This window comes from Phoxinus phoxinus (assembly GCF_949152265.1).
Source record: "Phoxinus phoxinus genome assembly, chromosome: 20".
In the NCBI taxonomy this organism is placed as follows: Eukaryota; Metazoa; Chordata; class Actinopteri; order Cypriniformes; family Leuciscidae; genus Phoxinus; species Phoxinus phoxinus.
In genome coordinates, this window is record NC_136895.1 from 6,555,302 (window position 1) to 6,692,801 (window position 137,500).

Genomic DNA, 137,500 nt, shown 5'->3' on the forward strand with positions numbered 1-137,500 from the left:
TTTTTGATTTATGTATTTATAAAAAAAAGAAGCTATGCTATGTTTACAACGGTGTTTGGAGCATTTTGATTTGCATACTTTAGTGGTATTTATGATATTGGTGTGTTTTTTTTTTTTTTTTTGCATCGTATGATTTATATAAAGTTTAATTGTTTAATTTCAATTTACGTAATTTGATTTCTGAAAAAATGTTATGTATACAATATAGTTTGGCGCATTTTGATCTGCATACTTTATTGGTAATTTGGATATTAGAACAGAATTTATTTTATTTTTTCCTCTCTTCTATAGGTCTATTTAGGCCAATTGTCTTGATTGTCTCGTTACACCGAGTGACCAGGTGTTTTTAATTTGATTGATTAACTGTTGTTAAAAACAAACCTGAAATGCTGTTGGTTACACACCCTGACGAAGGCATGTAGCCGCAACGCGTAGGTGGATCTGTCACCATTTTTAATGTTTAGAGCCATTCATCAATAAAGGCTTTTTAACTTTTTTTCACATATTTCGAGTGCCTTGGAGTTCCTAATTTAACTAACTAGATTCTATATCCCATCCAAAGAGCACCGAGATTTTTACACCCTGAAGCAGCACTTCTATTTGCATCCTTTGCTTTGATATAATTGTATGATATTTGATGTACATGGTGGATAGGTAGTTTCTGCCAGTGATCTGGTTCTGGTCTAGGAAGGTAAGAGCTAGACGACATGCCTGTCCTGACAGCTGGCGTTCACAGGGCGCAGTCGTGGCATGCAGGGCTGGGGTTGCCAGGCTAAAGCACGCGGGTGTGAAGGCTGGCGGCCATCTGGACCGGGCTGTTCCAACAGCAGCGCCCCCAGATCCCACAAGCCCTTTCACCAGTGCCCGACATAACCCCGGCCCAAAGATGGATGGCACCCACGCTCATAACTGTCACCCTTGGCTTCGGACTCTCAACGTCAGCCAACTACCAAAGATTGGGCTCATTTCCGCTCGGATAGCTGTGACTAATGTGCGGGTCACTTTGGAAGAATGCTGGAAATCAAGGCTGTAGATCAAAATGGCTTCACTCACTACGCAATATGAGACGCCCTTCTCACAGTCGACAGGGTCCAATTTAAAAACAGCAGCTCAAATATATTCATTTTTACTTCTATTGGGTTTCTGTCACTTGTTGTTAAAGTGACATATTCCCAGAGTCGCACACTGCGCACACAGATGGACCTTCTCGGTGTAAGCCAAAAAAATGTAAGTGGGATTAAAACATATTGTATGTAAAACACATGTATGCATGTCAATCTGAACAGGCACAATGTTGCATTTTTGATGGAAAAATAAGATAATATAGTTATGAGGTATGCATCTAAATATAAGGGCTAAATATAAAAGGACCCAGTATAGAGCCTTGATTCACCCCAAATGTTTAATTTAGCTTCATCTGAGCCCTGATTGCCAATTAAAGCAAAGGTTTTTATAATATAATGGTAATTGGTTATAATGAATAGATTGAGGAATACTAATAAGGTTGATGTCTAACGTCCCGGGTCGCTAAAGACCTGAGGTATGCATTTAAAGGTAGGGTAGAAAATTTTTAGAGCGGCTAGCAATAGCGAGCTAGCTTTAATAGCATGAGATCCAGGTATGAGTATCAGGATGTGAAGAGACTTTCAACCAGCATAACAAAAATAATTTAGCCTGCCCTGCATTTAATTAAGGGTTAAAACATCACAATGATGGGGACTAAAAACATCATTACAATGCTTCTGCTATGCCATGAAAATGTAACGCTTTATAAACTGACTATATCGTATTAAGTAAGTAGAATAAAAAAAACGTTAGCACAACCTTTCCAGCACTTCAAAAAAGGTTTTACAGTGTAGCTGAGCTAGTATCGAAGAAATAATTCACGGTTTGCGGATGTTCAGGACAAAATATGCATTAGCATACTCTCACTCTCAATTCGAAAATTCAGTGTTATTCATGTTTTATTCAAACAGCTTTCGTCAGTAACTAGCAATATTGGAAGAGATACTTTTATTTATGTATGAAATGCAAATGTAGGTGTGTTAGACTTTTGGAGAGGACAGTCTGAGTGAATAATTACTGCTCTTTCCATGTCTCTTATACCACCGTCCGATTTAATAGACTACTTACACAACCGATATCTATTTACTTTAACGGATAGTGAATTGAAGCACTAATTGGTATTAAGATTAAGTGATGAATATGCACGCGTCCCAAGCTTATCCTAGTAGACAGTGGGAATATTTCCACGTATCGCAGGAAAGCAGGAAGGTGTCCAGTCCCGTGGTAATGAGGTTGGAAATTCAGCATGGCTAATGTACTCTTAAATGTTAATTCTGCCCACTGCTTTGGCCGTGGCACTAAAAGCACCTCTCACACACGGCTGGGGCTTGATTAAAATCTGTGTGCGGCCCCGCCGGCCCCCGCCAGATGAGGGTGAATATGAATGAGTGAGGCTAGTCCTCGTGCAGCCGCGGTCTCTGTCCTTGCCTTCGCGCGCTGAAGCCTCACACCGCGTGTGCTTGGAATGGAGATGAGAGAGGACAGGAGAGGTGGAAGACATGCTGGGAGGACGGTCGGAAAGCTGGCAAAAACAAATGAGAAGGGCAAAGCTCAAGCGGCACTGATCAAAAAGTCAAAAATGGCAGGGAAGGATTACGACTGTCCAGACATTATTTAAATGCTCCGCTAAGATAATGCTAATGCATTTCTGCTGTGACTAAAACATAGGCTATGACTCTTTGGGCGCATTTTGCAAAAGCAATTTCAGGTTCACATTTCAATTTTTTTTAAACAAAAACAAAACAAAACAAATAGGCCTAAAACAAGGAAATGTGCTTAACCAACATAACATTTAATACATTTTGATTAATATTTAAATAAAGGGTTAAGATCTCAATTTCCCCAGGCCGGACATCACTTTTGGCCACAACTGTGTAGCCTATTACATTATATATGTATATTACATTATATTATATATTTTGCACGCAGTCACCACGAGAAAACAAAACAAAAAAACGTGCTGTGTATTTTGAGCTATTTGAGTTGCCGTAGTTTGCTGTAGTTTTCAAGCAATGATGGGTAATGTAGTCTTCCAGTGAGCGCCGGCGGGAAAAAGCTCTCACAGCTGTGTTGCATCGCATCTTGGTTTAACTTTTTGCTTTTCAAATGAAACAAAACCAAGATTATCACAAGGTAAGACGTGGCTATATTGTTATTGTTTGTTGTTCATTTATAGGCTAACAGCTTTTCCAATGGGTGATGAATCATGAACACGCGTGCCTTCGTGCGTCGACTGGCGTGTAATGCTGGCTTGCTGATGGATTGTTGTGATATGTTCTGCTGCAATATTGATATAGGGAAATAATTATTGAGAAATTAGTAGGAAATTCATTGGGATGTTTGCTATGATGTGAGGCAAGTGACGAGAGAATGTAATCGGGAATGCCATGCAAAAATGACACAAGCCACTTGCTGAATTATTTCTCCTCATCTTCCAAAATAAATAAATAGTAAGAGTAAGAGTGCGTAGTGTGCACTTTTTTTTCCTCTGTGACTATTTTTTATTTCTGGTTTTCAACATTGACATTAATTAGAAATTTCTGAATTTAATAATTATAATTTCTGAAGGATCATGTGCCACTAAAAACTGGAGTAACGGTATGGTAATAAATGACATTTTAAGTATATTAAAACATAAAACGGTTATTTTAAATTGTAATAATATAGCCTACAATTTTACTGTTTTTTTTTTTTTATAAAATATTTTCAACTTTTGTGAAAAGAGACTTTTTTTCGAAAACATAAAAAAAAATCCTAATTATTCCAAACTTTGGACTGTATTTTCAGGTTTCAATTTAATTGAATTTTTAGTCATTTTGTTATTTGCTTTTGTCATGTTAATTGTTTGGTTTTATAAATACCTTTCATTTTTTTTTCAGCTTTATTCATTTTACTACCACAACTACTAAGTAATTAGTTTAAGTTTACGTTTTTATCATGTGAATGTGACGCATAGCTTTATTTCTTTTACGGGAAACTTTTTATGCGTTTTGGCCGTTCGTTTACACAACAGCTTTTTAGGGACCTGGGAATGCAAACATTTGAAATCGTGTTTCAAAGCTTAAGTTTGGAAAATGTTATCATCTCATACAAAAATGTGAATTTGGGAAAACAGTGAGTCATGCGCATAATTATTACGTTTCCAGTCTATAGGTGTGCAGTGTTTCATTACAAAGTGACATTGCCATTTACTGGCCTGATATGAATAATACTGTGTCTTAGTCGTTTTCACGGATCCGTGTGATCGGGGATCGGTTTGAGAACCTTGGCGTCTGTACGTGATAAATGCAAATGAAAAACCTTTTCATTTTTACTACATTGTTGACGTGTAAACGTACCCTAAAACAATGGCCTTAATTCATTCAGGAATCCGATTCCACTGATTGTGCTGTGCGTTTTTGACTCCCTAAAAATAACTGGCTCATAAAGAGTCATTCATTAGGGAATACTGGTTGGGCTGTGTGTTTCGCACTGTAAATGCTGTAAATTGTGTTTCAGTGCTCAGTCCACATCGGAAGAAAGCCAAAAAAAAGTTAAAGTCGGCATGAAATGGAATTTGTTGTTCTCTTTTCTTCTCTGTTGTGATGTATATTTGATTGAAATGGCTTCTGGAACAAGAACAAATGTAGGGCGGGGCTTGATTTTGTCTGTGGGGAATTGATTGGATGGTTTGGTTTGCTATTGGTGGATCTGATGTGATTGACAGGTTGCCCCGCCCTCATCATCAGAGATGAGATGAGCTGCAAGAGAGAGGGCAAGTTATTCTGATTCAAGATTATGAGGAACATGAATTAAAAGGCAATAATGATACCCCGATGGCACCCAGACGGCAACATAGTGTCGGCCCAGATCCGGGCCACATCTGGTACATGTGGATTGGATTTAACGTGTACTAGATGTGGGCCAGACACTATGTTGCCGTCTGGGAAATGTTTTATTTTATGGTGAATTTAATACAATAAAATACATTTGGTGTAGGATTGACTCAGAATTGAAATTCAAAGCAAATAATTACACATAAATGGCAAATAACATATGCTGAATTAAATGTGATTTTATTTTTTTTTAAGTAGAAAGACTGAAGTAGTATTCTTGTAAACATACCCCACTGCAATAATATTTTAATAAAATTTTTGAAGAAAAATAAATAATTTTGAAGTTATTTTTTTTTCTTTAAAAAGAAAGGTCTAAACACGACCCTCGGTTGTCATATTCACTGTCTTATTCACAATAATTTTTTTTAATTTTTAGCACTATTGTTATATTTCCAACCCAAACAAACGTACTTTTTCTGTAAAAAAAAATGCGCCTGTGCTATTCCTTTTACATAACGACATATCAAAGTAGAGTTTATGTAACGCGAAGACATTCAGACATTTGTATGCGTTTCTTAACTGTCCAAAATGTTACTTTTGTATGCCTCTGCCACAGAAAAAAAAAAAAAAACGTTTGATATGTGTGAGAGTCCCTGCTGCCTGCAAGTCCCCAGCCTCCCACACACACACACACACACGCACACACACATAAAACCTCCGCCGCCTCGTTCTCTGCCTCTCATCAAACTGCAGCCAGCGTTGCTCCCTGACAGAGCACAGCTCCAGCTCTGGATGCACTACAGACACGCCACGAGGAGACACACCGCTGGAGCCGGTCCGCCTGCCAAGAGCTGGGGCCCGAGAGGCCCCCAGAGGCCCTGGGGTGTGAGAAAGCACTGCATGCCGTCAGCGCGTCCCTCCACCAGGCCTCAAAACCGGCGCGAGCGAGCGATACCATACCCTCCCCTCCCGGAGGTGGACTCGCTTCAGCTTGTTGAAGTTGCATCGTCGTGCTTGGATGAGCAAGATTTAAATGCTGTTCAACAGAATAAATTATAACTGACTCCAACATTTTCCACTGAAATAAGTAGCATCAGTCATTACGGGTGCAGTAAAGAAGAAACTCAAGCAGAACGAAGAAGGAAGAGAAGCATCATCAGCTATAACCTAAACGCAATGATCAGATGCTGAATGCAAAAGTCGCATCCATTGCTGACTTTTAGCCCATTGTTCTTTTTGTTTATCTCTTCATATGGACGTCTCGCCCTTGTGGTAAAAAAAAGAGAAAAGTACACTTTAGCATACTCTTAAAAGTACAGAGTCTCGCACGTGAAAAACAGACAAAAAAGTTTATATATCGAGGTCACGAATTAAGAATTCATACGATTTATTTATTTGTTCCCTTGTTTTAGTAAATCATGGCCACTTTGAACTAATTAGTTTCCTCGTTTTGATTTCACTAAAACAAGGGAACAAATTATTATATTGTGCGCATTATGTATTAGTAAGTCGGGGTTATGAATTGCATTTTTCACAATATACACATATTTGCTCCGTACCAAAAGGGAGTGCTTACTATGGAAATAATATAGTCTTAATGAATGTACTTAACTGCTGATTGTAAATTTTTCAAACACAAGTTAATTGCAATTAAATTAGAATTGTATAGTTTTAATGTATATTAAATGCAATTAGTTGAACTTTTAATTTACTTAAGTACATATTTACACTGTAAAAAAAGTTATGACAACATATGTTTATTAGCCTACTTGAACTTATCAAAATACGTTTTTTAAATTTTTTTACAAGATATACAAGATTCAACTCATCAAGTCAGTTTAATATAATTTAAGTTGAAATGATGTAAACATCCAAGTGGATTATACTTAAAAAATGTAAGGCAGGAACTTTTTCACTTTTACGGTGTAAATGTAATTTCAACTTCCGAATGTTTGCAAGCATTTATGGTAAACTAAAATATACGTTAATGTAATTTCTATTGAAACTTGTATGTCATGTATTTAAATATATTTGTAATTACACATTTGTAAAGGTGAAGTTGCAATTTAGTCCATTTAAAATAATTAACTTTAAATGTAATATCAAATAACACTACAGTTCAAATTCTAGTATTTTAGTATGTTTTAAAGAATGACAAAATATTATTTAAACAAAGATTTAAAATGTACTTTAAAGTAAAGTTTTTAATTACAAAGTACTTGAGTGTTAATAAACATGACTCTTTAAGTATATACGCTTAAGTGGCCTTTTATTTCATTTATATTATTTTATCTGCAAGTACAGTTTGTTAAGAATATATGTTTCAAATTTAAAGTACACAAGTGCACATTCAGTTAAATTATGCACACTACTTTTTCACAAAGGAGGGTAAGTTAGAGTAGCGTCAACTTAAATATGCTAAACGCTCATTATCGTGACAAATGCCCCATAATTCTTTGTAGTTAAGCAAAGCTATAGCGCTGCGTCTGAAATCAAAAACTTCCCTACTGCGCAAAACAGTAGCATATGTCAAAAGAGTATGTCTGAATTCACAGTATTCGATACAACACAAGCAAAAAGTACTTAGATGAACTACTCCTTCGACAGAGATCAATGGACACTTTACTTAGCCTGGTACATTTCATTTGTACAGAGAGTCTGGCCACAAGCGTTAAGTTCTTTGAAGGCGGGTCCTCTGTTGAAGTTTAAAACTATTGGATCTGCCCAGAGCCACTCTGGATCTGCCATAACCAATCGCTAACGTTTGGTATGACGACTCAAACTAGCGCTCAACGTCATCGTTCTCAGCCACTCCCTCTGTTCGCTGATTGGACCGTTAAAAATGTGCAGAAGGAAACCCGCGAATATACCGCAAACCCAGGCGACGTACTGAAGGAAAATTAAAATTGAGCGGAAGTACGTAGAAGGGCGGCGGAGCCAGGCTACACTTTACTATCCCAATGAGACCACGGGATTTATGAATTGCAGTGCACTGATGCTGGTTGGTCACGTGAAAATAACAACATGGCGGATATAGTACGTCCAAATTTCATTCAATCATACTATATAACACACCCTTTTTTTAATGGTCGCAAAGTAAGTTAAAGTTAAAATGTAGTAGGGATGTCCCTATACCACTTTTTCACTTCCGATACCGATGCCGCAGCTTTGGCTATTTGCCGATACTGATATTAATTCAATATTTTTATTTTATTCTTGAACTAATACTAATAATAAAATATTTGGAAGCACTTTGTTCAATTAGCCTCCTAAAAACATCTCACTCAAATGGAGAACAAATACTTCTCCAGTATAGACCACAAAAACAGTTGATTATAAAAGACTGCCACCCTTTATTCAAACACAACAACAAATAAATAATAAAAATACAGGTACTTTAGTACTTAAAGCTACCAACAGGTTTAAAGTTAAAACAATTTAAACAGCAGCATTCAGCATTGTACACAAATAAATACAAAACTATCCCTCACAGTGCAGCTATGTGCAAATCACAGTAGTAATAACAAAAAGGCACTGAAAGACATAAATACATATGTATAGCATTCCAAATAAATAACATAACATTGACAAATGGTTCTGATTAATTCGGTTCGGGAGAAGAGATAAAAGCCCGCCCACACTGACAACTGATTGGTATGCGGGATCAATATGCGGGAGACTCCCGGAACTTCTGGGAGACTTGGGATGTCTGAAATACTTCCACACCGCTGACATGGCTATTTTGTAAGTTAGCTAACTCTCATACTCATGCGGCTATAATCGGCGACTAATGTTATCACGTGACAGGCTGCGCCGCTTAACTGGATGTCGCAGCAAGGGAAATGCTAACATTCAAGCATTTAGACGATGGTTTAAGCTAGATTTTCCCATGGTTTGTGTTGGATAGGTATCGGATCATATTTTTTTCTCCCCTCTGATTTCCGATCTAGCGTTCTGGGCCAGTATCGGCACGATACCGATGACGTGGATCGGATCGGGACATCCCTGAAATGTAGTACCTACTCCATATGCGATTTCAAACGCATATGTTGGAAGAGGTTACCAAATTAGTTAGCTTTGAAAGTGCAACACTTCAGCTTTCCTTTTAGGATAGGATTGCTAGCATGTCCTTTAGAAGTGGCTACACTGTGAAGCTGTAACCTTTGACCTCAATTAGCTGTTGAAAATTCCCACAGAGCAGCGACACACGCTAGTCAGATAATAAACGACTTCCCAGGACAAAGGAATGGAGATTTATTTGCTGCCGAAACGTTTAGCGTAGACGCTAGTGTTTCACCACGGGCCTCAGAAAGGTGAGATGTGAAGACTAAGAGGAATGATCTGAAGCTAACGCAGAAGAGACTGAACTTCCTTAATGCGTCCGAGACAATCGCCTAGACTGACTTGGCCATAACAGCACTTCCATCACGCATGTTATGCTACTCGGCTAGGCCTTTTTATTGGGATTTATTGTTCAGGAAATGGCAACATGCACTTAATATAGATTGGAATGTCGACACTTTTAATACAGTTCCCAGAAAGGTTTTCAATCATGTATCAATTTTCAGTGTTTTCATTTTCTTTTCTTACATTAGTAACGCTGACAGAGGTTGTGATGGGTATGTGGTGTCAAATAAAACCAAACTGCAGGTGGTTGGTGGGCTTTTTTAAATAAGGATTTTTGCACATGGGGAGAGTGGGGTAAGATGAGCCACTTGTTACTTAACTTGTCCTCTAGGTGAAGATAAATAAGAAGGATGTACAATGTATTTTTTGTATGTTTTTACCCATAAAATTGTAATTGTTATACATATATATACATAATTTTTTTACTTAATTACATTTACTACATATTTAGTATATATTAAACTGGCCAGGAAATAGTTAGTGTATATATATACACACATATATATATATTATATATATATATATGTATATATATATATATATATATATATATATATATATATATATATATATGTATATGTATATATTAATGTTTATGTATTTTAATTGCATATAACATTTTCTGATTCAAATTTGTCAGTCATACATAGGCTAAATTAAACTGGTTATATTTTTCACTGATAGTATTAATAAACTGAATATGTTTTAAATACAGAATAACCTGGTTTATGTATGAGCAATAAATCTAATTTCTTTCAATTGCAACAAGCTATATTTTAACCATGTATGTACTTTTTTTAAACTGGATACATTTAATTGTTTTCATGATGAACATTTATGCTGATTCTAAAATTAGCTAAGTTAATGATTTAAATTTGAATGATCATTTAAATAAAACCAAACAGATGCAAATAGTTAATATAAACTACACAGATTATTTTTTAATGCAAAAATCTAGAAAAATCTTAATGTTTCTAATCTATCCAATCTAAAAAATATCTTGAACATTTTTTTAATTAATGTAGGCCTATACTGTAACTGAAAAGTTAATTGGTAAATGTTAAAAGTGTATTTCAAATGGATGGAAAATGTATATCCAATTCAAATAAAACATACATTTAGGCCTAATGTTTTTGAGTTTAAAAATAAATATTATTTAACGTTCTAAATATTTTTTTCTACTGTTATTCAGATAGGATAGTCAAAGAGACTTGTGGCTCCAACATTATTTTAATATAATTTTTTTAATTTTCAGCCTTTTAGTTCAGTTGATTTAGGGTATGTTTACACTACAATGATGTACTAAAAACTGCAATGTTTTTCCTTTGTGTTTTTCCAAGTACAAACGACAAGGTTGTCAAACAAAACAAGCTGTGAAAACGACTAAAAAGTGCTGTATTTTTTTTAATGCCATGCCAGTAGGTGGCGATGTCACTTTGTAAAGAAATACTACGCGTCTATAGACTGAACACGTAACACGTGTGCAAGACGTCACCGTTTTCACAATGCACGTTTTTGTAGTTTTACACGGAGAGGTAAAGTAAAGAGGTAAAGAGTTTTACAATTTAGCGGTCGGTGTTTGATTACCCGTGGTGGGGGATAGTAGACTGATGTGCATCTGATTAGGAGAGACTAGATGTATAACTAATAAACGTTGTGTAATTAAAATACTGTGAAACCAAATTAATAATGTCTTTTTTGTAGATGAACGATGAGATAATGCCAAGTTTGCATTGTTGCTTGATATTACTTTAATCTTATAGAACCAATAAGATGAAAACCTGACAGGATTATTAAGTAAGGCCATGTAGCACATTAAAATGTAATATGTATAGTCTAATTGTACGTATAATATAATTTTTCCACAGTCTTTTCAATCCGCATTTGGGAAACGCTAGTCTAAAGCTATAAAGAGGCAAGCTTTTAAGGCAAGGAAAGCTAAGAATGTCAGTAACATCAAGAACCAATCAAGAGTCCTTCTTATCATGGACACAATTTAAATCCGAAGTTAAACCCTATACCCTTATAGTTGCTATATTAAATGTAAAGCCTTTAATCCTAAAATAAACAGCCACATACATATTTATATCATGTTGATTTCTTCTGTGTCATTAATTAAATCACCTGAGGAAGCCAAGGAAGCCTTTCATGAATAACATTTGTCATGTACATTGTAGTAGCAAGGGCTAAAAAAGTATACTTTGTTTAAAATAAAATCTCTTTTTTTTTTATTCAGCCTTACCTGGATATACAGTATATCCAGATATTTACGTATTTGCTCTGAAATTGCTTTAAAAGGTCAAAGTGCTTTCCAATAAAAAAAACATTTCACCAGCATAAATAACAAAGACCCAAAAACATAAAACACCAAAGCAAAAATGCATTAAAACACAAGACGAGCTGCAATCAACTGCTAACTCAGCCATATTGCCTGGTCAAGTAAATATGCCCGCAGACGTGTTTTAAAACGACCCAATGTAACCGCGTCTAATATCCAAAGGCAGGTTATTCCAGAGACGGGGTGCAGCAACAGAGAAGGCACGGTTCCCTTTGGACTTTAGGTGAGATTTTGGGACCTTCAAATAATGTTTGAGATGACCTCAGTGGCCTTGTTGTCTGGTAAATCTGGAGAAGATCCAAAAAATATTTGGCCTTCCAAACAAACATTAAAACCTTAAACTCCGTCCTGGAATTAACTGGGGGCCATTGCAACCAGACTAGCATTGAGGAAACACTGACATGCTGATTGGTCCCAGTTAAAAGCCTATACTATTGTAAAATACATTTTGTAAAAGTTGCGGTTCAATAGAAAAAGAGGAAGCCCCAGATACAAAGAGTTGCAGTTCAACCTTGAAAATATAAAAGCCTGTATAACCTGCTTCAAATCATTAAAATACAAAAAGGGTTTTACTTTTGTAATGTGCCTTAAATTAAAGAAACCAGCCTTTAGCACAGCACTTACATGCTTATCAAATATAAGCTCTGAATCAAAAATCCCCTCCAGATTATTTGCTTGCTTATGTACATTAGACGCAAGAGGGCCTATGACCAAGTATATGCGCATGTGACATAATGGAGCCGAGCACCAGGCATTCTGTTTTGGCTTGAATAAGTTAATAATTTCAATAAATAAAAAATGATATGCCATCCTGTCACTTAAGCAATGTATCTGAGTATTTAATGCAGAGCCATCATCTGCTGTCAACAAAAGATACAGTTGAGTGTAATCTGCTTAACAATAAGGAACATTATATTTTAGACAAACAATGCAGAGTGGTAGCATGTACAAAGAAAACAATATGTGCCCCAGAATTGCCCCCTGAGGGACACCACAAACATAGACATAATTTTCCAATTGTAATACAGAACTGCTGTCTTTTTAAATAAGAAAACCATTTTTGGCATTTCTCCAGATCCCTACTCACTGACTTAGTTCACACTTGCAGTTTGAAAAAACATTTAGTCCTAGTCGGTTTAGCGTTCACATGGCCATTTTAACACCGACCCTAAAGATACCGAACATAAAGGCATAGGGATTCGTTCACAACCTGATTGGTCTGCTTTTATTACGATCTGTATTTTGCAGTGGAATTTACAGAGCATCCAAAACAATGCTGTGTTCAGGGCTAAATGTGCTCGTTGTAGCCAGCTGAGAACTCGTGAAGAGCTTATCAAATGTATATAGGAGATAAAACAGCGGCAGCAATCCTTCCGTCACATACAAATGAAGATTTGCAAGGAGACGCGGTTCTGATGACTGTACTGATCTGTAATGGGCAACATCACGACTAAAAAACTTAACGAGAAAAAAAACGGGAATGCTTGTGCATTCCGTGCTTTTCACGGTCTCATCTTGTGACATCATTTCCTGTTTTTAGTTAATTTACATATCTTTGGTCCGTGAGTCTCTGTCCTCTTGTTTGTTGCACACCAGGGTTCGGATGACAGCATTCACACTTATTCAAATGAACTGCACAGAGCAATTGCACCAGAGTTCACTTTAATCCAACCAAATATGCTAATTGTGAACACACCCTTAAACACTTACACATTTATGTATTTGGCAGACGCTTTTTTTCCAAAGCGACTTACATTGCATTTCAAGGTACACACATTTACATTATTATCAGTTCTTGCTTTCCCTAGGAATCGAACCCATGACCTTGGCTGAACTAAGTGTTGAACTATATCTACAAGAGGAGAAAGAGAAAGAGATGTTTAAAATGAGAAAAATATGCAGGGCAATGAGTAAATTCTAGAGGGTAAAGATCAGTAGAATCGACACTAGCTCTAATTGTCTTAATCTTGCCAGTAAATATTGCAAAAAGTTGTCACAAGCTTTTGAAGTGGAATCTGGGTAAATATGTGTTAAAGGTTTCAGTACAATTTTCGAATCCTAATCAAGCTAGACAAATATTGCACTTTTGCTGCCTTAACTGCCTGTTGATAATTGATCATATGATCTTTAACAATCTCACAAAACACTTGAAGTTTATCTTTTTTTTCCACTGCCTCTCTGCTCTCCTCCATTTTTGTCTAAATGCCCTGGTGATTTCATTAAGCCATGGCTGGTATCTAGCTTTAGGTGTTACTATTTTAGACGGCGCACACAGATTTAAGATTTTAGTGCATGATGTATTAAACCAGGAAATCATTGCTTCAGTGCCCATATCAACAATACAGTACGTGGCACTGCAGAACATGCATGCAGGGTTATATGCATCCACAAACTGACAGGCAGTAAAGGGATTAATAGCATGTAAACCGTTTCCAAATGGCCTATAAACTCTGCAGGACACCCCAAAACACCAGAAGATAACACTAAATCCACTGTGTGCCTATGCCTATGAGTAGGTCCCAGTACAGATTGTGTAAGAATTAAAGAGTCCACAAGATCTAAAAATTATTTAACCAATGGTTTGTCGGGACAACAAACATGAATATTAAAATCAAGATATCAGAGCTAGGAATCACAGTTGATAAGAACTCTGAAAAATTGTTAATAAACCCCTTGTTGTATTGAAGAGGTCTATTAATAAGTGCACAAAGAACTGGGCAATCCAGATCAGTCTTAAACAATTGAACCCCAAAACTCACATAGGATTCAACTGAAAGCAGACAAAAATTGGAGCAACCCCTCCACCCCTACCCGTTGCTCTGGGAGTATGTGTAGTTTAAGACTATTTACACACACATCCTCTGTATCATTATTTTGCATCAGGGGAGGTACGGGTTTGGTTTCATCAGAATCAAACTTGGCTCCTATACTTAATCAATTACCACAGGAGGCCAGTGTTAAAGGCTTCGATGTGAGAAACTGTAGGGAACAGAATCGACTGCATGATTCACAGAGCCATTCTTTCATCTCCTAGTTTCTCTCGGTATCATTGGGATGCCAATACTGAGTCTGATCTCAGTTCAGGCCTCACTTATAATTGCCTCATTTATAAAATAGTCCCGATTTTCGCTGGTCTTTAAGCGCTGATGACTCAAACAGAAATCTATGAGGCGTGCAAGGGTGATGGAGGGAAAATGCACACCACTTATTTGAGCTTTTGAAGAGAGAACCTCCTCCAGTCTAATGGACAAGTAACATGAGAGTGAAATAACATGGATTTTGATTTTTTGTTTCAACCCATTCAGACAGATAGATACAGACAGACTCTCAGAGAGATATTGTATAGACAGACTGTTAGAGAGTTACAAATGTAGACATAGCCTATATTAACAGATGGACAGATAAATAGATAGTCAAACAGACAAACTGAGAGTTAGAAATATAGATGGATGGATTGATAGATGGATAGAAAACAGATATACAGACATATGGGATGGGTGGACAGACAGATGGGATAGATAGACAGATATTCAGAAAGACAGATAGATAAATAGTCATTCTTTATCTCCGCCTCCGGGGAAGGCACTGCTGTTTAGAAATGGCTGTAAGATTCCTTTCCCAGCACTAACTGCTTGATTGATTGTAGTGTGGACATCAGTATGCCCTGCTGATAAAACAAAGAGGGGAAGTGAAAACATCTGACACTCAATTTATGTCGTTCATAGTCCAGGGAATCGGGATGGTGGACTACACGCAGGACGAGGCTGGGGCAAACGGATGCATTAAATGCCAGCATGCAGGGAATCTGATACCCAACTCTGGGGTCTCGCAGTGAAAAGGAAATATGGTGTGGCTTATAGATCTGACAGACACATAATTCAATATAGCCTTGGGAAGACGTTAAAGAAAGTCACTCGGGGAGACTAAACCACTGAAAGCGGCTGAGAGAGTGTACACTTGGTTATTGGTGGTCACACTGTTCACAACAGGGGAAAGTTGACGACAGCTTATGAGAAGCACTGTTTTAATCACTAGTTCAGTCGTGGAATCCATTGGGATCTTCGTTAGCTCTGCTGGAAACCCTAAGCCCACTTTATATATTTGCTCAGCCTTGCTTACAACACAATGACTGAACCGGTGAGGCCGACAGCAAAACCGTGGGAGGCTCGCTGGTGTTTTGATGTTGTGATATCAACAGGATGGTTTTGGCGAGCTGGATGCGAATCAAACATATGACTCATACGCACCGCATAATTAGCTGCCACTCCAAACCGACTTTCTATGAAACCACAGGATACGCCGCTTGGTTCAAACGATCATTACGCCGCATTAACTTGAGCTGACACTCAAACACAATGTCCTGACCTCTCGGCTGTCTCCAAATTACACTATGCACACATCCCGGGGCACAGAATAACAAAATGTCTCCGACTTTTCATTAGCGTACCGCGGCGAGCTTGTCATGCTTGCTTGTCACCTGGGAGTTTGGCTAGTCCAACATGGCCTCTCCTATAGCCTTGCTGGACAAAGCCCAGATCTTCACTGCCAGGCCTCAGTTTTGTTCCAGAAGTTTCCACCCCTCCAGTTATATGCTGAGGGGAAATTCAAAAAAGCCTGTGCTCAGTAGCCAGATCATGTCAGAACCTGTCAGGCCAAAGAAATGACCAGCGGGCCAACGTTTCTGCTGCTTTTACGCTCTGTATAGAGTTACGATTTTCAATACTTTCAGTGGAAGTGAGGTTATAGAGAATGTTTGCTCACATACTTGAACATTTAAGTGCATACAAATCGAATAAATACTGTTTTTTTGTTTACGTATTTGTTTATATATTTACCCTTACAAAAAAGTATTTTTGTGGTTCCGTGGTAGAGTGAAGGCTAATATTAAAAATATGGTTACTCTTTATTTTATAGTACGTGTACTACAGTGTACTTGGCTAAGAAAGTACCGGTAATATAAGGTAACTACATGGGTTTAGGTTATGGTGTAGGTTCAGGGTTAATACCTAGTTATTACCAAGTTATTGTAATTACTACAATGAGTATAGTACATGCAAAACAAGACTGTAAAATATGGTGCTACCAAAATTGTATAAAATATACATTGTAATATACCTGTGATTATCAAACTTTGAAATATACCTGTGATTATCCAACTTTAAATTCAGCAGGAGTATGAATGGTTTAAGTTGAATGTTTATTAACGCTCATGAATTGAGCGTAAAACTGTTACTGTAAAAAGTTATTGTCTGTTTAACTTAGTTACCTGATTGCCTAAAAATTGAGTTTACTGAAATTACAAATTTGAGTTAATACAATGGAGATTGATTTAATAAATAGAAACTCAAAATATTGTTACCTGAACCACATTAATAAAAAATAAAATAAAAGATATATTTATATATATATATATATATACAAAGTGGTGATAAATCATGAAAATATTTTTAGTGTTATTTCAGTATCATTGAGATAATATATTTTTTGTTTTAATTAGTTTTTATTTTTAGATATTCCATTTTCTTAAATTTTTTTGTAATTTTGTTTGTTTTTGTCATTTTTATGTCTATATGGTTTTTATTCATTTTTATTTAAGTTTTAGATTTAGTTATTTTTGTGAGGCTACGTCAAATTAAACTAAATGAACATTAGAAATGTGTCCTTGGCAGCTGAAATAAACTACTTTTTTATATTCCAATTCACATCTATTTTATTTCAAGTAATAATACATATTTTTATGGTTTTAGTTTTAGTTTATCTCTTGATCAAGGTTATTATCGTTTTGCATTTTTAAATTCGTTTTTATTTTACTTTTAAATTTCCTATAAAGTCAGTTTTATTTATTGGTTTTAGTTTAGTTTTTATTTTGTGAACACACACACACACACACACACACACACACACACACACACACACACACACACACACACACACACACACACACATATAATATATATATATAATTATATGTTTAGTTTCAGTTTTAGTTTTAGTAATTACAGTTTAACAGAGTCTACAGAACACTTCCAGGTAAAGACATTTCATTTCAGAAAAGTTTAATGTTTGCAGTTTACAGTTAACTTTTGTGCAAACCTCTTAATAATTGTTTGAGATTAAACAAATAACCAAACAAATGCATCTTAAAAATATCAAAGTAAAAATTATTAATTCATACTCATACATTCATATTCAATATGAAATATTGTTAAACGTGGTGTATAAGAAAAAAAAATATGCGTATGATTATTCTTTAGTTTTTTTTCTATGATTAATAATTTCAAATATGATTATTGTATTGATCCATTTATGCTTTTTCTTTTGTATATTTTAATAACCTATATTTATAGTTGTACTCCTATTCATATTCATGTGTTTTATTCAGAAAATACATTTAGTTTACTTCTCTGAAAATGTAAATCTATTTGTGTGGGCTAGACATGCTATTTTTTCCTGTTTTCTGCTCAGTGTGGTATCCTGTCTAATATGTGTAGTATCTTGTTTCTTAAGTTTCACATGAGATGGTTATCTTACTTGGAATTAAGGTACAGCTGTATTTGCATAAGGTCTAGACATAAGGTAAAATACTTATTTGGCCATTTCGGCTTCTTAAAGGTGCACTGTGTAGTTTAAGTATTGTATTAGCTAAAATCAATGTCTTTATTCATATATATGTCCTCATTGGTGTAAAATTACCTCTGCCAATGATCTGATTATCCTCATAAGCGAAGAATTTCTTATCTTTATTTACATGTGACGAGTAAGTTTAAGGAGGCTTCCTTCCCGAAAGAAAACTCAATACAGTGCTATTGGAAGACATGTTGTCATAGCTTCTTGGCACATAACGGCTACCGTAGTTGCAACAAGCATTTGAAAAGCGAGGCGCTATAGAGCACTATTCGTTTGAATGCAAAATACAATTTAAACGCTAGATGGGAGACATTCCTACACAGTGTACCTTTAAGGCTGGTTCACACAAACGCGAGACGCGAGCAGTGGAATGGGAAAAAAGCGTGAGGTCTCGAGACACGTCTTTTAAAAGTTGAACTTATTTTAACCCGAGAGCCGTTTTAGAACGACGTTTCATGCGCGAGAAGCTGCAAAAGACGTGAGACTCGAGCGCAGCGGTCACACATGCCAGTCTAGCACGCGTTTACATTGAAAAATGAAGTAGCGCAGTCCAATGGAAAAACGTGATTTTATTGTTGCTTATTATTATTTAATATAATAATATTAATGATTTTCAGTAACTGGTGATGGTTTCGTTTCCTTTTTTTAATTTTTTATAATAGGTTTAGTCTTAGTTTTCGTTTACGAAAATAACCTTGTTCTTGGTGTCAAAATGGTTGATATTTCATTTTTCACACCTTACTGGTTGACCTATGTAGGCTTGATCTCCATTTACTTTATTAAAAAGTTAACTTAAACATTTCTGAGCCCTAAAACTGGCTTGAAACTGAATCTTAATGTCAAAACACCAGAAGTCCAGAAGGCCATGCAAGTCAAGCACATCTGCACCGATCATCAATTTGATAAACGGTACCAAGGTGAAGGTTTGGCTCATGAATATTAATCAGGTAACTTGACTGGACATTATCCACCCAATTAATATTCATGAACCTTTCTATATGGTGATATCACAACCTGCCACAAATAGTGTTTTTCCATCTAAATGATACGGCTTTTACATGCATTTTGCTTTGTTTTGCCTCACTTTTGTGTTTTTGTTTTGTTTTGCGTTTCATTTTGCGTTTTTGTCTCGTTCTATTTCGATTTTCTATGTAGTCTTACAGTTTATTTGTCTGGAAAAAAAAACTCCAGGTAATTTTATAGATGGATAGATAGATAGAGGTGATGGGAAATATGGGATAGGAGAAGTTACGGACAGAAACAAATGAATATCCTTGTTTTATAATGTAATTCCATAATATCAGATTCAGGAAGAGACTTGTGACAATTTCCTTCAAACTACAAAAACAGCCACATAACTTACAGTCTAGACAGAATGAAAAACCTGCTCCTCAAAATATGAATTTGCCATGACATGCTATTGGTTTCCCCCAAAAATTGCTTTTGCAATTGTCATAAGAATCACTATACCACAAACTATTGACCCTGTTGTTATTTTGCATTATGGAAGGAGAGTGAAGTGTGAAGACAAGCATCACATATTGCTCATACGTAGGCATGCAACTCGTCCCGCACCATTTGTTTATGAATCATACCCCAAATCACACGGCTTGTTGAGGAGAAATTTACTTTTGCAAGAAATCAGACCTACAATTTTTACTTGGCATCCCATAGACTTACAATGAAAGATGGACCTGAGCCATATTTAAAGAACAAAATATCACAGAGATTTGAGTGTGGGCCAGAACACCCTTGCAACATCCCTGATTTATTTTTTGTATTATTAGCAATATACAAAAACTCCAATGGAATCATTTTAAATGCATTAAACAAAACACACACACACACACACACACACACACACACACACAGCTTTTATGAAACCATGACATTTCTACTCTGAATAGCGAGCTTGAATTTCTTTGTTACCATTGTGAAACTAGCGTCGCCATTAGTTATGAGTAAAATCAGGTTAATTATGTCTTAATGAAAATGCAACGGATATGATTGGAGGAAGAGAAGCGTTTTGAAACAATCGTGTTTCCACCGCCACTCCTCCCGATAAATTGCTCTCATTCATTAGTTTTTATCAGGAGCGCACTTTGGGAATCTCCGCACATTGTGCTACGGTTCCTTTGGAAAAATGAAAATAGATTGTCTTCTAATTAATCTCAGGCTTCTTAATTGCTTAATTACAGTCATTTACAGCTCAATACGAAAACAGACGAGAACGGGCAAATAAGGAGCTTCATGTTTTATTCACCGCACCAAATGGCGAGGTTTTCAAAGGACGTGCACATCCATTGCATTAGTGTCTTACTTGACTGACTTCAATGTCAGACAATGTCACCCTCTCGAAATGTCTGTGAATTCCTGGGCCCATAAATGAAGTGTCCCTCCTAGATAGATAACAAGGTCAATGCCCCGCTTTTCTCCGTGCTCTTCAGAAACCGCTGTGTGGTTGAGTGTGGCCAGACGGCTGGCTCCCTCTCAGAGACACGATGTCTCACACCCTTTGACAAACTGTACTAACCAAGCGGCGGTTGGGTGGAAAACGGCCCCACACTCGAAGACGCTGATAGCCTCGAATGTCCACTCTGTCTGACCCTCGAATACATTCCATAACTCGAGCTGTGCTAAAACACATCTGACGCCAGTTATCAGTGACGGATTGCTGGCCTAAAGCACGATTCTGTGTGAAAACATTCGCATGGGTCTGAGATTCGTCTTGGTAAGAAATTCTGTTCATGTCATGGGTTATTAGATCTTTTAGTTGAGTATGTGTCAATGATAAATGGGAAGAGGATGTCCAAGAGGATGCAAATAAAACCCTTTGCACAAATAGAAATCTAAACTTTTTGTTCAAGTTGCTTATTTATATGTCAAGTGTTGTATCCATAAATTACATCTAGGGACAGAATTATCAACAGCACTCACCAGCACAAATCCTCTTTTTGTGTAAAGTAGACACACAGTGAAAAATTTGTCATAAAGAAATGGACAGTTGTTTTTTAAAAATCAATTTACTGGTATTTGTGCCATTATTTAATGCTAAAAAAGCATATCACAATCCACTTTGCGCTTGATATTTAATATTATATTTCTTTAATTTGCTGTTTCAGGACAGCATTATTTCAATTGAAACTCTTGTTTGTGCCAACATTTATGGTAAATATTCACATACACAAAAAAATACTTTATTATTTTATACCTTATTTTATTTTATACCTATTTTTTTATTTAATTTAAATTTTTTATTACAAATTAATTTATGAATCATGAATATAATCAAACATTATTGGTCTTTTACCATAGGGAAGCCTAGACTAACTGCATATTTATTTAATATACTTTCTGCACACTTTAACAGTATTTAAATATTATACTAATATAATGGTTTGTGAAATGATAATATTAATAATTTTAGACCTTGCCACACAGTTGTTAGTCTACAGAAGTCCTTTATTTCCTGTTTTGTTGTTTTTTAAGAAATAATATAATTAACTAACTTGATAAACTAACTTAAGTAAATAATTAACTGCTTAAAACAGCTTATTTTTTTCTAAAGTTTCAACAAATTTCAAAACACACACACACACACACACACACACACACACACACACACACACACACACACACACACACACACACACACACACACACACACACACACAATTCATTGACAGTCAAAAATGAAATAAACAATCAATTTATTTTAATTCAGAAATTAAAAACATATTATTAAAGAAGATATGTCAGTTATTCTGTGTATAAAATACTTAAAAAGTATGTGTCACAACACTGAATGTATTGCAGGCTGTGGTTTGTGTTGTAACAAATCCATCTGAAAATTATATTTGTTTGATCAGCTTATAAAAATGCATTTAATCTATGCCGTGATAATGTTTATCCTTTGGCTGGACCATCAACCAACTATTTATACTTCACATTTCATATCTTGCACATGTCCAACTCTTAAACGAATTGGCACGCTCTTGTGTCATGTTCAACATCATCTCTGTTCTCACATATTCACAGCAGCCTGATAGATGACCTGGGGAAAAAATGCACATATGTAGAGAAGGCAGAGCTAGCGAGAGATAAAAGACATAAGGACATAAACCAGACCTCTCTGTAGCGTATTGAGTAATCTGCCTGGCGTACAATTACACACACTCACACACACTCCTCCCACACATATCACTGGCGCTACAGCTGGATGAAATGTACCGTCTCTGCTCGCTCTCATTTCTCAGCAAGATCTTTGAAATATTTTCTCATTTGCAGTAAATCAAAATTAAATATGGATGGTGCTGGTTGATGGGGCCTGTGTTATTAATCACTGGGTACACTTTACGCAGCCTGACTGTGTGTGTGAACCAGTGGAAGAACACCTGCCTTGGCGGCTGCGAAAGGAGACAGGCAAGCGGCTCTGTTTTGGCCAAACTCCAGGGGTCAGCTTGTATGCTAATCTGCTAATATGGTGAATATAATTGTAATTGAATCGTTAGGGCGTACAGATGAGCGGAGGAAACAAGCTATCTCTGCGTGCCAATGTTATGATATCAAATTGGTGAACGGGGTTAGATGGAGAGCTGGCGATTAGTGGAGCCAGACAGGCTTGATTTATACACCTGCTTAGAAACATTATAAACGAAACGGTGTCTTCACTGGAAGCACCCGGCAAGCGTCCCTTGAGGTCATCTATTGCTAAATTGTTGAGGTGACATGTCACTTATGAATGCTTAGTCACAGCTTAGGAAAAACTGTGAGGTCAAGACAGGACACCGGCAACGACTCAATAAAAACTAGCAAAAGAGAAAAATTGTCAAGACAAAACCTTATCTGAAAGGTTAATACGTTTTAAAAAACATTGAAGTTTGAATGTTAAACAGGCCTTACAGACAGACAGACAGACAGACAGACAGACAGACAGACAGATAGATAGATAGATAGATAGATAGATAGATAGATAGATAGATAGATATGAACCCCTTTAATTAAAACAAGGCAAACTAAATGTAAAATCTCTTATTTCACATGATCAAAGACACCTTAACTCATGAAAGTCAATGGATGTCAGATGAAAGGATCAATGAATGCTAAATAGATTGCAGAACATTTTATACATTTGTGAATTTTCGGGTCAAATGCATGATTAATAAAATTCACAGCAATCACACATTGATGTTGCACAAACAAAATAATTGAATATCAGTCACAAAAAAATAAGATAAAGTCGCTAGTAAGTTTGTGTAGTGCATCATAACCGGGCAACTGTCTGCTGATTTTATCATGCTCGCAGTGTAGACTGGTGCATTGATTATATAATGGGAGCGATCGAGCACGCATTTGCCGAATCCACGGTGAAAGAAAGAGAGGGCTGAATGTGTTGGCGAGCTGGAGAGTAGACAGTAGATTAAGTGCACTACACCAAAGCTCTCATTGCACAAGTGTTGTACGGCTCGGAAAGGCAGCGGTACGTGGGGGTGTATGAGGGTTGGTGGGAGAGAAAAAGAGAGGGGAGTGTTGTCTCTACTCTGCCACATGGCGGTAGGCTGGAGGAGAGGTTGCCAGGCAGCCTTTTGTGCAGTTCAAGGCTGTTTGAAATTTCAGTTGGATGGAGGTTCATTAAGGAGCCTTTTCGCCCAGCGTAAAAAGAAGTGTCCATCACCTTTAGAGCTCATGTGCCCACACTCACGGTGGCTTAGGTTTGCAGACACATAAAGCACTCGCATGTACGCCCACTTGCTCAGTTGTGGAGAAATCTCTCTGTGCGCTGCTCTAATTCATATGCCATCAGAACTCTGAATATGTGTGCGTTCAATAAAATAATCAATCTGGGTTGAGGCCAAGGCAATAGAAGCTGAACAATACGTTTGATTAACAAGCACAGCTTACATTACATCATATCAAATGCAAATCAACCAATCATACTCACCGTCTGAAACTGTAGAGCCTCTTTGTGACTGTTAAAAGCAAAAAAACAGAGGAGCTAGACTCCGGTATATCTGGCTCGTTCTCCCAATGACCTTTATTGGAATTCAGGGCACCGTGAACACAAAAAGGGGCTTGTTCAGGATGAAACTCAGTGCTTCCTGGAACCTTCTCCAAGAATAGCAGAAGGAAAAAAAGTATGACTTAGAGTAGCAGTGGTGCTCTAATTTTATGTGATCGTATTTTTTTACTAAACTAACAAGCGGCGTTGTCTTTTAGGCAGGGTTTGGGTTTCATCTGTCCTACTTTCGGAGGTTCTCTTGGATCGCAGTTGACATTCAATCACTTGTTGTCTGCCTGCGAGAGTCCTGGTTAATATTTCCGCACTGACCGCCGGCTGAAGTATTATATACTTGGCGCTGTTGTATATCAGCATGGCTACCGTCACCACACATCAGGATCAGGTGTCCTTGAACTTGTGGGCTCACTTGAACTTCTCTCAATATGCTTGATTGCAGCAATTGTCAGTATAAATATGGATTTAGATGGAAAAATCCATATCCCAGTGCTCCTTGCACTACCATTGAATGTGCCCCACAGGGCTTATACTTACTGGGGCTGTTAAACGTTTCAATGGAGACCGTGACATTGAAAGAGGATACTTCCCAACCCTCAGGAGACATCTTCAAGACATTCCCCCATAAATATGATCCTTGATGCCGTAAATCATCTTAGCACTTCGTATAGCCAACATTTAAAATGAGCCATATTGGTAATGGATGCATTCTAAAAAAGCCTGATGGACCTTTGACAATTTCCTAAAAAGTCTTACCATTCTCCATCGCTTGAGAAAATGCAAATGTAGTCACTGGCACCTGACTTACCCAGAAGATTGAAGGGGCTTATACAATTTGTAATAAGTAGTGTACAATAGGAGTTTAATTTTCACCCTTGACTGAACAAGGAATATTCGTTTTTTGGTGGAAGGGGGCGGGTTGGATTCCTACGCCTGTGAAAAGGGAGTTCATTTGGATGGAGGGTGTTTGCTAGTTATTTGCAGGGATGGAAATGAAGCCTCTTGCCAAGGCATCAGCTGCAACTGTCAGAGGTCTCTGAAGCGAACAGGGCTGGGGATTAGGGGGCAGATTGTAGCGAGGCAGCCGTTATGGTAACTGAGAGGCAGTGAGCAATTCAAGGCGATTGCTTTGCGGATATCTGGGGCCCTCTTAAGCTGCCTGTCACAGGTGAAGGAGTCTCAGAATAATTATCACAGTCTGTCTTGCTTCGACGCTGTAAGGATTCTGTAGCTGCGACTCAAATTATGTCTATGTTTGCTATGGGATTTGATTAGGAGATAACAGGAAATGGACATGAAACTTGTTAATTATTTATATGTTTTTTTTTTCCTATGTACACTTCCATTACCCTGTGTGAGACTTTCCTTTTATTAATTAGCAGTACTTAGGCAAGGATTGCTATTGCTCATGAGGTGTAGTGACACCTAACCTTAAGTTTAAACTGCACTGTTGCTATGGGCATGAATGATATCTCAAATGATGTGTTAAAACTTTGAAGTGTGCTATTACTTTTCAAGTGTACAGGCTTGTATTTCTCCTGGCAGACAACAAAACATGAAAAAATGCATTAAAAACTTGACTTGATGGCCCTTCCACCTAGCAGTCGCTAAGCAACACCCTAGCAACTACCTAAGTGCCCAATGCCTTAACAACTGGCCACAAGACCATATTAATGGCCACAAAATCAACCAAAACACACAGCTGTAGTGCCATAGCAACCATCCAGGGGTGGGTTTCCCGTACAACGTCGTAACTCGCTGCTTAACTACCATAGTACGATGCATTGTTGAAGAAATTTCCTGAAACCATATTGTCGCAAATTGGTCATTCAACCACGTTGGTTAATGATGTCACGCAGGTTTTTGTAGTAATAACTTCTTTTAATTAATCTGTTTGAGATCGAAGTAATGCTAGATGTTTTGTTATAAATTACGGACATGGTATCTGAGGGGTATTTCTCTTTATTTCAGTTATTTTGCTTTATTTCCAGATTCAATCATAGGCTTGTTTTTACATGGTAGAGCACGTTTGCACATAAAAAAAAAACTTAAAAGACGTAAATGACATTTGTATATATTCTAAATAAAATGTATAGATTGCACAGAATGTCAGCTTGCTTATTTGTCTCAAGATAAGGATTTATTGAGTCCACATGTCATGCAAACAAGAAACTTTGCATCTAACCACAGATCGAGAGCTGTCGTTCCAACCACACAAATTTGCAATGCTGTTTGCGAATGTTCGATAACTATGTTTTTGGGAAACACTGACTCGTTGAACTATACTGATAACGACAGAACGTGCGACCATAGTTGACTAACGATGCTTTTGGGAAATCCACCCCTGAACAGTCTAGCATTAAAATGCATAAAAAACAAAAATGCATAGTAATGCCATGACATTCACATAGCAATGCCTTAGCAACCACCTAGCACAATCTTAGAGACCACCTTAAAATTCCCAAAACAACACTTAGAAGACTTTAACAATTCCCTAACAACTGTCCAGAAAACTCTAGCAACTGATACACTAACGGAAATAAGAACATCCTAGTAACTGCATAGCAATGCCTTAGCAACCACATCGAAACCCATTAACAATTCCCTAATAATCATACAAATCCTAAAACCTACAAAACCTGCATTCGAACCCATCCAAAACACCCTAGCAGGCAAATAACAATGCAATAAACCATTAAGAACTGCACCTTGGCAACCCCCCACAATACACTATAATTTTAATAAACTAGCAAACTGAATCTAGAAAAAGGCAAAAATATAGAGATAGAGCTGACACACCTGTTATCTAGTAAATGTTTGTAGCAAGACAAGGACGATCTCTCTACTGGGCACAATGTAACATTTGAAGACAAGACATGTGATACGTCCACAACCACTCAAGCTGAATGTCAGTGTAAAAGATCCTTCATTTTCAACCTGGCAGTCCTTCCTAAACTCCCTCTCTCCCTTGCTTTGCTATGCAGCATTTAAGCTAGCCGTATTCTCATGGCTTCTTTGATGCACCGTCTCTTTTAGATTTATAGCTCAGTCAGAGCCAGGTGTAGCACTTGGAACTAGGGTTAAAAGCCCTTTTATTGCACAGTTTTATGAAACCAGGACAAGGAAACAAGAAACTGAATTTTGGAGATTAGAGAAGGAGATAACTGTTTGTATTCCTCCTTGAAATTCCAGAGGATAATGTAGGACATTCACTTTATGGACTCCAGAGGAAGAAAATAGGATATATGTGCATCTTCCCCCGCAGGAGTTTGGATCTTGTAAGAGATTGCGTCCTGGGTTAGGAGTTTGACATGAGCAAAAGGGGAAAAGCTACAAGATGGAGAGTGTAGTTTTACAAAGGAAATATTCAATTGCTGCTATGTTCTTCCTTGAAGATTTTTAAGAAGAAAATCTATCTTTTTGACAGTAAACATTTCTCCAGCAATACAAATAGTTGACATGAAATCAAAACTTTACACATATCTTTATCTTATTGTTTACAAATGATTTTATTTTCTGTATGGGATTGGTTATTTAATCCAAATGTAATAACTTTTAACTACATAACTAAATCTAAGTCTTTTTGCAAAACATTTCATTGTAGCTGAATACCATGAACACAAAGCAACAGGCTAAAGAACACTTACACATGGAACTTTTACCTATGATTTAGAAATGTCATAGCAAAAACAACTAGACTAACTAATAGAAATGTCATGCGTTATTAAAGACAAAACTCTGTAAAATAACACTGCACTTCATAAATACAATATCATTACAAATATAGTTACAAAAGTTATTCAGTCAAGAACAGCGAGTGCATTTAATGTCTTTGTTTGATTAACGTTATTGTAGATAGGGCAGCAGCAATATTAGGCTGCTATCACAATTAAGAGCTGCACAGATCCAATATAGCCTAATGTTACACATGCATTTTCTTTGTTAACCGTTTACGCTCACTCAAGACATAACCAGCTGTGTTCACGAGGATATTTAGACTTATTTTTGTCTAAACAGCGCACAGGTTTTCTTTCGCTTGAATGGTTAAAATCACATTAAAATGCGAAAACAGGAATCGTTATACGGAATCGAAATGCATGCACCTTATCGAATCCCTGGTTCTTGGAAATTTCGAACGGGTTCTAACCCTGACACTATTGGATAATTTTACCCAATAGCCAAGTTAGTACTTGGGCATTGTGGAATTATGTAATGGATTATATATTGTACCAGTGTCCTGGGGCCTCATGCTTCCAGGGATCTCTTAAGCCTTAGGAGACTGGCGAGGAACTCCCATAGGCAGGTGAACGACAGGGACCTCTGCATCCAATCCCACTTTTGGATACTTAAGATTTGTTTAACAAGTCATCTAATGTTAGCATTTCGCCAACTTGACTTTGCCGCTTAACACAGAATAAGGGGTTTGCAGGGCAACAGGCCTTAATTTTTTTTGCCATAGGCCCCTTTGGACCATGATCCAGCCCTCCTAACCTCCACAGCCTGGAGAGAGCATTGACTAGCAAACGCTTTGATTGTAATTACTTTGAAAAAGGTTACTGCTTCTATAATTGACTGATGTGATGTCTCAAAGTTACGACCAGGAAGAGTTTCACCAAAGAAGCATTATAATCGGGACAAAGACCCCCACACAATGAGAGGTTATTAGCGTAGGAGTCTAGTGTCACTGATGTCAGTCAAGTCATACTTTGGTGGAATGGATGGGAGAGTCTGGACTGTTTTCCTCTGCCTTATTTAAAAGAATTAAAGCCATTTATGTTCCACTCCTTCTCTTACTTTCTCTTTTCTTTGCTTTCAGTACGTCCGCCAGCCCCCCCTCCTGCCTTCAATTATGGACATGCTTTCATCTGTACGCTCAGGAATGAGCTGATAGGATCAGGATAGTTGAAGAAAGAGCCATTGTCTTGTCCATCTTTCATGGTGCTCATGCCACCTCCCTGTTTTACCCCAAGCAATAGCTCACCCAAACATGGAAATTCTGTCATCATTTATTCACCATTATGTTGTTCAAAACCCATACAACTTTCTTTTGCTAAAAGAGTGAAGTAGAATGTTCACATTGTTGATATCACAAACAATTAAACTTATATTGAACCTAGAATGTTTCTTTTAAGAAAGGCTTCAGATAGTCATATTCCAGTGTACTAGTCCTTGTTGATTTACTGTGTTACTCCACAAACTGACTTGTTGGACTTTGGTGAAGGCGAGCTTTCACACAGCACTTTCTAGGACAATGTGGATACACTCGATTAGAACTTGCCGTTTCCTGGTACAGCAAAAAGATTTGAGAAATGGGCTGTTAAAACTTGTCCTATTTATTTTTCCTCAGAGTAACTCACTCTTTGGAGGAGTTGTATTGTTTGACAGAGGGGTCTGGGCTTTTGTAAGCATTTTTTTCGGAGGCTGTTGCTTCTCCATGACAAAAAGCCCGGCATAAAGCTCCTATGATTAATACTTCCAAACCCCCATGTTCGGCCGAGTCATTGAAAAAAAATCTCTTTTTAAGCCTCCCAATGTTTGATGACTGTGGCTTATTTTTGCCGCAGTTAGTGCCCCATAAATCACAGCTCATATTTTATATAGTTCATAGTTGAGCTTTAAGCAACATTGAAGTTAATGAGGCTTAACAACAAATACTAACAATCCGGTAACTGTACACTCTGCCACATTGAACTGACCTCCCTGTGAGATGTTATTTTTAACAAGTTCATGAAATATAAATCACTTGTTTCTGGACTGGATAAGACCTCTAATATATAGTAAGAAATGCATGACCACTTGCTAGCGGCTAACAAGTCCCAAAAGTGATTGTGTTGTATTCATTGAGATACATTAAGGTACGCTGTGCTGTTTTTAGGAGTTGCTCGAAAAGCAGTTACTTGTGTAATGGCTGTGTGGAAATCTGAGTTCCTTGAGGACCCTTGGGGCCCGGGCCTCTCTCAGGATTGCAGCCCTCAAAGGGCCAAGGTAATTAGGCCAGGTGAATGGGGTGGCAGCCTGATATAGTGGGGCCTTGTTCCTGCTGCTGTCCGCCTATTGTTCGGGCAAGCCACTGGGATGATTTTCACCAGGAAATAGTTCGGAAGAGGGTGGATCATAATTATGAATAATGTAGACATATAGAAGTTTTGGCAATTGGTAGAATCGATTGGGGGAAGGACAGCCATATGTCCCAGGTAAAGGGTTGATTGATCCTTTTGTTGGTGTTAGACAGTAGTAATGATGTAATGCTTTTCTACAATTGAGTCTCCAAGAGAATGTTAGGGTCAATGACACTTGCTAAAGAAAAGTCCCTCTATTAGTGTGTACTGCCTTTGAAAGACATGTTCTCAATATTTCAAATTAAATATGATGTCTACCCAAACTGAACTCCATACTATTAAAAGAAGGATCTATTCTACTCAGATCTGAAACTGCTCAAATATCTAAGAAAACAGGCAGTACATCTGTGCTGAAATACAAAGATGAGCAAATCTGCCGAAGGGAGAAGTGTGAAGTGAATGGATATATTGTGTATTTCCGTTAGCCATGGTTACTAGCTTTTTCTTTTTGCCTGAAACTGTCTCTTCCAAGCCCCCCTCTCTCTTTCTCTCTATCTTTCACCCTCTCTGGTGCACTGAGCTGCTGCCGGCAAGATAAGGCCTGGTCTCTCCGAGTTTAGGCTTAACGTAATCCCTCACCCCACCCCCAAAAAAGACAGTGCTTGTGCTCATCCACACGGAGACGGAAAACAGAGGATGTGGGGAGGATGAGGGAGAAAGGATTGTGGGGCACTGCCCCACATTTGGAGTTATTTATTTGAGCATGAAATGACTACAAAGAAATACAACGTATGGTGGTTCTGGGTTAGGGAAATGTCCTGTACTCTCTGTGATCACAGACACTGGCTAATCTTTTGACAAGATCCTGGATTCTGAAGCCCTGAGGCCCATCTACCTGTGCGTGGTGATACTAGCTAACGGAGACCTCAAGCTCATATATTTGTGCTCTTTTATATTAGATAGATCTTGATTTCTTTTCCAAACACAACGATTGAGACTGTTGTCTTGCTTCGAATGCATTTTATCCTATGTGTCTTATGCCGTGAAAGAAATCTGCACAGTATCGCTCAAAACGCCTACGGTCTACTGCTTGGTGGTGGTCTGCAAGACATACTGCTAGTTCATGTTTCCAATACCAGAGCAAACATCAAAAAGCCTTACCTGGGGCTGAACATTCAATATGTGTGTTACTAGCACAGATTCTCAACGCTTAGACTCCCAGTGTCTTGAGCTAACAACAAATGAAGCCGACCAAACTGCATTAGCTAGAAAGGGAAATTTGGTCTCATGTTTTCATGGGGCATTTGTATCAGTACAGAATCAGAATAGTCTTGTCTTGGCTTTCACTCAAACTCAAATGATCTATTCTCAACTTCATGACTGACATAACGCTTTTTTACTTCCCCATGCTATTCAAGTGATTAAGATTGGGGATTTGTTTTTTTAAATATTAATTGTAATGTACTTGTTGTTTTTATGTGTAACAAGGCATTGTAGTACTCAAGACTATATTTGGTCCCGTGTTTGCATGTACTCTGGAGCATTTAGACTCAGTCTTGACTCAGACTCGACCCTCTTGAAGCCTTGGCCTTACCTCAGACTCCACCTAGTCTGGTATTGGCCTTGACTCAGACCCAAACGACCTGGTATCAACTATATCACTCACACAAAGCTTATTTACTTTCCAGTTCTATACAGGTGATTCATTTTTGAGGATTTAAATATTAATTTATTTGTTTTATGTGTAGCATAAGGCAGTGTTGTAGTTGTTGAGAGTCCAAGATCATGATTTCATTGGGAACGTTTTGAGTCGGTCTTGATTTGGGCTCCATGCTCTTCTGCTCTTCTATAAAGCTTGGAAGAGCCAGGCTATTTTTTAATATAACTCCGTTTGTGTTCGACTGAAAGAAGAAAGTCATATACACCTAGGATGGCTTGAGGATGAGTAGCCTAAATTATGGGATCATTTTCATTGTTGGATGAACTAACCATTTACCTACAACACGGATATAGAGATTATTTACTTAATATGTATGTCACTGTCCTCAAATGATTTCATTTCCTCAATGTTTCAGTTATGGAGGAGTTCAGGTGAGATGATGCACAACAGTTTTGGCACCTAGACACTATTGAAATGAATCCGAGCCATTGTTATTTATGAGTCTTGATTGGTTGGCATGTGGGTAATTTCACGAGCTAGAAAATCTGTAAGTGCTGTTGGGATGTAACCGCATACCAGGTTGAAAAAGTTTCCACTTGCTACTGGTAAAAGAGTCAAAGACTCAATAAAGGATTTAAAATGTTACAATATTAAAGTAGAAAGGGACTATTTGTACTGTTATACTGTATTATCCATTAATTTTTATTGAGATCTAAATTGACTAAATATAAATTCTCTTTTGAATAGATACAATCCAATCTGCTATTAACAATCCTTCGGACTTGTTGAGACAAGCATCTGAAAATAGTTTTTCAAACTGAACTGATTTTAAACATGCATGCATTGCTCACCTAAAAGCGCTATATAAATGTAACAAATTATTATTATTAATTATATTATTATTATTATTAAAAATGTAACAAATTATAATTTTACCACACATTTTTTTTGTCTCTACCTTAAAAAGAAGGTTATTAGTGAGGCCTTTACAATGCCAGTTTGTAAAATTAATATTCATTTGAAATGTAACTACTTTACAGCTCAATTAATATATAAGTTTAATGAATTAATAAATAATTAATGCAATTGCTTATAAAAGTAGAAGTTTTCATTGTAAATTCCTCACCATAAACTTTTTTTTGTTTAAAAAAATAAACATGAAAAATCATTCACAACCAATTTTAATGATTTAATGTGACATATTTCTGAATGAAACAGGATAACCAATGAAAACTACTGTTATTGTCCATAGAATGTCATTCTTATTTATTTGATTTGTTATAATTGGGACATTAGATCAATACTGTCAATTATCCAATTCACCATTCAAATATTTAGGCTACAATATTGTTTCTATTTAATTTGCAATGCTTTTGATAATGTGGCACACTGCTGGAGCTGCTAAATAAGAAACGACACGCATCCAGCCAGTTTGACCCTGATGTAGAAAGAATAATCAATCTCGCATTCGATCAAGAGAAGTCGTCAAGGCGGGAAGATTAAAGCGTTTTCAAATAAATAAATAAAAATACAACAAGAATAGAGAGATTTACAACAAGAACTGCAACTCAAACGGTTTTCACAAACAGTTAGCAGAGTTCACAAACAGGGTCTTTCTGTCTCTTTGGTAAAATACAGAGAAGACCGTCGGCTGAAAGACAGCCTCAAATTTACATTCGGCTTTGTTTCTCACAGTCGCTTCAAAGAGCCGCCCAGACAAAAGTTCCAATAGTGCAAGCTCATTTATTTATTTACAAATTTCTCTTTTTATTCCTCACAAAACCACTGCATTGTTCTTCGAAAAAGCCTCATGGGTGGTCTGCCAAATTCTACTGTGGAAAAAAAGGATGAAGGATGGCACAAATAATTTTATACAATTGCATTATATCTACAAATCTTATTGTATGTTATCAGAGGTAATATTCACATGCCGGAATTTACATAATTGCATTATTATACGCACAATATGACATTGTGCACTAAATATATGCACAATGGAGAGTTCACTAAATATATGCGATAAAGCCACGGAGAACATTAATCATGCCATCCACAGCATTTCTACAGCATTTAATAACATATTGCCTATTAAGTGATCCATTTAGTTGTCTTATCACTTTCCTGTGGTTGGACTGCACATTCCTGTTTGTGTATGCAAGTTTAATATCACAATGAAATGCACAGCATAAATATTTATGGCTTTGCTTACTTAATTACACCCTGTTGAAATACACTAATGCATCTAAACAGGTTATACACGCCACATGCAAACTAATCTGTGCATTATCCAAGATGAATGTTGATAGTTGGAGAAAAAATACCCAGAGACACCTTTTGGTTTGTGGTGAACATGCGTTGGATCATGTTATGTCAAAAGGCCATCATGTGCAACATGCACAGTACTTTTGCTGGTTTCACATTTTGATTTGAGCTGTGAAGTTGTTGAAATTGTCCTTTGAGATAAAGGAATTTCTGGTTATATATTACTAACCCAATTCCTGTGAGTTTGCATCATTCTTGTAACATTGCTTTTAAATATAATCCAATAAATGTTTGATAAACTTGATGATAAAATCAAGTTGACTTTATTATATAACATAATAAATTTAGTATCCTAAAATATTGTATCCTGACCTTCCGTCGTAAGTTATGAATTATTTAGTTAATTTAATATTTTAAATGATTGTATTTAATATATTTATTTGTTTTTATGAAATCTAATATACAATATTATATATTAAAATATCTTATTTCAGGGGAAAAGTATAGAAAATAACTGTAAGGCCAAATATGTTTTTAAAGAACTTATCTAGCTAAAAACTTGTCAACAGTTTAGCTTGGTCAAAAAAGTTTTTTATATATAAAAAATAAACACTGACCATCTCTTCTATCTGTTTCTCTTTCTCTCTTTTGGTCCCTATTAATACAAACTGGAACCGCTGCGGTTCCACTTGACATCACTTGCATCTCAGCGATCCAGGTGATGAATTAAACACATCTGTTGTCTCCCTCAGGGAGGAATAGCTTGTTTGCTTGCCAACATTTCTTGTCATTACCCAACCAGCTGGCAGGCCAACCATTTCTCAGGCATGTACCTTCCTCTCCCATGTTTACTAGTAAGCCTGCCCGCATTCTCCACCAAAACAGAAGAACATCCAACCCACTGTTTGTCTTACAAAAGTACAAAGTACAGCTTGTTCTGGAAAAGGACCATCCACTTACAAACAATGATTATTCGTTTAAAAATATATTATATATGCAGGTACTTAAATACACATCTTCTATGATGACCATGTTTTTAATTTTCTGATAAAAAAAAAAACATTTTTAATATTAAAAAGTAAAAAAAAGTCAGGGTGGTACAACTGCCCAGATATCATACTTAAGAAGCCTCAGTAAAATAATAAAATTAAAGTTTGGCATTATCTATTTTTTAGAATAAATAAATACAACTTATTTTTAATGCCCCCAAAATCATGTGGTCTAAACAACATGTCAAAGAAAACATAAAACCAGAAATGATCCTACAAGATCCAATTATTTGACAAGTCAAAGTTGTAAAATGTCATAAATTACATTTATAAGGAAGTCCTAAAACTTTAAAATACATTGACAAATAAATGTATAAGCATTTTAAAACATACTGATTAAGATGTATTTAACGTGCAAGGGAAATATGTTAAAGGGGTGGTTGATTGCCATTTCACTTTTTTCATTTTAAATAGACCGCTTCTATTTTTTACGGATTTTACGGAAGACAGCTTCCAGAATCTCCACGAATTTAATGCCGGATTAAACAAGAAACTGTGACTAAAACATGAAGCAGTTCCAACTTTAAACCCAGAGGCAGCCGTTGTTGGGCCACAACCTGTAAGTAAGACTTAATAATTTTAAATGTTTGCATGTATAATTTCAGACGTAATGTTTTAGTTTTATCAGGGACGTAAACAAATGCCAGCGCTCGCGTTAGTAGCCGCTTAATTATGCTATTTCGTGTGTCTATGACAAACGCGTACAAACATTTTGAACCTGCAATTTGTAATTATGTACTAATTTAGTAAATGTATTTTCCATGTATACTTTATAAAGTAATTTTTCGATTTGATCAAGAACGTAAACCAATGCCGAAGCTGTTTGTTTATAGTAGCCAGTTAGTTCGATGCTATTGTGTGTATAAGACAAACGTGTATAAAGTTAAAAAAAATAAATAAATGTAATTGCAACAGCAAACTTCAGCTGCGGTATTCCTCATTTATTCAGTTATATTAAATGTTTAATCAGGAGAAAACCGTATCTCAAAAGCTAACAAGTGTCAGCAGTGGCATTTTCTAGTAACAGCGTATCAAAATTATTATATAATAATAGTAGAATAGAATAATAATAATAAAAAAAATACCATTCAGAAACGTTTTGTAAGAGCCGTGTTTGGGGAGGTTCTGCTTGACTCTCGTCATTGCCGCTTTCTGGGTCTGATTCTGGCTCAAACTGACATGGCATATTGACACCATTATTTACATTTGACCGGAGCACATGCAACACTCGCCCGTAAAGGTGATTTCATAGAATCAGGAAGTCAACCGGTCGTTCAAATGACAGAGGAGAAAGCGGCTTACAATAAAGGTCAAATTTATGAAAAATAAGGCTTAAAAAAAAAAAAAAGACGAAGACATGTTATATTGCACCCCATAAACACAATCATGCAAAGAAAAAAAGCAGTAAACCACCCCTTTAATACTTTAAATGTGTGTGTGTGTGAGCTATATGCCATTTTTGGCTACTTTCTGACAAACCTTTGCGCTCATCTAATGGAACACATGATGTGAGTTTAATAGTCTTAAACATAAAAGTGACCCAAACACAATATTGCTAAGCCGATAGTGACACAAGATGCAAATGAACCTCAAATGAAGGGTCCATTTCCTTTGCCAGGGTTTTATATCCATGACGCACACACTTATTGCAGAGATTTATGCTGAGGAGCTGAGAAGGGTTTGAGAATCTGTCGTCCGACCGTTTCCCGGTTCCGCTAACGCTCCTGATCAAGCCCACGTTTGCCTCCCAGAGCTCCGCCGTGACAAATCCCAATCAATACTCATTACCTTGACAGTCTCTCAGCTCGCACGCTGTACTACTGGAAACATCTGCCAGTGATCTCAAGTTCACACTGCTCAATGCCATTAGCGTAGCATAGCTGAGCATTTGGATTCGTGTTCTTGCATTTAGCCTTTGCTCCTTCAACAAGCGGGATCTCCTCTTCCGATTGGAGGTTAAGAGGAAGAGGCTTGCCTTGACATGCATTTGAACGAACTGTCGCATCATATCAGTTGTAAGTCTGCGGTTTTGTAAATTATTCATTAGTTTCTCATTGCCTGTCGTTGCATTTTAAAGCCAAGACTGTTCCAGATCCTCTAGCAATGTGGTATCCTCGCCGCTTTTGTCAAACAGACAGGAAACCGCTTCAATGATCCAGTCATAATGGATGCATTTACACTTGGCTTTTAAGACGAGGGGAAATGCTTGTTTTCACTCTAAATGACAATTGCATTTAAGGAATATTCTGGGTTTGATACAAGCTAAGCTCATTCTACAGCTGATTACTTAAAAAATAGTTGCACAAAAAAAGGTAGATGTAGAGCTACTTAAAAAGCGGAAATGTGAATCTTAATTTGATAACATGTATATGAATGCTTCTGTAAAAGCATGTGCATTATGAGCTGTAAATCTGTTTAACTCCATACTTTTACAGTGATTTGCGAGTTCTTTGTAAGAAAAAAAAGTTCATTTTAGCATACTTTTAAAAGAACACATTACAGAAATATTATATTAAAGTGCAATGTTAACTGAAATTAAATTTAAATGTAGTGTAAAGTTGCAATTATTTTTAACTGTGAAACCAGACATGACACCAATGTAACCCGTCCTGCTCGACCCGATCTGGGGTGCGTTTCCCGAAAGCATCGTTGGCCAACTTTGGTCGCAATTTCCGTCGTTACTAACATAGTCCAACGATTCGGTGTTTCCCGAAACCATAGTTCAAACGAACATTCGCAAACTGCATCGCAAACTTGTGTGGTTGGAACGACAGCTCTTGACCTGTGGTTAGAAGCATCGTTCCTTGTTAGTTTGTAGTGTCGACGTCATTGATTTCGCAGCAGCTGGGATGTGTTCTATTCAGAGCTATCGACCCTATAGCCTATTTCTTTCGAAGCTTTCACCATCCACTTTAAGTGATTTGGATGACTTAAAGTCGAGGTGCTCAGGTTTTACACAATTTGCTTTCTTTATTACAAATTATTTTAAACGATATAATAGCGTGACGATCGCATTATTCTCCCTTCGAAGTGCCCTCCGAAAGGATTATTTATGCCGGTTGGGACGCAGCCTTGGTTTCGTTTGTGCGAAGAAACGGTGAGTGTGCAAGTGAGTAGCTTTGTTAAAAAAATTCCCAAAGACAAATTGTCATATAACAATATTTTACTAAAATACTTTTAGGGGTTTACCCTTAAATATTAAATTGTATCTGTAGCCTATGTAGCCTACACGTACGCAACATATGCAGTGCTTAGCGCTAAGGAAACGTAGGTTTTACATACGTTACCATAGGCTATTTCAAATATTACACACTGAAAAAACTGTATTTTTTTTATATATAGTCAATGAATGAAGTTTTTTTTTTTTTTTACAAATAAACAGTTTTGTGTAGTAGCCTATAGGCTAATATTCTCATGGCGTTATAAGAAACAAATACATAGCCTATTTATTGTTTGCAAAAGTAAGTGAAGTCTGCTGGGGGGAAACATAGGCAAATAAACATTATTTATTAACACAAGTTATGTCAGATTAAATGAAACACAGTAGCCTATCCAAACTGTAAAATAAAAGTCTACCATCCAAACATATTCTGAATTAAAAGTTCTCTGACTTCTGCTCCTGCAGGATGCATTCTGCCTTGATGTGGGTTCAAAGGATCATCATCATCATCAGAAACAGCATCTTCCTCACCATCAGCTCCAACGGCACCAACTTCCTCCTCAGGAAGCTGGACATTTTCCCTAACTGCAATGTTGTGGAGAATTGCAGTAACCACAATAACAGAACAGCTTTTGGTGGGGTTTAGCTTCAGGCCACCACTGGACTTGCTGATGCAGCGAAAACGTTGTTTCCACAGTCCTATAGTCCTCTCCACTATAGAGCGTGTCCTTCCATGGGCCTGATTAAACCTTTCCTCTGCAATGGTGGCTGGATGCTGCACAGGTGTCAAGAGGTAGGGGCGAAGAGGATATCCACTGTCTCCCAGGAGCCAGCTATCACCAAAGCCACCTTCTTCAGCCATTTGGCAAATTGCAGAATTGGCCCATGCAAAAGAGTCATGTGTGCTTCCTGGCCATTTTGCCACAATGTCAGTGAACATTCCCTGGTGATCACACACTACTTGAACATTAATGGCTGGATAGCCCTTCCTGCAAATGTACAAGGGCTCATTTACCTTAGGGCTTAATACTGGGATTAGGGTGCCATCAATGATGCCAATCACTCTGGGGATGTTGTCAATATCATAGAATTGCTGATTGGCCAGCTGTATTTCCTCAGGAGTTTTGGGGAAAACCAGGATGCTTTTCATCAGCTGTAACAGCAAAGGTGTTACTGTTGTCACAGTTTTGCTGACTGAAGACTTGCTGAGCCCCAGGCCATCACCCACCACCTCCATAAAACTTCCAACAGCAAAATAACGCAGTGTAGCTAACAACTGCACCTCTGGACTTAAGGCGTAGTTTCTTCTTGTTGCCCTCTGAAGGTGTGGTTTCACTATCTGAAATAAGTCAAGGATCTTGGTCCTTGGAAGACGGAATTTTCTTAAAATTGCATCATCAGATAGTGAGTCAAGAGGGGTAAAATTTGTCCTTATGTGGGCATTTATATAAACTGATTGACTTCTCAGTCGCCTTCTGTGCTCCAGCTGTAAGAATCTTTGTAAAGCTGCCATTGTTGAGCACTTGAAACACACACTGTTTTATTAGGAGAGGCATTAGTACACCTGTTTTTGATGCACCAGAGTTAATAGAAACACCTTAGCTAATAATCATTCTAAATTAATTTAATTAATTTCATTACTACAATTAATTATTAACATCTTTGATGTGTTATAGTAATAAGGTACAACATTAATATATTGTATATGTTGATTTGTTTTAAAATAGGCTGTCATTCTGTCATTTCATATTTTTCATTCTTCTCTTAAGAATGGTCTAAGTACTTAAGAGTGTTTTGTGTTATGTTTGGCTTATATTGTCATTGATGATATTAATGTTGTGAATTAACAAAATTCTCATTTAATTTATGGTTTGTGATGGTGGCTCACCACTTCAAAATAAAAGTTCCATTCCATTTGTTTCATTATCAGGCTTGGTCACATTATTCAGGTATTTAATAAAGGATGACATGGCATGGTAAACATGCTTCAGCTTCACGCAGTAATGCCTGCATTTTTATATGGCATTAATATACTACTTTGAGTCAAGTTACAATAGTATGCTCTTTTCCTCATATTAAACTGAATGCCCAGTGTATTAGAAAAGCACTTGAAATACATATTACAAAAGAGTATATTTGCCATAATTGTATTTATTTATGTGTATTTCAGTTCAACAAATTGAATGCCATACACCACACAGCTTCACCAGAGCCCCATTTGCCAGAACCACATGTTTCCACCTCCCACGACAAGGACGAGGGGTTGGATTTGAGAGGCATGATGGCCAACAATGTAGAAAAAACAGAAAAAAACAGAGGGTTACATCTGTGGATCTGAAAAAAAAAGGAAAAACAGATTACATGGCTGTCAGCCACACATGATTTGACTTTCCATACTGAGTAAATACAATTTTCACTTACTGTCAGTTGGTAGAAACATGGTTAAAGAGGGCTTGCTGGCTTGTTGTTGCAGGAGTTCCAATTTAGCCCTCCTATAGGCCATAACCTCCTGATGATGTTGGCCTTGCTGCTCCTTCATGGCTCTCAGTTCTCTTCTGATTCCCTGGAGTTCAGATAATTTCTTCTTCTCCGACTGAAGCAGCTTCTCACTGCAGCCACAACGTCCCCTGTTTCTCCTTTGGCGGGAGATTAATGGCTGGTTTTCTGGAATGCCAGAACGACGTTGCCCAGCACATGAGGAGGCCTCAGACTGAGGGGAGTCAGGAGAAGGGAGCAATAGCCCAAGACCAGGACTCATTGCAGATGTTTCAGGGCCAGGGTGGAGGGGGCCTGATGTTCCAGGGCCAGGGTGGAGGGAGCCTGATGTTTCAGGGCCAGGGTGGAGGGGGCCTGATGTTTCAGGGCCAGGGTGGAGGGAGCCTGATGTTTCAGGGCCAGGGTGGAGGGAGCCTGATGTTTCAGGGCCAGGGTGGAGGGAGCCTGATGTTCCAGGGCTCAACTTTGAATTCAAAGGCCTAGTTGACGCACATGCATCTATGCCTCCAGGGATCCCTTCCAATGCCTCAGGTCCTAGGATGGCCAAAACTTTCTCTTCCTCTGCAGTCAGAGGAGGAACGGAGTTGATACCCCCACCAGTCTTCTTTGCTTCCCTTCTACGTGCTGCAGCCCTCCGTTTGGTCACACTTGCGAAGTCCGTCCACTTTTTTCTGACTTCTTCTGGGCTTCGCTCATAACCATAGCCAGCTGCATTTATTTTTTGGGTGATTTCTGCCCAGGATTTTTTTTTATCAGCATTCGTTACACAATTTTTCAGCTTTGAAAATAGCTGGATTTTATTAGACTCCACTTCCTCCAAAAGAACTGTAACTTCATTTTTTGAAAATTGTGGTTTTCGCGTCATTTTCAGACAGGTCATATGAACACATAGCTGTATGGCAAGGGGACTTAAATAGGTAGGCTAATTATCTTAAGCAAAATATGCAACAGGTGTCCACAATAGTATAACAATCACAGTGTTTTTCAAACCCATCATTTATTTTCATTTTAATTGTGCTGATCTATCAATATTCAATAAGAAATTAATACATTTGTGAAATTAATAGTTATAGATTTTGGGATCAGAGAAGATAACATTGTGTTTATATATGTATTTTATTGTGCAAAGTAAGAATGTTGAATTGTTAACGTAATTACTCCACATCGTCACTAAGAAAGCGCAGTCGAAAAGAGAAAAGAACCAAATTTACAGCAGGTGGCGATATGTGCTCATAGCACCAGTCCGCCATTAGATCAAAGAAGAAGAAGAAGAACGTCATAATGAATGCTCCAACAATGTGGTTCAAACCATGGATCTGCGACACAGGTACCATGGTTTCGGGAAACAGTAGTGACTAGCTAGTTGATTTCTTTAAAGATGCATCTTACTATGATAGTTAAACCAGCGAGTTGCGTCGTTGTACGGGAAACGCACCCCTGAGCGGGATATGAACCGGGGTCTCTGCTATGGGAGGCAGGCGCGCTAACAAGAACGTTAAAGACCGCCGCTGCTAGCATCAGTTGCTAGCATGCATCTTGAGGCCTGGTGAGTGAGGTACTTTTAAGGTACACGTAGCTTTTACTGGCCTACATCCGTTTAGGGCTGTGATCTAAAATAAAAAGTTTGTGTTTACATAATAAATGTGTGTGTACTGTGTATAATAATTTTGTATATATAAATACACACACGTGCATGTATATATTTAAGATTTATTTAAAATTTTTATATAAAATATTTATATATAATATCAATTATATATACATCTATATACATGTTACATTGTTACTTTTTTTTAAACTGTAGTTTATTCAAAGTAACAAATCGAATAAGTTTACTTCTGTAGAGCATGGCAAACGATTATTAAAACACAATGATTTAAAATTGCAAAATACAAAGTATTTGTATACATATAAAATACAAAGTGCACTTTTTTTGTGTGTGCCTTTTGAGTGTATTTAGAAATACAGTCGGAAAAGTGTACTCTCTTTATGTACACTTGTGTACATTAATATTATATTACCCGCAACTATGCATATTTTTTTTAAAAATGCTTTTATGATTTGAAGTACACTACATAAACAAGTTAGTTTCACATTGTCATGGTAAAAAATTTGTACAATTTAGTATAGGCCTAACTTGTAAGCAAGTTATTTCAACACTAATATCAACTTAACATGCATATGTCTTGAGCTTACACTATTGAAACAGTGAGTATTTTAACGTTTATGTATTGGCCGCATTCACTTTCACTGTAAATGCTTACAGTAATTGTAAAAACATTTATAAGATATGCATGTTCTACTACATTGTGTATGTGCGGGGACTTCTTTAACCGCATTCACTAAGTTAGCATGAGCGTATGATTTGTAAGACTTATGAATACAGGATGTTTTTGGTTCACTGAGCAATGTGAAATGAATCTTTTTTGACAGTATATAAATTTCTTTACAGCCATGATTACTATTCATGTTACTCTGCAAGAAAACAAAACTCAGGATACGGAAATGACAATGACACGTGTTTCACAGGATAATGTTTCCACTTCCCAAATTCTGTATGATAAACAGTTTATTCTACAGGCACACACTAGTAAACGGTGTGCTAGTTTGTTTTCTTTCTTTTAAGAGTATAGACGTTGTTCGCAGGTATTCAATTAAGAACACAGGCGATAATAATGCTAATTTGTTTTAAACATAGTTCGTAGTAAATAATTTTGGGAGAAAATAACTTCATATATTGTGCTCTTTGAAACTTTGGAGACATTTCACTTACATTGACAAACAGCTAGTCTAAATTAAACACTGCATGAAAGGTAATATTCAAAAAATCATAATATTGGCACTTTAAAATACTAATTTTAAAGTCAGATTCCGCCTGGACACTGTATTGGATCATACGTTTGCTGTTTGCTGTCTACCTCAATGCAATGTCTGTTGGTAAAGATAAATATATAATCTCTGACCTGTGTGTATCATGCATGTGTCCACCTGACTGTTAAGGTCACTGCCATGGTGCTCAAATATGTACAGCAAACATGAAATCTCAGCCAGAGTCAATTCATGTGCATTCTCAGGCCAATAACTCTTTAACCTTGGACCATATGCAGACTCTGCAGATTTGTGGCTGTTTGGTCTATTGCTAAAGTGATGAACTGGCATTAGCATTAGCCTGGAATTCCCCACAGAGTGCGTCCAAACCCCCAAGCTGTCCGACGTCTGCATGTTTATTTGTGCATGAGAGGCTGGATATGTGTAAACCTGTCAGAGATTTTCCGCCAAGGTTCCCAAGGTGAGAGCGAGTGACCTCCACCAACTGTCCCCGACATCTCCCCTTTGCACATCTTTATTATTTCCTCCGTCCTCCAAAGGGGACCTGGTTCTCCCCGGTTTATTATTGCTGAACCTTTATGCAGAGACAACTACAGGTATAAGTTAGCAATTTGTAGGTTGATTCCCCTGAAAACTATGAACCCTGTTTAACTTTTTTTGGTGGTGTGGATGATTTAAACTATATATTTTTTTATCATATTCTTATCATTAGCTCAGATTATAATGTTTGGAGTTTGATAAATAGCCCTTAAATAGCTTCAGTGGTGTTACCAGCTTTTTCTGGTAGATTATAGTGTAGAAAAAAAGTTAGCTTGCCTGTAATTTAATTGCTTTATGTTTTCAGTAGCTTATAGGTTGGGAAGCTACAGTTTTCATAACAGTGGGCTACCAAACAGTGTTCAATTTATGTCTGTTGTTATTATCCGTACTACAAAAGAATGTTCTCTCTCTCTCTCTCTCTTGTCTTGATGACATGCACAGGACTTGAGAGTTATCATAAAATGTAAAATTTGCCCCCCCCACACATATAGCAACATGTTCAGTCAGGCTTGTGGATTCAGATGTTTTGCAATAAGCGGTTGTGCTCTGTTTGGATAATTAGGCTGTCAACCCCACATTGCACAGACTTCCGACAGTTTAAACTTTCCGAACATCAAAGAGCCGATAGCGGTAAATGAGGTGCATCCAGTCCTGTTGAGTGAAACTCGACTGGTTGCAAAACGAGTTCACTATACGTTTCCTTGCAAGACTTCAGAATGACTTGAACACAGCAAATAATATGAAGCTTTTATGCTCATATATTACCTTTCATGTACGGTGTAATATAGTTTCAGAAGTCAAAGTTAACGATAAATGGAGTTCCAAAAGAAAGAACCAAATCTGAACTGCCTGTAAAGAGTAATCAGTAATTGGTGGAAATATTCTCTCTGGTGGAAATGGAGACTGAGGAACGGCTGATGGACTTCAGTGCGGAGGTATTGTCTCCCACCCCATTTCATGTTCTGCATCACTGTTTCTAGACAGCACATATAACTTGTTGGACTGTGATTTATCAGGTTGCTCTGAACCCTCATCGCTGTTTCCAGACAGCACAAGGACCTTAATGGACTATGTACTATTACCTTCGACCCTGTCAAGTCTCTTCTCAGCCAGTCCTCCAGCCCCGCCTCTGCTGGAAGTTTGCAGCCCTTCGCCATCTCCTGTAATGCCATACTGTGACAGCTCCGCCTCTGGTCTCTGATCACCACGCTCTATATCGCCACGTCGACTTGTCGGCTCCGCCTCGTCTCCTCCCTCCTTCGCCTCCACCAGACGCTCTCTCGTCTTTTGTCTCCACCAGGTTCCCTCGTCCCACTGGCTCCCCCTTGGTCAGTTGTCACACCACCTCAGCCAGGGACTTGTGGATCTTCCTCTACGCTCCGTTCCTCCGCCGTTACGTCTGCAGCGGGCTCCTCTTTCCCTTCGGGTACACCTCGGTCCTCTGTCACACCGGCATCACCTCAGTCCTCGGCACTATTGCTCCGCCTCAGATGCTCATCGTTGTTGACGTTAGCCTTTACTCCACTTTGGCTCCTCCCTCCCGCGACTCCGCCGTGGGCTGTCGTCTCTGGGTTTGTGTTATCGGACATCTACCATCATGGTCGCCGGGGTCTCGTTGTCTCCATTCCTCCTCCGCCTGCTATCACAATCCCTTCGTCACCTCCAGAGCTCCCACATTTCCTCTCTTGTCTACTTTTGCAGCGCGAAGGCGTGCCTTTTCGGAGGGGTCGTAATGTTACACTTATGTTCAGTTAGTTTACTTTTTAATGGACTTTAAGTTTTGTTTTCATCAGTCAGATGTGTTCTTTGTCTTTGTTTCCCGCCACTCATCTGTTTCCATGGACACTTATCACAGCTGTTCATCATTTAGTTCATCACCATGTGTATTTCATTTTCTCACCTTCTCTCTGTGTTTGTCAGTTGTTTGTGTATGCTAGTGTGATGTTTATATGCACACTGTCTGCCTTTTTGTTTAAATAAACCACTTCATATTTGTATCTTGTCTTCATCTTCATCTTCTTCATCTTGTGACACCTACACTTTTAACTGTTCCTTACAGCTGCCGTAGTAGTAAGGACACATTTTATGACACTGTCATGGTGTTCAACAGACTGTATGAAAAGAGTTCGACTTCGACTTTTGGTCAGCTTATGGTTTTAGCAGTAAATCATTTTTAAAAAATTCAGTTGGTTGTGACCATTTATTTTTAAGGCGCATTGAATGGACAAGAGGAAATCATGTATCATGAGAAGAATTGTCCTGTTCAAAATCTAATTTATCTTAATATACTCAAACTAAATTGGAAATATCTTGGTGCTCTCTGAAATGTTTGGAGCTGTAAAGAAATTTTAATTGGGGAAAATGACTGATAAACTTCAGTGGGCGGTAGAAAATGAGGCAGAAAGGAATGTTATGGTGCAAATAACGGCCGTCTGACACAAGATTATGATGTTGGTTTATGAGGGCAGTCTAATGATCAATTTCAATGAGACGAATGAAAGCCATTACTGCCGAAACGATCTCATCGCAGATATATTAATGTTCAGGAGAGAATAAATAACAAGTAAAGGTGCGTGGTTAAGCATCTGCAATTATCCCACACAAACATTAATCCCTTGTCTATTTACAATTTTGTTGTTTGAAATCGCTAATTTGATAAAGCTATTGGCGCCATGAATATGGACACAATTGGCCTAACTGGATGTCGAGCGCTGGGTCCCTTGGAGGCCATTATGAAGGATAGACAGCTGGTCCCTGGCTCGGGCTGGCCAGAATCAATCTCTAGTAAACAAGGTCGTTCTGTTGGATGGGGAGGAGTGGTAATTGAGTTTTCTGTTATGTTATGGCGGCAGAACAGGGACTCCATCAGTGGGAGCAGTTGGCTGTCCCGTATCCTGCTGGGCACCAGAACCTACCATTATGGTGTCATCTCAATTGCCTTTTCAATGTCTCCATGAAAAATTGGATTTGATGTAATCTTGCTAACTGTATTTAAGTGCATTATAGATGCATTTAATCATTATTTGCAATGGATTTATGCAGGATGGGAGATACAGGGCAGTAGTGCATTTGGCATTGTCACATATGCAATGGGAGATTGCGTATAAATGCGTGTAAAGACAGAGTTTGCAAAGCAATTCAAACTACTAAAAGACAGAAGATATTTATGACAGCAGAAGTATTAGTATAATTTTTTTATTTTATATACACACACAAAGTTGACTGGCGATGAACATGAAGTGGGGCAACAACTCAATGTATGATGGAGCCTATATAATACAGTAAGAATACCCTTCAAATTCAAGATATAAGGGCAAAAATGCCCCTGTATGTGTTTTTGTCTCGTATTTATATCATGATATAGTTAAGCACACAAGTGCTGTTTTTGTCCCGAATAGCACGAGTGCAAATTGTGAGTGTGATATTGATTTTATTCAACAGTTCAGTAAATTTTGACAGAGAATATTCCCTGTACAGCCAGATCAGAACTGTTGTGAATCTCTGAACAACACACAACAGTGTTTAATTTCTGAATGAATCCACGTTTTGAGCAAATCAATCGAGTGAACCAATGATTCAATGGCTTATTTATAAAGAGAGCCATTTACTTAATTCCTGAATGAATCCGCTGTTTAAACGACTTCAATGACTTATTAATTTAAACATTTACCGCCACTTACTGGCAGTTTTAGTTTCAATTTAGTATATAATCCATATTAATAATAATAATTTAAAAAAAAACATTAAAGGCATTATTCACCCACAAATTCTGTCATCATGTACTCACCTCATTGAAGCTTAAATGTTTGTGTAATAAATTGTTTACATTTTTTTTTTTTTTGTAATGTCGACACAATAATGACTTTAAATTGTCTTTTGGGGGTAATTTATATAACATTTTGGCAGTAAGTCAGTGTGTATGACATTTTATTGGCCACCAACCGCTCTTCTATTCTATCTTCTTCTATGTCATCCGTATATATTTAACAAGAAAGTGGCTATTAAACTGCAGTTTATACAAGAACATTGTCCATTCTTACCCTTCAGATTGCATAGAGCAATCCATCTGGATGTTTCAAGATATTTATTGTATGTATAATTGCTGAAGAAGATATGGGGAAAAGGTGAGCAGCAAAAACATTTCTGGAGGAAAAATGACAGCAAATTGGTGTGTCAGAATGCAAGCACACAAAGATAGTAAATCAATGAAGAGTAATGAAGTGAAGAAAGAACACTTTAAACAAACGGAGCATTTTGACAGCGATTGAGTGGCTCTGTGACCTTTTATCTGTGTAATCTAAGCTGGCTTTTGCACTGCTCGCTGAATGCATGTAAAAGTGAGGCTTCGTTTAAACCCCCGAAAGCAGCGAGGCCCTTGAGAAACTTCTGGATCTGGCTGTCAAGGCTAAAAGCTAAAGTCGTTTAGATATAAAGTGCACAGATTCACACAGTCCTGTTTTTAATGGTCTTTCTCGCTTTCCTTCCCCCTTCAATACATTTCTGTAATTGTGTTCGGTGAAACAGGGAAGACTGCGTTGGCATAAACGAGATTGGTGTCTCGCTCGGGACTAGTGGAGTGATAATTGACTTGGAAACGGTGTCTCTGTCACGTACGGTTCCCCATCTGTGCTGTGGTCTGTAAGTACCTGAGAGCCCGTGTCAGGGGCCAGTGTTCGGATCAAGGGGCCGCCACCATGAACACCATTAACTCAGAATGGCACTTCAGCTGTTCTGTGCAAATGTTGAATGGGATGGCCTGTTTTTGGCTGGTGAGCCGCTGGGACGTTCCCCGCTGCCTATGCCAGACCCGGAGCTGTTTGCCGGCCCTTTAATAATCAGCGGAGGATTGTCCCACCGCTGATGTTGCCTTCAAACATGCTGGAAGGATATTAGTGAGAGACATCAGGAAGGATACTTGGCATTAGTTTGCATTAGCTTTGTAGTGAACAGTAAAAAGAAAGTAAATCTCTAAATCTCCGACTTCATATTTTGCAATTTTGACTTTGAATCTTTATTTTTACGGAGTGCCGCACATGAAATGTGGATATTTAAAAAACGAAAACAAAAAAAAACCATAAGTGTATATCATGGCCACGAATTAAGAATTTGTTTTCATGGATTAATAATTCATTCTCTCATTTTAGAAAATTGCGGTCAAGAATTTAGAATTCATTCCCATGATTAATTAATTAGTTCCCGTAATTTATTAATTTGTTCCCTCGTTTCAGAAAATTTTGGCCACGTTTAACTAATTTGTTCCTTCGCTTTGAGTAAACTAAAACGAGGTAATTATAACAATATGGCCACAATTTAGTAAATCGAGGGAAACAAATATTAAATTTAGCTTTTCGCCTACTGTGTAATGAATGCTGGGATTTCAGACATACTAGACTTTTCATGTAGGTTTTTTTTTTTTTTGCCTACTATATATTGATTTTGGATGCAGCCTAGCTCCACTGTGACAGTACAAAAAGAAAATGTATGCCAATGCCCATTATAGCAGTATACAGTAACCTTCTTCTTTGCTCTGGTTGGTTGTAGCGCTATCTATTGCGTGCAGAGGCAATTTAAAAAGACAACCATTTATCCCGCCCCTCGGATTGAGCCCTGTCAATGGTGTGTTCCCAGACCCAACATCTTGATGTGGGTCTGGCTTGTCAGGCTAATGAAAAGCTACACACTTCATCAATTAGGGTTAGAAGAACTGCTGCTAAACATATAACATTATAGAAACATAACAAGATCCAGTCATAGACTCCTAAGCATTTGCCTATTTAAATCCAAACAGCAACTTTAATGGTCTGGGTGTGTATTTTGTAGAATTTTTTCTACAAGTAAATTACAAGAAACAAATCTGCCTTATCCTGCCTAAAAACAGCAAGCACTCCAACTAATATGGCTTTCCTGGGGCTTAAAGGAAAAAAATAGCAAATAACAAGACACAAAAAGGTCAGCATAGCCTCTGTTAATACACCTTTAAGTCTTCAAGGGAGGGAATCCATCTAACTGCAATGTTTTCCTTTTGATGAGGTGGAGCACCAGGAGGTAATAATCCTGTCAAGAATAAAGAAGGTGCTGTTGGCAACATCCATTGTGAGCTTTACCTCTTAGTATCATTAAAAGTGCAGCATGTCAACAGAAAGGAGTTTCGTCTTTTCTTGACTCCATTATTTCCTGACTCCAAAGCCAGTAAATAATGTCAGAGCAACGAAAATTGAGACCGCATGGCCAGTGAGCACCATCTGTCCTTATGCTTGGTTACCTTCAGTCCGTGTTGCGTGAAAACGCATAGCACCGTAAACCAAGCTTCTTTTTCTTTTCTTTTCTTTTCTTTCTCACAAACGATTAAATGTCTTGATTTTAAATGATGCACAATTGTTTTATGCACTGTTTCAGCAGCAAAATGGAGGTTAAAAATGCGTATAAGGCACTTGACTTTGTGCCGCACATGGACTGCAGCAAACCATCCCCATTCTTGTTGATTTATTCACTTCTAGATAACCGTGAATAAGTGGTAGTGATCTCTTGGCCATGATTAATGGATAAAGACCGTTGAGGGTATTCAGAAGCGAGTCAGCACTTAAACACCGGTGTCTGGCAGCCAGTAGCAGTCAGAGCACTTTATTGATGACTCAAAACCTCTTTGATTTCAAAAGCTTCATTTTGAGGTAAACACTCACTTCAACCAAGAAGACCCCCTCTAGGGCATTTCATTTAATTAATTGTCATGATAAATAAATAAAAAATAATAATAATGCATCAATATACTTAATTCAACTGAGAGACAAGACCTTGATTGTATTGAATGTGCACTTGTAGTGTACTGAATCTTAAATGGTTAGTTTACCCAAAATGTAAAACTCTGTAATTAATTACTTACCCTCATGTCGTTGCAAACGTGTAAGAGCTTCGTTTATCTTCGGAACACGAATTAAGATATTTTTGAAAGTCTTACAAGGTTGGAACAACATGAGGGTGAGTAATTACTGACAGAATTTTCCTTTTTGGGTAAACTAACCATTTAAAAGTATATTTTTTAACAGACTTTTTGTAAATGACAGTTACACTAACTAAAAAATAAGTTGTCTGTGATGCAAAGAATGTTTAGTTGTGTTAACTTAACATTGTTTGTTTTCTGGAGAGGTGCAACTACTCTATAACAAAGCTTTTTAAGTTGAGCCAATTCAACATTTGTTTTCTGTAAAACTCAATGTCTGAAGTTGAGTGAAAAAAAAAATGCTATTGGAAATTAGTACCAAGAAATACTACGTTACATTAACTACAATAACATTGCCGAAGTCAAAAACTGAAACCAGTGAGTCAAGACAATTTTAACTAAGCATTCCAAAAAGCAATCCAAGAAATGTTTTCAAACCGAATTGTCCAGCTTTTTGGAGTCAATAAAATGCTATTTTAATTGGCCATCATCATGACAATCACAATATAAATGTATATATAGTTCACCCCAAAATTATAATTCTCTCATAATGTATTCCCTATGTCTCAAACTCATAAGACTTCATTTATTCTGCAGAACATACAGCTCCAGTGGTTTAATCTGTGCCTAATGAGAACACTGAGCATTTGATGGATATGGATGCCCAAATTCCATTTTGAGGATTGATTCTCACCAAGATTAGAGCAGGAAATACAAAATTGTCTGATTATGAAGGAAAATAGCCTGGCCAAGAGAGAGAGTTGGCATGTCTTATTGGACAAGGTGCTTTGGACCAGTAGTGGTTGAGCATGATGCTGAGATGAAGTGCGGGGGAGGAATTTCGGCTTCTAATTACCAGCAAGTGACGTACAAACACCGGGACGTACAATGAATTGTTGGCAAATATTGAAGGACTGACCAGGAAAAAGAAGATTGATAGGAGTGCTTAAAGAGTGATGCTGCAAATTAAGGCTCTTTCAAATCACCCTTTTCTCTTGTCGATGGCTTCACCTCCTTCCGTACCAATCCCTCTCAAGGACTTCCTTTACAAAAAGCTGTCAGTCTCTAAAAAAATAAGGGAGACCACTTCCGAAAGGGCATAGTGGGTGAGGGGTCAGAGGTTAACTGCTGGTCGGTTGACTAAATGGAGCTTTGATGACAAGTTTTAAAGCTTGTGTACAAGCAAAACAAAGAAAAATGAGGAGGTCAAATGGTGGACCGAAAAGCAAAATAGTTTCCCATTACTTTAACTGAAGAAATACTGTATGGAATGTAAGGAGCGACTTTTACACTCTTAAACGTATAAACGTTCTTTATGGGCATTTATGGTTCCATAAGAACCTTTATATTTATATATATATATATATATATATACATATATGTAGGTTCAATGAAAAATAAGAGTGTCCAAGAGAAAAGTAAAATAATAAAAAATACATTTTTAAAACACGTGCCACAATTCTTAGAAATGTTCTCGCCGGATTATGTCTGTCTGGTCTCCCGCAAGGCCTTTGGAGATAAAGAACCATCTAGTCAACACAATCAATCCTTTTATCTATTCCCAACAAGTAGCTTAACCCCTCACACTTGGGATGTTTTATTGATGTCACGTTCCCCGTCCGCAGAGCACAACTGTATGCGATGTCCCTCCGTTCGTCTCCTGACCTCATTCTGACTCTACCGTTGCATTTTTCAAAGGAGTGCTCCGAGGCATTGAGAGATGCAAGAGGGCTACAGGGGTCTGTAGAATAATCATCAATAACCCGTTTAAAGACAGAGAGTAAAAGGTGGGTGGACGGTGTTGTCGATGGATGTAAGAGAACTTGAGGGGGGGGGGGGGGGGGGGTTGGGGGATGGGGGGGAACCATTTCCCTAAAAAGCCCTTGTGCTATTTTGAAAGTCGTTTCCACAGGCTTTAGTAATTCATGGCCAGACTTCGGCGAGAATAAGACGCATTTATCACCTGGACAAGACATTGGTGCTGCTTGGGTAAGAAGGATGAGGATCCCAGGTGGAGTAATGGGAGATTGTCATGTGTGTGTACACACAAGCGTCTCTGGCTTTTGCGTTTTTAAGATGGGTGATGTGTGAATGAGATCTATGTCTGTCCGATGTGTGGGAACCAAAAACAGCTGTTTTTCCGAATGCCTAAAAAAAGACAGGCATTGCTTTAGCAGAGGCTTCTTTATCCCAAAAGGGCCTTCGAGAGGGGCGTTGCGATTATCACCTTTTGAGATGTGGTCTCCAATGCAAACAGTGGTCGTGCAATTTCATTCACTCTTTACATAAAGGTTCCAAAAAAAAAGGTTAATTCGCAAATCACCCATCGAGTCTAAATCTCGCAATTCTTAATTTCTCTCTAAGAATTTCATGATAAAAAAGTTGCAATTGCGAGAACGTAAAAATTGTGAAAAAATGTTTTATTTAAACTCGCAAATTGTGAGGAAAAAGTCAGAATTGCAAGATATAAACTCACAATTGCGAGAAAAAAGTTGGAATTGCAAGATATAAACAAACAAGTCAGAATTGCGAGAAAAAAGTTAGAATTTTAAGAAAAAAGTCAGAATTGTCAGATAAACTTGTAATTGCGAAAACAATGTCAGAATTGTGAGAAAAAAGTCAGAATTATGAGATATAAACAAAAAAGTCAGAATAGCAAGAAAAAAAGTCAGAATTGTGAGATATAAACTCGCAATTGTGAGAAAAGTCAGAAATCTGACTTTATAACACAATTGTGAGAGAAAAAGTCGCAAACCGCTTTGGTCTCCTCAAAGAACCTTTCAGTGAACAGTTTTCACTAAATAACTTTTTTCCTCTGTAGAATCTTTTGTGGGATGGATAGGATGCATGTATGTTAAAGGTTCTCAATGGAACCATCAATGCCAATAAAGAACCATGTTTGGTTCCCCAAAGAACCTTTCAGTCAGCATTTCTTAAAATAACCATTATTTTCTGAGTGTGCAGAACATTTGAATAATCTAATGATTATTTTTCCTCCATTGATTTGTGAAATGAAAAGGTTCCATTGACGTTAAAGGTTCTTTATGGAAGATTCCATTAAAGAACCATACTTTTTTAGAAAGGATGGAGCAACCATCACATTTCTTTCAAAATTCCCTCCATATTATAGGTGAAATCAAACAGAACAAGTAATTTCCAAATGATAATCATACTTGTGCATGTTTTCCAACATCCACCAATCCGTGAAGGTAATGAATAGCATAATCCGTCACTCGCTTTTCACATCTATAAGATCTTGGTATATTGAGTTTTTGTGACACATACCGAATTCACATTGGGAATTTGTATGCCAAAATTGGTCACGGCCTTTGAATTCTTGTGTGACCTGCACCATTCCAAGGCATGCGATCCATTTCTTTGGAAGCAGATGATGTTAAATCCCATTGAGGTTAAATGCATTTCTTTTCAGTTATAGCTTTGAGTCTATGCTCAGTGTCTGTTGAATGTGAAAAGCATTGTGGTAGAATGTGTCTACAGCAATTGTCTCTGGACAAATCAGGCCTAAGAGCCATTTAAGTCTAAACTGGCGTTAAACACATTGAAATTGGAAGTCACAGACAACTGCATACACGAAAGGAGAAAATTGAGGGTTTGTGGAGATTATTTTTGCTGTTTTTCAGTAAAGTGTGTGTGTGTCTGTATATATATATATATATATATATATATATATATATCAAATTAATACTTTTAATTCAGCAAGGACACATTGAATTGATCAGAAGTGACAGTAAAGACATTCACAAAGAAACCAAACAATATGTTATTATCTCACTGTTTCCAGACTTTCCACAAATACATCAAGCGTCTGTTTTCAACATTGATAATAATAATAATAAATGTTTCTTGAGCATCAATCACATTATAATGATTTCTGAAGGATCATGTGACACTGAAGACTGGAGTAATAATGCTGAAAATTCAGCTGTGATCACAGGAATAAATTACTTTTTACAATGAATTCAAATAGAAAACAAAATATTATTATTAATATTATTATTGTAATCATATTTCACAATATTACGGTGTTTTCAATACAAGTTAAACATTTACTCCTATCACAACAACAAATAGTTTTAAGCCTCACTAAATTCTGTTACATTTACACTTAAAGACCCAATCAAGGTCAATGTATATTAGCTTTGATGTTATCTACAGTATATGCTAATGTACTCTTTAGAAAATTAAGAATTTTTTTTTGTTGTTGTTGTCACATCAGTAATTGGAATGTCACCTTTAAATCATAAATTGACCAAACTCTTACCCATAACTTAGTATAATCATGTTTTTTTGTTTTGTTTTGTTTTTACAAAAAAAACCAAGAACAACCTTCTTTTACATAACTCACTGTAGGCCTATATGGCAAATTAAATGATTCATGATTCAAAAATAATTACTGTAAAAAGATTCAAATGTGGCTTTTGCTTTACACCACCAAATATAACAACACGTACACACACACAAACAGAAACTAAAATTTTTACATTAGAGAGAAAGAAAGAAAGAAAGCGAACGAAAGAAAGAAAGAAAGAGAAAGAAGTTTCTTATGACTTATAAGCTGTTTTTCCCAGGACCAAAGAAGAAAAATGTCCCCACAAAGTAAAAAAATGACTGGTATTACTATCCTTGTGGGGACATTTGTTCTTCACAGCATAGGGTTTACTTGGGTACATACACACAAACACACCACACACACACAAATCCCCAAATTAAAGGCCAGGTCTTGGCCTGTCTTGCTGGCAGTGCAGTGTTAACTTAATGCAGCGTGAAAAAACCATTATGCTGCTCCACAGATGGGGCCAGTCAAGCAGAGGGACCCTTGTGCTCCTCTCAGATGGACATTTGACCATGAACCCTGATAACGAGACGAGAGCTGCACGGACTTACAGTGCAAACCTGACTGAAAGCCATCACTGAGAAATTGTGGGGTAGTACTTTAGATAAAAAGTCTGTAAAAAAAAAAAAAGAAGAAGCTGGACCATTTTATTAGACATGGTCAAAATATATAAAAAAATGACAATTGCTTCAAAGGACTACAAGCACTCTTAATAGATAACATTGTTTACATTGTTTTTAAAGACTTCTGAATAACCGTCGAGACTATAAAAGTTGTTTAGTTTTGCTGATTTCTGTGAGATGACCCTTTGGAAGTTGATGGCCGTGATGACCTTTCCACCTCACTGGCCTTGGGGCCCCAACCATCAAAGCAAATGTAAACATGTTTTAAGGCACTATAAACCCAAGAAAGGTAAAGCAAATATTTTCTACCATTTTATAGTTTTATTACAGAGTAGAAAGCATGTTCCATTGGAGCTTTTAAATACAACTAAGTGCTTGAGAGTGGATAGTAATGGACTACGCCGCTCAAAATAGTTCCCCACCACAAAACCATAGAATTGGTGTTTGCCCTTGCAAAGCTTGCTAAGACGTCCTGAGTGTGTTTTACTATATTGATGGTGTGTTTTGGTTGTGCAAATCACTAAAACAGTAGTAATAGTGATTTTACGGGTATGTTTACATGACAACTATATGCTTAAAACTGAGAAGTTTTTCCTTTGAGTTTTCCGCGTACAGACCCGACATTGTCAAAACGATCCTCATTCACACGGATCCGCGAAAAACGACTAAAAACGCTGTATTCTGCTGTCAGGCCATTAGATGGCGATCAAGCACTATAGATTGAACACGTAATACACGTGCATGACGCCATCGTCTTCAGAGATTAGTTTTGTTGTTGTTTACACGGAGACCGTTTTCAAAAACTTGCACTTTGAAATTCAAAAGTTTGCGTTTTCAGGCGCCCAAACCGCCGTTGTCGTGTAAACGAACGGCCAAAATGCATACAAAGTTGTATGATTTTACTTGAAAACGGTGTCTTGGAAACAGCCCCTAAAGTACACTTTATCATACTTTTAAAAGCAGTATTACAAAGTGCACTTTAAAAGTGTACTTAAGTGTGTTAAGAAACAGACGTGAAAGTGTAGTCTTTTTAAGTGCACTTAAGTTGCCTTTAATTAATATTCTATTATAAGCAATATTAAATAATATTCTATTGTAGGTGCTGTTTTTTGTAAAATACACTGCTTTTTCACAAGGAAAATACCTTAGAAAATACCAGGAAACTTGTTTGAAATTCAATTGCTGCACACTAGCATCCTAGAATCATGTTTCACAGCAATGTGCTGATATCCTTGTCACATCTCTACCTCGGCTATGCTAAATCATATGTCTGCACCTGGCGAAACACAGTGTGCCCTGTATTAAAGAAAGCGACTAAGGCATTTTTATTTTCCTGCAGTACTGCAGTTGAACCCAGATACGTTCTCAGTGAACCGATGAGAAAGCTTTACAAGTTTACAATGTGGGCCAAGATGGTTGAGCGCTAGTTTATTAGCTCTTTGGATGGTTTGAGTGTTTCCACAAAAGTGAATTACAGCGTACGTCATACGAGTTAAATTCCTGCAAGATGTAGTTTGTTTGTCATTTTACACAGAGCGTTATTGTTCAGGAAAGCTTAGTGACTGTGTTTCTGGCTTTCAACAACACATGCCGTGTAAGTCCCACTGGTGTTTAGCCACTTGGTGGCAAAGGTGGGTCACATTTCAAAGATATGCTGTGCTACAGGCTTTGGGCGGGTTTTAGGCACCACAGCAGGGGTGGGATAATGACTTTTACATGTAAAACTAGTTTTGCATTGATATATTTCCATTTATAAGTGCTATGGCCGAGAAGTGCAACAGTTGTGTGCATGAAACGAATCCAAAAGCTCAAAAGAATTGCTGTCTTGTCCTTTGGTGCGTGCCAACAAAAGCAGAAGAAGAGCGAGGGATTGCTGCATGCCTCCAGATACAATCACAGTTTGATCAAATTCTGCATAACTGAGGCCCAGCGCTACATTATAACTCTGTCAGCGTAATATTTTATGATTCACCATGGGAGGTCCAGAAGTGTTGGAGCGCAGACCTGCTGGATTTGAATGGTCTGATTGGTTTCTCTCGTTTTTAACATTTGTTATCTGTTTTTGCGTTTGATCAACCCTCTATTGTAATACTTCAAAGTGGATCAGGTCATTCTTTCGCGAGCTGACAAATTTATATAATTATGTGTATAACAGAAGATCAGAGGATTGTTGGTTGTCAGAAGTAGGGTTACATAAAACGTTTCAAGTAGTTTGGTAGCCAACAATGCTATTTACATGTAAGTATTATAATATAATTATGAATGTGTAATGTCACAATTCATGTATGAATACTGTATATATATATATATATATATATATATATATATATATATATATATATACTGTATATTAAATAAATATATATATATATATATATATATATATATATATATATATATATATATATATATATTAGGGCTGTCAAAAGATTAATCGCGATTAATTGCATCCAAAATAAAAGTTTGTGTTTACATAATATATGTGTGTGTACTGTGTATAAGTATTTATATATATAAAAACACACACAATCATGTATATATTTAAGAAAAATTGGTTATATTTATATATAAATATTTATATATAATATAAATTATATAAATGTATATACAGTATATAAATACAATTATTCCTTAAATATATATATGAATGTGTGTGTATTTATACATAATAATTCTACACAGTATACACTCATATATTATGTAAACACAAACTTTTATTTTGGATGTGATTAATCACGATTAATCTTTTGACAGCCCTAATATATATATATATATATATATATATATTAGGGCTGTCCGTTAAACGCGTTATTAACGGCGTTAACGCAAACCCATGTTAACGGCGTCAATTTTTTTATCGCGAGATTAACGCCTAGCAAATTTTGTAGGTTTTTTCACATGTTTTTGCAACAACTAGTACCGTTATTAAAACTACAACAACACACCGGATCTAGCTAGACCAGAAACAAAACAACAGGCACACACTTGTTTGGGTTTGCGAGCCGCCAAAGAGTGGACGAGAGGCGCAGCGCCGAGCCGCATCTAGGACAACTCGTTTCGCACATCGGACGCACACTTTCTCAGTTTATGACCAGCAATAAAAACGCCGAATGGTGCCGCCGGTGTGTGTACACTCATAGAGAATAATGTGTTCGAATTTTAAATACGCGGCGCTGCACTTCTCGTCCGGTGTGCAACTCGCTTTAACGTTACGTTTTGAGAGGATGAATGATGAGCGCGAGACGACGAAATGGATGCCAATACGATTCTGAATGGAAAGTTTACTTTTAAAAAGTTGCCAAATGGTTTAGTTGACAAGACCAAAGTGATCTGTGTGTTGTGTCGTTGTGAACTGAGCTATCGTCGTCCAGTCTGAATACCACTTGATGGCCAAGCACACACACACACAGCTGATGTTTCTACGCCCACTCGTCAATATCAGTAACATCACCTCGTCAGTATTACTTTCACCCTTTTATTGACAGTGTTACATTGTGTGAGAGATTATTTGTTATTGTGAAATTGAACACAGTATGCCAGCGTTGTTTTCAATAAAAAACATTTACACAAAGCAAGCCGATCCACTTTTCCATGTTGATAAGAGCATTAAAATGAGAAAAAATAATGGCACAAAAAGAAATCAAGAGACATTTAGAATAGATAAAAATGTGCGATTAATCGCGAGTTAACTATGAAATTAATGTGATTAATCGCGATTAAATATTTTAATCGTTTGACAGCCCTAATATATATATATATTACTATATTATTTTGATTATTTATACAATTAAATACATTTTCTTAAAAACATCAAGATACAAAAGCACTAAAGAAAAATGCCATCATGCTCATAGTATATTTGTGTATTATATGATATTTAATTACTTTTAACCCTTTAGAACCTGAAGCTAAAATGGGTGCTTTTCACATATTTTGATTTTTTGACTGTTAAATTCTAAAACAATGTGCTATCTTCATGTGCAAGGTGTCATCTTTTTTCAGAAAAAGATTAGCTTTCAACAAATTACAGTTATTGACCATTATTGTGTGTGGTGAGTTTGTAAATAGAATTTAAATAGACAAAAAAAAAAAAAACGAGAAACATTTTTAAGATTTTTATTTAGAAAAAAAATCACGAACGAAAGAAACTAACACTTTAAAGTTGAAAAATGAAGTATAATACAACTATACAAGTCTTTTTTGTGACATTGGGTTGCACAGTTTTTATTTAGGACACTTTTTTTCATACACGCACACATACAAATGCGTCCATTTATATTAGGCACGCACACATACACATGCATTCACGACATGTAAAGATACGTGAAAAAGTAACGGCCATCCGCCTCCCAAGTTTCATTAAAAATCATCCCAATCCCCTCTTCTGCTGTCTACCGTTTCTTTCTCCATGTATTTGTTCGTGTCTTTTATTATTTTATGCAATCCAAAACACTCTGACCCGCCGCGCCTCGTATCTCTCGGTTCAAATCCTTCCTTCCCGCTCTGCCAGAAAGCACGCTGTCATTTGCTGACGGAAAGCATGAAATTACCGTAATAAGCCGTATATTGCCAAAAAGCGCATGTTGTCTACTGTCAGGGGCAATTTGAATGGTTTTGATAGTGCAAACGGTTGAAGAGTTACAGTACAATGAATACAGCTTGCTGATCTGTGTCGGCGACGACACATTCGGTTCTAAAGGGTTAAGCAAACGTAAAACTGTAAAACAATTAATAAAGAAGAAAACAAACAAATGAACTTATAAACTTTAGTAACGGTCCAAATTCTTAGCAGAACTTGTAAATCATTCAATGTATAAAAATACTGTACAGCAAATTATGACACCTTTACAAGCATTTAACTCAAATCTATCTTCAGTATATAGTGACACTTGTCTGAATGTTTGCCAGTGTGGTTTTATTGTGGTCACTTGTTACACGACAGCTATAACATTAATATGATTACACATAAATTAGTTTGAAGGATAAAGTTAACAACAATATCCGGTTACACTTTATTTTAAAGTTTATTGTTTCAGTGTAATTATACATTTAAGTACTGAGTAATATTAATTATCTGCATGTACTTAAGAGTTCTTGTTAGATTAGGGTTAATTGCATGCAATTTTATGCATAACATATAGTTATTACTATAGTAACTATATGCTTAACAAGGACACTGTAAAATAAAGTGTTACCCAATATCCTTATTTACAAATGTTTTGTACTAGGTGTTTGAAACCAACATTCAAAGCACTGCTAGGGAAAACCAGTATATACCAGTATCATATCCCCAGTATATTAATTCAAGATGTGGAAATGCAGATTTCCTCCAGCCGAGACACAATCAGTTACAGCATATGTGATGAAAAGAACGAGTTGACGGTGCAAATTCATCACTATTTGCATTTTCTCCGCCTCCTCCATATAAGAGGTGTAATATGTCAGACCAAAAAGCCATTGATAAATTGAGAGTAACAGGAAAGATTAATTAATTATTGCATAAGTGCTTGGATAATGACGTCTCATCAAAACATTACGGATGACTCAATAGCTAGATCTGAAATTGTATCCCACTTCAAACTAAATACCTCTGCGATTATAGGAAATGCTGCCCGCGTTCTCCACCACGTCCGTCTGGTCTTGACGGCCAGTGCATAAATTCTCTGTTTATATATGCATACCGCTGCCACATATTTTGCTGACACTGAAAGCTGAGCTATTATGCTTGCCATGCAGCAGATTTTCCCCCTGTTTTTTTTTCATTCAGGTAAGCGCTTAATAAAGTATTTTCTTGCTCGAGTCATTTTTTCTTTCATGTGAATCAGCGGCATGAATCAGGCCTGCATACTCTCTGCGTCACCGATCTAGAATGTCAGCAAGTGAGACAAAGCAGTGACACTGAATAAATCGGCACACATACTTTCTTTAACTAAAAGCAGTTTTCTGAGTCCAGTACAGATCAAGCTCTACAGCATGTGAGGCATTATGTCGATTACCACTTAAGATAAGTTTTACTTGATTGACCATTGGGGGAAAAACAATGGTAAAGCTTTACAATAAGTTGAATTTGTTTAGCTGGTTTGGGGTCTTATGTTTCGTTTTAATGTTTTGTGACTTACTTCACATTTCCTGGTGAAATAGGCCGTCTCCACCCTTGTTTTGTCGTGCAAACGGTTGTGGCCGTTTTCAATGATGTGTGTGGACAGAAGAGGAAATGAGAATGAATTATAGGACAGGTGGGTGTGTAAACGTAATGCATCTCAATGGGACGGGCTTCCCTGTCTATGGCTGCGAATGAACTACCCATCACTCACTGCACTGTCGTCTCTCTCTCTCTCTCTCTCTCTCTCTCTCTCTCTCTCTCTCTCTCTCTCTCTCTCTCTCTCCCCCTCTCCCCCTCTCTCTCTCTCTCTCTCCCCCTCTCCCTCTCCCTCTCCCTACCTCTCCCCCTCCCCCTCTCTCTCGGATGTGGCGTCTCTGTTTGGACAGGTGTGTTTGTGTGTGGGCCTTGTCCCTTTGACCCTTTAAAAAGGTAAGTCAAAGGAGTGGCTTTGCCCAGTGCATTTGTCGGCCATAGTTCTCATATTATAATCATTTAGAGTCTCTTTAAAAGCCATTGTCAGTGTTTTTTTCCATTCATGTGTTTAACCAATCAAGTTAATGGGTAATAATCAGGTTTAAAGCAGTCGCATACTGAGTCATAGTATTTAAAACCAATGAAATGACCTTTATATCTCATGTCTCTTTTACCCTTTACCCAACAGCGTTAGAAGAAAAAAAAGTTCCCTTCCAGCGCCAGCATCTTTGATCCTTTTCACAAAATTTTCATGACCCCCAGAATATTTAGTTTTATGAATACCTGAACACACGGTATATCAAAAGAAAGAAAATAGCCACTTTATTCTATAGAATAAAAATGTATTCTAGCTTTGTGAATTTTTTTTATCAACACTTGAAAGTTGGTAAGTTTCATAAAAAACAACAACATTTTGAGCAAAAATCTGAGAAAATCACGTTTTCGGGGAAGCGTCATGTCATAAATTATGGGAAAATCTGTCATTGGCGGGTAAAGAGTTAAAAGCTATTGTCAGTAGTTTTTCCATTCATGCGTTTGACCAATCAAGTTAAACTCAGCATGAAACTGAAGTTGTGATAGTCTTTTCTTATCTATTGTGATGTATATCTGAGAGCGGCTTCTGGAATAAGAGCAAATGTGGGCGGGGCTTGACTTTGTCTGTGGGGAATCGATTGGATGGTTGTGGTTTGCTATTGGTGGATCTGATGTGATTGACAGGTTGTCCCGCCTTCGTCATCAGAGAAGAGAAGAGATGCTGCAAGAGGGAGGGGAAGTTATTCTGATTCAAGATTATGAGGAAAATGAATTAAGAAAAAAGATGTGCACGGATAAATCATTTAAAATAAATACTGCGATTAAAAACAAGAATTGTCCCTTTTGATTTCATGGTGAATTTAATGGATAGTAATCAGGTTTAAAGCATTCAAATACTGAGTCGTAGTACTTGAAACCAATGGAGTGACCTTTATATCTCATTTCACAGCAAAAAATCGATGTATCAAAGGCTTAATATACTGGCTTTCTTCAAGCACACATGGAGGGCAGACTCCAACAAAAAGCAGACACTGGCGCTAAACAAAACCTCCTGCTGTTGACACCCCTGAGCATACAACATGTCATACACCCCCTCAAGAGGCAGCATTCAAGCTCTGCGTCATGTTAACAACAGCTCAACATGTGCACCGCTGGGTGTGGGAGCCGTGACTGACGGGAGACCTGGACTAGGTGCATTTTTAAACCTCAAATCAAGCATGTAGCTTTGTTAGCAAGGTAGATGAAGGCTAGCATGGATAGCTGACTACTTGCACTATGAAAAGATTGAAATTATTATTCACGGTTAATTGCATGTCTTTTTGTAGTTGGCATGATGATAGCAGAAAAGTGGTTCTACTAAGTTTCAGTTCCAAAATGTAATCAGAAAATCAGAATTTTATAATTTTATCTGTAATGTTTTAGTTCACGTTCTGGGATGTATGTCTGTTTATTTATTTATTTAAAATACATAAAATAATTCTATATATTTGTTTTAACGTCAGTCATTTTGTGTACATATTATTTACTATTATGTACTTTTTGTTAAAAGTATTTATTTTTATTTTGGTACTATTTATATACTTTTTTTTTTTTTAGGCTTTTTTAAATATTTTTTTGGTGCTTTTGTCAATTTTTACGGAAACCCTGAACCCTGTAAAAAAAAAAAAAAAAAAAATCTAGTATTTCGACATTAAGGCCGTGTGTCCACCAAAGCGTTTTTAGCCACCTGAAAACGCTAGGCGCTCTGCTGAAAACGCCGAGCTGCGGGCGCTTGAGAGCGTTTTGGCAGCGCAGTTTTTTTTTCAGTTGAGACGCTTCGTTGCTATGATACAGAATATCCGTTGGTCCGTGTGGTATTAGTCCCGCCCCTCCTCCACTGTGATTGGACGGTTGGCTAAAAAGTGACAGTGATGAGCGCTGCGTTTTACCTAAAGTTGAACATTCTTCAACTCTCGGCGACCTGTAAAAAAACGCCGAGCGCTCAGCACTTGAGCGTTAAATACTCGCTCAGCGCCTCGTTACGCTCCTGGCGTTCTAAAAACGCGGCATTCCCATTGACAACAATAGAAAAATAAAGCCAGCCGCGTGAAAAAACGCTTTGGTGGACACACGGCTTAAGTCGAAATATTTAGAGTTTAAAGTCTAAACATTACGAGAATAAAGTTGTAATATTTCGACTTTATTCTCGTAATTTTAGTTTTTTTTTCTTATTATTTACAGATTATTATTATTTGTTTAGGTTGTGGTTCAGGGCTTCCATAATTTTTTGTCGTTTTTTTATGTCTATTTAGCTTTCATTTATTTTTATTTCATTTTTAGTCATTTTCATTTTAGTTCTTCAACGTAAGAATTTTAGTTCTTCAACATAAACAAAAAAGACAAATCTTGCCATGCGAACCAACTGAAATAACAGAGGTTTAAAGTATTTCAGATCCAGTCTTCTAATACTAATTTTATTTTATTGTATTTTGTGTAAATATTTGTAAGTTTTAGCTTCTGTTTACAAAAATACCGTGTGTAAATGTGTGTGACTGTGTTTTTTATTTGTGTGTGTGCGTGCGTGTGTGTCAGTTTGTATGTTCTTATTGTTAAAACTAGAACTATTCAAATTTGCCCTGGTCGTTATGTCAGTCTCGGAAGTACTGACACCTAGTGGTATGGATGTATTATCATGCAAACGCAATGATTTTCAGTAACTGCAAAATTTGCACTAAAAATTTCTAGACAACATTGTCCACAATTAGGAGAGTATTGAGCTATGTGATTTCAACATACGGCAAACCACTGCATTTACAATAAATAACTTTCATTTGGCTACTAATGTAACTGCAGTTTTTATCATGATGAACATGCTTTTCAAAAGTAATATTCATGCATTAATGTGTGAAAGTTTTTAAATGACACAAAATGAGAGAGTTCACCTTTAAATTGTGGTAACACAATTATCATTTTCATCAGCAGTTATTACATTTCCATAGTCATAATCATTCATCCCAAACTTTGAAATTACTTTCCTTTATAGCAAATGTCACCAAATCTGCTCATTCCCCGGCCCTTCCCCTTCAGCCACACTGACTGGATGGACGCCTTTCACAACCGTATCATTTCAGATGGATAAAATTGTCTCTAAATTTTTTTCACCAAACCTTCCTCAATTCTTTTTTTTTCACTTAGAAATAGGTCACAGATTGGAAGTTAAATGGGTTGCGAACGCCATTGCATCTTATTAGTTATTGTGTGAACTTGGTAGCCCTACATGTGCTGTAGTGCACTGGGTTATTCAAGGTTTTTGGCCTAATAATGAGTGTCTCGTCCCTTACGCTTTCAGCCACAGCTGACTTCGGTTAATGAAGGTGCCTCAAGACCAAATGTAGAAGAGTTTTATCTTAATCCAATGATGTTGAAAAGAACATTATCATTAGTAGGAGTTATTACAGTCCATTCACACATTGGCCCTTATCAACATTTTAGATAAATCAAACACATGTCCTGGTAACTTCAAGTTCATGCGGTGTTAATGAGAAAGCTCCCGTTCTCCGCGCAGTCATTTGTTGATCCTCGCTACTTATTCGGACTCGTTTTTCTTTTTTTCTTTCTCTTCACCTCTTTTCCAGCTGACCTCTCCCAAACTCAGTGGCAGATTAGTTCTCGGCTCCCTCGGGGAATACAGAGGGCCAGTGTTGCAAATTTGTCACCCAGAGTGTTAAAAATCCCAGAGGAATGTTAATCTTTCTGGTCTCCTCACACACTCCAGTAATCCACCTACTGCCTCCAAGAAACCTGGCCACCCCGTCTGCATTACAACAGCACTGAACATTAATGTGTTTTTTTGTGTGTGTGTGTGTTTTTACTGTCAAGTTATATATTTTTAGTAAATATCAGAAAAAAATAACCAACACATAAATAAATACACAACATAATCATAATTATCATAACATAATAATTAAATTCAACAACAGCAATAACATTTAATAATAATAATATTATTATTGCTGCTATATAACATATATTAATAATGTTTATTGTACTTCATCAAGAAAATATTTTAAGAACACGTTACCTTTTTTAAAACCTTATTGTTCTATTATTCTCAGTGACATAGCAGACTATTATTTATTTTCTTTTGATTTAATTACACTTTATTTATAATGTATTACCTTCCTTCCTTTTATTATGATAGAACAATAAATACTATCATGGCATATAAATGATTGATTATTTAGTTTCTTTTTCAGATATTTACATATTCATTTGAATTATTTTTTATTTTCCATTATAGTAATGTGGTTGTCATCAACCCCCACCACTCCCCCTCCCCTCAAAAAAAAAATGTTTTTATTAATTTCGTAATCTCTTTCTTTTGATTATTTGGTCAAATATGGTCTCACTGATACGATTCACCTTTTTGCAGATATTTTTATTACAAGCTCCTGTCCATGTAGTGAAAATGTCTTGGTTAGGGGGGTAATGGTTATAGCTACTGTGCTGACAGTACAAACCTTATGAATCATCTTTCTTTTACCTATAACCAGTATCACCGCACAAGGACTCAAAAGGGAAATAGAAGGATCTTTTTACCAGCTTGACCTGCAGATATGATTGAATCCTTTATGTGGAAAGCAGTGGGCTTCAGACAAGTCAGTCGGCGTACAGTGAAGAGTCACAGTGATTCAGAGAAGAGAACATCTCACCCCCACATAACCCAACCTTTACTAATTCATCGCACCCATCTGTTGTGTTGCATGAGCCTGGCCTCTCTGAACGACACGAATACACTCCCTGGAAGCGATGACTTCTGTTTTTGGACAGGGCATGGCCCTGATCTTCTTTTTGAATACTTTATAACCTGAGGAAGTTCACAATGATGGTTATTTAAAACCGGCAGAATAAAAGTGGCTATTCAAAGAAATGTAGTATTCAGTGATTCCTTGGTAACTTTCAGCTGTATTGTTCCATTTTATTTATTTTTTAACACCGGCATATACACACACACACACACACACACACACACACACACGCATCACAATAAGTTGTGATTGTCAAAACATTTGGTAACTTATTTGTATTAAGTTTACTGACAACATGTTACAATGTTTAGCTGCATCATGCATGGTTACAATTACTGGCAGGTTACTGTATTTATTATTGCTTGACATCTTGATTCAATATGGATTCATTTAGATAATTATTAGTTACAGACTAATGTCTGTAAATTTCTAACTTATGTTAAAAAATAAATCACTAATGCTGTAAACAAAGAGAGACCTAGGCTATTTTTATTAAAGGTTAAGAACTTAAATTAAATATAATGCATTCTTTATTATAATGTCAACTTTATAATATTTTCATGATATAAGTAAAATATAATATGTAGCCTAATATAGTGGACATATTTAACAAAACTCTATATTTTTTCTAGCCTATAAATGGTCATTAAATTGCTTTCCTGATGCAAATGTAACTTATGTGACATTGTTCTAGCCTACCTGTTTTATTGACTTCTTACCGCGGTTGAAAAACACTGATTGATCCGAGGCATTTACATTTCGGTAAGTTCGGGTTTATTTACTAATAGTAAAGAAGAGCAGAGCCGAGAAGAGTTAGAGTTGTTTGGGTCACGTGCCACTTGAACTGAGGCGCTACAGAGATCTGTCACGTCACATTTACAAGCGCCAAAATGGTATTTATTGTTTGAATTGCGTAATAAAATTTACAGAATCTGAGAGCTGATCATTTATTTTATATCAAAAGTAACCTGCTCTGTCTTGCTGTCGTTGTCAGTGTCCTCTTTGCTTCGCGATTTTTTTCTGCGTGAGAAAATGGCCAATTGCGTGAGTCTCACGCTCAATGTGTGAGAGTTGGCAGCCCTGGAAATACATTACTTTGGAAATGTGCCGAGAGACACGAAAAAAAAGGAGAAAATAGTGGCCGTGTACACGAATCGATAAATGTAAATTTTGTGACTATTTCACAAACTGCCGTGAGTGTGTTGCGACAACTTATAGGCTAGTCTAATCTTCTGCTACTTAACACATCCCTCTATCCCTCGGACCTGGTGAAATATTAACCTAAGTCTGTCACATCATATGGATATAACACTTTGTGATGGTTAGCTTGTTACTGTACCTGTGACGATAAATGCTAAATTTAACGTCTCTTTCACATTAGCAAGTGACTGACCTATCTGGGTGCATTTTGAGGTGCCTGATGAAGTTCGACGTTGTGGATCCGGCATCATTTATCTTGGTGCCACACACATTGCATGTAGCTGTTCGCTTACCGCCGCTTAAAAGCAAAACTAATGACAAAAGGTACAACTCCGGGAGGACTTTGTGTCGCCATGTAGCTCATCATACACTTCCCCAACGTATATATGCGCCAATAAAAGAAAATAGAAATACATTAATGAATTTAGATTTAAAAAGCAATAATTGCATGAAAACAGATTGTTGACGAGTCCTGAAAGCTTGAGTCTGAAGTCTTTTGGGTTGAGTCACAAGTCAAGTCTGAAGTCAGCTGTTTGTGAGACTTTTTATTTTATTTTATATATTTAATGTTAAATAATGTACTTAACTAATGTTAACAAATTAAACCTAAATGTAAAGTGTTACCAACTTTTCTTCAAAATTGTTTCAAAGTTTTCCAAAACCATATAAAACCAGCAAAATGCATGCACAACTCTATTTTCCCGTATATTTCCTTACCTACTTTCCACTCCCATGCGGCATTGGTTGCACAGGCCATACTTGGTTTCAGAAGCACATCATGCTTAATGAAAGATGAAAGATTAGGACAATAATTAAGAAAGTTAACACGGGGTTAATTTAGTCTTTAAGCATAGTTCGCTTTATTCAATCATTTACTGTCTATCAATGTAGGATAGTTTGACCAATGAGGCATTTCAAGCGGGAGTTGGATTTGCTCGACAGGAAGGTGTGACTAAAACGTGCTTTTGGGTTTTCAGCAAGTGCAGTCATCCACGCACGCTACATCTAAAGCCTCCGCTGATAGATCGACACTTCGGTTCAACTTCACAGGTGTGGTTGTTCAAAAACTTGAAAGCGTAAATAAAACGATAGGTGTGATTCAAAGCCAGGGCCATTATTAACAGTGTAAATCCGAAACCGTGATGCCTTTACCGGAACAAATCTTTCATGTACCACGTTGTTCCTTGTTTACAAAAAGAGAGAATGATGGATGCTCTTCGGTAGAGCCGAAAACCCAGACAACCGTGGCCAGACAGAAGCACAAAAGATGTTGAAAATCCGTCTAGAAGAAGATATCCCTTTGCTCTCTACACCTCCCGTTCCCCCGTCGCCTCTTCCTCCCCTCGGGACAAGGGAGAAAACAAGAAAGCAATTTGTTAATGCTGGTGGTGTCGAGTTATTGCTTTGTTTCCTATTTCACGGAGAGCTTCGGTGCCAAGGAAGAGTGCGAGAGGAGGATAAGAATTACAGGTTGTCCTACAGTACCTCTACAAAACAGCCCTTTGTTTGACACCTTGACAGTAAAGCGACCCCTCCGCATGACTCGACAGTCGGACACCTAGCATATCTCTTTTCACATTCTCCAGAAAGACAAGGAGATCCGAGAGATGAGAGAAAGAGTGTATTGAGTTAGCCTGACCCTGCCAAAACCCTCGGAGAGGTCGCATAATTGGCATTTTTCATCTTTGAGCACAAGAACACTTCAGAAGTTGGTACGGCCCGCCGCCCTCCACCCGCTCCCATCATGCCTCAGTCCTCAGGCTACCAGATGCTGTCTTCAGGGCTCTGATTTCAACAGGGCTTTGTGTTTGGCCACAGTTATCAGAGATTTACTCATCGGCGGCACCTATCCAGTGGCATGAAGGGCGCGTAGAATTTATGGCTGCATGTGCACAGGGTAACCTTATAGTGTCAGCGGGTTCACTTAATGTCAGCTAATACACATTTATTGTGTGCGACCTGTCAAAAGTATCAAAGGGTGAATCTCAAAAGGGTTGCAAATGTTTTTGACCAATGAACTTCAATGACTTTTGCAGGTGTTTGTGATCTTAGGATTTAATGGTCATTTTAAATCTTTCTTAAAGAATGCTCTCTAAAAGAGGAATTTACAGTCAATTACATATTTGATATGCACACATTCTATATGCACAATATGAATATCTTTTTAGATTAAGATTGCATACATTTTTCAGGTCTGGAAATTAGAATGTTAAAATGCCCATATTTTTCCAGGTTTATTGCTTGAAGAAGTGTCTGAGTCATATTTCACCCAACTTCAATAATGATTGCCACAATTCAATTCAACCCTAACAGAGTTAGCTTATGGACAATCAACAGATGTTTAAAATGTGTCGGTTTATCCTATATCTATCCCTTCAACAAATCCAAAATTTAGTTTTAAATGAAAAAAAAATGAAAAAATCTCTTTCATTGGCCAAACAATGATTCTTAATGTTTTTCCCATGATCTCTCTATTTTAGTTCTCTGGCTCAAGACTTGAGAAAGAAATTCATGTTCTCTAAAAACAAATTTTGGCAGATACTCTCTCACTGGCAATTACACAAAGAAAAGCTTAAAAAAAAAAAAAGCCCAGAAGTTTAACATAGAAGTCTTTGGTTTTCTCGAAATCCCCATTTTGACTGACGTATGCAAAAACATAATGGCAAAGATTTGAATCTTTCCAAAGTCAAGAACTAAATGTATGACAACCTTGATTTGAACTGTGCTTGTGCCATCCTTCTCTGTATTTTGCTGATGTCACTCATTGCTTTCACCATGTCGTGCATTCGTGACTGAATACGTTGATTTCTATTCATTCTCCAATCTGCTGCTTTGTACTAGCAAATGATGGGAAGAGATAATGAAAACGAGAGAGGGAGGAATCAAATTAAAGACACTGTAATCAACAAGCATCACATGGTAATTCAATTTAGGAAGTCTTTCTTATGACTTTCATTTCCATAGGTCAGATTTAAACTAATCCTAAACAAAATGGGTCTTTGACAGTTTATTAGCATTTAAAGTTAGGTTTAAATGAAGAAGCAAGGAAGTCTGCCTGACCTTTGTTTGGCCTATTACATTTGACCACTGGAACAAACTGGCCATACAAGAAATAATATACTCGTCTGGTTTGTGTGACAAATCAATTGTGTGGCTGTTCTGATTTGGAATGTCATTAGGGTGAATAATGGAGACAGAATTTTTGTTTGTAAATATACCTTTTCCATTGCTAATTCAGGATTAGCTATATACTTAGCTAGAGACCACACAGGAAAAGGACTTCATTACCACGATGACTTGAATTGATCCGATTTGAAAGATATACCAGGAATGCATCTGCGAAGCACATATTTCATTAGCCAAAGATATTTATTACTGCATTTCTTTGAAGTTACATTTATGAGTTCATATTTCAACATCTTAATCTATGTTAGTGTCTGGCATTTGTATGAAAACAAGCACAAAAAGGAAGATTGCTTTGTCTGGCACCAGCTAAATTCTTTCATGGATCTGTAAACGACCAAAACAAAGAAAAGGAAAACATTCCAGTTCTTTTCAGAAGAGAGAAAAAAAGGAATCTTAGTCTGTGGGCTTTATGTCACAGATGTCTTGTTCAGTTGTAAGATACTTTGAAGATGTAGATTATAAATGAGATTCAGGTCTACCAACCCAATCTCACGGCAATTCGTACAAATTTTACGAGGTGGCTAATTCGTACCAATTCATATGACCTCACTCGTACAAATATGTAAGATTTTTGCTAAATCGTACATATTTTACGAGTTGCCAAATTCGTATGAATTCGTACGAATGACCTACCCCTGACCCCGCCCCTAAACCTACCCATCTTGTGGGTTTAGACAAATCGTACGAATTCGTACGAGTGAGGTCATACAAATTTGTACGAATTAGCCACCTTTTAATCACTCGTACAAATTTGTACGATTTGGTCGTGAGATAGCGTTGGGTCTACTGACATTCTAGTCCCTGTAGCTCAACTGCTAGTGTAACTGGTCCTCGACCCGCTTTGAGGGTGTTCAAACCGGCGTCTACAGCATGGGAGGCGGGCGCTAACAAGGACGCTAAAGACCGTAGTCTCTAGTGTCAGTCACTAGTCCACCTCTTGAAGCCTGGGGAGTGAGGTTTACTAGCACAGCACTTACTAACTGGCCTCCGTTACACTCACCCACCTAAACCTCACTCCCATCTGGGTCACGGCACCAAATGTAACCAGTCCTACTCGACCCGATCCGAGTGGGATTTGAACTGGCATCTCTGGCATGGGAGTTGGGCACACTTACAAAGACGCTACATACCGCAGCCTCTAGCGTACCTCTTGAGGAGCGAAGTTTACTCGCATAGCTCTTACTAGCTGGCCTCCGCTACACTAGCACACGTTGCTAGCAATGCCATGGTCACGAGTTAGATTCCCAAATGATACTCATACTTGGATACATTGAAATATACTTCCTTGTGAAAAAGAAGAGACTCAATTATACTGAATGTGCCCTTGTAGTGTATATGGAAGCTTGTTTCCGCCACAGAATAAAAAATAAAAAAAGGTAGTTAGGACTTTTTATCTCACAATTCTCAGACTTTTTATATCAGAATTGCATAATATATGTCGCAATTGTGAGTTATAAAGTCAGAATTGCATGATATGCATGAAAAAATAGTTTACAATAAAATCAGTTAAATGCATTTAGAAAATAGAGTACAAAAAAGAACAACATAATGCAGTTACTTTCATGCCTGGGATGATGTAATTAAGTATCTACCAGCAGCCAAACCATGAAAACACAAGAAAATAGAAGAAGCAAATGAAAACCAATCAAAGAGTGTCAAATGCAGCTTGAAATAATTATGGAGGAGCCAAATAAGATGCCAAATTTTCCATAAAAACGTTCCCGACAGCAGTGTTGCACCACATCTGAGCACAGATCGTACCTGGATCCAATTAAACAAGTATGGCTTGAGTTGTAGAGAGCAGCAGTATCAGGGGTGAAAGACCCTCAGGCACACGAGTGGACACCTTCCAAGAATCTCCACATCTCAAGTCTGATATCTCACAACCCTCGGGCCAGGAACTGATAGGAGACGCGAGGTAGATCAGTTTAACTCCTTAATGTGGGGAAATTGCGACGCACCACTGAGAAATGGGCTTTCATCACATACTACAACACAACTGAATTATGGGTAATTGTTGTTGTTGTTTTGGAAGTGTGCAAGCCAATTTCTTTAATCATACAGTTCTACATCTTAAAGCAAGCATGAAATAAAAATTCACCCTGTTTAATTTCTAAATGCATTTTATGGATTTTTATTGATTTTATTGTTCAAAATTCCTCAATGCATGTTTTTTTTTTTTACCTTGTGATTCTTAAAGTCATAACTGGATCTTCCGGTGAAACGACTGCGTCCAAAATAGCATTCTAAAAAAGCACAAAAAATATGCATTCTATAGGATGAATGTGTGTATGAATGTAATGTGGACTGATTCATCATCAGTTGCGTCTCTTCGCTGTCATTCATAAATACTCTCCAGTGGCCTCAAGGAATTGTAAAATATCCATCTAATGCACACGGAAGAAGGTCATCCGGGCACTTTTTGCCATTTTTTAAATTAATTTGTACTGTGAATTCGGACATACTTATTATGTCACAAACTGTTTTTTGCCTAGTAGGGAAGTATGTGATTTCATACGCAGCCTTCGTATGTCGAACTTCTCCAATAATTTTGTCCAGATAAATCCCGACCTTTCTTAGAAGCTCACATTTGAATCTACCTCCATCCAAACAACAACCAGTGGATAGGATCAAGTGCTTTTTTCCTTTTACGATAATCTGTTTCACTCAGAAAACAATACAATATGAAAAACAAAAACAGTTGCTACTTCTGTTTAATGTCTGCCGCCATTTTTGATATGATGAGTAAAATCACGTCCCACACTACACATCTGAAACACGTTGAATCATTACGGAGGTAAATGGGTTGTGAACACTGTATTATGTGGAATTGAAAGACTATTTCGGAGTATCTGCCTCCCTGTAATTTAAAAATACTTTTGGATCAATACAGAAATCACATTATATGGGGCAGTGGATTCATTTTGAAGTCTAAGTTTGATTGAATGTTTTTTTAATATATATATATATTTCCCCCAATCCTAAACAACACAAAAGCAATATTGCGCAAACAGATAGGGAATTGACAAAAAAAAATCAAGTATTATACCAGAGAGAATAAAAATGATTAATTCCTCGCAGTAAGTCTGTGAATGATGAGGCTGTTACACCCAGAGAGTAAAACGCATCTATTGCTGGTTGATGTCTGGTATTTATTAGAGTAGACATGCCTACCTGGGGCCATTTGATACAAGTTAATATGTTCTCTGTGTTGGCCATAAATTTGAGGGTCATTTAAAAAGAGAGAGAAAGAAAGCGAAATAACCTTTCTAATGACAAAGAGATAGCAAACCTTTGTTTCCTCAAGTTAGTCATGCGGTGGACTTTTAGTGCACCTGTACACATATATCACATCCCTGTGAGACAGGAAGTGTTGTCTTTATCACTCATTACCCATTCCGTCTCCAGGCCAGATGTCAGAGGCTTCTGCTCTGTGGAATTGCAATGGGGTCTTCCGTGGGATCATGATGTCTTCTGTTCCAATTTCTTTTCCTGTTTATAGCCTTTTCCCATTATAGTTTTATACAAAAACAGACTGGCCCAATGTATAAACAAATAAAGGAGTACATCCACAAAATATATAAATAAATCATATCTTGCTGGCTAACAGATGAGATTTTGTCGAAACTGGGTGAATGACATGGGATTGTCTTGGAAGCATCAGTTGAAATGAGAAATCATGAACAAATCTGTAAAATGTTGTATGCGCCATCATTTTCCAGGTATTTTTTTTTACAGGAAAAATATGAATTAATTATTTATTGTCATTTATTTATTTGGTTAGTAGTCATTTAGTACACTAATATTGTGCATTGTAAGGTGACAGACTGAAATTCCAAATAAAATGAGAAATTGATCAAATAAGAAATTAGAAATAAATTGATTTAATTTAAATAAATTTGTTTTATTTTGCCTGGATTATCCATACTTTTGTTTTGTTTTCTTTTGTGTTTTGTTTTGTTTTGCCTGGATTATCCATACTTTTGTTTTGTTTTGTGTGTTTTCTTTTCTTTTGCCTGGATTATCCATACATTTGTTTTATTTTTGTGTGTTTTGTTTTCTTTTGCCTGAATTATCCATACTTTTGTTTTGTTTTATTTTATTTTCTTTTGCCTGAATTATCCATACTTTTGTTTTGTGTTTTATTTTATTTTATTTTGCCTGGATTATCCATACTTTTGTTTTGTTTTGTTTTGTGTGTTTTGTTTTGTTTTGCCTGGATTATCCATACACTTGTTTTGTTTTGTTGTTTTGTTTTGCCTGGATTATCCATACATTTGTTTTGTTTTGTTGTTTTGTTTTGCCTGGATTATCCATACACTTGTTTTGTTTTGTTGTTTTGTTTTGCCTGGATTATCCATACTTTTGTTTTGTTGTTTTGTTTTGCCTGGATTATCCATACATTTGTTTTTTGTTTTGCCTGGATTATCCATACACTTGTTTTGTTTTGTTGTTTTGTTTTGCCTGGATTATCCATACATTTGTTTTCTTTTGCCTGGATTATCCATACACTTGTTTTGTTTCGTTGTTTTGTTTTGCCTGGATTATCCATACATTTGTTTTGTTTTGTTTTGCCTGGATTATCCATACATTTGTTTTGTTTTGCCTGGATTATTCATATTTTTTTTTAGCCTGGATTATCCATACATTTGTTTTGTTTTGTGTTTTCTTTTGCCTGCATTATCCATACTTTTGTTTTGTGTGTTTTCTTTTCTTTTGCTTGGATTATCCATACATTTTTGTTTTGTTTTGTGTGTTTTGTTTTCTTTTGCCTGGATTATCCATTTTTTTGTGCTTTTGCCTGGATTATTCATACATTTGTTTTGTTTTTTTTGTTTTGTGTGTTTTGTTTTATTTTGCCTGGATTATCCATACTTTTGTTTTGTGTGTTTTCTTTTCTTTTGCATGCATGGATTATCCATACATATGTTTTATGTCTAGATTATCCAGGCATGTGTTTTGTTTTGTTTTGTTTTGTTTTGACTGGAGTATCCAGACATTTTTTGTTTTGTCTAGATTATCCATATATATTTGTTTTGTTTTGTTTAATTTGGGAGAATGATAGTCAGCATCCGTAGCAAATAGGAAATCATGAATAAATCAGTAATATTTCACATACACCGTTTTCCAGCTATTTTTATAGTATAAAAGGGGGGTACAATTTTTTATTTTTTATTCATGTAGTTATGTATTATTGAGAAATGTTCATGATACAATACAATAATATAAAGATGATGTGGCCAGTGTTGACGAGGCGATACAAATATACATTTATACAAATGTTTAGTTATCATTTTGGATATATTCTTTGAAGTACACTACACTTTAAAGTACTATGTAAATACCATCTGATGCATCACTGTTTCATGTTTCATGATCGCAGTACTTTGTGTAAGGGTTTCTGACCTTTTTATGCAGTGTTTTGATTAGATGAAAAAATTGCAGTCCCTCAGGTTAGGCAGAAGTGTCGTCTGGGTTAGCAGGAAAGTGAGCAGTCGCTTTACCCTGAGGGTCTTCCAGGGGCCAAGACGGTGATTGATAAGAAGTGTTAGGGTGAGTTTAACCCCCACTGTTGGGACTGCCCTGGGTCAACACATCCTGAGTAATGATCTCTTCTCAGAAACAATGATGAATCATTGACCCTAGAGCTGTAGAAAGCTTCTTCCAAAACCAGGAAGTGTTTGTTTGAGAGATCTTTGTCCATCTCTTACATTAACAAGTGACGGATGAGATCAGCCTGATAACACATGCAAAAGTCTAAAGTCACCATTTCCTTGTGAATTTCAAAAGGATTTTTGAGAGTTTGCACAAATTAGTTTTTTTATGCAACAACACAAGGTGTAAAAAAACCCAAAAGGGAGTTTATTGTTAGGTTTGTCATGCCAAAGGTGTCTGTCTGATGTGCTTCCTGTTAGCTGTTGCTGAGTAGGCTATCCTGGGGCAAGGCAGGTAAAAATAGGCTCAAAACTTATTTTCTAAAACTTAGTGAGCTGCCTGGCAGTCTACTGCAGCTCTCTTGTAAGGCAACACAATTCCCAATGTAGTGAAAAATTAATCAAATGTGACCCTGGATCACAAAACCAGTCATAAGTCGCACGGGTGTATTTGTGGCAATAGCCAGCAATACATATTGGTCAACATTAACGATTGTCCTTTTATGCCAAAAATCATTAGGATATTAAGTAAAGATCATGTCCCATGAAGATATTTTGTACATTTCCTACTGTAAATATATAAAACATGTATTTTTGTGAGTGAATGCAGCACAATCGACAACATAAATGCACAACTTGAACCTAAGGAGTAAAGGAGATTTTCAATGTTTTGATTTTTTTGCACCCTCAGATTCCAGATTTTCAAATAGTTTTATTTATTAAAATAAGTTTTTTTTTTTTTTTGCTAAAGCATTTGTTTTGTTTGGATTATCCAGGCATATGTTTATTGTTTTGCCTGGATTATCTAGACATTTTTTTTTTACGTAGATTTAGATTATTCAGATATTTGTTTTGTTTTGTTTTATTTTCCCTGGATTATCTTTAGATATTTGTTTTGTTTTGTTTTATCCAGACATTTGTTTCTTGATTATCCAGACATTCTTGTTTCACTCTTTTATTTAGTTTTGACTGGATTATCCAGGCATATATATATGTATTTGTTTGTGGCTTTATTCAGACATTTGTTTGTTTATTTTTGTATGGATTATCCAGGCATTTGTTTTGTTTTCTTTTTTTTTCTGGCTAACTATTTTATGTTGATTGTGTCATTGCTCTCACCTGTGAGTAATTGTTGCTTCTGTTGTCCATTTTGTAAGAAGTTGTACCTTGACAAAGGCTGCTTGCCTGCCTAAACGTTGGAAATGAAAATACTTGTAAAAATGAAAATAATGAAAAAAGTGCAGTTATACTCTGTCTTTACAGTTATACTCTGTCTTTACAATGTAATATGTTAACCGTCTTTTTTGTTGAATTGGCAGCAACACTATTTACATACATAAATACTGCCTCAAAATTGACTTCAACAAAGTCATTAGCATGTAGCCAAAATTAACAAATAAATACATAGTACTCAAAAAAATACTGGGGAAAAATAATTTACATTTATTTAAACCTATTGATTCTTTTTAGGACTGAAGAAAAAAAAATAGGATGATTATTTAGATTTTTTTTACTTTGTGCACCATTTAAATACTTTTTGAATTGTATTATTATCTTGTTTTGGTTTAGTTTATTTTACTGAGCATATGCCCTTAGTCTTGAGGATACGTGTGATGCTGCTTCAGAACACAGCCATCGATTATTCCTGTTTTAGACACACGAGACGAGCGTTGATGAGCACACATGATGAATGTTTCCTTCCATTCATCACTCATCCACGTTTATCATTGTCGACGTATTATGTTTGGGTGCAAAACAGAGTCTGCTGACGTATGACATTGAGATATTGCATTCAAAACAACTTTGATGTTAGCACAGTCTTGGTTGTATCGCAATCCATCCATTAAAGAGCACGCGGCAGGTACAGGCATGTTAGGATCGGTGATCTCTCGGTCTTGTCTTTCTCGGAGTAATCCAGAGGGAGGGGTTTGAGAAGATGAGATAAGGTGAGACAGGATAAGATCAATGCTGGAGGAATGCAAAGTGTCCTTCTTTGCACCAGCTTAAACCTGGAGGCATAACAAGGTCCGAGACTATCGTAATCTCACTCATCTGATATGGTGTTTCGTCTTGCTGCCTCATCTGCTGATTAATCTGATCATATGACGTACACACGCCGACAAATTTTTATGTGCTGTTCTATTGTCCTACTAGATCTCCTTCTTTCCTTCTGGAGTTTATTAAACTGAATATATAAAACCCTGGTCAAATAAGGGTAAAGTACTGTCTTTAAGGGTCTTTAACATTTTAATGATGCTTTATGTAGAAAACAAATCAATAAACCAGGAAGAAAACCGATGTTGATGACCAGTTTAAATTGTAGCTGCTGTAGCTGGTATAAGCATGTTTTTTTTTATTTAGGATTGTTTTGCTTGACAAACATTAGTTACTGTACGTTTTAATTAAAAAAGTTACGTCAAAAGTTTGGAAACATTACTTTTTTTATGTTTTTTAAAAGAAGATCAGAAATACAGTGGGGAAAACCAGTATACACAATATAACTGTTTTTTTTTGTCTGTATTTTTTATATTATTACAATTAAATTAAATTATTTATTGAACATTATTATTTTAATTTAGGTTTTCTATTTAAATATACTTTAAAATATAATTTATGTGATCAAAGCTGAATTTTCAGCTCAATTACTCCAGTCTTCAGTGTCACATGATCCTTCAGAAATCATTCTAATGTGATGATTTATTATCAATGTTGGAAAAAGTTGTGCTGCTTAATGTTTTTTTGGAACCTGTGATACTTTTTTCAAGATTCATTGATGAATAAAAAGTAAAAGAGAACAGCATTCATTCAAAATAGAAATATGTTCTAATAATATAAATCTTTACTTTTACTTTCTATCAATTTAATACATCCTTCAATAAAAGTATTAATTTCTTTCAAAAAAGAAAGAGAAAAAATACTAACCACAAACTTTTGAACAGTAGTGTATATTGTTACAAAATATTTCTCATTTAAATAAATTCATTTATTTTTAAACTTTTTATTCATCAAAAAATCCTGAAAAAAGTATTAATATTCAAAAGTATGAAAAATTAAAAAACTGTTCCGGATTTAGATACATATATGACAGGGTAATCAGCATAAACTTGAAGATGACAGTATTTTAAAATGAATGGTAAAATATTTACATAAATTATAAAAAGTGGCCCCAATATTGAGCCTTGGGGCACACCTCTTTGTTGAATTGTTTTTCCACAATGGTGGGTGTTGTTAGCTTGTTCTGGGTCATTGCTAGGTGGTTGCTAGTGTGTTCTGGAAGGCTGCAAAGCTTCCCTCAACACGCTTAAGACTTCATATATATTAAGACAAGTTTAAGACTTAATTTGTGGCAAAATTGCTTGACCAGGTGTACCTGATGCAAAATATTTGCGTGGAAATATTTTGCCCTCACACAAAAATCTTGTTCACACAAAAATCTTGTTCACATGGATTCCTATGGAAATTTCTGAATTTTGCCCACAATGATTTGCTGAACAGTGGTAAATGTGACCACAGACTTGAAGTTAAGGGTCATATCACTAACCCTAAGTCAATAGTAACAGTAATGCTCGTCTTAGCAAACACCGCTAATGAACTCTGGTTCTACAGGAAGCTCTCTGTTTCCATCAAGTTTTATGTTGGCCTGAGAAACACGCTCAACTGCTGGGGAAGTGGAATTACGGTTTAATTAATGTTTAGCTTGAGGCTGGAGCTCTTGGTGGGGGGTCAGTTTGGCATTTTCCCACAATGCTCTGCAAATCTATGTGTGTTTGTGTGAGAACCAGAGAGGAATACAGTTTCACAGCACCTGGATGCTTTTCTCTGCTCTGTCATTAACAACCACTGAGTCCGGCCCAGTCAGCATATGCGTTTTTGTGTACTTGCACAAATGTGGGTGTGCATCCTTGTTTATTTCAGCATCATTAGAACGCACATCTGAATGCCTTGTAAAAGTGATCAGACTGGCATTTTTTGTTTTGCAAACGATAAAACGTCTGAAAAATCCCATGGACTTCTATGAAAGGGAAGAACCCAAGTCATAAAATGTCGTTGAGACTTGGGGTTGGGCTCTTTTGATATCTAAAAACACCCATGGAAATAAATAAATGGCAGGTGTGGTGACTCTAAACATATTCATTGGCACCAAGGTTATTAAAGTTATAAGAAATTTGGGAGACAATAATTTGCGCTATATATCAAAAATCTTTTATTGATCATCTCTGAAAATGACTGTACTTTCCCTAAATTGGGCGTTGCTAGAGTTCAAAAGAGGATACATTTAATTCTTAATGCTCTGCCAGATCCTTTTGTTTATCTTTTTGATTTGATTCTTTCTCTTTCTTTCATTATCATCATAGATGTTGATCTTTCCATGACTCCATACTCAATGTTTCACTGCAGTGAGTGTGTCTTGGAAGCGTCGCCCTGGTTTCATGTTCAAAGTCCTCCATTGCTCATATTCACATCACAGAACGTGGTGTTGAAGAAGCCGTGTTGGCCATAGATGAACGACCGGTGATCATCTGCTATGTGTATTACAGCCTTTGAGGTATGTAGATTTTGCACACATAAAACACATGAAAGAATGTAGACTGCCTGTTTTCATACAATCCAAGAAGAATTAATATTTTTAAGGTGACGTTCACACAGGATGCGTTCTTACTCATTTTAGTTGTTGGTCTACATGTGCTGCACTGCAAAAAATGACTCTTAAATTAGTTTAATTTTTACATATCCATCCATTTTTGTTATTCATCTGGGTAAAAAACACAAGCTGAAATTTCACAAACTATTTTACAAATGAAAAAACGCTACAATTTAGATACAATTCAGGTTTGGCCTATTGAGTTGAGGGTTTCTTTTGTAAAATTTCCATTTGTAAGAATAACGAGTTCGGGCCGACTCACGGCGGGAGATAAACTGGAAAATGAGCTTGAATTTTTGAGTGAATGAGAGCAAGCAACACTTTTCTCCGTTTGCCTTTGAAACCAGTTCTAAAGAGAACAATGATTTCAGTTTGGCTTAATGGAGATTTTCTAAGTTACTGCGTTTCAAAGCCAATCCTTTTGGAAAGAGCGGCAGGAGACAAACAAACATTCGCTCTAAAGATCTTATCTGTGATGATCATATCAGAGATGATTGAGCACTGTTTATTTTTAAATCTACTTAAAAACTTATAGTTAGCGTTTTGAAATCTATAATTTGACTCAACGTCCTCTTACTTGCAGGGCATAATGATGTCCCATTTCATACTTCTCACAAACGAGCCATTTGTCTCACAGTTTGTCTATTTTCTTTTCTGTACAATAATAGTATAGGCGCCAGTTTCAGCTTTAAATGAGTGTGTCTTAACTGTAATTGAATCAGCCTTTATTTTCCAAGAATTTAATCAAGTGATTATCTCCAACGAGAAGGAAAGAACATCAATCCGAACAATGAATACATTTTTTTTTTTGCTTGTTTTTGTCTTTTTAATAAAGTTTAGAAAATAGAGTTGCTGCTTTGTTTGGCTGCTAAACCCTTGAGTAATTACGTTGACCTCGGATTAAATGATTTGTTCACTCCCCTGCATGTAAACCTGCTACATTAAACAGACATTTTGGATGAACTCAATAGTGTTTGTGACGGTTCTCAAACTCCCTGCCAGCTGGTTCTTCTTAATATCTGCCAGTTTCCGTTGAAAAAGAAACCGTACAAATGATCATTTGATTAAGTTTTAATAGTTTAAGTTTGGTTTGTTTACTTGTTTAACCCCTTCCTCAGCACATTGTGACGCATAACGCCGCGGGCGCTGGATTCAACCAGAACATATGCTCATGTCCCATCTTTGCCTTCTGCCTTTAGTTCTTTTCTCTTCCTCTAATCATTCCCTTTATCACTAATTTATAATTTACAGACAGTGTTGTCTGCTTCCACACAAGGGAGGTACAAAAGATAACTTTTTGGGATATTGTGATGTTGGAAGCTCCCGTAAGATTTATAACGGATTTAACATACTGTTTGTCATAAATTTTGTAATAAAAAGTTTCCCATACAGGGTTCCCACATCTTTTCAAGAACAACTTTTTGACTTCTTGTTCAGAATTACTGAGAAAATGTAATATACACAGTATATATATATATATATATAGGGTTTGATATAGATTTTTTTGCTCACCAGCCACCGTGGCTATGGTTTCCAAAGTTACTGGCCACGATTTTGACAATAGCATAGGGAAAAAACTGCCTATATATATTTTTTATATTATCTCACAATTTGGCAGTCGGTGGGCTATATTAGGTATCCTGGTTCTACCAGACTCTCGTACATTTAATTTTTACAGAGAGTCTGGCCTCTCTCCATTGACAAGCGTTAACTTCCTTGAAAGTGGGTCCTCTGTTGAAGTTTAAAACTATTGGATCTGCCCAGAGTCACTAACGTTTGGCCGTGACGTATGACGACTCAAACTAGCGCATAACCTCAATGTCATCGTTCTCAGCCAATCCCTCTGTTCGCTGATTGGACTGGTAAAAAATTGACTGGAGAAAACCCAAGAATATACCACAATCCCAGAGGTAGTTCTGAAGAAAAATGAAAATTGAGCGGAAGTACGTAGGAGGGCGGAGCCAGGCTATATATTAGGCTGTTGTCACTTTAAAACCTGACGCACAGACCCATTATTCTGTTAAATAGCCAATATACTTGTCTTTATTTGCACACACTTCATGGGTGTGAGCACAAAATCTTCAGGAATTAGTAAAATTATGCTCAATATGCACAATCCCTAGCCAAAATTCAAGCCCTGTAACACCAACAATATTCATCCGGAGCAAATGAAACGAGTGAGTAAAGGGTTTGTTGAAAAGTACTGTATACACATTTTTATTTTATTTTAGAAAATGAACGCTTGTTTCGCTAGATAAGAGCCTTATTCCTCGACTGGGATAGTGTAGAGAACTTTAAAGCTGCAATTTTTACCTTCAACCCGTTGTACCCCACTGAAGTCAACTATATGGAGAAAAATCCTGGAATCTTTTCATCAAAAACCTTAATTTCTTTCTTAATATCTACAAAAGATAACTTTTTGGGATATTGTGATGTTGGAAGCTCCCGTAAGATTTATAACGGATTTAACATACTGTTTGTCATAAATTTTGTAATAAAAAGTTTCCCATACAGGGTTCCCACATCTTTTCAAGAACAACTTTTTGACTTCTTGTTCAGAATTACTGAGAAAATGTAATATACACAGTATATATATATATATATATATATATAGGGTTTGATATAGATTTTTTTGCTCACCAGCCACTGTGGCTATTGTTTCCAAAGTTACTGGCCACGATTTTGACAATAGCATAGGGAAAAAACTGCCTATATATTTTTTTTTTATATTATCTCACAATTTGGCAGTCGGTGGGCTATATTAGGTATCCTGGTTCTACCAGACTCTCGTACATTTAATTTGTACAGAGAGTCTGGCCTCTCTCCATTCTTTTGAACTGAAGAAAGAAATACATGCACATCTTGGCTGACATGGGGTTGAGTAAATTATCAGGAAGTTTTATCTCTGGAGTGTACTAATCCTTCAAGAAATAACTTAAACTTTTAAAGTTTAAGTAACTTTTAACATAACTTCTATGTTTTTTTTTCTTAAGATTGTTATAAGAACAGAACTTAAAAAGACGTTCAAATGCTGATAAGAATATCCTTACAAATAAGTGTAAATAACCTCTTAAAGTAAAACAAGAAACAAGACGGAGCTAAGCCAGAATTGCGACACACCTTTCACTTTTTTTTAAGAGGAACAAAATTATGTTCTTGAGAAATTAAGAGTTGAGTTGTACACTTAGGAACATTATTACAAACATATTTTTAGTTTTTCGTTAACACTTTAAAATATGTTTTTATTTGTTATCATTAGTTAAGGCGAGACACGGCAGGCAAAAACATTTTTTTGGGGCTATTTGTCTTCAATAACATGTGTTCTTTCAGACTTGTGGTGAAAAAAAGTTCAAAATACACATTTATGTCTTTATTTTACAACACTTTGTCTATTTGCGTCTGTTGATTTATCCTAAATTCATCAAAAGTTGGCGTTCTAAATCATCACGCTGATCCACGATCACTGTCTGCTCCCTGTCATCACACACACCATTAGAAAGCTCTCTCTCTCCTGTACAATGCTGTCAGATCCAAATATGGTAATTTCCTTTTTATCAGCAACCAATTGTGAAAGTACAATGGGCATTTAACTCTAAAAGCGAAATCTCATTGGCTGATGTCAATTTTTTGACAACGTGATTGGTTCAGATGCATCACGTGACGCGCTCTGACATTCAGATGTGTGTGTTTGACTGTTTTTCTGTTCAGTTAAAGGCCATAATTGCGGTGTTATAAGTTTTGATGTGATTTATGTGGTTTGTATTGTTGTTGCTAATGATTTGATAAGATATTGTCTGCAAATAGTTGTTTCCACTAAACAAGTATGAATTTTTACATTTCAAATCTTTAAATGCCGTTTTCTCAAAAATTGGTTCCCTTTCGAGGGAACTCGCGATGCGTCGATGACGCTTTGGGAACGCTTGCGTGATTACGTCTGAGCACGTATGTCAACTAGTCCAATGGAAAGAATGAGCGTCACGGGCGGGTGACGTCATGACCAGGAAGAGATATAAGCACATCCGGTGCGTTACTCGCGTTAGCTTTCGTGTCTCAGCAAAGCGCTCTATGTCAAAACTGTCTGTATTATTTACTGTTGTCTGTCACTTTATATATATATCATGGCGAAACAGCTATTCAAGTCTTGTGCTTCTCCCTGCCCTCGTTTTCTTACGGGTGGGGATACTCATGAGCTTTGTGTAGTTTGTTTGGGAGTGGAGCATGCTATGTCAGCCTTCGAGGGGGCTGACTGTTTGCATTGTGAGCGTCTCCCGCTCCGCATGCTCCGCTCTCGCTTGTCCACATTTGAGGATGATGGACAAGCTCGCGAACCTCAGGGCGCTGGACCCGCTGCTGCCGAGGCAGCACGGAGAAAGCACACCTGGGGTTCGCAAATGGATCTCTCGGCGGGGTTGGAGACGGGCTCTGCCTTATCTCCGCCTTTACCCGGGGGATCCATCGCTCGCTTGCCGGTGTCGGAAGCCCGCCCAGCGGCTTCTTCCGCCCGGGAAGCGAGCCCAATGCTTCAGTGCTCTAGTTCTGAGGAGGTAGAAGTACTGAGCATTGAACAAAGTGACACATTAAGCACACGTAGGGGGGAGGATTCGCCATCTATTTCCCCCGCATATGAGGAGTTAGTGGATGTTATATCTCGTGCTGTAGATAAATTGAATATTGACTGGCCAGCAGAGAAAAAAGATACTCGTCCTAAGAGCAAGTTAGACGAGCGATTTTTATCTTCAGATATTTCATCTCCATCACGGGCCCTTCCATTTTTTCCTGATCTTCATAGTGAGCTAAGTAGATCATGGGATAAACCATATTCATCTCGTCTTTTTAGTCCCCATGTTAAAACATACTCTGAGATTAAGGGACTGAAGGAACATGGTTATGGGTCGATGCCCCCAGCGGAACAGACGCTTGCGAGCTATCTGTCTCCTGGATCAGCATCGTCCCTGAAGGCTCCCGTGTTGCCCAATAAGCCGTTAAAAACGACATCGAACTTAGTGGGCAAGGCATATACGGCAGCAGGTCAAGCTGGAGCCTGTCTGCACACGATGGCAGTGCTCCAAGCCTACCAGGCAGAGCTGTTGGGGGATATTGATAAGAGTGAGGGGGTTAGTGCTGACGATATTCGAGAACTTCGTCGGGCTACAGATCTTTCTCTCAGGGCTACGAAGGAGACCGCTCGTGCTATTGGGCGGTCTATGGCAGCCCTCGTAGCTACTGAGAGACATCTTTGGTTGAATTTAGCCGATTTAAAAGATAAAGATCGTGCATTTCTGTTAGATGCCCCAATGTCTCCCTCTGGTCTTTTCGGTGACTCGGTGAACGCTGTGGTTGATAGGTTTCAAGAAACGAAGAAACAGTCAGAGGCTTTTAAAAAATTCCTCCCTCGCCGAGTCCATCCCCCTGGGGATGCTGGGCGTGAGCATCCCCAGCCAAGCTCCTCGCACCGTGTGCAACAAAAAGTGAGTGTTGCGTCTCGTGCTCCTCCTAATAAATCTTGGGGGCCGAGCCAACACTCTCAGCCGAAGTCGTCTAAGTCTAAGCCGGATCTGAGGACCGTTCTTATGGCGAAGAAGGCTTCGGCTCAAAAGAGGTCCTGACGCCACGGGCGTCAGACCGTTGAGGACAGCCCCACCCGGGGTGGAGCGGTGTTCACCTCATTATACGGTGCCCGTTCCACCTCGGGGTCCACAGGGGACCGTTCTGCCAACCCCGCCACCCTTGGTGCCTCGGGGCGCAGCGGTCTCCAGCGAGCTCTTGACTCAGTGTCAACTCGACATTGCGTCGGACTCGCTCCCTCTGAGGGGGGTTCAAAAACAGTCAGTTCGGTTGTTTCCTGCCAGTATGCTTCAGGTCACCGAAGTGGCTGTTCCAGTAATACCAGAGGCCAGTCTCGAGAGACTGGTACCCTTAGTAGATTTTCTGACAGAGTGGAAGAATCTGCCGAATATATCTCCTTGGGTCCTGCAGATAATAGAGAAAGGTTACAGAATCCAGTTTTGTTCTCCTCCACCTCGTTACAACGGGGTGTTACTCACGCTAGTACATCCCGAGCAGGCTCTGGTAATGGAGCAAGAAGTAGAGTCTCTGTTAGCGAAGGGAGCTATAGAGCAGGTGTACTCGCCCGACATAGAATCGGGGTTTTACAGCCGCTACTTTATCGTTCCAAAAAAGGATGGGGGGTTGCGTCCCATTTTAGATCTTCGTTTGTTGAATCGTGCAGTCATGAAACTCAAATTCAAGATGCTCACTCTCAAGCAGATCGTGACGCAAATCAGATCCGAGGACTGGTTCGTCACGATAGATTTAAAGGACGCTTACTTCCATGTCTCCATCCTCCCTCAACACAGGAAGTTCCTGAGGTTTTCTTTCAGGGGCAAAGAATACCAATATCGGGTGCTTCCATTCGGTCTAGCTCTATCACCCCGCACGTTCACGAAATGCGTAGATGCAGCTCTGGCCCCGCTCAGGTTGCAGGGCATACGCATTCTGAATTATATCGACGACTGGTTGATTCTGGCGGAATCGGAACAGTTAGCGGTTCGGCATCGAGATGTCGTTCTCGCTCACATGAAAAAATTGGGGTTGAGACTCAATACCAAGAAAAGTGTGCTGTCTCCATTACAGAGAACCACTTTCCTTGGTGTGGTATGGGATTCAGTCACGATGCGGGCCACACTATCGCCCGTTCGTGTAGCTGCTATCCTCGTAGCCACGAAAGGGTTGAAGCTAGGCCAGTCACGCACTGTGAAACAGTTCGAGAGACTGTTGGGTCTCTTGGCAGCGGCGTCCAATGTGATACCCTTTGGCCTGCTGTACATGAGACCCTTGCAGTGGTGGCTCAGAACCAGGGGGTTCTCCCCGAGGGGAAACCCACTTCGGATGATCAAGATCACACGGCGGTGCCTCCGTGCCTTGGTCATATGGAGGAAACACTGGTTCCTATCCCAGGGTCCGGTGCTGGGAGCTCTTTGCCATCGAGTTGCGATCTCGACAGATGCTTCCCTCACCGGCTGGGGAGCGGTAATGGAAGGCCGCTCAGCTCAGGGTCTGTGGAGGAGTCATCATCTCTCTTGGCACATAAATTGCCTGGAGATGATGGCTGTCTTCAATGCGTTGAAATATTTCCTTCCAGACCTGAGGGGCCATCATGTGCTCGTCCGTACAGACAATACATCGGTGGTCTCTTATGTAAATCGCCAGGGGGGTCTGCGTTCGCGTCCACTCTGCAAACTGGCGCACCAGATTCTCCTGTGGTCCCTGGGGAAGATACTCTCTCTGAGGGCAGTGTATATCCCTGGGTGCCAGAATATCGGAGCAGACATCCTGTCGAGGCAGGTGCTGAGGCCAGGGGATTGGAGACTCCACCCCGAGGCGGTGGAGCAGATATGGGAATTTTTCGGCCAAGCGGAAGTGGATCTGTTTGCGTCTCAGTACACGACGCACTGTCCACTATGGTTCTCCCTCACTCATCCAGCCCCTCTGGGGCTGGACGCTATGGTACAGGCGTGGCCGAGGCTACGTCTGTACGCCTTTCCCCCTGTTGTTCTGCTCCCAGGAGTTCTGGAGAGAGTCCGCCAGGACGGAATAAGTCTACTTCTGGTAGCACCACGCTGGCCGAGTCGGATTTGGTTTGCGGACCTTATTCGTCTCCTCGACGGCCCTCCCTTGGAGATTCCTATCAGGAGGGACCTTCTGTCTCAGGCAGGGGGCACAATATATCACCCCCGACCAGAGATTTGGAATTTATGGGTTTGGCCTCTGAGGGGGCCCAACTTATAGAGAGTGGTCTTTCAACTGAGGTTGTGGAGACCATTCTTAGCTCCAGAGCTCCAGCCACGAGGAAATTGTATGCACTTAAGTGGAAAGTTTTCACTTCTTGGTGTCACCAGCATCAGCGGGATCCAGTCAACTGTTCAGTTAACACAGTACTTGAATTTCTCCAGGATCGCTTTTCATCAGGTTTATGTCCATCTACCTTAAAGGTCTACGTGGCGGCCATTGCGGCTTTCCACGCCCCGGTGGGTAATACATCTTTGGGTCGAGACCCCCTGATTATTCGTTTCCTTCGTGGCACCTTGAGGCTGAGGCCTGCAACACGTACTAGGGTGCCGGCTTGGGATTTGGCAATAGTTTTGGAAGGCCTTTCAGGGGCTCCCTTCGAACCCCTTGAGTCGGTTTCAGAGAAATTTCTGACATTCAAGACCATCTTTCTTCTGGCTATTTCGTCCCTAAAAAGAGTCGGAGACCTTCAGGCCCTTTCGGTTTCTCCCACCTGTCTCGAGTTTGCTCCTGGGATGGTCAAGGCATTCCTTTACCCTAAACAGGGATATATACCTAAGGTGCCAACCAATATTCCGAGGCCTATTGTACTGCAGGCGTTCTATCCTCCTCCGTTTGCCTCTTCGGACCAGGAAAAACTGAATCTCTTGTGCCCAGTGCGAGCACTGGACACTTATGTCCACAGGGCTGCCCCGTGGAGAAGATCAGATCAGTTATTTGTCTGCTTTGGATCACCTAAGAAGGGTCTTCCAGCTTCTAAACAGACAATTAGCAAGTGGATAGTCGAGGCTATTTCTCTTGCTTATGAGTCCTCTGGCCAGCCATGTCCTCTGGTGGTCAGAGCTCATTCGACTAGGAGTATGGCGGCCTCTAAAGCCTTATTATCGGGGGTTTCCCTTCAGGAGGTTTGTGATGCGGCAGGCTGGTCCTCACCGCTCACATTTGTGAGGTTTTATAGCCTGGACCTGGACGCTGCCCCAGGGTCCCAGGTGCTTTTATCTTAGTTTGCCGACAGTTTTGTCTGCTGGCATTTTGTAAGTATGGCGTATTGGGTATTCTCGTTCCCAAAGCGTCATCGACGCATCGCGAGTTCCCTCGAAAGGGAACGTCTCAGGTTACTATTGTAACCCTAGTTCCCTGAGAAGGGAACGAGACGATGCGTCGCCCTGCCATACTTCCTGCATCCCTGCGATCGACTTTGCTTCGACTCTTTCAAGCTAACGCGAGTAACGCACCGGATGTGCTTATATCTCTTCCTGGTCATGACGTCACCCGCCCGTGACGCTCATTCTTTCCATTGGACTAGTTGACATACGTGCTCAGACGTAATCACGCAAGCGTTCCCAAAGCGTCATCGACGCATCGTCTCGTTCCCTTCTCAGGGAACTAGGGTTACAATAGTAACCTGAGACGTTTTCTTGTCATTCTCCAGTACAAACTTTTCAGCCTATGTTGCACCGATGTACACCAAACTTGCCAGTTATACACTTAGCAGTATTCTGAAAATATATTTTTGTTAAGAGGGATTTGTTAATAAATCATTCCTGGCCTGATTTATGTGACATTTTAATAAAATTAGACTTTTTAAGGTTATGGAGAGTATATATTGATTTCCTAGGTAATGAAAGAATATATCCTGAAGTCCCTCTAAAATTCTTTTTTCATCTTGTGTGTAAAAAATACATAAAAAATAATTTCGCACCTGGCTTTATCATGTGTTCAGATCTATCTACTGAAAATATATGTAAAAATGTGCATATTTAATGAGATAATGCCTAATTTGCATAAGTAAACAGTATTTAAAAAAACAAATTTAAAAAATGTGTAATACATTATATACTTGTGTAAGTAATCAACTGAGGAAGTTTCATGGTGTTATCTATTATTTTAATATTTTACCCTATTCACCTGTAGTGTCTCGCCTTAATGCATTAACAAAAAAGTTATATATTTTTACAACATTTATTAATATTTGTTAACTTTAGTTCATACAAATGTTTCTATTAGTAATATAACCAGACACAATTTTTTATCTTAAAAATGTATTAGTAGACGCTGAGATGAACTGAGATTGTTTCACGATCCGGTTGCTGAAAGGTTTTTCTTCAATGCCTCACCTCTGAAACAACATTCTTTTTTTTTTTTCAGATGTCACAATCAATCAAATTTCCAAACGGATAAAATCTATTCCTCCTCTTTTTTGTTCTTCATTGAATATATTTTTTTAACTAAATTACTGTAATTCCCTTAACGAGAAACCACATTTCTTTATATTTATGTAATTTAATAACTTTAGATTTATATAGTACGAAGTTTTTGTAAGAAGTTAATAGTGTAAATAATAACATTTTAATCTTGACTTGAGCTATAACAGCTACATTTCATGTATAGCTTGAAGCTGAGAAGTTTCAACTTTAAAGTAGCTTCCTCAACACTATTTTGAAGTAATTGCAGAGTAAATTAACTCGAAAACCCCAAAATGTGCAAATAGGTTCCTGTGCAATGTGTAAAATGTAAAACTTGTAGTCATACCAGAAAGACTGACGTAAACTGCTGTCATGCCAATGGCATTAAGAAACTCTGGTATCTCGGCTGTTTAGAGATTTGATGGCGAGATCCGCTTTAGTGGTTGGCTAGATTAGTGTGTAACTTCAAACTAGCACACATGAGTGGTGCAACCCATTTAGTGCTTTCTAAACTGCTTACAGGTATACAGACTCATTTAACGTTCTGAATTTATTACTGGCTCAGAGCGCATACACGGGTAAACAAGCTCATAAAGGCTCAAATGAGGAATAGTTTAGAGTTGTTTGTGATGGTTTCAACATGTCATAGCGACATTCATTGAGTTAGCTTCAAGGCATAGACATAGGCTACATGACATCTATAAAATCTATACAAAAATATACATCTATAAAATACAATTGTAAGACATGAATGCTTTAAATCCGCCAAACCTTGACCACTTTGTTTTTCTAACTTCGGCCATTTTGCCAACTTCAACCACTTGCCCTCTATCCCGCTCAGATCCCTTGACCCGGACACTCAAAATGATTGATGGGAAGAGTATGTTTCTAAACGACTACTTTTCTGATTGGCTAAACAAGATCAGGCTGTTCCCCTGATGCTTTTTTTGTGTTTACAGAGCCTTGGGCTGTCACAGATACATGTGTGATTTTTCACAACAGCTATTTTAGTCATATCTGTCAGGTAATAGAGACATTTTATGCTTGTTAAAAAAGTTGCTTACAGCACCTTTAACATGATCCATATTTGCTTCAACAAAACTTGGACATGCATCAATTTGGAGGTTCCTGACATAACCAGCCAACACAACCACATGCCTGTAATTATAGAGAATTCATAAACGTTCCCTCAAACTTAGACATGCCAAGACATGCAAGTCTACAGTTCTCACGCTAGACTGTGAGACTAATTAATTCAATATTGCAACTGGGAGATTAAAGTCTTTTTGCATGTGACAGTGCAGCGTGGAAGGTGCTGCTTTGATCTGCATATCTGTCCACTCTTTTGACTCTTTCACAGCCTTAATGAATATTTTGCTTCAGTTGTGCTGTCATCTATCACCACACAAATGACAACCAGCCACTGGATGAACTAGTTTACCGCACCTCTCACCTCATCTTGATTTGTTTGTCCTCTTTAGCAGATTAATTTTGATAGTGGTACATTCTGCTTTATTTTTTTTTTTTTTAGATGAGGGTATTTCAAAACTAGCAGTAAAAGAAACAAAACACAGTAAAAGAAACGAAACACAGAAAGTCATGACTGCAAACAATTGCTTGTAGCCATCGTATTCCAAGTGTAAAATAATTTGGATGTTAATATTGTAAACCTCTTGGTTCGACGAACTTGCTGGCCCGTTCTGTTGATGTTTATGGCCATACATAAAAGAGATATATCATAGATAAAATAAATATACCATTTGAAACTGTGAAGGGTATAAATAGTGTCTACTTACAATCAAAACAAAACTTTGTGCTTTTGTAAAATAAAGAAAACAAACAGGATGAGCTTTTTGCCGTCTCTGTCTCCATGAACATTTGTGTGGAGTGTGTCATAAAAATTAAACAAAACCCCGGCGAATACTTGTGAAGAAAGCACAAATGCCAGGGCATTTCAAAACTTCTCCAGGGCCTAAAAATTATTAAATTCTGTAAAAAATATATTAAGTAAAAAACACCTTTACATGTTGAACCTATATTAGTGTACATATTAGCATTTATCATAATTAAAGGCATTGAAGTAAAGTTCGTTTTTTTTGTTGATTGATTGATTGATTGATTGATTGATTGATTGATTGATTGATTGATTGATTGATTGAAGAAATTATATTAAAATAGCTAAACTTATATGTGACATAGCATAACATATCCCTTCCCCCATTTTATCATCTGTATAAAAAATGCATAAACAACACTTTATTTCAACATGCACTCTCCCTATTCAGCACTGTGTAAAGCATGATGGGAAGAGGAAATCCTGTTCCTAGTTTATATTGCTACTTTAAATGGTTAGTTCACCCCAAAACATTTAATTCTGTCATTAATTACTCTCTCATGTCGTTCCAACCCTATAAGACTTTCGTTCATCTTTGGAACACACATTAAGATATTTTTATTGAAATCTGAGAGCTTTCTGTCTCTACATTGACAGCTACGCAACTGACATTTTGATGCTTCAAAAGGTTCATAAAGAGTTCGTAAAACTAATCCATATGAACTGGTTTAGTCCAGATTTTATGAAGAGACTCAATCACTTTATATGATGAACAAATTGAATTTGGGTTTTTAGTCACAGTTATTTGTGGTCTCAGAGGGAAAGAAGTAATTTACTTTGTTCTCACTAAATCGTTAACTAATCTACATTTAATGTTGAATTATGGTCTATTGAAATTGTATTGGTAACACCTATATCATAAACACCATTCTATTGTGAAACCTCAAACATTTAAAGGGGGTTTGTTATATTTTGGGTTTGAGATATTTTAATTAATTGTTTTATTAATAAGACTGACAATAAATAAAAAAAAGTGCTTTCTTTATTGTGCTAATACTGACACAATACAGCAAATAATAGTCAAATAAAGCTCCCCAAAAATGTAAAAATGCAATTGCTTAATTTATTCATGCGGCAATGCACTCTGTGTCATGTTTATGGACTTTCAGTTAGTCATCAGTTTTCTTTGATCTTAGTTTGTCTGTCTTGACCTAGTTTCTCAGTTCGTTTGATCAGTCATTTCGTTCACCTGTTGTCATTTAATTGGCTAATTTCCCGTGTGTATAAATACTTTCTGTTTGGTTCAGTTCAATGTTTGGTCATCATCAATGTTAGTTGTGTTTATGTTACCTGCTGCCTTCCCGAGTATTCAAGTTTCCTATTAAAGGACTATTCTGTGAGATTACCAATTTAAAGTCTCTCTGGATTTAGCCTGGGAGTACACTGTTACTCTAAACATTTTAAACTCAGAAGCCAAGTTTCAAAACTTAAATATATTGATAAACTTTATTAGATTTAGAGTTTACAATATATTGAAATTTACAGTGCAAGTTGTTTATGCTACATTTGTTTTGATGTATTAAAGTTTTTTTAAACAAATTTAATTTAACATTATTATTATTATGAATTGCATGAGAAGCTCATTGAAACTGTCATTATGCACACAATTGGGTCCCACTTTATATTAAAGGATAATTCCGGTATTTAACACCTTGAGTCTATATTGTAGTTTGTTTTGGATGAACAAGAGTGGTAGACAACTTTTTTGACAATGGTTCCTCTCTCGAGTTTTTGACTATAATAGAATTGGCCATGGACCCATTTAACATTGGAGTAACTTGAGGTGCATGTCCGAAAATGTCATTAAAACAGCCAATAATGTTCGTTTACAAAACTGTTAAACTCACCGAGTGGTTAGCGGTGTTCGTTGATGATTATAAACAATATATCGTCGCAGTATATGATTCCAATCCGTTTATTTTGCTATAGTGGAACTATTTTTTCAGACACTTCACAACCGTGTAACTTCCGCTCAATATTTGAATCTGAAGCGTTAGCACACTCCTGACCACTTGATGGCGATAACCGATGTTTATGTCTCGCGGGACACTCACGGTCACAGTCGAGTTCAACTTCAAATTGCACTGGTCAGTGGTCATGTCTTTCAATTTGGTTAGAATTTGTGCGGTCAAAAACTGCGGTAAAGTTCCTAAAAAAATGTTTTATTTAGCTTACTCTCCCGGAGCACAGTTGCTCTGCTCGCTAGCCTTATGAGAAACGGAAGCGAGCAAAAAGACTACATCGACCAAATGTAAACAGCCCCCTTTCCGTTTCCGGTAGCGCATTTATATTAACGAGCACTCAGTCCTTCAACAGAATTCAATGGGATTTTACAAAATGACGAATAAAACACGACAGAAACTGTATTTCGCAACACTTTTTGTTTCTGGAACATCAACTAACATCACTAATCACTCGGTGAGTTGCACAGTTTTGAAAACTAATGTTAAAGGTTGTTTTAATGACATTTTCGGACATGCCCATTGACTCCAATGTTAAATGGGTCCATGGCCAATTCTTTTATAGTCAAAAACTCGAGAGAGGAACCATTGTCAAAAAAATGTTGTCCACCACTCTTGTTCATGCAAAACAAACTACAATATAGACTCAAGGTGTTAAATACCGGAATTATCCTTTAAGTGGCTTTAAGTACTATGTACTTACAATGAAAAATAAGTACAATGTACTTATTGTCTTCATGTTGTATTGTAAAACACTTGTGCTGCTATTGAGGTGTGATACTGGTAAGGTTAGGGACATGTGTTGTGGTATGGGTAGGTTTAAGGGTGGGTTAAGGTGTAAGAGAAGGGTCAACCTTGTAATTACATAAATTAATTACAGCTGTAATTACATGCCAAATATTTTAAAATACAAGTCTATTGTATCAGAGTCAAGTCAAGTGATGAACACACTGTGCATCTGTCCTTGCATTTGGAATAAGAACGAAAGCGGGTTTTCTAATAATGTATTCAGTCTTATTCCATATTAGGATATTAGTCCGGTAACACTTTATTTTACAGTGTCTTTGTTACATATGTTAAATGTACTTATACAGTAAATTATGCATACTTACATGCAACTAACCCTCAACCAAATCCTAATCCTACCCTAACCTTATAAGTACATGTAGTTGCTTAATATTACTCAGTACTTAAATATATAATTACACTGTAACAATGACACCTTAAAGCAATGTCATAAAAGGGTAAAGACTTATTATAAATGCATAATATCATGCAGCATTACTTGAGATACAAAAGTTGTGTAATCCAAACAAAATTCTAGTTTTTAAAGCAGCACTAGGTTACTTTTCTTTTTTTTTGCTCTCGGGGTCCCCCTACAGTTGGGAAACAGTATTGTCCTCTACTACTGTCGTAAACTCTGTCATACATGCACGTGCATTTGTTGACAACCATGATAGCCCTGAACACTGTAGGAGTTCACATGCAGGTGTTCTGCTTGCGTCGCGTGTGAAGTGTCTTCATCCAGGTACAGTGGCATATATTTCAGCATGTCATGATATGAATATAATTTCATGGGTTTTATTTTTTTTTCAAACGACAAATGATCGCGATGCTCACGTTTACAAGCCAGCGTCATTATAGTAGCCTAGTCTATTCGTTACCGTTTTACTGAATCTATATGATACTTCAATGCAATGTTTGAGTGGTAGATAATAACCATATATCGTCAATATGATAATATCAAGCTACCATAGATGAATCTGCAAATTTTAGAAATCAATTTGCATTATAGCTTGTTTATTTGTTTACAAATAAACAAATATCACAGACATGTTAGGTATCCTAAAATATTATTTTGTACATCTTATATATTTACTTGCAAGAATGTAGCCCCTATCAAACTTGTACACGCCGTTTAGACATAGGCTTTCATTTGATATTTGAAAGTCCGCATCGGTCGAGCATAGGGTTGCCACCATAGACAGTATATAAACGGTTGCCACCTTTGATTTGTGAAAAACCAGGACATTCAGATTATTATTATTTTTGGGGGTCTGAGTTGTAGGTTGTAAATAGTATTTTCTTTGACACTGGTGGCTCATCCGACTTTGTTGTGTTATCCTCATAGACAGTGGTTATCCTCCTCGTCCGTCTCTCTCCCCATTTCACACAATAGATGTAAATAGACAGTTTTTAAAAAGCTAGCTAGCAACTAAACTCACACTGTATCATCTTGGATGTGTGTTGATGCGCGCGCGCGACCGACCGACAGCACAGGCAGTTGCTAGGCGATAAGTTGAGCTTCTAATCAAATAAAAGTAAACGCCTGGCATTGGCCAATCCACTGTTTTACCCGTTTTTACCATGGTTTTTACCCGTTTACGGACACAGGATTGGATGTACTGTACACAACTATGAAGAAAACACAGTAGCGGTAGACGGAAACGGTTTAATTTGAAACCAGGAAATTCTACTTTAGAAGTATATTTTCACAAAAAAACGGGACAATTCGTGTCCCGGGAAAGAATATGAATTTTCTGGGACTGTCGCTCAAAAAAATGAATAATCCCTGGAAAACATCGGGCACCCCTCCTCCTCCTTCAGCTCACGCCAGCGAGGAAACGCTGGCCCAATGTTGATCCTCGTTCTGCCTTTAATACGATCACTTTCTCGTTTCCTCTTGTTGCTTTCCTCCGACAAAACCTTTGCTTTCTTGCTTTTCTGTCTGCTTCGGCTATGACTATAACATTTGGCAAACAAACGCTAGTTTGGCTCGCACGTCCGATTTTAAGGAAGTGGGGGTGGTGGTGGAAGTGACGTATATGCCGTAAAGCAGTCGAATTTTGTAGTCTCTTTGTTCGCCGGTTACTACCCGAAACCCGAAGTTTAAAAGTACGATTAAAAACGCTACAGACCCCGTCGGGCTATGGCAGACGTGTCATTCAACCTATTGTAAGTCGATGTACCATCACAAGAGACTTGGAAATATATTATTAAGGTTGAAAAGTAACCTAGTGCTGCTTTAAAAATCCATTTCTCAGAGTTCTTTAGGAGTCTAATATAAGTTCTGCTCAAAAGTGATTCAGGAATAAAGCAACTCTCTTTTCTGAAATACAATGTTTCCAAAAACATCTTTAGTTTAAATTTGTATTATCTGTTCCTGTCTAGTGAAGAACAATGCCCAAAGCTGTGTACTGTATCTTTCAAGTGAATCAGGATCTATGACTAAGACATTTGGGAGAAAAACAACACGGAGGCAGCAACCTATCATCTGTGAGTAACTCACCCAGGAAACGACAGCACAATTACGCCGACCACGCATATGAAAGTCAAATAGATGCTTATAATCTTCTTAATCTCTCACTAATGCGGGATCTTTGTTGGCATTCTCATACTAAACTTTGATTCGAGTGGTTCCTCCAGCGTTAATGATGTAAGTGTGCTCGAAATGCTAAAGATGGTACCCAACTAAATCTTGTTCCTCTCTCAATGACATAAGATCAATTCTCACCACAGTCTTTGTCTTATATTCGGGCACTAAGTCAATATTTTTTTTCTCAGGATGACACAGGAATGGATGACACTGTCTTGTGTGAGTGTATGTTGCATGCTGGGACAAAATGATGGTCTGTTTTTGTGAAGAAGATAAGTTTGAAAGCTCAAATGGAACAGTTTTTATATAGAATAAAGGATTTCTGAATTCAGCAAAAGTTGTAAACTACGACATGGCATTCATTAGAGGTTGTATACTACTTTCCAAAATGTATTAATTAATTCATGAATGGTAATATTTTTCAAACCTTCATTATTGTTATTGTTGAATCATAAATATTACGACATGTTATTAAACTAACATTGAAGTCATAGAAAATATGGTATTTTTATGAAACTTACTGATCGTGACATACTGGTCGTCTTTCTGATATAATTTCCTGTTTTATGATTTTCTTGTCGTCTGATGATAATAAAATGGCTTCCTATCTTTTAGTTACCACACTTACTTACATTTGGTGGACAAATTTGTATGATTCAATACCATAACAATAATTTACTGCTTGATTATTTATTTGATAAAATGAGTAAAACAACTTTAAGGTTTTTATTCAATTTAATTACTCTATAATTGGATTTATTTTGCAATCCGATATATATAAAAAAAGGTTTGGGGAAGATGAAAAATCTTAATCATAGAGGAGGTGTATTAAGAGTTTTTATTTGAATTCATTTTTTAAAATAATTTTTTTGAACAAATTGGCACAGATTCCATTGCGTACATCAGAACCATCAACAAACTAGTATTTATTTGTCATGCATATTTGTAGATTTTCCAGTCTTTGGAAGTTCTCATGAGAAGTTTTAATACTGAATGTGTTAAGTTAATTAAATAATAAGGGAAGTGTAAAACCAAAACAGACGGCCTGGCCTTATCTTTGCCCCACTGAAATGCGAAAACTGAAAGTAAGTTTGTTTTTTCTATTTATTTATTTACTTACAAGATTAACAGGGCATTTCCACACTTTTTATTATAGGGGTAACCTTGAATTCAAGAGATGTTTACTTTTATTGTTTGTTCAGAAAGCATGCAATGCAATCTTAAATTTCAGTGTTTGATATAGCTTTATTTTATTTAATAGGTTCTCATTTGGTGTGTGTGTGTGTTTTGGAGTTCTATAGAGACTATGGCTGTCATATTAAGCATACATTCCTGATTCAGAAGTGTAAATGAAAACAGCTGTTTTTTCTTTGTGTACATTTCTCAGACACGGCCAATTAATCACTCTTAAGGAGCACGTCAGTCTCTAAAGGTGCGTTCCTCACCTTATCTTTTCCCTGTAATGACCCACAGCATTTCAAAAAGCCATATTCATCTTCAGTCCCGCTGACACAGCTGTCAGACTGACTGATTGATATATGTGTTCACAGGTGGTAGAAATAAGAGACGGGTATAATTAGGTCCTTGTTTTTTGGGGTCTTCAATCTTAAAAAATATAAGTTCCAAAAGGAGGTTTTGCAGCGATGCCATAGAAGAACAATTTTGGTTTTCCAAAGAACCTTTCAGTTAAGAGCTATTTTTCTAAGTGTAAAGAACATTTTAAAATCTGAAGAACTATAAAGAAACTTTTCCGCAATGAAATGGTTCCATGGATGTTAAAGTTTCTAATAGAAGCATAGATGCAAATAAAGAACCTTTATTTTTAAGAGTGTGGAAGTAGTCTTTCTATCCTCTTTTCACAGTCCTTAAACAAGTTGCCCTGAAACCTCCTAGACACAAGTCCATTAATGAAAAAGGTTGTTGGAAAACTACTTGACAGATCCTGACCAGAAGGTGTCTGGTATGTTTTGAGTTTATCTCCTTGTTTAAAATTGATAACCTCATCCAATCCTCTCAGAGCCAAATAAGGAGGGATATTGAGTGTCCTATCATTCCAGGGAGGAGTTCTTAAGCTTTGCCAAAGACAAGGTTCATTCCTATTAAAAGCTGTTTGGCTTGGCCCTGTTTTAAGTTTAGTCACTCAAGCCAACAAGTACATCTGCGCACCGCACCTCCCTGTACCTGTCGAAAACATCTCGTACAATCCATTATAGAGCGTTGTCACAAATCGCAGAATTTGAATACACATCTGAAGATGAATAAATTCTCAAAAGTCTTTCTACGTTTTCTTTTTATTTATATTTATATTTCTTTTCAGACCAGTGTTGGAGAAGCTGTTTTGAGCCTGTGGTTTGTTAAAAGACAAGCTGCTCATATTTTAAAGTAGTTAAAGTACTGTTAAGTTAATCTAACTCAAAAGTAGTTAGTTAGGTACCCAGACAGCAACATATGGCGCTTTTCCACTTCATGGTACGGCTCAGTACGGTTCGGCTCGGCGCGGCACGGTTCAGCTCGCTTCGCTTTTCCACTGTGTTGTACGACTCGGCATGGCACGGTTCGCTTTAGCTTGGTTTGCTTTTCCACTGCAGTTAGTACTGCTTCAAAGTAGGTGGGATTATAGACTGATCGTTATAGTTTATCCGCTCCTCTGCAACCAACGAGAGGCGTTTAACCTGAGCCGTTTGCCCACACAAAGACCATGGAGCAACTGATCCGGGAGCTGGCTATGCAAGCAAATCATGTCCTGTTTCGCAAAAACTGCTCAGATCTTCAGCCTTGGAGTCAGCTTGAAGAAGACTGAAGTTCTGCATCAGCCCGCACCACAAGAAGAGTACCATCCACAAAGCATCTCCATTGAATAAAAAGAACTGAAGGTTGTCCACCATTTCAGCAACTTGAGGTGCGTGATCTTGCCTGACGCCAAGATTGAAAAAGAAAAGACACAAAAAAGATACAAAGGTCAGTGTATACAATGCTGTTGTGCTGACCACTCACCTGTATGGCGATTAGTCCTGAGTCACGTACCGTCATCACCTGAGACTCCTCGAGCGTTTCCATCACATTCGTTGGAGTGACTTCGTTGCCAACACTGAAGTCCTCGAGTCAGCAGAAGTTACTAAGCAGGGCTTACTTGCATCGAGGCCATGGTCCTCAAGGTACAACTTCGCTGGGCAGGGCACGTCTCCAGGATGGAGAACCACCGCCTACCTAAGATTGTGCTGTACGGGGAACTGTCCTCTGGCTACCGCAACATCGGGGCATCGCGAAAGCGGTACAAAGACTCCCTGAAGAAGTCCCTAACTGCTTTCTGCATCGATCAGCGTCGGTGGGCTGCACAAGCAGCTGATCGCGACTCCTGGCGGCGCACAGTCCATCAGGCCACCTCCTTCTTTGAAGATACCTGCAGGGCCAGTAAAAAGGACAAAAGGAGAAGAAGGAAGAACAGTGTCCCCTCAGCACCCATCCTGGACCAGACCTTTACCTGCAGTCGTTGTGGCAGAACCTGCCTGTCCTGCATAGGCCTCGTCTGCCACCAGCGTGCCTGTAGTAAACTTGGATGTCATTCCTAAATCTTTGTTCGAGAAGCCAAGCCTTGATGATGATGATGATGATGAGATATATATATATATATATATATATATATATATATATATATATATATATATATATATATATATATATATCATAATTCAGCTCAATAACTCCAGGAGCATGTATTACAAGTCAATAGTGTTTTTATTTCATGTTAATATACTATTTAAGAAAAAGAATGTCGTCAATCACAACCAAAATTCAACGAATTCATACATTCAAGATGGAATATAATGTATGGGTCAAATTTGTGAAAGGTCGCACAGAGTTTCTTTCCTCAATGGAAAATAAATCAAAACGTCTCTTGCAAGAGTAATTTATGTGTCCCTACTGGCGAATAAAGCGATGCTCCCTTTTGCATCCATAACATTACCAGCTGGAGTTGCCTTCTTAGGAAGAAATGGTGCCAGAACAACATCAAGTATTAATCACACCATGTCCTTTCCCTGACACCATTCCAAATGCCTTGTTGTTCACTTAGCGCAAAACACTCGAGCCATCCATCCTTTTGAGAGGGAAAGTAATCTGACTTATGTTTGTATAGCATTTGATGGGGTCTGAGCAAAAGCAGCCTGGCATTTATGTCCTCTTTTCCTCCTAAACAAGGATGAAAAGCAATTTATACTGTGAAATCTAAACTACGCCCATAATGTCTGCACATTCCACTACTCAGAGAAAGGTTACCTTGTAAAGAGGTACATCTATACAGCCATGAGAATGACTGCGTCTTTTCATGCGGTGAAAGATAGCTATCTAGTACTCTACACAAGTTAGAGCCGGAACAATTTATGTGTTGTGCTACGAAGAGGTTTCAACCATTGGAATACCAAAGCACATTATTCACTCACAGCACCAATAATAATAATAATATGGCAGCTTCCAGATATTTGAAAATATAAAAGCAGGCTGATGTCAAAAAGAACTTTTGAGTTCCTCGAACTTTAAGATAGTTAAGATAATTATCACTTGCAGGGGCTTGAAAGTCAGCATGAAACGTTTGCAACCCATTTTACTTCTGTAATCTAATGTAACCTTATCCATAAGGAATTGATCGGATGGTGAAAAGCGATGAATAATTTTAAGTATTGATATTGTCTCTGCTTGGTGAGTGTTTGTGAAAACAGTTTTTATAGACTCCAGAAAGAGTACTGCATCTCTGTATTTTATTATAGCGATATAGAAGTTGTATCTCAACTCAAACTTTATCTAAATAATAATTTAAAAAATCAATATGGAAAAACAAAGAGGCCCAAGCTATCTGAGATAGTTGTAAATGAGTCTGGTGTTGTCCAGCAGTGAGATGTTTTCATTTGAGATGAATGTCTGTAGATTATGGAGGTGAACTGCCTGTTCTAGGATGGTGAACCGTCACCCGTGGTTCCTTTCATCAGAACATCTTCTCCAGAACTCAGACTTGTTTATATGATTCAAGGTGATATGAAACATATACCTGCATTACTGCATTGCGTCTGTTTCAGATTAATATCAGCCCACACTTCTCTGTTTCTTTCTGTATGGACAGTAAATGTCACACACAGTGTGATGTTTTCTCATGATAAGATATGCAGGCAAGATGTCTGATTTCCATGTTTCAATAGAAATTGCTTGAAATGTTTAATCCTGTGGACATATTTCCCTTTTTATATATTTGGTTTCACAGAGTCTGTAAGAAACTCCATACAGAAATAATTTAACATAAAAAAATAATAATAAAAAAATAGTTTTAGAAGCAATTTCATTTACATTATAAAAGAGAATAAAAGACTATCACATCTTCTGTTGCATGCTGACTTTAAACACTCCTATGTTTTTTTGTCAAAATACATTCTCTTAACCTTTATCATCCTTTGACTATTATTAGACTATTAAACGTGGGTTTATGTGTTCCCCCAAAAGTGTAAACATTGAGCACTCCAGGCACCAGCTAAACAGTGAGAGCGGTCCTCTCAGATCCGTCAATCTCTTTCCAGCTCAACCAATAGCTAGAGTTTGTGGGCGTGGCTACTGTAGCAGGCGGAGCCAGAGGGTGTTAGGAGGATGTGGGACCATGGCTGACATGTTACATGGGAAAATAGATTCAGCTTTGGGTACAGGAATGCAAGCCAAAATTCACTGCATTAAGACCTTCAAAGATTAAACACATCATGAAGCAACCAGGTATTAAGATGCAATAATAATAATTCATTACATTTATATAGCGCTTTTCTGGGTACTCAAAGCGCTTTACATGGAATGGGGAATGTCCTCAACCACCACCAATGTGCAGCATCCATCTGGATGATGCGACGGCAGCCATATTGCGCCAGAACGCCCACCACACACCAGCTTACTAGAGGAGAGGAGATAGTGATGAAGCCAATCAGGACATGGGGATGATTAAGAGGCCATGATGGACAGAGGCCAAGGTGCAAATTTTGGCCAGGATGCCGGGGTTACACCCCTACTCTTTTTCGAAAGACATCCTGGGATTTTTAATGACCACAGAGAGTCAGGACCTCGGTTTAACGTCTCATCCGAAGGACGGCGGTCTTTGACAGTATAGTGTCCCCGTCACTATACTGGGACGTTAGGGCCCACACAGACCACAGGGTGAGCGCCTCCTGCTGGCCTCACTAACACCTCTTCCAGCAGCAACCTGGTTTTCTCAGGAGGTCTCCCATCCAAGTACTAACCAGGCTCAGCCCTGCTTAGCTACAGTCTTGAGCTACAATGGACGCTTCACAAACATCATCATGCACCGTTCAGAAAGCCAAATATTTCAGTTTATATTGTTTACTTTGATGTGTCCAGTGTAACAGCCTCAAACTGTTGTGGCACGTCCCATGATGGCACACGTATATCACGGACACATCTATTTGATGTCTGCATTTACATCTGCAAGATGTAAATCTGTAATTTGCCTTTTTGGACCTGTTTACACCTGGTATTAAGATGCATTTTGGTTGATCGGATCACAAGTAGACAAAGGGAGACACATTCTCTTTTACACCTGGTGTTTTAATCCGTCTCTTTAGTCCACGTTCAACCACTTCTGTCCTGATTTCTTCAAGGGGAGAGTCTATGGGCAGGTAAATATATGTTTTTTTTAGATCTTTTGATCTAATGGACAAAATAAGCTCACGCAATTTACATATGAACACGCCTGGAGGCGACTGAAAAACATTCAGAAAAACGTACGGAGAACATGAGCTTTCATTTCTGCTCTGACAGCCGCAAGACCAGCCGAACGCTGTGAGTGTGTGTTAGAAATCAGCAATGGAGAGAGAACATTGTGCTTGGTACGTTTTTCATCTTCAAGCCAAACTTGGGTCTCCTTCCGACAATGTTTAAATACCGTCTGGCTAGCGCTCTTGCCATAATGTTTATGCATTAGGTCAGTAGACGGAGATTAGATGATCTTTAGGTGCTGTTTAAACGCATGAGCGTTTACACTATGTAACCAATCCGGTCTAATGTGTTTCCAACTACCTCTGGAAGTGGTCAAAAGCGGACAAGCTCAAATATTTTAGACCCCGTTTACACCTGTATTTAGTGGCGTTCCACTTGTGATCCGATCGACCATAACTTAGTTTCCTATCACATGTTCAATGGACATTTAGAAAATGCCATTGAGATATTTAAGATTTAGAGTGTATGTAAAACTACGTGCATCAGATGTTTGTACACAACAGATGTTTTCCAGATTAAGTGCTCTTTAGCAGACATCTCGGAGATGTACATGTGCTATCTGAGTCATGTCAAAATGCCTCTGGTGCAGATATACATTATCTAGACAGGATGTTAGTCTACTCAATTGCTTACTCATTATGACACATAGCAACACAGCTAAAACTATTCCTAATATGTTTGACTCTTTATTGAAATTAGCCTAGTTTTACCTGTTGAGACATGCCTTCACAAGTCCCTGTAAGAGATGTTTGTGATATTCCTGTTTGCCAAATATGCGGTGTTTGCCAAATATGCAAATATGCATTATGTTTGTAGTTCCACTAGTATAGTGTCGCAGAAATGACATACTCCACCTTTAAGAATGAAAGAATGTGGCAGTTTCATCCGGTTGTCTAGTGAATCTTTAATCTCATAACATTTATGGAATACTCCTCAAACAGATATAACCCAAATCTATTTTTAGGATGTTAGTGTCTTTGCTAAATATGTTACTGTCATAGCCGCCAAACTCATACAATTGCTGTTATGATGATGACAAAAGCTGCTTGCATAATAATAGAGACAGACAAAGTAATAAGTAAAGAATTACAAGCATGTTAGGTGAGCGAACTGATCAAATATTAACTCTGGGACTTTATGTGCGTGACTGCGCACTCCAGACCAGAAATAAACTTGAAAGCGTGTCAGTCAAACAGACAGGTGACGAGATGAAAGGAACTGTTAAAGAAAGACAGGAATGGCCAGAGAGAGAGAGAGAGAGAGAAGGGAAGAATGAGTAAATTTGCTGTTGTACAGCCTAAAGCAATACATCTCCCTCGAGACCCGTCTCTCCTGTTAGACTGACAACAGAAAAGACGAGGAAAAATGTGGTTGGGAAAAGTTCAAAAGTAATCACATACCGGAAAGGTCTAGACTTCCGAGCAAAAAAAAAAACATGTCGTTGTACTGTATTGTAACTTATTGAAAGATGCATGGGTGAATCATGGATTTGCTGTATCCGGTATCATATAGAAATGGTTAGTTCTTTGAAATGCCGGCCTGTCCAGGAAGTTATTTGCATTGTAACAGGAATACAAAGCAAATGACCATTGTAGGATGAATCATTGGTCGTTTGGTTTTCAGAAGAACAGCTCTGTGGTGATTCACCTCTCAGCTGAGTGACTCCATTAACTGAAACCTGGTCACTGATAAACTACACCTGGATGCCTGTGACTAAATCTGATCACACAGTAAGTGTGTCATTTTATTTCATGGAACTACAGTGAAGACCTTTGAGGATGTGAGGTGACGGAGAATGATAGTCACGCTGAAAACAGTCTGTAGACGTCAACTTAGTGCGCTTATGACCTGAAAAGGAATAGAAATTAAAGTTCTTTCATCTTTTACTCGCCCTCAAGTAGTTCCAAACCTGTATGACTTTCTTTCTTGTGGAAGACAAAAAGAGTCATTTCACAGATTGTTCACGCTGGGTTTTTTTCCAAAGGTGAAGTGAATGGAGACAAATGCAGTCGAGCTCTTAAATATACCAAAAATGTTCTTGCGCAGTTTCACTGTGTTCTGAGGCAGACCGAAATTGATTCAAATATTCAAGTATGGCCCATCAAGATATTTGATGTAAATTATCCTGAACATCACTGGCTTTTGAGACGTTTTGTTTGATTGGAACGTTTTCACAAGAAGTTGTTCTAACAACTAATATATTATAGTTTATATTGCGTAGATCAGGGGTCGGCAAGTAAGTTTGGCATCGGGCCAATCGGGCTAAATGGTGCCAGAACATAGTCAAAGGATTATTTAAAAATTTAATAGATGAAAAATGCAACTAGAATTGCCCGTGACAGACTGTTACAGTGTCATTTGTAACTGGCAGTGAGACGTTACTCTGTGTTAAATCCTGTAGTAGGACAGGCATTAACAAAAAGCCACATTTGTGTGGCGGTGTCCGGGTTTTACACTGGATAAATGAATAAAGCAGTGGTGACACGTAACCTGGCAGGTATTTTCCTTTACCAACTTGCAACACTGATCGCCTTGCAAAAACACACCTATGTGGGAGATGCGGAATGGATAAAAATAACTCAAAAAACAAAAGAGGACTTGAATAAGCCCATAAACGGCATGTTTGAGTCATGCTCTTAACAAACTATGTTTCCTTATTGAGAAAAATATAAATGTGTATAATTGTAATTAGCTTTTTACACAATGGAGCCTAACTTAATAATCATTTGACATGGCCTACTTTTACACTCATAATTATTCCCTGGCATCCTCGCATACTACTAAATTCTATTTTTTTATTGTTTGCGTGCTGGAGGTACGCTAGTACGTCGTGTGCAGAGAAAATGGCACTATCAAACAGTCTAAAGAGGAAAGTTGACAGCAAAAATACTGCATACAAAGAAGAATGGAAAGACAGATGCATTCATCCTACCTTTGTGTCTGACAGATCGCTGTGTCGCCTCAGTTAAAGCTGCTCGTGAACCGATCATCTCTTCCTTCTAGTTCATTTATAGCATCAAATAAACATGAATGAACATCAGAAGGAATGTTGTTTTAACCGCGGAAAGGCGTCAGTACACTCCGTTTCTCAAGTTCAAATCCTCCCATGTTAATCTTCTAACTCTCCTGACTGCTTTGTCGGACAAAATGGCGGATGGCGAAGTATGATTGGTCAGATCACGTGTCAATCAAGCTCCCTTCGAATGGTCAATTCATCTCAATCATTGAAATGTACTAACATAATGAAAAAAGGACATTTATTTTGATATTTGTTAACGATTACATTTACTTATGACAGGCAGCAAACGTGAACAAAATGTAAAAATAGGGCAAATGAGCATTAGAATAAATTACTGTACATCAAAATTGACCATCTTATATCAATTATATATATATATATATATATATATATAGAGAGAGAGAGAGAGAGAGAGAGAGAGAGAGAGAGAGAGAGAGAGAGAGAGAGAGAGATTGGTGACAAAAAAATACTCTAGTAGTGTAATGAGACTGATATATAAATCCCTAGTAAATTGCATTTTACTCAAAGTTAATACACATCCTTGATTAAAATTCCAATAGCTATGTTTCCATCTACATTTTTTTTGTGTAAATTTTGGTATATCATATAACGCTGGATGGATACGCCAAGATGCACATAGATTTGAAAAAATGCGCATGAAAAATGTATGCGCTAAATTGAGGCAGGTCATTTTTAATCCGATATATAGAGACATGCACATACAATGAAAAACACTTTTACAGAATAAATTACTCAATGCGCATCAAAAAAAGTCATGTGACTTTGGATGTGGTTGGATAATATTGCAAAATTGGGTTTTTGCTTAAAACAAGCAAAATGATCTGCCAATGGGCTAAGAAAATAATTTCAATTCAAAGGGAACCAAGATCATTTTTCTTACCCCATTGGCAGATAATGGGATGTATTAAGTAAAGCATTTTTTGCAGTGTTATTTGGAAATATTCCATCCCAGAAACGATTGCATACCCAAACACCATCCACCTCCAAACACAAGATAACATAACTGCATTTTTTGCCTTTCATTTGCGTCATTTATGATGTATGAAAAATCCCAGATTCCAGCAACTTCCATTTTTATTACAGATATTTTGCACCAGTTTTCCAGGAAGTGTTGACTTTGTTCTCTTGAACACATGGGATAGAAACGGTGGTTTATTCGCAAACGTTTTATGCGATAGTCCAACTTTGGAAGGAAACACTGTAGCTAATGAGAATGCTGCCTGAAATAGGTAAGGTAATAACAGGTAACCACTTATGATCATATCTCACGAGAATGTGAACAGAGCCAATGACCTCAGCTTTTGAGAGTTCATTTCCTGTTGTGGCTGACTGTTCACAACCGGTCATAGTCTTGTATTAACAGACCCGAAACCCGCTTGATGTTTAATGTCGTTATTTGAGTGGGTCTGGTGATTACCCATACTGTCATAACCTGAGCCAGATGAGTGAATAATGGCAGGTTATGATAGCGCTCTTGACAGATCAAGCTCGACTGACAGCTTCAGGAAGGCGTAGCCACTGAGACTCAAGCCAAAGCAATCAGGTATGGCACGCAAACACATAGATGCAATCTGTCAAGAGCCACCATTCTCAGACTTAACACACAACCAGAGTCTGGAAGAATAGAGGTCAATGTGAAACAACAGGTTAATACGCAGGCTTTCACCTTTCCTATATTTATTATATATAGTAGTCAACATTTGAAGTTGATCAAGAAAGTTGATCAATGTTGTCCTTAGACAAGAACGGGTATTGTTCAAAATTCATGTATAACTTTGATGAAAGGTTTTGGATCCACTTCAAATGTTGACTACTGTGTATATATTAATCACGATTAATACTATTATATATATATATATATATATATATATATATATATATATATATATATATTATATATATATTCATTCTAGTTCTTGATTCTGATTGGCTGAGAGCCTTTTTCCAGCCACGTGATATTATCCCAGTTTCACCATTTGTTCACCGTTTGTATCACTCCGCGTCACAGCGAGTGTAATGGCGGACGAGCAAACTCACCATCATTTTACAAATACTACTGTTGTTGTGTAGTTTTCAGATTTTTTTAGTCGAGAATTTAGACCCCAAATATGCAACTTATTTATAAACATAGCGCCTATTTGACCATTTGTTTAAACGTTTTGGGAGATTGAGCTCCAGGCCGTCAGCCGCCGCTCAGCGCTCATGTTCCCGCGGAGAACAGCTTCATCTCGGACAGTCCTTCGGGAATTTGCCGCTGGCTCTTATGTAGATAGTGTTTAAACATGATGTATAATTAATTTTTGGTATATCAAACTGGCAATCTTTGGTCTTATTAATCTATTACTTGTTCCAGAGCAAATATATTTGGGTAAGGGCAAAGTTAAGTTTCATAACTTTATATTTGGTTTCCCTTTATTTAGATGGTCCCTTTAACACACTCGGTTGACTAGAAGTAACGTTGCTCCTACATGTCGACTAACTCTCATTAGAGTATTAGTTTTTAACTGAAATCCTGTACTATAACTAGCACTGCTTTTGTACTTTTTACTTCCTGGCTATTGTAGAGAGAGAGAGAGAGAGAGACAAGCACACACACACACTTGGTTTTAGATAACATAATGTAGTGAATATTTACTCTATAAGATTACAATTACCCTGAAATATGAATTCAGGTGTGCTAATGATCATTGTTTACTGAACATTTTTTTACTCCAGGCATTTGAAAGCTTTGAGACTAATTGGTGTCAACAAAGTATTCCACTGTTTACTTTTAAATCCCTGGTGCTCAGGTAAACCGAAAATAATGAAGGCTACTCGCTAAGCTTTTCCATTCTCTCCAACTTCTGTCTGGATTTGGACAGCAAACCACAAAGCACCTCTCAGCTGACAGCTAGTTAGCCGCCCTGCAACACTCAGAGCTCATTTATGGCTCACTGTGTTTTGTAAGTTTTCTCTCCCGCAAACTATAACTTTTCTTTTCTTTCCATTTGTATTAGAGTTCGCACCTTTCATATTAAAGTAAAGAGAAAAACGACTTTCCCCCGCTTTTAGTCACATGCTACTGTAGGCATTTTAAGTTCAGTTGAACTTTGAAGTTTTAGAATTCGCCGTACAATTTAGAGTTCAAGTTTTAGAATTCTGCGGAGATTAGAATGTAATCCTTTTTCTCTTCAGATCTTTCCACAGAGCTGCCTCCTGTAGTTAAACTCTTAATTACGTCTTCCATGGCTAATTACAAGTTGTTAAAAGCAGAGGAGATAATTAGTAATTAGTAAAAGATCTGAGAACTGGTTTAGTGGGCAGATTTTCTCAGTCGTATTTAGATGTTTGATGTCCTTTCTAGTCATTTGTCTTAACAGTCCACGTTACAGGATAAAAAGTACTATAATTTGAGAGAGATCACAAAATAATTATTTTTAAATATTACTTACAGTATATTAACTATTATAATAATTATGTCTGAGGGCATTTAGGAAGGCAAGGACCTAACTCTGAATTTAAAAAAAAAAAAAATTACCAGAGGAAAATTAAGTATTTTTTAAAGTTTATTTTTTCAAGTTTGTCTTGTTTTCCAGTACAGATGTTTTATGGTACTAAATTATATTTATTGAGTACTTAATCCATTTATTCACTTTTTGAGGATATACCTGAAAATAAAATTTCCAACTTGAATGCTTTAGTCCACAGACTTTAGTTTGTTCTCTTTTTAAAGACGACACTTAGATTTTTGCTGAAGTGAATAAAAAAATAAATAAAATTTACTTAAAAAGTTATAAAATGTTACATTTATTGTTATGAAAAATGCACAAAAAGTATATGTTTATATAAAATATACTAAACACTCTATAAAATTAGTTGCCTATTTATTTCCAATGCAATAATTTTGTAACGCAAATTATACAAGTGGGACTATATTTTTCAGGACCATCTAACCTTTTCGAATCATGTCAATTTTTTTTCTGTGTTCACACTCCAAATGCCAAAACCTTTGCCAACTTTCATACCATTCCGATGAAATAATAATTAAAACAAACAAACAAACAAACAAACAAACAAACAAACAAACAAACAAACAAACGTAAAACAGCAACAGTGGGTAAAATCATGATACTGTATGTTTACTTGAGATGCAAAACACTTAAATCTAAAAATATCTAAATTAAATAAGTTTAAGATTAAAACAATAAAAGAAATATGAGATTAGAAACAAAATATTTTTTTCTGACCCCACTGGCAGATTATTATAATTTTTTTTTTTTTTGTAGGCAAAAATATCTTTAGTTGTTTTTCGTCTCAAGTAAATGTATCCTTGATTTAGGAATGTTTAGATATTTGTACTAGAAAACAAGAACATAGTAACATAGAACAACTTAGTTGCACATTAAACATTGTTTTTTTTTATGTTATAATATAATGTTGTAATCATATAAACTTAATGTTATAACATAATGTAATATATTTGAGTATGTTTCACAAGAAACTACTATTTCAGTTGTTACTTCAAAATCGTTTGGAATTAAACCAGTTTTAACTCGCTACACAGTTCCAGATATGGACAAAAAAGAAAACAAGAGAGATGTGCTACAAGCAAATTTAGCCAATACAGCTTCTTAGGATGTTGCGCATTAGGAGAAATGGCTTCCTCGGAGAGTTAGCTCCTGAAAATGTCCCTCTCTCCACATGAACAATGTCTTTACTCAACAGAATGGAGCTGTCGTTTACTAAGGGTCAGACCTGCAAAGAAATGACCTGTCACCGTTGTTCAGTGTCTACCTACCTTCTCTCTTCTTTCCTTGCCGTTTCTATGACTACCGCCTTCTCAGATCCGAGGTGCCTTTACTTTAGTGCCTGCTTGCAAGTGTTTGCAAAAAAAACTTGCTTTACAATCATCATAAATGTACAGCATGTGCACAGAGTTTTAGGATCTAGCATTTAGCATGCTAATCCAGTCGAATGCTAATGATCACCTTTAGGATGATATGTTGTCCCTTTAAGGCTAGTAAGTTTACTCAGCACCCACATAGCAATGCCTCTGGTCAGCTATTTCTGAAAATGGCCAACGTTTGCTGCATAAACTCTTGCAGAAGTGCATTTGCTGCAGCTAAGACTGATGGTGTTAGCCTAAATTGCTAAAATCGCTCCTGAACATAGCTGGTACCGTTTAGAATTCACCTTTTTCTCGGCTGAAATCGTGAGTGAGGAGCAGATTTTGTGTGTGAACATGATGGTTATTGTAGTTCTACACTAAATGTGATTCATCTCACATCAAACAGATTCAGTATTCCTCATAATGAATAAAAACTGTGAAATGCAAACTCAATTACGCAAAACTGCAATAATTAAATATGTTAAATAACACAAATATACTTTATGTACTTAATCTCACTTTATTATTTGATTACACCGTATGAATAATGACTTTAGATGAACCACATTAGTGTTTATCTTTTTGTATTGCTAAAGTTAGTGTTGAACTTTCTTCTCGCACATCTGACATGTTTGTTTGAGCTGTGCCCTCTACTGAACTTTTGCATTTCCTTCAGCCTGAGGCTTATTCATTTCACGTTTGGTGTGAAAGAGCCTTTACATTAGCAAAAAATAAAACATTTTTGTTACTAAAATCAACAAGTAAGTCCAGACCAATTGAGAAAATGTAATGCAAAAGTCATGCAACACATTACTTTTCATACAAAGTAACTAAGTAACACAATTATTTACTTTTTTAGGGAGTAACGCAATATTGTAAAGCTTTACTTTTAAAAGTAACCTTCCCCTACAGTTTCATTAATATTATCTATTAATATTATTTTGTAATAAGTATTTTCTTCTTCTTTTTTGTACGATTTGATTTACACTAAGTAAACCTTTTTCACAAGGGAGTGAAATGAGTCAATGAGTCTGAGTCCGAGCATTGAACAGCTCAGTACACTGTTCGACATTTCTGTAATTTGTACAGTTAAAAGTGTGTAATTTCTACTTTTTCAGGGAACTTTTTCATTTCTCTCTGTAACAAAGTGTGGTGAGCAAAGTAGGCGTGCATTTTGGAGCAGCACATGGGTGTTGCAGGGGCTTATATGTTGTTTTTGGCTGCTTATATTTTTCCCAATCACTTCCTGTTCCCTAAAGTTTCCAGAGGATACAACATAATGCACCACAAGTCGTAACACAAGAGGAATGGTGAAGATCCACTGTCCCAGCATTGGCATACTGTTTATTTTGTGTTATATGTGCAATGTTTTATGTCAGTAGTACTTGCGTTAAAAGTAAAATTCATAAAAGTAATTCATTCTATATCGAAATAATAAAATCAAATCTATATTTAGTACAATTAAAATAATTACAGTAGTGTACTGATTACCTGTTTTTTTTACAGTAATTGCACTGTATTATGCAATTGCAGTACCATGTAGTTACAGTAAAACTGAAATACAGTTATAGTACTGTACATGTAAATCTTAATTACAGTAACTCACTGAAATACGGTTATAGTACTGTACATGTAAATCTTAATTACAGTAACTTACTGAAATACAGTTATAGTACTGTAAATCTTACAGTAACTTACTAACTTGCCAGTAAGTTACTGTAAAAAAACCTTTGAAATGTCTAACAGTGTAGAACGGCAGGAGTTATTATCTAGTAATTACTGTAAATACGACATGCGAGGACACAGCATAAAACTATAATTTTCATCTACACATTTTCGAATGCAAAGCAACATGCTGAAGACCACATTCGCAGGATAACACCACTCTTGCAACCACCCACAACATCATATTTGTAGTTTCTTCAGAATATGAAAAAAAAATGGATGTAGTTAAAAAAAAAAAAAAATCGAAACAAACATCCAAAATAAATCTAGCCGACAACTTCGGCCGAAATAATGATTGATGTTTCATTGAAATAACCAATGAAAACATTTTTTTTTTTTTCACAGGTTTGGGTAAGAAAGTGTCTGCCACGAAAAAACATATACAGCATTACGTAAACATACGCAGCAAAGATTCTCACTGTAAAAGCCTCTGAGATGTGAGCCAGTGAATGAGGGCAGAGATGAGAAAGACTGCCTGATACTGATCAAAGCCGAGGAAGGGAGAGAGAGATGGAGAGAAAGACAGAGGATGTCTCCTAGAAAAGGGGCAGTGATCAAAGCTCAAGATGAAGGCAATGCAGCAAACTGGGAAATGAAGGAAGAGGAAGTGAAGGGAAACTCCAGCACCTTTCAGATTCGCTGAACTTGACTGTTGTGTGCATTCTGGCTTCATTATTTCCTGTTCATAATTTTACAGAGGTTGGCTGAAAGAGGGATGATAAAAGAGAACGGGGAGCTGCCTATGTCTGTCCCTGCCTGGTTTGTTGCCAAGACCATGAAGATAATGATGAAGATAATGTTGAGGAACTGTCATGTGATCAAACAGTCACGCGCATGGCACTGCGACCTTATCTGCGCTTCGGATTCGCTAATGAGCTGAGCAACTTTCGGGGAACAACCGGGAAGTTTACCTTTCGATGTGTTCATGGAAAATTTCACAAGCCCTTATTTCTCTAGGTTGGGACTTGAGGGATCCAGAGTAGTCCAGGTGAACTTTTTCACCTGTGGATATTTCTTCAGCTATGTGGACTTTTGGTAATGTGGACTTTTAGAAAAAATAACAATGTCTAGAAGTGGATATACTGTAAATTCATCACAGGATAATTATGTCAGTTTTTTTAACCATTTCCACCATTATGAATTGCATTTGTACGGAGCCCCTAAATGTACATGGTGGGAAAAATTTGGGATAAAAAAAAAAAAAGGCAGATGGTCCTTTCGGACTTGTCTCTCTGCCGCCTGCTCACAGAGGTCAATTTATATTTTAAAGCATGTTTTGAGGAAAATTGGGTTGTAGCGCCTTGTCTACGTCACTGTAATTTGAAATTGGTGTAATTTGTGTTTTAACAAATGTTAATATATTACCAAATTGACTGAAGTCCTTGAACTAAGCACTAACCGCATTTCTTTATATTTGAGTCCAAGGTCAAACACTTTGAACCGCTCCATTGTTGGCGTACGGAGCTCTGAAACGCTGCCATCGGGTCAGTTAAAGCAGGGCTATGCAGTTTCCGGAATTTCTTCGCTGTATTCTCGCAGGTTTCTCTATAGAGCTCCCCCTACAGATTCGGAATAGATATTTGACAACGCTGTCGAAAAACTTGTTGGCGACTCTCAGATACCAGAGGCTAGTAGATCAACGACATCACAGCAGACGGGACATTCTTTACAATGTTGTCTTCATCCGGGTTGGAACAGCGCAATAATGACAGAATTTTAGCAGATTTTTTTGCTGTAAAGCAATTCGTTACATCGCGGCCCGCCGGCCCAAAGTTGCAAGGGTGTTTTTTCCGCTCACATGTGATAAGGGGGTGCGAGACCACCAAAAAAAAGTAATATAACCATTCCAATGACTCCGAAGCTGTGTATATATATATATATATATATATATATATATATATATATATATATATATATATATATATTTATATACTGCAAAATGCAAAACCAAACTAACGTTCTCATAATAAATAGTTGTTATTGTATTATTTCACTCATAGTAATTTATTTTAATATTGATGTGCCTCTAAAATTTAAAGTACATTTTAAACAAGTGTATTTTAAAGTACATTTTTAAGCTGGTGTATGGTGGGCGTTCTGGCGCAATATGGCTGCCGTCGCATCATTCAGGTGGTTGAGGAGATTCTCCCCTTCTATGTAAAGTGCTTTGGGTGTCCAGAAAAGCGCTATATAAATGTAATGAATTATTATTATTATTATTATTAAGTGTAAACCGATGTATTCTTCTAATGAAAAAATGTGTCTGTAGTTGAAGAAACACCTAAATTCTACTGGATAATTCAAATTGTACATTGTTCCAGATTTAGCTCAAACCAGGGATGTGTTTCTCAAACACCATAAGCCTAAGTAGACCATAGAACCGCTGGCACCAATGCTCCCTACGATCGACTGCCGACTACTGTCTCGGCTGAATCGTCCTAAACCAGCGTGGACCACCTGCTTTGACTAGCTTGAAACCATATAAAACCAACCACTTAGCTGGATTTTCCAGCAGAGAGACTACACTGATGACTTGGGCAGTGGGACAAACTCATTATTCCCGAACCTAAAGCGGAGTTGTAGCATTGCTACATGGATTTCATTTTATTTTGATGGTCTCTTGATTATAAGTAATGTTACATTTCTACAAACTTTCATTAGAATATTAGTTGAGTAGTAGTAGACTGTTAGGGTTAGTAGAATAGGGGGTTAGCGTTAGTAAAATAAGTTAACATTTAGTTGCAAAGTTACCTATTGTTTGTTGTGGGAACATCACAATAAAGTGTTATTAGATATTAAACAGTCAGTCTGCTTATACTCTAATTTGAGTTGAGTTGAGTTGAGTCAGTTGAAAAAGTTACAAAGTAGTTGCAAAGTTACTTATAGTCAACAAAAGGGGACCATCAAAATAAAGTGTAACCACACACAAACTGAAAAGACCTCTTTGGGTGATCAAGCTATAAAAGTATATTAGAATAAATCTTCTGAAGTGACAATCACATGATGAACAAATGAAAATGAATGTGTTTATTCACTCTCACACACATGCAGACTACATTAAATATGGTGATGTGAACCTCTAAAGTCAACTAACAACAAACCTCTTTAGGTCTCGCACATCATGTGAACAAACGTCATGACCAATGAGGTTTGATGCTGGAATATACCAGTCAAGACGTATTCTTACTCTACCTTTTTTGTCCTTTTGGACCTCATCGACTTAAATTGCTAACATTTCAAGAGTGAAATGTTCAAGATTGTGCATGTTTTCTATCTGCTTTTACTCAATGTCTAGTTGTCGTTGGGTGATCCATCAATCTGTCACTCCCAAAGCCTTTGTTTCACCTTCCTCTTCAACCAAAACTTCCTTTCATCCTTCTTTAAGTGATTCTCTTTTATCTTCTTTGCCTTTCTCTCTTTGTCACCTTTCATACCCTAACTTCATCCGAGTTTTGCTTCCTGGCCGTCCAACATCCCTCGAATACATCCGGCCCATTTCATTACATTTTCCAAGCTAGAAATGAACTAAGATCGGGAAAAGTTCAGAGCACTTGATGTCAATGTTTATTTGCTTCAAGAAACTTCTTCCTCAGCCAAATTCCAACTAGTCCATACATCATTCATTAGAGATCAAAAAGGGGTTCCTTGGCCCCCTCCGCACCCTTCAACTCGTTCACTGTCCCTCAACATTACTGCTTGGCTTGCACTTTTAGCACTTCCACAACTCAAGGCTGTTTGTTAATGCACTGCAAATGAGCAAGAGCCCCATGTGACTGAAGCTCTGTGATGCTTGTATCGACTGTTAAACATTGGTCATCAGAAGCTTGCTCAAGTAAGTGGAATACTAATGAATGCTTGAAAGTACAAGACCATTTCGTGTTAGGAATAAGATCCGAAATTAACACTTGCCAGAGCCAAATACAAGTAAAAATTGGCGGTAACACTTTATTTAAATGTCCTTGTTACACGTTACATGTAGTTACTGTAACTATAAATTATACATACATGCAACTAAACCTAACCCTAACCCTAACCCCATGGAACATACAGTTAATTAATCTTAGTCAGTACTTAAATGCATAATTATACTTCAACACAGACACCTTAATATAAAGTGTAATCAAATTGTCTTTCGCGAGTAAATGAAATGGAATGACTTGAATTTGTCTAAAACGTTAGGGTGGTACAACTGTCCTTTTATATCATAATAAAGAATCTAAAAAGATGAAATCCTTTTAAATTCAACAATATTTATAATATCTTATTGTGAAGTATTTGTGTCATATAGTGTGACCAATAAAGTTGTTATTTTAAACCAATAAAATGTGAAAAAAATTAACAGGTCATTAAGACGGTAAGCCATAACAGACCTTTGTGAAAAGAAGTGTGCTTAATTCTATTGAATGTTGACTTGTAGTGTACTTCAAATTAGAAAGCTGTACATAAGATAATAACATTAATGAAATAAAAGGCCACTTAAGAGTACTTCCACTTTAATAATGTTTCTTAACGCACTTGAGAAGAGTTTTAAATCATGTTTTAGTAATATTTTGTCACAGAAGTACAATTATTTTGCTTATTTAACTGACATACATGTAAAGTACTTATTACTTAGTACTTAAGTATATAATTACACAGTAACAATGACATCTTAAAAAAGGCATACAACTTAATTTTTACAAATGTGTTATAAATACAAGACATGCTTCAAGTTCCAAATAACATTATTAGTTTACTATAAATGATTGTCAATACTTTTGGCGATGTAACTATGAAATTACATATAAATATGTCAACAAAAGAGAACTCTAAAGGTTATTTAAATGCATTTACTATTAATTTAAACTACAATACATTTTTATTTAATTGTAAATAACATGCATTTAAGTGTCCGAAAAAAAATATATTCAGTTCACACTTAAGTATGTTTTTTTAAAGTATACTCTGCTTAATGTGGCTGAGAGTAATATATCTTTAGTTGTGAGCTGAAGGAATAATCAGTTGAACCGGAACATTTACCAAAAAACACTCAAGGTGTTGATTGTGATTGACAGATGGATTTATGACAGGCATCCTAACTTTGCGGATAGAAAACACTCTTTTAGTACATTAATATGATTTCTAATATGATTAAAGTACATAATTTTACACTTTTAAGATTTGAAGTACATTACAAGTGCACTTTCAATATAATTAATCACATTTTTGTTCACAAGTAGCCACTCAGGGCATCTCTGCAATTCCATTCATGCTTCTTTAATATGATCTCTCTAGTAATAATTATTATTTCGTGGCATTAATAAAACCTTCTTTGATCTAACCACTCACTCCTCAGTGCTACACTCGGCTTGAGACGACTAAATAATATCCACTCCTACATCGGTTTATGGATCCTACTGCAATATTCTGCAATGCGAAACTATTTTTAGCTCCGGGAACATGGAGGGGGGAGTCCAGGACAACACAATGCTGTTTAACCAATAAAGCTGGGATGCTTGCATCTGTTGTGTGTTGTTCTGAGTTCCTGGCTGAGAGCAGACTGTACAGCACTGGGACTGCTGACTGCTCGCCTCTGCCAGGAAGCCCTGTTGGTCGCAAAACAAATATCTCTATAAAAAGATCTGCGCACGTTTGATATTGGCTTCACAGCAGCACTGCAAGCGATCGGGAGAACGGTGAACTGCACGTTTGTTCCTGGAGAGCTTTGCACTTCTCCATGAGATCTGGCAGGTGTGCAGGTGTCGAGAAGCACACACTCGACAGTTCTCACCGATTGTCTGGCAAGATACTTTCTTTGTGTGTGTGTGTGTGTGTGTGTGTGTGCGTGTGTGTGTGTGCGTGTGTATCTAGATAGAAGGTGCACTCCTCTTTTAGAAAGGGAAAAAAAAATATTTCTCCAAGAGTTTTTGTAGTGACTCATTAAAGTGTTAATACTCTTATCTGTTTAGTAACTAATTTTACTTTTTGAAATTAATTAAGATAGGAAGTTTGTGCAGTACAGCCCCTGGTTTGCAAATCAAATCTTACTTTCTTCATTCTGGTTTGGCCTTTAAAGAGGACCTATTGTGCTTTTTAACATGCTCAACTTTCTTTAGTGTGTAATGTTGCTGTTTGAGTGTGAAAAAGCTCTGCAAAGTTACAAAGTCCCTCCAGCGGGAGTTCTTCTCTATATCACTGTCACTGTTTCTGAACTCACTGAAACGCCTCCATTGTAGTCTTAAGTTTCTTCCGGGAACAAACACGTCACAATATTCCTCATTTAAATCACTCATACGCAGAATAAAGGGGCGGGGCCTGGTTGAGTTAGTTAGTAGTGTGTTGAAACTGCTGGTTATGGTGAGGGGCGGGACTTTTCCCAAACACACTCAAAGCGCTTGACCAATCACAACTGACTGCTCCAACTGACCAATCAGAGCACAGTGTGATTTTTCAGAAGGAGGGGCTTCATAGAGACAGGAACTAAACAGAGCGTTACTGACAGACTGGGAAGAGAGGAGCTGCAACAATAGAGAATATGGGGGAAATAATGTTTGTTGAACATTCAAGCATAAAAACGGATCTAGTAGAGCCCAAAACAAAATCAAGACTTAAAAAAAATATAAAAAAAGGGCATAATTGGTCCTTTTTAATGTTATCCTTACATTACACAATATAGAAAAAAAGCCTTGTTAAAAGAATGAAGAGAACCTATAGCGTAATCTTTTATAATTTCTTACACAGAAATGTGTCAGTTTTTTAATATTTGAACAAGAAAATAAGATATTATTTGTCTATCAATTTCATCAAATGTGGTGCAACCAACAGAAAGAAAAACAAAACAGGAAATGATATCATAGAGAGGCCCTTGTAGATAATTTAACATCTTTTTTGACAAGATAAGGATGTAAAATGACATATGGTGCGACTCCTTAAAAGTCAATGTTATTCATGAATTTCTATGTCAAGATATTTTTTTTAAACATTTGTATTACCTTAAAAATATATATTTAAAATATTTTGAAAATAATTATTCAGATGCAAGGAAAATAACTTTTTGGTTGATGATGGTTGGAACATGATGGTTACACCACATGACTTTGAATCATTATGTGAACCTTTCTTGAAAATGGTATAAAAGTATTAATTAATTACTTACTTTATTTATATAAATCTACATGATACAATGTGAATACAGTGAGAGCATACGTAGATGTGCCATTCATTAATTTGGCACATTTATACATATATAATATATTTGTATTATTCATTTGTTGAAACAAGGATAGATGGCTAAATTACTAAATGGCAAATTATTATAGATTTCTTAGATTTTTTTTTTTTTTTTTTACAATATCACAATAATTATAGCAGAAATGAAACTAAACAAAAGAGTCCGGCTTGAATTTCTGAACCGCAGTAGAAGTAGCATTTATTGTTGGTTTAAAATGAAACATAAAAGATGGTCTACATTCATGTGTTTACGCACCTCGATAAATGGCGTTACTCTTGGGAATGAATGCATTCTTAATATGTTGTTTATTGTTAAGAGTGTCATTACGGCCCATTCCCAACGAGTCTTTGAGAATTGTCTGAATTAATTGGCTCCTTTAGCTTGATGTATGAAACAGAGGAACAAAATATAATATATCTTCACACAGCCAGAATGGTGTTAACAAAAAACAGCTGTGCTAAATTCCACCGCTGTATCTCTCCCATTGTGTGCATTTTCATTTCTTTCATTCCAAACAGAGCTTTTCATCAAATTTTGCTTTTTATTAAATTTGCTTTGGTTTTTTGGCACAGATATGGACAGACAGGCCGCTGTCATTCTCTTTAGTGAATTACAAGTCCTGGCTCTTGAAATAAACACTGATAATGCAATGAGTTAGGAGAGATTGATGTGGCAAAATAATGCGGATCCATGTAAAATCACTTTTCCACAGACATCCGAAGCAATATTCGAGCAATCCGCCAATCATTGTCTTAAATGGCAGTATTTACTCTTGCTTTATCTTATCAGGAGTTCACTAAAGGAAAGAAACTATATGCGGCCTTCAGTTGCAGTCACAATGGTCATGTTTTTGAGATGAGCGCACATTGGATTTTCTTTGAGGACCAGTTTTCTATGGGAGCCTGTCAGTTAAAAAATGCTGGTATTGGCCATAATTAAGTTTTAATATCCGTTATGTAGATTGTAAATGGAAAAATTATTTCCCCAATTCATAAACGCATGGCTCAACGTTTCTCATTCGTAATTATGACTTTATTTGCATGCAAATCCACATGACTTGAACTTTAATTAAAACTTTCGAAGTAGTAACTTCCCAGGAGGATTTAAGGCAGAAATAGAGGTAAAGCTTGTACATATTGAAAATGGGGTTAAAATCCCCTAATGGCTTCTGTCTGTTTGCTTGGTAACATTTTAGGGGATTTTATTCCTAGTTCTGCCTTTTAGTTCCTGCTGTGATGAATCCCAACAGGGGATGATTTGCGTCGAGATCTTCCCCTGACATTTAAGTGCGACGCGCTCTATAAGTTACGCAGAACACTGAGTGTGTGTGCGCGTGCGGTAAAGAGACATTTCAAGAGTGGTAGGAGTGAGGGAAGTAATTGTGTGGGAATCTGCGATAGTCCCCTTGCGTTTGAGAGATAAGTCGGTCTCTCTGGGAGTCGAGAAGCTGCTGTTAAGGCCACATTAGCCACCTGTGGAGTCCAAAACACAGAGTAAACAAACAGCCTGAGGAGCCTGTTGCTGCTCAGCTGCAGGGCACTACAATAAAGAGAGCGTAACCAGAATGTGGCTCCAAAGAATTTCCTCATTATGGCTTGGGAGAAAGCTTGCGCCCAAAGATTCTTGGCTGAAACTGAAAAAATAAAATTTGCGTTCTCACTGTCACGCCCACTTTTCATGCAGGAGACGCCGGTTCGAAGCGGGTCGAGTAGGAACGGTTACATTAGGTGCCGTGGCCCGGATTTCGGATTTGCCGGATTTGAGTGAGGTTTAGAGGGGTGAATGTAACTGAGGCCAGCTAGTGAGAGTAGTGCATGTGAACTTCACTCCCCAGGCCTCCCCAGGCCTTACATTTGGTGTCGTGACCCAGATGGGAGTGAGGTTTAGGGGGGGGGGGGAGGAGTGTAACTGAGGCCAGCTAGTAAGAGCTGTGTTAGTAAACCAGGGGTTACATTGGTGCCGTGACCCGGGTGGGAGTGAGGTTTAGGGGGGTGAGTGTAACTGAGGCCAGCTAGTAAGAGCTGTGTGAGTAAACCAGGGGTTACATGGGAGTGAGGTTTAGGGGAGTGAGTGTAACAGAGGTAAGCTAGTGAGAGCAGTGCATGTAAACCTCACTCCCCTTAGGTGAAATGAAAATATGAGATCTTTGACATTAGTATTTTTATTGTTGAGATATGTTCTGAAACTCAAGAGAGCACATATATGTATCAGAACCATTTAAGACATTAAGGAAATCCCTCCATCAGGGAAAACACATTTCAGGGTGATTCATAATTATTTTCATTACAATTTAACACATTTCCACCCACACAAAAATTCTCATTATAAATAGTCCCTTTTATAAAAATAATTAATTAATCATTATTCTTAAAGCTGGTTCTCAAAATTATTGTTACACATTTTTAATCTGCAAATAAATAAATGTTTAACCAGTGTTATTTTTGATATTATTTATATACGATTACAGTATTTATTAATATTTTGAATTAGCTTCTATTTTTATGTTTCAATCTTTCTTCAACCTGAACTTATTTCAGCATTTTTTAGTTATGTTTAGTTAAGTTTAATACTACTACTACAATAACTACTTATAATAAGAATAAAAATAGTTTTAAATTAACTGCAAATAATATAGTATCATGATATAAAAATATTTTAGAATTTATAAATTTTTCTTATAATAATTGTTTTTTCTTCTTGTGTTACAGTAATTGGATTTGGGAGGGCAATGTGCTTAATTGTCATGAAAAATTATGTCACAATGAACACAATTTTTTCTTAAATTAAGCTTTGTGAGATTACTTTTTGTAAACAGAACAAAGAAGGCCCAGTAACGCTTCTCAAGATCATATTGCATATGCATGAATATGCAAGGACGGGGAAATAAATATTGAAAGTAACTAAATCAAGAGCTTGTTCGGCTATACTGTTCCTCGCACTATAATGCTGGTTGTTAATAATTGAACAGACGGTGTAATGTTCAATCTGAGCACACTTTTCTATTTATATGATATACAGCACAGAAGCAGACTGTAGGCCGTGGACGGAAATCGCAGAGTTTGCAGTTTCATTTGCAATCAATTGTAAAATATTTACCTCAGGCAAAGACTCTTTATTTGAGAAGCTTGTTGCTGGCCAATTTAACATTGCACTTTGAAAATTTCTTGACTGTGTTCACAGCTGAGTTAAACTGGAGCGTTGGCAATTAATTAAACGAGACGGCATCCGCTAATGGCCAGTCCAGAAGATCTTCTCCAGCACTGATCCACCTCACAGCAAAGGCAGCCTAATCAGCCTGTGCAAACCACACTTAGTCTATTGGCAAATTTACAAGCCAAGCAAACTAATGAGAAGAAAACTAGAAGTTGCCAAAGGCCTCATTTGAGTCCCGCGCACAAACGTTGCTTGATGAAAATCAGGCTGAGAGGATTAGTGGAGACGGAGTGAGATTCCGCTCAAAAAACAACACCCAAGTGCTTCTGCGGATCCTTTACGGGTCATTGCTTCCGCGCAGAACATTTTCAGATCCCCATCATACATTCTTCAACTGTAACAGCAAGGTTTTCTGAGGAAATTTACTCCAAATTTCTAAAAATGTCACATGGTGTAACCATCAAGTAACGTATTTTCCTTACGCCTTGAAAACAAGTAAGTGTACGCATTATATATATATATATATATATATATATATATATATATATATATATATATATATATATATATATATATATATATACTGTATATATATATATATATGCTAAGGGAAAAACAATAATTTTTAATTTCATAAATATCGTAACGTTTTTGTGGAGTCGCACCACATGACATTACACATACACTGCACACTACACTGGTACCGGTAGGTTAGCCAATCATAACAGAGGTAATTTACATATAAAAGTATTCAAGGTACAGTGCCGAAACGTGTCAGTTTAACACCAAGAGTCGTTAACATGAAACACTAAATTGGTAAACGATTCAGTCAGTGAAATATGACTGAGCATATATATGTTTTCAGATGAATTGTAATTCTTCCAGCATTCATTTTTAGAATAAAAACAGGACACGGATATGACCTGTTTTTCCTCTTGCAACATCCACTGAAGAAGAAAATGGTTTTGCCATCATTTCATCCATCACAATTATGCTTCCGATATTGAGTGAGCGCAGCCTCGAGACCGACGCTTGGGTCTAAACTTTGTTTCCGTACAGTGTTAATTGACTGCAAAATGCTTAAATGAGCTCAGTCATTATCTAACTCGTTTAAGTTAACGAGCCAAATTCTGGTGGAATCTGTATTGAATGGTTGGAGTATAGGACTTGACATTCGGCACATTATGTGGGTGTCAGGAAATGGATTCAGATGGAGGAATTTATTTTTAGATTAGCTACGGTGAGAATGCGTATTAGGCGGTTTTTCCTTCAAACCGACTGGTAGAGCGAGACCCTTATATTACTAAATGTTTTAATATATATTGTGTTTTTGCAGCCATTAGAGACTATAAAACTCAAGCCTAAAAACAGCTGAGTTCCCTAGTGTTTGATTTGTGTGTTGGAATGAATTGGTTTTGAAGTGAACCGCTGAGTTTTGGCTGCCAGTACAGTGTCCCATCAATGGGGGGGTGGGTTGGGGGTTGGAATAAGGGCCGGACGGGTCACTTTTGCCAGCACACCCTCTCTCCATTCATCCCCTGTGGGCCTGCTTCTGTGCAAACAGTCGCCGATGAATCCTAAGCCTGTTAATCGCAACAGCACACCGAACCCCACAGATGGTTAATCTGCCCTTTGTCTCCCCTCACTCCTCAAACTCCGATCCCCTCCGTCCCCCTCGCCATTCACAGAGACGGTGTTTATTTCATTCTGTAAATTCCTAATCCTGTTTAGCAACACTCTTCGAACCCTGAATGGCCTTTTCCACCCCTTTCCCTCCTTCTCTTTTGTTTTTGTCCCCCCAGCTAAAAGGGAGAAGGATCGAGGCCTGAAAGGAAAAATGCTTTATCCTTTATTCGCGACTGCTGATTGGTGGAAAGAAGACGCTTCACTAAGTTTTGAGTTATTTTGCTTTATCTATTCATTTTTTGAAAGTTCATGCCCCTGCTAATTGATGATTATGCAAACTATAAGTTTTTGCACTGCAGTTTTTTCTTCTAAATCATTTTTAGTTTTGACCCATATTAATTTAAATATCCATTAAGGAAAATCAACTAATTTCTAAATGTTTAAATATATTGCATGCATTATTATTATTATTTATATTATTATTATTAATTTAATAATTTTAAACAATGGCAATATGGGTGGATAACAATAATAATAATAATTTATTTGTCACCTATTTGCAAATTAAAAGGTAAATACATTTATTTATTTTGAATTAATTTGTTTATTTACAACAACTTGCCAAAAGGGATGAAAAATAAATTCAAGACATAGTTACAACATTATTATTATTATTGATAATTTTTGCCAATATGGACTAATGCATTAATAATACTAATACTAATAATACTAATACTAATAATAATAACATATTTATTATTTATGTATTATCCCTATTTGCTAATTATAAGTAAATATACATATTAAATCATTTATTTATTTAAATTATTTAATTTATTTACAACAACTTACCAAAAGGGATGAAACATAAATGTAAGACATAGTTACATATTATTATTATTATTATTATTATTATTATTATTATTATTATTATTAGTCCCTATTGACAAATAGTTTACAATTACAATTTTTTTTTAATTAAAATAATAAATAAGTATTTATTTTCAAACAATTAGCAATACGGATGAAAAATAATTTTAAGATATATTATCTAGCTTTATTTTTGGTGATAAAGCTAGATAAAGCCCCCTACACTTTATTTGAAGGTGACGTAATTACATTGTACTTACTCATATAAGTGCTGAGTAATATTAACCAACAACAAACTTATATAGAGTTATGGTTTGGTTTAGGGTTAGTTGGTTGTAATTATGCATAATTTACTGTTATTACTTTATGTAGTAAAGTGTAACTACGTCACCTTAAAATAAAGTGTTACCTCGTTTCTATCTAGTTTAAAGGCTGTCAAAAGAAAAGAGCTGATGTTTTCAGATTCTTCGAGGTATCTGTTTCTGCTTCCCTTCCAAGATCCACTGTCACTATTTTCCCACAAGCACTCGGCGGCTGTCAGAAAACAGAGTCGTCTGCTAAGCATCTGCTTTGAGCCGCAGCCGAGCGACACACACTCACACGGAGTCCAGATCCAGCACAACACGCTCTCCGAGGAATGTTAAAGCGGGATCATTCGGCTGCCGGCGCTTTCACACACTGTCTTTGTTCCTCATATTGTTCCCACAATCAAAGTTCCCCCACATTTGTTGTATCAGAAATGACACATTGGCATTTCTGCCTCTGCGAACGATAAGGCGCACGAAGCGACCGAGGACTTTGTTTTCATGAGAATGTTGCAAACTAATGTTGGGAAAACTACATTTAAACCGGCAGTTAAATGGGTCAAGTTATATACACATGCATAATGTACACTGTATAAAAAATTATTTGATCATTCAATACGTTATAACAATCTCTTTTGATATTGCTTTAACTCATCAAAATAGGTTAAGCAACTATCAATTTTTTTTAAGTTATACAACATTTAACAAATTTTTTTAAGTTTTAACGATTTAAGTTGAAATGATTTAAACGTCCAAGTTGATTGCACTCAAAAATTTAAGTCAGCAACTTTTTTTACAGTATATATTGGAATAATCGCAATAGTTATTCGTTTTAATCCAAGTCACATGTATAATTGCATAAAAGCTAATATTTAGTGTTTTCTCACACTACAAAGCAACTTAGATCCTGCAGCTATTTTGAAAACAACTACTATTGCGCTTTGTAGTGAATAGCGCTACAACTTTTAGCTAATTAGCTATTTTTTTCAACACTGCAACGCAACTCCACATCAAATGGTTTTGTTTAGTCTGCTAGCTTGAAAGATTACAAACAATGAAAGAATCCACCTTACACGTTTTGCACCTGCTCTTTTTTGCTTTTTTTCTCGTTTTGAACAAACACCGTAAACATTTGAACATGTAGCATAAGCTTCACACACATCAAAGGCTGGTCATGGACTTTGAAGTAAGACACAAGACGAGACACCCGCTTTTCAGACGTAATAATTGTCCAACTCGGTACACATTTAAAACCCAGGTGAATTTTGGAATGAAGGCGTTGTGTCTGCAAGTCGACTATACACTTCGTTCGGCTGATATCGGGCTAGGTTTAGTGACTCACCATCAAAGCAAAGCAAACTGCTGTTACACACACAGATATTTATTCTTCAGTCAGGAACTATTATGTCTTTTCAAACCTGCTTTTTGGAGTTGGGCTTTAGCAATACAAATATGCTCAGTCATTCAACGAGTGCTCAAAACGAAGAGCTGGCAGTTAAGACAATAACAAAGCCTTTGCTTAAAAGCACAAGGAGTAACAAAGGTAGTCCGTCAATAACAAAAATGAGAAACACTCATTCTTTGAGAAACGACAGAACAGATGAAAGCAGTTCGTTGCAAAAAACCGGGAGAGAAATGTGAAAATGAAGCGCTAAGAAAATGCGTTATTCGCAAGTGAATCATATTTATGTGGGGAGTAAAGTTTTGATGGACTTTGTGAAATAGACAAGCTTGTGAAAGCTGACAACAAACTTAACTTTAAAATTCTTTAACCGTGAAGTATATTTTGTTTAAAGAAAACAAAGACTGTTTGCTTTTCTGACATTTTTTTCATGACAATTACGCAAATTTTCCAGGCCAAAATTCTCTTACTGTTATGCAAAACATATTATGAAGTATTATTCACATTGTGAGAGTAATTGTTGTACTGCCTTTTATATAAGAATTATTAAACTATTACAGTAATTTTCACTGTAATAGAAATCTGTATAATAATAACAATTACTATGTATAAGTAAAACAATTTAATTATGGTAACAATAAAGATCTTTTTTTTGAAAATCTGAAATTGATAACATTTAGTGTTCAGATTTGTTTTATTGTTTTACATTGTGTTTAAACTAAATAATTTAAAGTAACCAGAATAGTTACTTATTTATGTTTTTTATATAATTTGTTGGGAAAATATTACTTAAAATATATTTATTTGTCCTGAAAATAATGTTACATTGAAAAATAAACAATAAAAGCTTTGATAAATGCTTCCTAAAGAAAATGGCCGCATATATATTTTGAGCCAATTTCATTTAAAAACACAAACACTTAATTACATCTTGTACTGTACATTAAATATGTTGCAGGGATGATTTTATTGTTATTATATTAATTTACTGTGAAATAAATAAGAGTCTGACAGATGTATTTTCCCCATCTAGGCCCATATAACCCAACTATTGCATCTCTGTATCTCCTCTGAGCCCAGAAGTTTCAGAAGTCTGAGAATGCCTTAGGACTGCAGAGGTGTGTGTGTGTGTGTGTGTGTGTGTGTGTGTGTGTGTGTGTGTGTGTGTGTGTGTGTGTGTGTGTGTGTGTGTGTGTGTGTGTGTGTGTGTGTGTGTGTGTGTGTGTGTGTGTGTGTGTGTGTGTGTGTGTGTGTGTGTGTGTGTGTGTGTGTGTGTGTGTGTGTGTGTGTGGGCTGCACAGACAGCACAAAAAGCATCCAGATACAGGCCGAGATCTGCACTTTCTCTCAGATGAGTTTGTACGGTCAGCTCGGCAGCCCTGAGTCATTGCCTTTATAAAGTCATAGAAAATCGAGGATTTCACAACCATAGGCCAGTAAATGTGAGCAGGGCTGCCGTAATCAAAGTCTTTATTCATATGTTATTCCAGGCAGCCGCCTCAGCAAGTCTTCTTTGTTTGGGTCAATGTGGAGATTCACCAAACGCTGAGGTCTGTGGGTCATATTACATATTATGATTGAATTCATCATATTGAATTTTTTTGCACTTAATCAGTCATATTTATGTATAGAGCACATTTAAAAACAACATCTGTTGGCCAAAGTCTAAACAGGTATCCTAATGAGTAAATATAATAATGAGTAAATATAAAACACACAAATGAACAATAGACTGCAATGTATAGCACTAGGCCCACTTATGACCATAAGCAACAGTAAATAAGTGGGTTTTAAGCAAAGATTTAAAATCAATGAATGTTGGCACGATCTCCTTTCAGTTTTAACGTGTCCTTGGAACGGTCAGCTGTAGACTACTGGTTGACCTAAGTTTTCTAAAAGCATTATGGTGGGATGAAAGGAAATCAGAGATGTATGGAGGAGCCAGTGCGTGCAATCCCTTATAAGCAAACAATAGTGAACTCAATATGATGTTTAACTTGGAAGCCATTGGAGAGAGAACAATTCTGGCGAAATATGTTCACTTTTCCTTGTTCCTGTTAACAATCTTGCAGCAGCATTTTGAACTAGTTGAAGACGTGAAAATAGGGACTGTGAGACACCCAAGTACATTACAGTATCTAATCTTGATGAAATAAAAGCATGTATCACAGACTCCATGTCTCTGGGTGATAAAAATACCTTAATTTTCACAATATTCTTTAACTGATAAAAGCAACTTCTGACCACAAATCTGTTTGTCGAAAGTCAGAGCAGAGTTAAAAGTAACGCCCAGGTTTTGAACATGAGCCAAAAATTAAGATTTCCGCCTTGGAATAATTTAACTGAAGGAAGTTGGCAGATGTCCACTGTTTAACGTTTCTCAAACAATCAAACAAACACTGCAAACTAGAGTCATCCTTTGTATGTAAAGGAACATAACACTGAGTATCATCTGTGTAACAGTGGTATGATACATTATGCTTGCTAAAAATAGTATACAACGGGAGCATGTATAAGGAAAATAAAACAGGACCCAGGATCGAGCCCTGTGGAACCCCATACAAAACCAGTGCATGAGATGATAAGTAATTGCCCGTCTCTACTGAGAAGGTTTGATCCTTTAAATAAGAAGCAAACCAATTCAAAACACAACCTTGGATCCCAATTTGCTGTAAACGATTTAAAAGAATGCCATGATCGAGAGTGTCGAATGCCACGCTAAGATCCATCAGAATTAAAACAGCACATTTACCAGAATCAACTATCAGAAATAACTAATTGAATACTTTAAGCAGTGCAGACTCTGTACAGTGCTGTGATCTGAAAGCAGACTGATATTTATCCAAAATACCATTTTCCTATAAGAAGGAAGAAAGCGGATTAAACACAACCTTCTCCAAAACTTTTGATAAAATGGAAATTTAGAGATGGGACGATAGTTATTCAAAACTGTTGGATCAAGATTTGACTTTTTGAGCAGCGGCTGCATGTTTAAAATGAGATGGAAGTATCCCACTAACTAAACTACTATTGATTATTGACAATAATCTTGGACTGATGGTATCAAGTATATCTGATAACAGGCGAGGATAAACAACATCCAGTGAGCAAAAAGTGAACTTCATTTGTCGGAAAATTTGTTTCAGATGACTATGAGACACATAGTCATAGATACGTTTGTTAACATCTGTGACGATATTGACTGAGGTCCAAAGAAAAGGCTAAAAAAACATGATCTTATAACATCAGTTTTGTCACAAAAAAACTTAAGGAAGTTTTCACAGGCCATAGGAGGAGAGGGATCAGGATATAAACTCGATTTAGCACATTATTTATGGTGTCAGTAACATGATACTATACACCATTCACTATATATGTATATAGTTGCACTTAACAGCACCATATTTGCTTCCCTCATTAATATTTATTTATCAAAACAATTATTTTAGCAATTGGTTTTTCATTGCATTGAACATTTAAAAATTAGGACACTTCAACATGTATTTAATATTTTATTTATTAAACATATTTTATTTTATTTAATAACATTTATTATTATTATTATCATCAATATTGTTATTAAAACATAGTTTAACATTTAAATAATGTATTTAACTATACAATTTAGACTATGGAGTGGATATATTATTTGTGCAACATATTTATTTATGTTAGTCCTTATAATTAATAATGAAAATAATAAATTTAAAACAAATGGTCATTATTATACTATAAAATAAAAGGACATTTTTAGAGTTATATACAAAATAAATAGATTTTGTATTGAGTTTTTTTACAGTACTTTGTCATGTATTTAGTCATTTTCATTCTCAATAAAGTGTCATACTAAAATAAAAAATTTAGTTTATTTATTTTTTCTTTGTGTAAAATTTGTTTTATACCTTTGAAAAAAAATGTAGATGGCAATTATTAGACTTTATAAAATAAATACACTACTACTTTCTTTCTGATAATTTTTCGACTTCATACAATAAATAGACTTTGTCTCTTTAAGCAAAATGAATTAAAACTAATCAGCTTATTTATTTAATCATTTTGAGCGTTGTTCAAAATACACAGCTGTCGAACCAGAAACTGAAAGTTTTGAGAGACTTTCAATATTTTCTTTTTTTAATCCTCCTCATTACCTCATCGTGACTTGTCAGGCAAGTTTCCGAACACTCAATAGATGTCGGCAGCGTGTAAACGTGGACGAGCATCTGACGTCAGAGCGTTGAAGTTAAAAGAAACAAAAGATTTTTTTTTAAAGCACATTCATAAGTTATTTAAACAGTCCATTTTCAATACAATTCAGTACAATAAAAGCAAACCTTCGAGATATCCTGAGTCACACACACCTGCGGTTTATTGCATCACAACATAATGAAGTTTGTGAGTGTGTTTATTTCATTTCCAATACAATGAACAGCTGTGGGCTGACAGCAAGTCTTGTCTGGACACGCACCGGGAGCCGTGTTAAGCAGGGTGTTAGTGCATGTCAGCAGAGGTTGTGTCGGGCCACAGCAGGGCTCGGCTGTTGGCGAGAGCGAGAACACGACGTCCCGCGGAGAGATAGCACATTCAGGCGGTGGAGGTTGAAGGGTCGTCCTCTGGAGGGTGACCCACCGACACCTCTTCTGCTGGGCTCTGACCTCTCCTGTCCGCCTGCTGCTTTCAGCCGGATGAACCAGCTCTCTGTGGATCAGTGCGACAAGTCAAGCCAAAATACGTTAAAAACGTAACATTTGGATATTTTCGGAAAGTGTGACCCATGAATGACCCTTCCGCCACTGCTGACGTCAATAACGAAACGACTTTGATTTAAATTCCCAGACTCTGCAAGAAATTAACCTGGCGTGCGTTTCCCATACTACAACGTAACTTGCTCATTAACTACACTGTAAAAAAAATTATCGTTATTTAAACGCTAGACGACTGTAAAAATGCTAAGGTGAAAAACTGTTAATTCGCCTTTGGCTAAGCCACACCCTAGAATGTAGATTGACCAATCACAGCGCAGCCAAGAACGAGCTCCCACAGAGAGGTCCGACACTTTTTCACAGCGCTCCATTGACTTTGACTTTAACAACGGCGTCTCATATTTTTGGTCTCGGCAGGCTATTACCGTCGTAGTTTTATCAAAAATATGGTTAAACGTTGTGCCTGGGGCATTTATTACACAGATACACGTTTCCCAGAGAGGTTGGAGGGGGTGTCCGTTTTTTTCCCTTTCCCAAAACCGAAGTCAAATCCTGACAAGTGTCGTTTTTGGATTAAACTGTGTGGACGTCCTCAGTCAGCGAAACCCCTCAAGATCAACAACACACTTTTGTGTCTCTAAGATACATTTAGCTTTTAACCTTACTGTGAAGTTATACTAGTTAGACAGTTTTATGCTGGTTTAGATTATGATTTCGGTTCTCTGCCCTAATTGTTGATACGCTAGCACACGCTGCTAATAAATACAGCGTTATACTCGCGTAGTCCGTTTGCTTTGTAATAACGATTATAGAAGTGAATAGAGACCTAACATTACCCAGCTCTGCATGAACAGTGTTGCTCTTGATATTGTGAGTCCCAGTCTCCGTCTCCATTAGGATATGCGGTGGTTCATTTTTTGACTGTGACCATTATGCTTTTGCCTCTATTTGGATGCCTTGTTGTTGCTTGCGTTTCACCGGTATGTCTTGAATATAGCATTCGAACGCAGACTGAGCCCCTTTTGCCTACTTCTATCGGACACTTTATTTTCTGCTTTATAAAAGTTTGATAAAATTCCAGCAGGAAGAGTCGTCACAGCATAAGCCATGTTGATACCAAACCAGAGCCCAGATGAAGTTGACGGACGTAGCAACAGTAACTAAGGGGGGCGGGGCTTAGCCAAAGGTGAATTGGTTAACAGAACGTTTCTGTACTATATATGATAGTGAACTGTGATAGATCTAACCGTACATTTAATTATGTGAAAAATGTGAAAAAATAACAAGTGGTTGTATACTGTAATTTACAGTGAAAATACGGAATTTGTCATTCCTACAATTCCATGAGTGACACTTCACATTTGATGTATTGATGTCAAAATAACTATGTTTCTTCTTAGTTTTTCTTTGTTTTGTTTTTTCTAAACAAGACATTAAGGGTTTTATGTTACATTTAATGTTGTTACATTAATGTTTATTGATTTTTTTTTCCCCGTGTGTTACCATGATGGTGTTTAGTGCTTGTGTGAATCAGACTGTGCAGCTTCTATACACTACATTAGTATTAGCTTTCTCTACTTGTAGAAAAGCAGCTTGTGATGAGCTTTGATTCATCATGTGACTCTCATCACCACAGTGATTGGTGGTTGTCAGTGTATTACAATTGTACAAAACAGATTCCTGTAGTACTTCAATAGGTGTGCAAATTGACATTATATTTGATAATGAAATGTGTTTTTATTGTAAATTTAAGTTAAGTTTGTGAAACCTAAAATGTTGCAACCGTATTTTTGGACTGTATTTCTGGCAACCACAGCTACCATTTACCGTTTTTTTTTCTTTTCGTAAATTTTACAATTTTTTTTTTTTTACAGTGTACCATAGTATTATGCATGTTAATGACGTCATGTGCGAGTGATGGAGTAATAACTTATGCTAATGAATCTATTTGAGATGCTGCTTATATGGCACCTGAAGCCTACTTTACTGTTTCTTCATGTCGTTTTTGCTGTATTTGATGTTTTGATTCATCACGGGTTCACTCTTACGTCATGAGTTCCCTCACTCTTCAGAAACAGCGCTCATTGTTGACATGCTGACATATACAGATTAAATTGTCTATATTTTTTTCATTTAATTAAATATATAGATTGTACTGATTGTTAGCTTGCTTATTGTGCCCAATAGCATGATATATGTAATTTCACATGTCATTTTTACAAGAAAATGTGCTTATGTGGGCATAACAGCCAGAATTTGATGACTGACCAAACTGTGTGGGTTTTCGGTTCTCTTCAAATCTGTTTACAGTGTCGACTGGTCAAG

The 137,500-nt window shown here is 37.2% G+C and overlaps 1 long non-coding RNA gene across 1 annotated transcript; it reads left to right on the plus strand.

Annotated features, from left to right (window-relative positions):
• The first annotated feature begins 3,063 nt into the window (after positions 1–3,063).
• On the plus strand, positions 3,064–117,298 carry LOC306987642. The gene is made up of 3 exons (XR_013795212.1): positions 3,064–3,198; positions 82,027–82,217; positions 116,255–117,298. It is a non-coding gene; the product is annotated as an uncharacterized lncRNA (long non-coding RNA).
• The last annotated feature ends 20,202 nt before the right edge of the window (positions 117,299–137,500 follow it).